This window comes from Schistocerca piceifrons, chromosome 5, assembly GCF_021461385.2.
Source record: "Schistocerca piceifrons isolate TAMUIC-IGC-003096 chromosome 5, iqSchPice1.1, whole genome shotgun sequence".
Taxonomy (NCBI): domain Eukaryota; kingdom Metazoa; phylum Arthropoda; class Insecta; order Orthoptera; family Acrididae; genus Schistocerca; species Schistocerca piceifrons.
In genome coordinates, this window is record NC_060142.1 from 35,650,921 (window position 1) to 35,791,126 (window position 140,206).

At 43.9% G+C, this 140,206-nt stretch overlaps 1 protein-coding gene across 2 annotated transcripts; it reads left to right on the plus strand.

Moving 5' to 3' along the window:
* Positions 1 to 30,025: 30,025 nt before the first annotated feature.
* Positions 30,026 to 117,898, plus strand: LOC124798309. Of its 2 annotated transcripts, none has more exons than XM_047261646.1 (6): positions 30,026 to 30,231; positions 81,046 to 81,178; positions 88,147 to 88,396; positions 93,099 to 93,349; positions 107,526 to 107,640; positions 116,381 to 117,898. In XM_047261646.1, the coding sequence occupies exons 1-6, from the start codon at positions 30,221 to 30,223 to the stop codon at positions 117,757 to 117,759; spliced, it is 2,139 nt and encodes a 712-aa protein (XP_047117602.1). In that variant the 5' UTR covers positions 30,026 to 30,220; the 3' UTR covers positions 117,760 to 117,898. The 2 variants fall into 2 exon arrangements, with proteins under 2 accessions (XP_047117602.1, XP_047117601.1); XM_047261645.1 differs by lacking the exon at positions 30,026 to 30,231 and adding an exon at positions 49,042 to 49,103.
* The last annotated feature ends 22,308 nt before the right edge of the window (positions 117,899 to 140,206 follow it).

Sequence of the window (140,206 nt, forward strand, 5' to 3'; positions counted from 1 at the left end):
CAAATTCAACATAATCCTTTTAACTCTCAGTGTTTTCAGTGGCACAAAGGGCGACTAGCCCCTGGATAAAACCTGTGATGTACTTAATTCTTTGTTTCTCAGTCATCGAGCTGAGTAGTACATTTTTAAAAGCATTAATGATCGCAATGGGGTGTATACGTTTTCTATTAGGAATGAGTACTTGAAACTGCCTATGTTTAAGTGGGCTTTCGTCCATTAGGACGGATGACAATTGTTACACTGACCCTATATCATGGTCAAGTGACATGCCACTGTAATTCACTTCATTCCCATACTGTGGCACAAGTCATAGAACTAATATTTCTGTCTGCTTTACCAATAGTGTTAGAGAAAACAGACTATTGACACATTGCCAAATCTTGCTGAATTTATTTAACTTGAGATGTGCCATTCTCTCGACAATGTGGAAAACCTTTATTCACGTGTAGCACACTTCCACTATGTACTGTTCATAGGAGCAGTATTTGCAGTTATAGGAGGTGTTATTCAATTTAACTGTTTTAGCTAGGTATGAATAACTTCTGCAAGACTACTTCCTTGTGGTAATACCTCGTTAACAGATTTGTGAACTACATGCGGCAGTTCAGAATGCAAACATACATTTACAAATTTATCTTTATTAGCAAGTCACTCAGAACAGTCTTTGTTTAAGTTCCCTAGTTGTGCACGTAATTTGCGATTTAATGTTATCTGTCGTTCTGTAATAAAATTTTCTACTTTAAGATCTAACCAACATACAAATTCTGCAATAAGTGTGTGCTCATCAGACAAGTGTCTCATTTTCTTAGGTAAATCTTTGTTTGCATCCTTAAATGCAGCAACTTCAGTATTTATGATAGCCTGTTGGAAAGACAAATTTGTAAAATCAGTTGTGAGGGCATTACACTGTAACATTCACTTTGATATTTTCGTAGGGAAATTCGTTGTTTGAGCACAAATTTCGCTATGTAACTCATAGAGTTTTGCATAAATTTGAGTTGATAATTTTGCAAACATTTCATCACTTTTCATTGATAATTGATTTTACAATTCATTATGTTTCTTAGATACTTCAGATGCTAATTTAGTTAACAGCTGATTGGACTGTTTTGAGAGTTTATTTATTAATTTATTACCTCCACTAAACTGTGAAGCAGTGTAGTTTTTGGATCTTGTACTTAGCTACTGATTGGATTAGTCATAGTATTAACTATAGGATTTATTGTAGGACTAACTACTCCGATTTCAGTTCCTCATGAATCAGTTTCTGATGCTGAAGTGTTCGTACCATCTACGACAGCGAAATAAATTAGTTCTCATCAGCACTAAAGCCATTATTATGTTATGTTGCTAACATCATTGTGCCATGCCTCCCTCTCTTTACCATAACAGTACTGTCTGGCGTAATTCATTTGTAATTCAAATAAACTCATCACCAAAGTAATTAATTCTATTGAGCAAAAATGTTCTTGCAGTACAATACGGAAAAACTGAAACAATGAAACAGCGCTGTGCTATTACGTGTTTTCTGCCACATAAATTCAGCAATCTCATGCAAGAAATTACCTGCGGATTTAGAACTCGTTACTATGAAATTTATTAATTCTACTGTGATAAACAGCTCTACTGAATGGGTACTGACTGCAGTTGAAACCACTGTACACAGAATCTGTTGTATTATTAGACTATATCATCCTTACCGGTTTTTCTACATTGAGTGCAGTCAGATATTCTTTTGATATTATCATTTTTCTTGTTTCTCCAATAAAACATATTTGTCATTATTAATCTTCTGTTACTCTTTATAAGTTGTATCTACTTGTTGTACTTATTATCAGTTCTTTTCGGTGTTATTATTGGTCATTTATACATGAAATAAAGACAGAAAATTTACAATAATGCAGTATCCTTCAATATACTCCTAATACCCTTACAGTTAATACATGATCCTGCCTGAAGGGAACCAGTGTGACATTTCTCATAAAAAGTGCGTGTAGTCAGAATAAGGATGGAATACTACATTGAATACTAATTGTTCTGAGATGGAAAAATCACAAGGCTGCAGCGGTAGTGAAGATGATTTTGTTTAGTTTCCAATTAAGATACAATTTGAACAAACTCCCGCTGTAGCTGATTCTGCATGTGTTACTATTATTCTTCCTGTTGTGATGAAACCAGCTACAGAGATCGTTGTAGAAGAGTGATAAGTTGGGTGATGGGTGACAGTGTTAAAATACAGTACAGTGTGATGACATTTATCGCAGTGCACAGGACGAGTAATCTGATTTCGTATAACAACCAGTTCAGACTGCAGGTTCTAAGAGAAAGGATGCAAATATGCATATCGTAGCACACTGATCGTGCATAATCGACACATCACTGAGCTTACGCTTCCCAGCTGAATTAGGTTCCTGAAGCATACGATAAACTTGCACAGATAATAAGTAGTGATATTTAAGGTACAAATCAATAAACAGTAAGCCTATTTAACTCAGTACCAAGATTATTATTCATTGTAAACTTAGACATAAATATTGCGTTTTATATGGATGACACAAGAATGACTGGGAAATAAGAAATACTCTAAGGAACTTCCTTTGCTTTGTATACAAGAAGGACGAAATTAATCCATCTACTCCAATAAATGCGAGTTCTTAACAAAGGGGGCATTGTTCTTGAACCAGTCAGTTGCCCTAGCCCATGTTTATTTATGACTTAATTAATGGGCAATTACTGTCATGATAATGGCATTTAATGTTCATTAACTGTCAAGATAATTACTGTAATTTATGGGCAAGATGGCGACCTTGTAGAGGACTTGGGTTCATGTTTACCCGGTTGTCCCAATGCTTCTAGCGTAAAGTGATAACTATCAGTTTAATGATGGTAATTTATGACCCAAAAATGGCGTCCCACCACTACCGCAGTGCCCTCATGCCTCTCCCTCCACGCCCCCACTATGCTCCTGTAGCAGTCAGAATGTCCAACTGGTACCCCTACTGTTTTCAGGATGTTTGTGGTAGGTTCTTGGACACATCAGCAGACGCAGTGACATAAAAATCAATTTTAAGACAGCTTTATTCAATAATTTTACAATCCAGACAGCGTCATCCGTTGGCAGCTAAGGCCTGGGTGTGGAACCTCACGTCCATCTGCTGCTATGGTCCTCTGACTGAAGCTCTGAGAGGATGAAGAAGGTCTCAGTCCCTCCAGTGCCTTCTCCCGACTGTTTGTGAAGTTGTTGAATGCCGTGAAACCTGACGCTATTTCCCTACTGGACACTGCATGTTGCTGTGTTGTTGGTTGCCGTGATGATCGACGATACTATACAGCAGGTGACTGCACTGTCGCGTTATTATGCTGTTGGCCGAGCCTGACCCTCCCTTCGGCAAGCTCGTGGTGGGTCAGAGGTTGCTACATTAGAGCAGCTCATGCCCCAGCTTGGCGTCATGGCGACAGCCTCCTGAGTGGTTCATGGGTGACAATTATCGTTTTGGTGTCAACAAATACACTACTGGCCATTAAAACTGCTACACCACCAAGATGACGTGCTACAGACGCGAAATTTAACAGACAGGAAGAAGATGCTGTGATATGCAAATCCTTAGCTTCTCAGAGCATTCACACAAGGTTGGCGCCGGTGGCGACACCTACAACGTGCTGACATGAGGAAAGTTTCCAACCGATTTCTCATACACAAACAGCAGTTGACCGGCGTTGCCTGGTGAAACGTTGTTGTGATACCTCTTGTAAGGAGAAACGCGTACCATCACGTTTCCGACTTTGATAAAGGTCGGATTGTAGCCTATTTCGATTGTGGTTTATCGTATCGTGACATTGCTGCTCGCGTTGGTCGAGATCCAATGACTGTTACCAGAATATGGAATCGGTCGCTTCAGGAGGGTAATACGGAACGTCGTGCTGGGTCCCAACGGCCTCGTATCACTAGCAGTCGAGATGACAGGCATCTTATCCGCATGGCTGTAACGGATCGTGCAGCCACGTCTCGATCTCTGAGTCAACAGATGGGGACGTTTGCAAGACAACAACCATCTGCACGAACAGTTCGACGACATTTGCAGCAGCATGGACTATCAACTCGGAGACCATGGTTGCGGTTATCCTTGACGCTGCACCACAGACAGCAGCGCCTGCGATGGTGTACTCAACGACGAACCTGGGTGCACGAATGGCAAAACGTCATTTTTTTCGGATGAATCCAGGTTCTGTTTACAGCATCATGATGGTCGCATCCGTGTTTGGCGACATCGCGGTGAACGCACATCGGAAGCGCGTATTCGTCATTGACGGCACTTTGAACAGTGGACGTTACATTTCAGATGTGTTACGACCCATGGCTCTACCCTTCATTCGATTCCTGAGAAACCATACATCTGAGCAGGATTATGCACGACCGCATGTTGCAAGTCCTGTACGGGCCTTTCTTGATACAGAAAATGTTCCACTGCTGCCCTGGCCAGCACATTCTCCAGATCTCTCACCAACTGAAAACGTCTGGTCATTGGTGGCCGAGCAACTGATTCGTCATAATACGTCAGTCGCTACTCTTGATGAACTGTGGTATCGTGTTGAAGCTGCATGGGCAGCTGTACCTGTATACACCATCCAAGGTCTGTTTGACTCAATGCCCAGGTGTATCAAGGCCGTTATTACGGCCAGAGGTGGTTGTTCTGAGTACTGATTTCTCAGGATCTATGCACCCAAATTGCGTGAAAATGTAATCACATGTCAGTTCTATTATAATATATTTGTCCAATGAATACCCGTTTATCATCTGCATTTCTTCTTGGTGTAGCAATTTTAATGGCCAGTAGTGTAGTAATCAGAGAATCGACTGTGAATGATGTGAATGCCATCAATCCTAGTCATAGAGTGACTACTGGCCTGCCGATTGGGGTATTTACTATGGAGGGGGAACAGGGTTTGCTATGAGATGCAATTCATAACGAACAAACCATCCTCTTTATTCCTAGTTTCATCAGTCTCTCCTTCCGCTACATTTGCTTAATGATTCTTTGTGGTATGTTATCCCTCTTGACAAACCTCCGCGAGTGAAACTGTAAAGTGGATCATCCTTCTTGTATAACTTTATGGAGGCGCACCGAGGCTCCCCATCTCTGCCTCTGTCGAGCACCTCCTGCTAAATCACTCACAGTCACACATTGCCTTGCTGAACTTGCTGTTTCAGCTGGCCTGTTCGCCAAGGGTGTTCCACTTACGAAACAGACTGCGACTTGTTGACACACTGACCGCGCTCCAGATGCAATGCTCAGTCAGTGAACTTACAAATTTTCTGTCTTCCTAAACTGAACTCTTCTACTGTGGAGCACCCTCTACCCCTTTAGAAAATTTTTCCCAAATTTTATTTCTGTAGTCTATCATAACATCTAATTATAACAGTAGTTCTACTTACTTACCTCTAACTAGTATTTATACTATTTACACAGCTTACTCATTTCCTTTTTTATGTTAATCCATTATGCAGGAATCTCACGAGTCAGCCTTTCATTTGCATACCTGGTTCTTTCCGTAAGAATATAATACGTTGCATAAATAAATACTAGCAACACAGTAATACTAGTGGTTGATATACCAATCGTTATAATGTTCCATTTACGTCGTCCACGTTGTAACATGCAACTCATTGACAGTTGTCCTCTTTCTGATTCGATCAGGCCATCAACTGATTTTAACAATGTGGAACCTAAAGTGCTGTTCAGATAGATAAGATTTCATGTAGGTACTATGTTGAAAAGTGTTTCCGGGCAAGATAATACTGGTCATATACACGTAATTATAGTGGTTTGGTAATCGTGACATCTTGTACCGTTAATCAATTGCCCACTTCCCAACATCTCAAAGTTTTGTAGACCTGTAAAAGTTCCATTGCCATTGTTTATGGTGAAAACAAAGAATAGATCCAATTACTCCTTAATCTCTGGGAATGTGAGTCAGGTATTGATACCGCTCTTTTGTACTCTGTTGCTTCAACCTGACCCAAGAACAATTGAATCTTACATCATCACTAAGTACCACTTGTGCTGGACAAATAGTGACTAATTCCCCTATACACTTGCTGAAATCTGATACTGACATGACAACGTGGGTATCCCTCTTCTCAGAAACAAACCATATATCACGAGTTCAAATTTAATCCATTTACTGCCACATTCCCACCAGACAGATATGGATGTACGGTACAAGACTGGTACTGCGTATTTAATCTGCTTGCGGCAAACTGCATATCTATCTACACTCTGGCTTGATCGGTATAAACCTTTAGCCTAGAAACTTGATAAAACAATGCTATGTTGCTACTTACTAATGCGACCATGTGTTGTAACTCTACTGGAAAATCTTTTTATACCTGTAGCAGACCCTTCAAAAACTGTTGTGGTTTTAATAACATAATGCTTAATTGCCCATGGTCAATTGTTTCCTGCACATCGCTAATCTCTAATTTATTATCCCCCATACCAGTAAATAACTCAGACAGTAATTTGACCATTGTTAAATCCCCATCTAATGTATGTAAGTGTGGCTGTATTTATTTTAGATCCCGATTTAGCGAATATCTTGTTTGAAACTTCCTACCAGATTAAAACTGCGTGCCGGACCGAGACTCGAACTCGGGACCTTTGCCTGTAGAGTTCTGGTAGAGCACTTGCCCGCGTAAGGTAGAGTTCCCGAGTTCGAGTCTCGGTCCGGCACACAGTTTTAATCTGCCAGGAAGTTTCATATCAGGGCACACACTGGCGCAGAATGAAAATCTCATACTGGAATATCTTGTTTGCTTCATATAGACTTTCAAATCTGTTGTAATCCTCTGCAGTACCTTTGTGATGTTCAGTAACTCTTAACCCATATCCTTGATCTGTGTCAGTATAAATCTACTCGCTCTTCTGTGCGACTCGCCATTTCCTGTATGTCCCTTATGACGTTATTTAAAATCGCGACATCTTCCCTGTCAGCAGTTCGAAACACAGTTTGAGTAATTTATCCTCTGCATTCAACTTTTCCCTTACCTATTAACTTCCAGCAGCTATTGCAACTGAGCTCTTATCACTTATAAAATAATGCTAGCTGTTGATATTCACCTGTGTAATCCTATATATCTGCTAACATCTGATTTTTTATCACTTCACTAATCAAATTTAAAAACCCTTCTTACTTTGTTTCTTATCTCCCATATGCTGAGTGTAAGCCTCAGTGACCACTTATGGCTCATAAGGAGCACATCTTGTTGCCTTGAGAACAAGACTCCAGTTTCCAGCGGTAGATTCTACGTTCCACAAGACCTATATTCCTGCAAGAGGATTATGCCCACCATAAACCAACTGAGCATCATCATTGGTACCACATAGGAGAAAGGAAATGTCAATGAATCCCCCTCCATCTCTCTGAACAACAAAGTAAATTAACACACCAGTAATCAATAGAATCTACATACATACATCTATTGTATCTATTCCTAGATCTAAGTTTATATGGCATATTATGCCTTGATCTCCTTTATGCAGCAGCTCCTTCTCTCATTACATAGAAGGAGATGCTTGTATTAACGCACCAGTTGCACATTTAACAGGTTTTACATGACTGATGTGAACCACACAAGTCTTTTGCTGCCACCTGACATTCACTGGTGATTTCAGTTGTACCATTTGGTATGGCATCTGAAACTTAGGAATTTCTTAGACCTACCTTTCAGATTATATGGATTCGCTAACAAAACCAGTAGCGTGCTTGTTGCTAACCTCTGCTCTCCTGACGTTCTAATGCTCTTTTATTGCCCATTTCACCTTCCACTAAACTTCCTTTAATGGTCTCGCGAACTGCTTCACCTGCTCACCTACAGCACCTAACTTTAGCTGTATCACATCAAAAGATGACGGCATTTTCAGCCCATACACTTCCTCATACAACGATAGCCCTGTACCTGTGCGAACTTTAGAATGATAGTCAAATGTGACGTAACTTAAAGGCACGTTCCCGTCCAAGTGTTGGCTGTTTAAATAGTAACTCAATATCCTTGCTATTATTTGGTGGACTCGCTTCATATGGTCACTTTCTTATGGATGAAACAGACCGATAAATAATTTCTTGACTTTTAACAAACGGCATAATTTTTCATCACATCAGACATAAAATTTGTGCATTGATCTGTGATTATGGTCTCTGGATCTCCATATTTGAGGAACCAGTTGTTGACCATAGCTTGCACCACTATACTTGCCTTTTGATCTGGTGTTACCCCCATTACCGAATATGTTCGATCATCATCAACACATATTTGTTCCCCGCTAAACTCCTGTTAAAGTGTCCTAAGACATCAGCTCCTACCATTTGAAATGGTTTGTCTGATTTGGGTTAACTCAGTTAAGAAAGTTGCGCATGTGGAACAAAATTCCCTACATACTGCTTCACATCTTGTTGTAGCGTTCTCCACCAAAACTATTCTGCAGCTTCTTTGTCTATTGTTCACCTGCCTCCATGACCCAAAAGTACATGATCCTGTGCTTTTCACAAAACCCAAGTTTGAAACACAACAGTAATGACGATGCATGGACTGCACTTTGTTAATCCTGCAACATACACCGTACAAGATCAAACTGCATTCTTCGTACACTCCCCACACACCATGAGCTTATCGGTTCTTACTGCACTGGTAAATCCCATCGCCCATTGATGACCTACTGTTTGGAATGTCACACACTACTTATTAGCAAGTCGCAAATGACTGAAGGAGCACGTAAGGATACTGTAAGCAAACATAACAATCTCGTACTTAGTAACATGCAGTTGAATGGGACAAACAAATGTCGGTGTGGAAACTTTTCAAAATACGATAAATCGCAAACGACTCCCACTAGAATCCTGCAACAAGCCCCTCCGATATTCTAATCTACCATAATTTTAGTTTGTCAATAGGCACTGTATGTTTGTCCAAAAAATACACTCTAGAAGTGTTATTACAATCAGTTTATGGCAAACTATACGAGCCCCTGACTACCAATCAATTCTGTGAAAACCGCACATGAATAGCACTTTCCATTTCCGCAAATGTTGCAATTTTTAGGTGATTCGCTCTGTATATCATACAATAATAGGGCCAGAAATCTCATACACTGTCACCAGCAACATTAACGACAGTGAAGTACCTAGCAGTAAGCATCTGAAGCGATCTGAATCACAATTCATCAGTTGGATGCAGATTAATTTGTAGCAATTGTGAGGGAAGTAGCCCAAACACTAAGAACTATGCACAGACACATCAAAAAGAGTATTGCATCACTCCGGTAGCCAGACTCTTGAAGATGGAGGTTGACTGTGGATATTGTATCACAGACACAGTCTCTTTGCCTGTTCAGAGATGTCGCTAAACCCTCCCAAGGATGTAAACAACCATGCACGAGCAGCACCTATTAGATGGAGGGGGTCCGACAGCCGATCAGTTCCAGTCATTCCACCAGGAAGGAGATACACGGCTCGTGTTGCCTGTAGTTCATCCATGCCTAGACGGTCAGTACCGTGGTTCAATCACGTCTGCATTGTTACTTCATACCAGGAAGGGCTCTCAAAAAGGGAAGTGTCGAAGGGTCTCGGAGTGAACCAAAGCGATGTTGTTCGGACATGGACGGGATACAGAGAGAACAGGAACTTTCGATGACATGCCTCGCTCAGGCCGCCCAAGGGCTACTACTGCAGTGGATGATCGCTACCTACAGATTACGGCTCGGAAGAACCCTGACAGCAACGCCTCCATGTCGAATAATGCTTTTCGTGCAGCCACAGGACGTCGTGCTACGACTCAAACTGTGCGTAATAGGCTGCATGATGCGCAACTTCACTCCGGACATCCATGGCGAGGTCCATGTTTCCAACCACGACACCATGCACCGGTACAGATGGACCCAGCAACATGCCGAATGGATCGCTCGGGTTTTGCATTGCGTTCTCTTCACTGATGAGTGTCGCATGTGCCTTCAACCAGGCAATAGTCGGAGACGTGTTTGGAGGCAACCCGGTCAGGTTGAACGCCTGAGACACACTGTCCAGCGAGTGCAGCAAGGCGGAGGATCCCTGTTATTTTGGGGTGGCATTATGTGGGCTCCATGTACGCCGCTGGTGGTCACGGAAGTCGCCGTAACGGCTGTACGATACATGAATGCCATCCTCCGACCGATAATGCAACCATATCGGCAACATACTGGCGAGGAATTCGTCTTCATGGACGACAATTCGCGCCCCCATCGTGCAGATTTTGTGACTGACTTCCTTCAGGATAACGACATCGCTCGACTAGAGTGGCCAGCATGCCCTCCAGACATGAACCCTATTGAACACTCGTCGCATGGAATAAAAAGGGCTATTTATGGACGACGTGATCCACCAACACTATAAATTTCTCGCAAAACGCTGTGTATTAAAGACGCTGATGACATGCCATCGTATACCTAGTGTAGAGATCATAGGAATACGATAAAGGAGGACACGTAGAGCAATATCTTTATAGACAGTCATTCGACATGGTTGAATAGCAGGTGTTATGGCTCTGAATTTGTTTGTGCAGTTCTTTTGTACTGATGATGCAGCAGCAAAGCTTCTTGACCGTTGCACAGTAGAATTATTCCCCTACATTCTACCCATTCTGCAACTGAGACCATAGAGGAGATAAGGGTATGTACAGAGAGAGGTACGTAGTATAGATAATCTAGATAATCATTTTTACCGGATCCTTACGCGTGTGAGTGGAATAGGAACGTAAAAATTGGTAATACTGGTACGACACAGCCCACCCACAGCAGTGGTTGTGGAATGCATAGGCTCTTTTCTACGGCAGAGCTGCACCACCAGTAGGCTAAAGTGATATGCACAGGACCGACGACTGGTGGAGGTTGCAGATGAATGTAAATAAATGTAACGGCTTGAATCTAAATAGCCAAAGAGGCTTGCTACTATTCTGTTACGCCATGGGCCACAAATCACTAGAAACCGTACCAGTCATAAAATACCTGGACATAAACATTCACAAGGTTGTGAATTTTTTCTTGTACATTAGTGTGCTTATTTTTTCTTGTTGTAACAGCTCTCCAGATAGACATCCTTCTAACTAATGGAACAGAACTGTCGCAACATATGAGATTTCGAGTAAAGTTGCAATGATCTGTGACTTGGTAGGAACATCTAAAGCCACCCTTGCTTGTCAAAATAAGGCAGATCCAAATTCCATGAATTGAAGAGAACGGGGGGAGGGGGGACTCTAACAGAACAGGGGCAGTGAGAGATGATCTCTGTACCACTTGTCCTATTGTCAGGAAACATATTACCACCTCCACATATGTCTCAAAGTGACTCCAACGAGAAAATTTCTGCTAATACAAAAGTTTTAAACGAAAGACGATCATCAGCAGAAGTACCGTCTTCCGTTCTCTCAATAAATATATTATGGTGAAATAGCAAAGAAAATGTATGATGAGATAAAAGAAATTATTCAGGTAGTGAAGGGAGACGAAAATTTAATAGTCATGGGTGACTGGAATTCGACAGTAGGAAAAGGGAAAGAAGGAAACATAGTAGGTGAATACGGATTGGGGCTAAGAAATGAAAGAGGAAGCCGTCTGTTAGAATTTTGCACGGAGCATAACTTAATCATAGCTAACACTTGGTTCAAGAATCATGAAAGAAGGTTGTAAACATGGGAGAAGCCTGGACGTACTAAAAGGTATCAGACAGATTTTATAACCGTAAGACAGAGATTTAGGAACCTGGTTTTAAATTGTAGGACATTTCCAGGGGCAGATGTGGACTCTGACCACAATCTATTGGTTAAGAACTGCAGATTGAAACTGAAGAAATTGCAAAAAGGTGGGAATTTAAGGAGATGGGACCTGGATAAACTGACTAAACCAGAGGTTGTACAGAGTTTCAGGGACAGCATAAGGGAACAATTGACAGGAATGGGGGAAAGAAATACAGTAGAAGACGAATGGGTAGCTCTGAGGGATGAAGTAGTGAAGGCAGCGAGGATCAAGTAGGTAAAAAGACGAGGGCTATTAGAAATCCTTGGGTAACAGCAGAAATATTGAATTTAATTGATGAAAGGAGAAAATATAAAAATGCAGTAAATGAAGCAGGCAAAAAGGAATACAAACGTCTCAAAAATGAGATCGACAGGAAGTGCAAAATGGCTAAGGATGTAGAGGCTTATCTCACTAGGGGTAAGATAGATACAGCCTACAGGAAAATTAAAGAGACGTTTGGAGAAAAGAGAGACGTATGAATATCAAGGGCTCAGATGGAAACCCAGTTCTAAGCAAAGAGGAGGAAAGCAGAAAGGTGGAAGGAGTATATAGAGGGTCTATACAAGGGCGATGTACTTGAGGACAATATTATGGAAATGGAAGAGGATGTAGATGAAGATGAAGTGGGAGATACTATACTGCGTGAAGAGTTTGACAGAGCACTGAAAGACCTGAGTCGAAACAAGGCCCCGGGAGTAGACAACATTCCATTAGAACTACTGATGGCCTTGGGAGAGCCAGTCCTGACAAAACTCTACCATCTGGTGAGCAAGATGTACGAGACAGGCGAAATACCCTCAGACTTCAAGAAGAATATAATAATTCCAATCCCAAAAAAAAGCAGGTGTTGACAGATGTGAAAATTACTGAAATATCAGTTTAATAAATCACGGCTGCAAAATACTAACGCGAATTCTTTACAGACGAATGGAAAAACTGGTCGAAGCCGACCTCGGGGAAGATCAGTTTGGATTCCGTAGAAACGTTGGAACAATGTTGACTGGAATACTCTCTTTCAAATTCTAAAGGTGGCAGGGGTAAAATACAGGGAGCGATAGGCTATTTACAATTTGTACAGAAACTAGATGGCAGTTATAAGAGTCGAGGGACATGAAAGGGAATCAGTAGTTGGGAAGGGAGTGAGACAGGGTTGTACCCTCTCCCCGATGTTATTCAATCTGTATATTGAGCAAGCAGTAAAGGAATCAAAAGAAAAATTTGGAGTAGGTATTAAAATCCAGGGAGAAGAAATAAAAACTTTGAGGTTCGCCGATGACATTGTAATTCTGTCAGAGATAGCAAAGGACTTGGGAGGGGAATGGACAGTGTCTTGAAAGGAGGATATAAGATGAACATCAACAAAAGCAAAACGAGCGTAATGGAATGTAGTCGAATTAAGTCGGGTGATGCTGAGGGAATTAGATTAGGAAATGAGACACTTAAAGTAGTAAAGGAGTTTTGCTATTTGGGGAGCAAAATAACTGATGATGGTCAAAGTAGAGAGGATATAAACTGTAGACTGGCAATGGCAAGGAAAGTGTTTCTGAAGAAGAGAAATTTGTTAACATCGAGTATAGATTTAAGTGTCAGGAAGTCGTTTCTGAAAGTATTTGTATGGAGTGTAGCCATGTATGGAAGTGAAACATGAACAATAAATAGTTTGGACAAGAAGAGAATTGAAGCTTTCGAAATGTGGTACTACAGAAGAATGTTGAAGATTAGAGGGGTAGATCACGTAACTAATGAGGAGGTATTGAATAGGACTGCGGAGAAGAGACGTTTGTGGCACGACTTGACTAGAAGAAGGGATCGGTTCGTAGGACATGTCCTGAGGCATCAAGGGATCGCCAATTTAGTATTGGAGGGCAGCGTGGAGGGTAAAAATCGTGGAAGGAGACCAAGGGATGAATACACTAAGCAGATTCAGAAGGATGTAGGTTGCAGTAGGTACTGGGAGATGAAGAAGCTTGCACATGACAGATTAGCATTGAGAGCTGCATCATACCAGTCTCAGGACTGAAGACCACAACAACAACAACCGTAAAGAAAGACAGTATCACTGCTGTACTGAAGATCTATATATTAATGGTATAAGATTTAATGAAGAAGGTGTTAAAGTCAAGGAAATGGGGGAAAAGCGTTGACATCCATGAAGGAGGAGCCCATGTATGTTACGGGTGGTCGGTGCCCACATCCTATTAAACTGCGCCTTGAAAGTGTCGAATAAAAAATAAATGGTTTTTTAATACATCTTTTCATATATAGATGTGCGAGACATGTATCACAGCCAGTTTGTGGAGGGGGCCACCACCTTTTCTCTATTTACATGTATCACACTGACTGTCCTAAACTGGCAGCGTGCTTGTAGACACATTAAATTAGAAGCATATCAGCCAACGAGGGACAGCCTTCCTCCATGAATTTTGTGCATCTATAAATGGATGGACAGACTAAATTTACATTGCTGACTCGTAGATAAAATCCCGTGAACGAGGTTATGGAACTACTCTGCTGATCAAAAATTTTGACTGGCATTGTTTGTGCGGGCGGTTCACGAATGATACTAGCTGTACACGAAAAATAGTATATGCTTGACGACTCGTAGGAACGATACACTGTTATCTGATTGCTACGATTATGAAACTTAAAACGAGGGGAAGTCATCTGTGGAGTGTCAGTTCATGTGTGATACATTCGTCATCATTTTCGTTAAAAAATAATAAAAACGGGCACATGCCTTTGGAGTGGCAACGGCCTTGCCGCAGTGGCTACACCGTTTCCCGTGAGATCACCGAAGTTAAGCGCTGTCTGGCGTGGTCGGCACTTGGATGGGTGACCATCCAGGCCGCCATGCGCTGTTGCCATTTTTCGGGGTGCACTCAGTCACGTGACGCCAATTGAGGAGCTACTCGACCTAGTAGTAGCGACTTCGTTCAAGACTGCCATCATAAAGACCAGGAGAGCGGTGTGCTGACCCCACACCCCTCCTATCAGCATCCTCCACTGAGGATGACGCGGCGGTCGGATGGTCCCGGTAGGCTACTCGTGGCCTGAAGACGGAGTACATGCATTTGGAATTATATACAAGCTTTTTGTCACGGAGAACTGATGTTGCATTCAGCGTAAATGATACACAAATGCACTGTTAAGATGTTTGCTGTGTACAACTGCAGTGACAGAGACGGTAGAGATGACTTAACAAAGCCTGCTGTACATGTCTTGCTAAAGAGAAAAAAATTTGTCAGCATGGTGAAACATTCATAAAATCTCATCTATAGAACAAGGAGACACGTTACGTAAAAAAATTTCTTAGAGTATGTGCACGTAATTAAGACTGGCCATGCCACGCAGCGGCCACGCGTGGGGGCAGAGGTAACCGGAATGTGCTATGGCAGGGGCATGTGCATGCGCTGGACTGGTTGTTGCATGGCGGAAGTGTTTGAGCTTTTTTTTCACACACTAAAAGGGACTAAGGGGGATACCAATTCGTCCATGAGGTCTGCTTCATTACATATGGCTCCTATCGTCACTCGTGTGGTTTTTTTTTTTTCGTTTTCTTTTCTTTAATTGTGATATGTATAAAGAGATCTCGGTCATATAGACTGACTGCAGTGCAGGATGGACGCTGCCCTCTGGCCTTCGCTTACCTTCCCGAGGCGCGATAAAATTTGGAAATTTGTGGTAAGGTCTTATGGGACCAAACTGCTGAGGTCATCGGTCCCCTAAACTTACACACAATTTAATCTAACTTAAACTAACTTACACCAAGGACGACGCACATACCCTTGCTCGAACCTCCGACGGGGTGAACTGCGCGGACCGCGACAATTGTAGGTATAATCGATTAGGGTCAGTTCTAAATTCGGTACTAGCAGCCTCACTCCGCATGCGCGAGCTAGTAGCTGTCTGCTGTTGTCACGCCTCTGCCGAGTGCTGAGTCTGCAATACTGCTTTCTGGTGCACTTACCGTATGTTGAGTTTTGTTTCTCCTTATGGTCGTTTCGCTGTCACAAGGAGTTTTCTCAGCAAGTGAGTACAGTACACTTTTCGTAAATATTTTCACGGAAATTTTTAAATATTTGTAAATTTCGTAAATAATTAAGGATACACTAATGTGAAATCACGACTCTGGCACTGCGCCGCGCGGAGTGGTCGCACTGTTAGAGCCGCCATGTCACTGACTGCGCGGCCCCTTCCGCCGGAGGTTCGAGTCCTCCCTCGGGCATGGGTGTGTGTGTTGTTGTTAGGATAAGTTAGTGTAGGTAAGTTTAAGTAGTGTGTAACTCTAGGGACCGATGAGCTCAGCAGTTTGATACCTTAGGAATTCACACACATTTGAACATTTGGCCCTGTTACGCTAGTAGTGGAACGCTGTGTTTACGTCTATCATTTCAACACGCTGCGACAAGATCTTGCACGAGTTTATAATTCGGGCCTAGTACGCCTGGAGCGCTTTCTTGAACACTTCCGTTCATTGTGTAAAACTGGCTTTTGTGTTCCGTTTATCCACATGCACGAATACCGGCAGCAGGCGGGCCTCGACAAGCACTGCAGCGGCGCCGCTCCAGTTAGTCGTTACGTAGCTGTAGTGTGCGGACGGACCGTCAGAGGTCCTGTCGCGGGCTTTTCTCTTGTCGTTTGGAGGATTATGGACAGGACCCTCCAAACATCTAGAGATATTGACGATGTAACGCGCCGGTTGGACAGAATTTGGCTCGATATCCCTCAGCAGGATACCTAACAACTCTATCAATCAATGCCAAACCGAATAACTGCTTCGATGAGCCAGGCGTGGATCAACGCGTATTGACTTTTTCAGTTTGTGAAGTTCTTTCTCTTGTATAAATCATCCAGCTTTTCAGACACAAGTATCATTCGTTTGTCTCCACACGTACATCACATTTAGCAATTTCCGTCCCATTCGGATAATTCCTTCATGCAGCGTCGTTTTCTCGTCTTCTTACAAGGGAACCTCCCCATCGCACCCCCCTCAGATTTAGTCATAAGTTGACACAGTGGATAGGCCTTGAAAAACTGAACACAGATCAATTGAGAAAACAGGAAGAAGTTGTGTTGAAATGTGAAAAAATAAGCAAAATATACAAACTGAGTAGTTCATGGCAAGATATGCAACACTAAGGACAATGGGACCGCAGCAGCGCCGTGGTCTAGTGGTAACGTGAGCAGCTGCGGAACGAAAGAGGTGCTAAATTGTGCTACTACTAAAGGCTCATTTTTTGAATCTGTAATTGATGACTGCAATTATCTGTCACCTTATTTATGTCATTTCATTGTAGCCATTTTTGTTACTGTTTCTAGTGAATAAAAAAAAAAAAAAAAAAAAAAAAAAGGTACTTGGTTCAAATCTTCCATCGAGTGAAAATTTTAATTTTTTATTTTCAGTTTATGTGACAAACTCTTATGTTTTCATCACTTTTTTGGGAGTGATTATCACATCCACAAGAAAACCTAAATCGGGCAAGGTAGAAGAATCTTTTTACCCATTCGCCAAGTGTACAAGTTAGGTGGGTCGACAACATATTCCTGTCATATGACGCACATGCCGTCACCAGTGTCGTATAGAATATATCAGATGTGTTTTCCTGTGGAGGAATCGGTTAACCTATGACCTTGCGGTCAAATGTTTTCGGTTCCGATTGGAGAGGCACGTCCTTTCGTCTACTAATCGCGCGGTTTTGCGATGCGGTCGCAAAACACAGACACTAAACTTATTACCGTGAACAGAGACGTCAATGAACGAACGGACAGATAATAACTATGCAAAAATAAAGAAAGTAAAATTTTCGCTCGTGGGAAGATTCGAACCAAGGACCTCTTCTTCTGCAGCTGCTCACTCTACCACGGGACCACGGCGCTCATGAGCTCATATTCTCCTTTATGTTGCCTGATGACCAGTTTGTATATTTTGCTTATTTTTTCACAGTTCCACACAACTTCTTCCTGTTTTCTCAGTTGATCTGTGTTCAGTTTATCAAGGCCTATCCACTGTGCCAAGTTATAACTAAATCTGAGGGGGGTGCGATGGGGAGGTTCCCTTGTTAGTGTGTAATACACCGGAGAGCCAAAGAAACTGGTACACCTGCCTAATATCGTGTAAGGCCCCCGCGAGAACGCAGAAGTGCCGCAACACGATGTGGCATGGACTTGACAAATGTCTGAAGTAGTGCTAGAGAGAAATGACACCATGAATCCTACAGGGCTGTCCATAAATCCGTAAGAGTACGAGGGGGTGGAGATCTCTTCTGAACAGCACGTTGGATGACATCCCAGATATGCTCAATAATGATCGTGTCTGAGGAGTTTGGTGGCCAGCGGGACTGTTTAAAGTCAGAACACCGTTCGTGAAGGAACTCTGTAGCAATTTTGGACGTGTGGGGTGTCGCACTGTCCTGCTGAAATTGCACAAGTCCATCGGAATGCACAATAGACATGAATGCATGCAGCTCATCAGACAGGATACTTACGTACGTGTCACCTGTCAGAGTCGTGTCTAGCAGTATCAGGGGTCCCATAACACTCCACCTACACACGCCTCACGCCATGGTTCAAATGGTTCAAATGGCTCTGACCACTATGGGACTTAACTTCTGAGGTCATCAGTCCCCTAGAACTTAGAACTACTTAAACCTAACTAACCTAAGGACATCACACACATCCATGGCCGAGGCAGGATTCGAACCTGTGACCGTAGCCGTCACGCGGTTCCAGACTGTAGCGTCTAGAACCGCTCGGACACCCCAGTCGGCCAAGGTCCATGGTTTCGCGAGGTTTTCTCCGTAACCACACGTCCATCCGCTCTATACAACCTAAAACGAAACTCGTCCGACCATGCAACATGTTCTAGTCATCAACAGTCCAATGTCGATGTTGACGGACACAGGCGAGGCGTAAAGCTTTCTGTCGTGCAGTCATCAACGGTATACGAGTGGACCTTCGACTCCGAAAGCCCACATCGATGATGCTTCGTCGAATTTTTCACACGCTGACACTTGTTGATGGTCCAGCTTTGAAATCTGCAGCAATTTGTGGAAGTGTTGCACTTCTGTCACGTTGAACGATTTTCTTCAGTCGCCGTTGGTCCCGTTCTTGCAGCATCTTTTTTCCGGCCGCAGCGATGTCGGAGATTTGATGTTTTACCGGTTTCCTGAGATTCACAGTACACTCGTGAAATAGTCTTACGGTAAAATCCCCGCTTCATCGCTATCTCGGAGATGTTGTGTCCCATCGCTCGTGGGCTGACTATCACACCATGTTCAAACTCACTTACATCTTGATAACCAGCCATTGTAGCAGCAGTAACCGATCTAACAAGTGTAGCAGACACTTTTTGTCTCATACAGGCATTGCCGACCGCAGCGCTTCTTTGTGCCTGTTTACATCCATGCCTATACAAGTTTGTTTGGCGCTTCAGTGTAGGTATATAAGCGAAGTGTTATCGGTGAGAGACAACCACTTCACCCAATCCGTTCCTCATTTTCTACTAGTGTATAATATCGCTATGTAACCAGTCACCAAATCTCTAAGTTCTTTTTATTATTTGAGACAGCTTTAGGAGGCTTATCTCCATCATTAGAGGGCATTCCCTGTCTACAGTTCAGTTGCGTTTCTGCTGGGAAACCAATGTTGTCGAAATAGGTCATCGCATCTTCGTTATACACTTGCCTCGAGATCACCGAAGTTGAATTTAACACATTCACTGTTAACAAACTTCAGTATCTCTGACCAAGTGCATTTGTTTCAGTGTTCGTTCTCCAGGAGCAATGCACGTGAACTTAACTCCGGAACTGCCATCTGATAATAAAGCAAAGTCTCCTAAGGTCGTCGTAAACAAAAACCGGCTTTAGTGAATGGATACGATGTGTTTTTTTATATATTTTAAACAGATAACCAGAGCTAACAGCTTACCAAATATGTGTAATGTATGTGTGAAATGCGTAAGAGTTTCTGCGTTGCTGTAGAATGCAGTTCTCGCTGGCGACCCGCTACCGCTCAGGGGGGAAAACGGGACAAAATCAATACGGAAACAGGTTCCAGGGGAGTTGAGGCCCGCCGCCGAAGTTACGCAACGGCAGCTGACGTGAAGTGCCTGCGAGGAGACGGCGGGATTCGGCCACTTCCCCGTTCCGGTTCGGTTGCTTGCACTCCGGACCGGCTCTCTGAGGTTGCACAGCCCGCCCAATGCTATATGACACAACAACACAGTGCCTCGAGATTTTACAGTCAGTTGATTCCGTAATTTTTCCGTATTTTATCAACTAAGACGGTATTCACCATTTAAGCTTGTAATATGATTATGATAATGCTACTGAAAAATACAGGGTGACAATACATGAAAAAAAGTAAATTAGTTACAAACTACGGCGCGCACACACTTTATTCAAGAACGTCGCTACAGATACTCAGATTTATGTTGTGACATGTTCGATATGCCTGCGATAATGTGGCGCAGACGAATAGTGAAATTCTGCATCACCCGCTGAAGTGCGAGGACATCGATGCTGTCGATGAGCTCCTGAATGGCCGTTTTCACCTTAGCAATGGTTTTGGTGCTATTGCTGTACACCTTGTCTTTAATAAAGCCCCATAAAAAGGAGTCGCATGTTTTCAGATCCGGAGAATATGGCGGCCAATCCAGGCCCATGCCAGTGGCTTCTGGGTACCCCAGAGCCAGAATGAGGTTCCGAAAGTGCTCCTCCAGGACGTCAAACACTGTCCCGGTGCGATGGAGTCGAGCTCCGTCTTGCATGAACCACACCTTGTCGAAATCATGGTCACTTTGGATAATGTGGATGAAATCATCTCCCAGAACCTTCACGTATCGTTCGATAGTCTCCGTGCCATCAAGGAATATTGCACTCCACACAGTCACCCATAGAGAGTGAAGAGACTTCTCGATCGCGAAATGTGGATTCTCAGTCCCCCAAATGCGCCAATTCTGCTTATTGACGAACCCGTCCAAACGAAAGTGAGCTTCGTCGCTAAACCAAACCACTATTATGCCCCACGGCCAACCGTGGAGTTTCAACGTCCTAACGTAAACCGTGCAGAAGTTATGACGATTTTATTTCACATAGTTCAATAGCTGTCACCCTGTAATACTGCAAAAACTTTGAGGTAGAAACGCTGGCTTTATATATATATATATATATATATATATATATATATATATATATATATATATATATATATATAAGGAGAAATGGGTAATGTAGACAATTTTAAACCAATTTCTAGGCCATCAGTGTTTCCTAAAATGTATACAAGGCATTTCAAATCACATAATTTGCTGTCAAACGTACAGTTTGATTTTAGAAGTGGTTTAACAACTGAAAATGCTATATTCTCTTTTCTCTGTGAGACTATAGACTGATTAAATAAAACGTTGCGAACGCCAGGCGTCTTCTTTGATTTAATTAAGGCGTTGAATTGTGTCGATCTCTGATTTAATTAAGGCGTCTGACTGTGTCGATCACAAAATATTGGACCATTATGGAGTAAGGGAAGTAGCTCACAGTTGGTTCATCTCTTACTTTAAGAACAGACAGCAGATGCTAATTCTTCGCAATATTGAGAACGGCTACGATGTGCAGTACCATTGGGACACAGTTAAATTGGGGTACCAAATGACATACCTTCTAGTACTGCAGGTGATTCTAAAATATTTCTGTTTGCTGATGACACCAGCTTGGTAGAGAAGGATGTTGTGTGCAATACTGACACGTTATCAAATACTGCAGTTCAAGACATAGCCTAAGTTCGTGTGCTTAAAATGCCCCACACCTGTTCTGAAGGCAATATATACGCTACCTTCAATTCATTCTGACGTAAAAGTGCCAGCAAAGAGCTTTTTATCACCGACACTCAAGACAGTGATGGAGTTGGAAGTTTTTAGTTTTGCTCGTATTTCTGGAGATATGTAAGTGTAATCCAGTCATCTTTCTGTTTATACCACCGGAGAGATCCTTAAGGGGCTCCGGAACGCCCTATACTTGCAACGTTAAAATAACGCTTATAAATTACATCTTTCCTCACAAAGTATTTGAGGTAGGAAGTTGAACTTTTACAGATTATTTATTGGAATATGGGCTACAACTTAACACAGGGATTTTACAAAATTTTAGTTCAGTTATTAAAGATGATTTTTTTTCAATTGTAATGAAAATTCACAACATTTTTTTGCAATTTTTTATTTATATATTCAAAAATATACAGTTTTTTGGAGAAAGGCTGTGTTAAATTATGCAGAAGGTACTGTGTAACATTTACTGAAAGTTTGAAACAAATATGTTTGGAAGATCCTTAGAAAACATGTAATTAGTATGAGAAAATAAAAGTTTTGGGAATCGAGCGACAAAGATTGGATTAACTTTTTAGTGCATTCCAGGTCCATAGGATGGATTATCTTCATCCTCTGCAAACTCCTCCTCCAGCTTCCTCTTGTTCCTCCTCCTGTTTACTCTTGCTTGTATTTCTAGACTCTTTACAGCCCTGTCTGCAGCCCGAAGGCGTTCCTTGTCTAAAGCAAGCATCGCTCGTACCATGTTAGAATCTATCTTCATTCCCATATTTATAAATACCTTGGCTTTCCAACATTTCTCCTTTTCTTAAAAGCCTTCAGAGGATTTCTAATAACTTTACTTTTACTCATTATTATACTTCAACAAAACAGAGACTCAAGAAACAGAATTAATTACGAATATTTTCGAGATAACGACAGAGTAAATAAACATGAAACAATCGACAATCACACCAGCGATATATATTGAACCATCACAGGTTAGCCACAACACATACTTTATCTCACATCACTAAAATGTACCTGATGAACACGGACGTTAATAATAACACCATTTGACAGCAGTTTAACAGCGCCACAGTGGGACACGCCCATGTAGAACACATTTCAAAAAAAATTTAAAAATAGTTGTAGTCTTCGGAATTGAATAAATTATGTATCTATTAAAAGGTAATAGTCTGCAGATTCAGAAAACGCAAAAAAGTAAAAATTGAACTTTTCATGATTTTGAGCCTTTCCGGAGCCCCTTAAATAAAAAATCCAACGGCATAATATTTTGCAAAAAAATAAAAAGTTTCTTAAATTATCGTTTTCTTTTTCATCTGAGTTTACGAACTGATCCATGCAATAATTGCCGACCGAAGTGAACCCAATACTGCCTGTTGGCAATATTACGAGGTTTCATATCATAGTTCAAATGCTTACTTACACTCACTTTTTCAATTGTTAGGATTCGGTTTTACCTGACACTCATCCTCATAAAGTTTAATCGAACAGTAAGGCTTCTAATGTGCAGAAAGATATGGAGAAATGACAGACACAGTCCACTTAAAATCTTCGCTGTGTATTTCGTGCTGTCCGGAATGAAGGAACGAGAACGCTGAAAGTTCAGAAAACGTTTGCAATATCCTGACTACCTATTCGCGACTACATGATGAGAAGTAACGTTGGAGACAGAAAGTGTTAATTACTAAATGAGGGTCCCGGCGGAGGTTCGAGTCCTCCCTCGGGCATCGGTGTGTGTTTATCCTTAGGATATGGCTTGGTTCAAATGGCTCTGAGCACTATGGGACTTAACATCTGAGGTCATCAGTCCCCTAGAACTTAGAACTACTTAAACCTGCCCAGGCAGGATTCGAACCTGCGACCGTAGTGGTCACGCGGTTCCAGACTGAAGCACCTAGAACCGCACGTCCACACTGGTTGGCCTGTCCTTACGATAATTGAGGTTAAGTAGTGTGTAAGCTTAGAGACTGATGACCTTAGCAGTTAAGTCCCATAAGATTCCACACACATTTGAACATTTTTTACTAAATCAGTTAATTACAAAAATCAGTTTTATGTTATTTGGAACGAGATAAAGCAGATGGCTTACAACTAGGAACGATCCTTCCTGTCAATTCTCTACAGGGAACGACAGTTTCTAGTCCAACGGAGCTATCTTCCTCATTTTTAAAGCAGAATCCAATGTCGTCAGTCTCAACTCCTCAGAGAGGTCAGCAACTGGAAGCAGTTAATTCCATAAATTATCTGGGAGTAGGCATTAGGAGTGATTTAAAATGGAATGACCATACAAAATTAATCGTCGGTAAAGCAGATGCCAGACTGAGATTCATTGGGAGAATCCTAAGGAAATGCAATCCGAAAACAAAGGAAGTAGGTTACAGTACACTTGTTCGCCCACTGCTTGAATACTGCTCACCGCTGTGGGATTCGTACCAGATAGGGTTGATAGAAGAGATAGAGAAGATCCAACAGAGAGCAGCGCGCTTCGTTACAGGATCATTTAGTAATCGCGAAAGCGTTAAGGAGATGATAGATAATCTCCAGTGGAAGACTCTGCAGGAGAGACGCTCAGTAGCTCGGTACGGGCTTTTGTTGAAGGTTCGAGGACATGTCTTCACCGAGGAGTCAAGCAGTATATTGCTCCCTCTTACGTATATCTCGCGAAGAGAACATGAGGATAAAATCAGAGAGATTAGAGCCCACACAGAAGCATACCGACAATCTTTCTTTCCACGAACAATACGAGACTGGAATAGAAGGGAGGACCGTTAGAGGTACTCAAAGTACCCTCCGCCACACACCGTCAGGTGACTTGCGGAATATGGATGTAGATGTACATGTAGATGTAGACATTCAGTAAGTACTGCATCTCTTTCCAGTCAGTACAAACTTTAATTTTATCAATGTATTATATACCTAATATGTTTTAGAACAGTTAGTTTAATTCTGAAGACGATGCTCATAGTAGCGTTGAAACCTGGTCAATTTTCACTTAATATTTGTGACCGAGGGCTTATTTGTTTCTAAGACATTCAGGAGCTTGGGTCTTGACTTCCACTGAACCAAATGTGCTGTTTTTCTTCTCCGATTTCTCTGAAAATCAAGTCGGCTGTTCACAAGATATCACTAGCAGTAATGGCAGCGCTCAGTGCGAACGTATGCCCCCACCCCCCACCCTCCTCTACTCTTACCCCATCTTCATTTTCCCCCCAAAAATATGAACATAATGAAAGGATTTCCTCTTGGACCCAATGCAAGATTGTATGGACTAGGATGGATCCAGAGGAGTCTGTTGATAAGTGGATGAAGCATTTGGCTTCTCTTGTGAGACCTTTGCCGAGGATCTGTAAGAATATGGATCGGCCCTCTTCATCTGCCGTAATTAATAGCAACCCTCTAAAATAATGAATAAGGTAGTCGTTATGTGTTACATTAATCAAGTATCACAACACACTTCATTAAAATGCAAGTGCACGATAAATCATCTGACAGAGATTGACAAATATAAACTAATACCTAGCTTAGTATGGTAAAGGTTCTGGGGGAAGCGTATACGTTTGCTACCGTGGCTGTGGTTGTAAGTGTATTGATCGTAAAGTCCGCAAACCAGTCTTCATAATGAAGCTTGAAATTACTGAAACTGACTAAAAATGATTTGATTGACCTTATAGTTCATCTCACTGTCGTGCCTAGATCTCACCATATTAATCTGCAGGTGTTGAAGTTGAAGTTTATGCGAATTCAGTCATTGGTTGCATACCAATAACTTGTATTTACGACTAAGTTCAACCCAGCCAGAAAATTTTCTAAGCCCCCTACGCCGGCCGGAGTGGCCGAGCGGTTCTATGCGCTACAGTCTGTAACCGCGTAACCGCTACGCTCGCAGGTTCGAATCCTGCCTCGGGCATGGATGTGCGTGATGTCTTTAGCTTAGTTAGGTTTAAGTAGTCTCTAGGGGACTGATGACCTCAGAAGTTAAGTCCCATAGTGCTCAGAGCCATTTGAACCATTTTTAAGCCCTCTACTCATTGGCTCAAAGAGTTGCCTGCCTGCAGAGACGCTCGGCTGATGAAGTGATGTACCTTCTGCTTCCTAAAAGGCAGACTTGTGTTTTCGCGTTTTTCGTTCGTCACATCGTATACACTGAAGCGCCAAAGAAACTGGTATACCAATGCTTATTCAAATACAGAGATACCTAAAAGCGCAGAATACGGCGCTACGGTCGGCAACGCCCATAAAAGACAAGTGTCAAATTGGTTCAAATGGCTCTGAGCACTATGGGACTTAACACCTATGGTCATCAGTCCCCTAGAACTTAGAACTACTTAAACCTAACTAAGGACATCACACAACACCCAGTCATCACGAGGCAGAGAAAATCCCTGACCCCGCCGGGAACCGAACCCGGGAACCCGGGCGTGGGAAGCGAGAACGCTACCGCACGACCACGAGCTGCGGACAGACAAGTGTCTGGCGCATTTTGATCGGTTACTGCTGCTTCAATAGCAGGTTATCTGGACACATCATCCAACGACGCTACAGAGCGTCGAAGTTACAGACGCCAGCGCCTGCCTCCAGGACACCCCTCCAGCAGCAAACGAGACGTTGTGCGGTGACGAACCGAAGGCGGAACGTCTCGGAGTGCAGTTTGTTGTTCAGTGATTGTGACTGATTGCCGCGATAGCCACTGGAGAAGATGGAACCAGCTGCCGCGTAGACAGGCCTTGTCTCCTACAAATGTGATGCTCTGTTGCCTTGATGGACGACGTTTTTGACGCGGTTTTGCATCTCCAGTTTATTTTTCTCCTGTATAACGAAAAACACTGGAGGTTTAGAGGGCCTCAGGAGAAAAATAAACAGCCGATGGAAACCCGTGTCCAAAACTGTCATCCACCAAGGCAACAGCGCATCGCATTTGTAGGAGACGAGATCTGTCTACAACGCAACTAGCTCTATCTTCTCCACTGCTGATCGTGCCAATCAATCGCAATCAGCAGTGGAGAAGACGGAGCTAGTTGCGTTGTAGACAGGCCTCGTCTCCTACAAATGCGATGCTCTGTTGCCTTGGTGGATAACTTGCGAGACGTTCCGCCTTCGGTCCGTCAGTGTTCAAAGTCACGTTTGCCGCTGTAGGGGTGGCCTAGTGTCAGGCGCCAGCAATCACAATTTCGACGCTCTGTAGCGTCGTTGCATGACATTTCCGGACGTGGTTTCTTATCCTCGATTTGTCTCTCAGACACACTCTAGAACCCCTCCAACTTTGACAGAACATTTCTGGTAAACCATGTAGATTACAAGAAAACTTTCAGTTGGGTAGTCGACCTATTTTATGATTATTTTTGAAAGGCGAGATACTCGATGCACTTAATACAACCAAATAACTTTACAAGAAAAGTGAGGATGATCTTTGTAGTGATCTTCAAGCGATCTCGACGGGTTAAACGCAAACCTACCTTTGAGGGGTTGAGATGTGCAGTAGATGAAAGGGCTGTTCTTGGGTGTAATGGGGACACATTTCGGGCAGGTATACTGCATCAACTTTTTTTTTTTTTTTTTTTTTTTTTTTTGCATGGTGCTGGAACTGCCCATTCTGCATCTCGCTATGCAAGGAAGTGACAAAGAGGAGACAGGATGCTCTATATTCTGTAATGGTTCACATCTCCCAAGACTGTAAAACGATGTCATAACTGCCGCCACGAAAGGAAAACGGAATAATTTTCCGTGAACGACCTAAAAACCACGAAATCAAGTGTTTACTAAAGCCACGGCGTACCACACAAACTTCAGTTGGTAAAGCTACGTCTGCAGTTGAGTAGAATCAGAAAGCAGCATTTCTGGAAATAAGCGAGAATTCTGAAATCAATAAAAATTCTACCAGAAATTCCAGGAGGAGGAAAGGTAGGTACGAGTTTACTTTTTCCATAGATCCTCTGAACTATTCTTTTATCGAAGTCATGTTGAACTAATTAGTTTACAGGTTACGTATACAAGATTAGTGTTACCATTAACGAACATAATATCTTTTAATCCTACTCATGCAACTACTCCTAAAAACTAGCAATTTTACGGTCTACAAGTTTTTAAATAAAAATTCGTCCCTGGAATAGGAGTTGCCCAGGAGAAATGATTTTATGTTATTTTGAAATTTGATTTCCTACCTGTCAGAGATTTTGTGTCAAAATTTTTTTTCCTGTGTATGGAACTCCTTTCTGAGCCACTGAGAACTTCAGTAATGGGTAATACATGTCATTTTTCCCTCTAGTGTTGTAGATATGGATATTACTATTCTTCTAAAATTATGATGGATTATTTATGACGATTTTCATTTGCGAATATATGTAGTGTGAGGGTGCAGTTAAAATACCTAACTACATGAAGAGATGCGTATATGACGAACGCGGATGATCACCAAACGTTATTATTTCTGCTCGCTTTTGTTCAATCAAGACTGACTTTTTAAGAGACGAGTTAGCCCAGAAAATTATTCCCTAAGACGTTATTGAGTAGAAATATGGAAAACATATCAGTGGTTGGAGTCTTTTTTTTTTTTTTTTCAAGCAGTTATAACAAGAGTTGTAACTGTAGTAGAGAGAACCATTTCTCTCTACTAGGATTTATTGTGAAACTAGTATCATTGCAAAAGCACCAGTCTGCTCGATGAATCTTGAGTGACGTGGTTGACATGTACAGAGTGGTTGAGCTGCCCCTACCGCTGTCGCTTTATGCAACCAGCAATGTTATAGCTGCCCTCCATAAACCACTCGCGAGATTTTCATACTCTCTCGCTCTTCACACGCGAACTATTAGACCAACAGAGAAATGAACAGGATCTTTTTGTAGGAAATTTTAGGTAGTTATATTTTGTTCTGGGGTAGGTTTTCGCTAGAGGTCGTAGTTTTCGAGTTATTAAAGAAGAACATGCAAAAGTGACTTTCAAAGGTACCCACACCCTGCCGCTAAAGATTTCTAGTGTGATGTCCATGGCACTCCCTCCAACCACTGAATACATATTTGCGACTGCACGAAATATTTCCCACATTCGAACATTTTTGGTCTTCATTGACTGGCCTTATTACGCCACCGGCTTAGTCTGGCACTTACAATTGTAAAATTGGCATTTTCGTAAATTTTAAATAACAGTTTCATTAACGTTAACAGCATAAAGTAAACAATTACATCGTTTTGTTCGTCAGGCGTCCTGACTGCGAAACTGCTGTGCTTGTAGGGCTAACTTGGGATCGAAGTGTTAATGTAATAAGTTTCAGCATAAGACAGAAGTCGTTTTTTCTTCCATTGCTCTCACGTGCATGCTTAAATTAATAATGTTAACTAATTAGCCCAGTCAACTGGTACCAAAAAAAGATCGAATATCGGGGCTATCTGGTGTAGTCGGAAATTTTTGTACAGTGGCAGGACGTGCCACGAACAACATACCCGAAATCGTAACTGACTGGAGATGAGTGTGTGGTGGAAGTGCACTTAAAGTTAACTTTTGCACGTTTTTCTCGAAAACAGTGGCGTCCACGTGAAATGTATACCAGTACAGAAATTAACTACTTTAAATTTCCTACAAAAAGATGGTGCTCATTTTATTCTGTAAGGCCACTAGCTTGTGCGTAGGGAGCAAGAGAATATGGAAATGTCACGCGTTGATTATGAAGGGCTTCTATAACATTGTGGGTTGTATAAAACAACAGTGCTAGAGGGAGCTGAATCACCCTGTATAAGGAATAATATTGGACCCAAAATTGAAGCTTGTGGAACTCCGTTGTTGATTTCTCCCCAGTCCTTAAAATTTTTCATCCTTCTAAGATTGTTTGAATTATACAGAACAGCTACCTTGCATTCTTTTTGTTGAGTATGATTCAAACTAGTTATGCATAAAGCCATCAATTCAATAAAACTTAAGATTTTTAAAAAAAAAAAAGGAGTGCCGGTGGTGATCCGTTGAACACTCGCTCGTTTTCACCTTGCATCTAGCCTACCCACCAGTGCCCCCGCTTGCCCACCACCCTTGCGGCCGCCTATGTTCAGTATACTGCTTTGTCCTAGGTGTACGACGACTTCGCAGAGACACCGTACAAAGTGATAATGATGTATGCTAATGGAAGTGGCGAAATAATGTTGTCTGCTACTGGCTGGCCCACCAGGCGAAGCGAGAGGCAGCTGTCGATTTGCACACAGGGCAGCCAGTAGACGCGGGCAGCTGGGCGGAAGGCAGGGGCGCCACCCTGGCGGCGCGGGCGGCGCCACAGGCTGGCAGGGAGGGGAGTGCGCCCTCGACGCAGGCCGCCGATTGGCCAGGGGGCGTGGCCCGAGGTCACGGGGATGTCCCCGCGCGCGCCGGCAGCGCGCAGTAGCGAGCGACGCGCAGAGCGGGGCAGTTGACGCGGCGGAGACACGGCGGCGGCACTGCGTGCGTGCGTGCGAGACAGAGTGCGTGAGCTGCGAGCGGCAGAGTGCGTGCGTGAGGAGGAGGAGCAGCTGCAGCAGGGGGAGCCGCGAGCGACGCCGACGCGCCGCGCCGCGCCGCCGGGACCGACGCGTACACACAGCAGGCTCCACCTCAGCTGCGATGGTCATCCTGTGAGTACCGACCGGCGCGCGCTTTCACTTTCCACTTAACCTGCCCGCCAGTGCCGACGTAAACACTCCGTCCCGATCGGTAGCATTCCTCGCGCCGCTGTTGCCACAAACCAATACGATGACTGATGCTTATCAAAAGCCGACACCAATCGAGGGATGTGACGTCAGTGGGTGGCGTGTACTGTGCCGTAAACAAAAACCGAACGATAATTGCCTTATCGGTGTTCGAGGAACATGACGCGATCGATACAGACATAAGCGCTCCCTTCAACTCCTACAAGGGTAGGGTGTCTATAAAAAGTGACGGAATGTATTTTCGTAAATTATGCCACTTTTTGCCCTGTGCTGATAACAACACTACAGCGGAAGAAATTATTCCAGACAAAAGTAGGCTCAACAGCAGCTTGAGATTCGAGCGTTCAACGTGACCGACACCCAAAATGAGTCACATTTCGTACCAGCTTGATGTGGCGCCAGTCATAAGTGCGGCAGTATTGCGCAGTTGGAGAAACTGAGAAGAAACTTTGGCCAACTGTCACGTACCATCACAGCTGTATATTTGTTGTGAAATGTTAGTGGAGACTTATACAGTACAGTTCCGTCTTACAGCACATCCAAGTTGCCAAGCTTTCGTAGCTGTTACGGACTTTCCCGTTCAGGACGAGCAAGCGAGCTATGAAATAGGATCAACTATAGAGAATACACTGTAGACTAACCCGCTTTAAGAAAGTGTAATTACTTTTACAATGTACTTAACCGTGACTTACACAGTATCTGCAACCAACACGTTTGGATGTTTCGTACTCTTCTTGCGCTACTTGTCAATGTTTGGTCTGATATTTATCTGACCTATACCACTGTGGCGTTCTGAAATTTGTCTGAGGTGCTATTTTCTGTCTATAATGTTGTCTCGACGGCAAATTCGTCTTCTTCCAAGGAGCATTGTAAGAATTAATACTGTTACCGATACTGTTGTGCCTTAATCTTTGCCTGCCAGCGAATAGCTTACCTTTCAGAATATGTCGACGAAATTGGTGCTTTACAAGTTTCGGAGTTACCAACGGATTTGATGCTGTCATTTTCCTTCCACGTGTGTTTCCCCGCTAATTTTCTTTAATCACATCGGAAAAGATACCAATGTTGCCTCTCTGTATACTCGTAGATAAGTGGCTGTTAATACTGATAAGGTTTTTTTTTTCTTTTTTGAGGATTGCGTCAATTTTTGATTGGTCTTAAATTTTTTTGTGAGACTATTTTTTTTTGTTCTTTGACGGCGTGTGGCGTGTTCCGTTGACGGTTTTGGTTGGAGTCTCGCCACCGATAAAGGCAACTGGGGCAATTGTGCAGATATTGTGCAAGGAAATGACAACAATAGCTCGTGTGTAAACACAGTTAGTTGGAAATTGTGGTAAAACGTATCAGATTCAGATGTCATAACAATGCCCAGAGACCGTGTGTTTCATAGTTACAGTACTTATGTAAAAATGTCGCAATAGTGAGTGCCCAGCTGCAACATCAAGAAATTGAAGACAACGTAATGAAAACGTATGAAAATATTGCATGAAATATCGTCTTGTGAATCTCTTGTGCGTCTTCTTGTGAATCTCAGCCACCGCTCGCAATATTACCAGCAAAAGGGGAAGTGACAAGTGGTTCACAAAATACTGTCCGTCATACACAATGAGGTGTCTTGCTGACTGTAGATGCACATGTATTCACTTTATGCGTGGTCGCGACAGACTGCCTATAGCGAGTGAGATTTCAGACTTGGTGTTTGGGGGTCGGGTGCAGCGGGTGCAGTGCGTCTGGCGGACCCTGGCAGTGAAGGGGCGTTGCTGGCTCGCGTTTAAAAGCCCGCAGCCGGCCTCGAGGCGGGCAGACCGGAGTGCCTTGAAGGTGGGCTACGCGGGACTGGGTCGGTCCTCTCCTCTCCTCTCGTACCGGCTGGCGAGCACGGCCCGGTTGGTCCCCCCAGAAACATCGCCGTGTGTTTACATCCCGCGTCTCTGGAGAACGCGTCTGTCGCAGCAGCAGCTCGGAGACGTGCCGCAGCTACGTAGTTCCTACCTGACAGTGGTTTTTGGGAGGTTTTCGTAGAAGGTCGTCTATAACAGACCAGTAACACGTGTTAGTGCACGCAGTTCATTGTCAGTGGCGTAAACCTGCTGGCTGCCAGCTGTACAATAATCCCCGTATTCAACACGTTTTACTCCAAAATTCCTTGTCAAATAAAAAAAAAATGTTGCTGAGGTGTCTACTTCTTTCATTAATAAAGTTCTGAAAACACGATGGTTACTACAAACCCCTTTAACGAGTCCAAAGTTATTTGAACAGGAGTCGTCCCTTACCACGCGACGCCCAGGGTCAACGGAAAGTGTCGATTTGTTTCCCGCTAGAAACGAAACAGTTTTTCATGCGCAATTTTACGAGGCTATTCGACAGAACTGTCCCAAATTAATCTAGTGCAATACACGGTTTAGAGACATGTGTTAACAGCGACAGTAAAAACCCTTGTTCTATATGTCTACGTTGCGCGACTCACCCTTCTCTTGCGTGCGACCCTGGCCGGCGCTGCGTGCTACAGCCATGCAGCAGCGCTGCTCGGTCTGTTCTGGAGTACTGGTAATTCCTCGTCTCTTACTGTCCCTGTTAATAACGTATCTCCAAAACAAATATGGCATTAGACCGATCTGGCATTACTCTATCGGATGCGCAAGTAAAATTCTGCTTAAAAGAATGATTTTGTTTCTAAATGGAAGCAAATCGACTCTTTTAGTTCACACTCGACGTCGCGTGAAACATGTGACGAGTAATATTTGTCTGGGCTGACTCCAGCTACACGTTGCAAGAACGAAGCTGCTAATATCTGCCGAAACATCAGAGAAAATACGCATGGCGACTCCCAGGTGGGGCACCCAGAATGTGTGGTGGCCATCCACAGATGGGTGTTATGTGACACAGATTTCTAAACCGTATTTATGAATGAAGTGAGTTCGACGTTTATAAGCACAATCTTCACAGTAAAATGATTATTATTCTGCAGAAAATCCTGAAACTAAATCACTTGTGCCCCTTGAATTTACAATATTTGCCTTCTTGTGAAGCTAAGAACCGTGGTTTCCTAGCAAATTTGTTTACGCCAGTTGAACCAGTCGTAGTCTATCTTGAGAGGAATTGCACAAGTGTATTTTTCTTATTGATTTTTCTTATTTTTTCCTAAAAAATATACACGTAAATCACGCCAAACGGGGAGCCCATTTACACGAATTATTAACAGTTCTGTATGTGACAGAGACACCCCCCCCCCTCCCTTAAAAACCACAAAAATTCTGCGACCGAGTGATACCGCTATTGAAATGATAACAAACACGAACAGGTAAGTCCTTACGTTGTCGAAATGAATGACACCATGTTCCATTCTCATTGTTATCTTAAATCGCTTTATCGACTACAGAGATATTATTTTCGACTAGGACATTTCTCAATTCCTTCTCGTCATACTGTCTCAATAGTAACATAGCTATCGATACACTAACATAAAAATATTCCATGTGGGCATTTGTAACGCATGGTTCAAATGATTCAAATGGCTCTGAGCACTATGGGACTTAGTATCTGAGGTCATTAGTCCCCTAGACCTTAGAACTATTTAAACCTAACTAACCTAAGGACATCACACACATCGATGCCCGAGGCAGCATTCGAACCTGCGACCGTAGCGGTCGAGCGGTTCCAGACTGAAGCGCCTACAAACGCTTGGCCACACCGGCCGGCCTGTAATGCATGCTGAATGACATTTGCTTAGAGAAAAATCGAGCAGGTGTGTGGGACCGGCTCAGCATTCTCCTCCGTCATTAAAAATGGTATAAATTTGTAAGCTGTGCACATCACGAGACGTAAAAATGTTCTATCCGAAGGTACTAGAGAATTTTTGACTTTTGGAGTCAGTCATGTCCCAAAAATGTCTGACGACAACAATATGTGATGGTGCTGAGGGGAACGGTCAAGTCTATATCGAAGTCTTGGTAGAATAACGGGAAACTGCTGTTCTGTTTCCAACATATGTGCGATCGGTTAGAAGATACTTGCGCAATCCTTACTGAAGTATTTCTCAACTGTGTGATTTCCTATCCCTTTGGAGATATTAATGAAACCATATCAAAATGCATGTAGTAGTTCCTTAGATTTGCTACAACGTGCATAAAGAAAAACAGGACAGCGACTTTATTTTACGTATATATATGTCGTACGCTGAAACGACTCGTGCGTCACCTATTGTAGAATGGGTGTACTAACTGAGAAACATTGAAGGGCGTGGGCACAACAGTTCAGCAAACTTACATCGTTGTTGGTTGCAAGCTACGGGATCACATACAAGACAAACAAAGAAACATTCATATATAGGGTGTTAAGGATGAAGTGAAGATATTTTTATTGGTGATTGAGGACAGTGTATTGGAAAACATTACATCAGAATTTACTTTATTTTCAGATTAATAATTATAGTTATTAGTAGTAATAGATGCACTTAGCGGTGCAGTTACGACCATGGAGAAAACATCAGATAGTGAATGATGTGATGTGTTTGCAGGAAGATTGTTAGACACAGAGAAGAAACAATTTACGCACTGCAGGGGGTCCATATTAAGATACCAATGATCACAACAACTGCACTTATATCCCTAACGCAGTGTAAGGTCTATATATTAATAAAAATGGTTCAAATGGCTCTGAGCACTATGGGACTTAAAATCTGAGGTCATCAGTCCCCTAGAACTTAGAACTACTTAAACCTAACTAACCTAAGGACATCACACACATCCATGCCCGAGGCAGGATTCGAACCTGCGTAGTGGTCGCGTGGTTCCATACTGAAGCGCCTAGAATCGCTCTGCCACACTGGCCGGCTATATATTAATAAACTTGTACAATTGAAAAAGCACTACGCCAAACATTTAAGTACGAGTTGCAGAGCAATCACGCAGATGTCTGCTAACAGGGGACAGGGAGAGTTTAGAGATAGGGCGAAGCAAAAGGCCGCAGATTTTTATGACTGGCGAAGGAATCTAATGGAAGACCTTGCAGAAACCTGCTTACTAGATACCAAACACCGGCTTTGGGGATGGTGTCTGCGAATATACCTCATCTCCGCACTTATCATTTCCACAGAGGTTGTGAAGATGTAGCTAGACTAATAACAGCGCGGGCGGACGTCAAGATGTACGGTGCGAAAAACTACCCACTGCCACACACTTTGCAGGGAGGTACAGACGTGGATACGGAGCTTAGGACGTTGGGGCCTGGTCGCAGTGCTGGCAGCACCGCGACAAGTGTGCGCTCCGCCAGGCTACACGCGAGAGCCACGGGAGTCGCGTGCCGGCAGGGACTGGTTATCCTTGCTGTGAGTCACCGCGCTGCAGACGGACGAGCCGAGGCGCAGGGCTTCACGGCGCTGGCGCCTCGCCGTCGCTGGCGCCTCACCACTGCTCTGCGGGCAACTGGCCCGGCACCGCGGGGCTGCTGCAAGAGCCTGGCCGTCCACTGTGCAGCTCCCGTGTCACAAGGTGTGGGCACCAGCAGCGCCGTCCCTCAGGGCTCAATGCTTGGCCCAGCATTCTCGACAAGATACACAAACCGTGCAAATATCTGGAAGCTGGTTCAGCATAGCGAGAATTCTCCAAGAGACAGAACACCATGTCGCAAGGGAAGGGAATCAGCTGTGATGTCCCTTAGAGCACAATGCTTGGCCAAACGTTCTCCGGACCGATGGCCTTTGTAGTCTGGTCCCTTCGACCCCCACAAACCAACCAACCAGCGTTCTCCACAACCGTAAAACATCTGGAATCTGGTCAAGCATAGTGAGGCTACTACAACATAGAGATCGTTTATCATGTAGCTCCCATATCACAAAACGAGGGCATCAGCTTCGGCTCAATGTAGGGCTCAATTCATAGCCCAGTATTCTCTCCTCAACATACGTAAACTGTATAAGTACCTGGAATCTAATTCATCACAGCGGGGCATCTTCAAGTGACAGGCCACCCATTATGTAGCTCCCATGTGGCAAGTGGTGGGCGTCATCTGCAGTGTCCCTCAGGGCTCAGTATCTAGTCCAGCATTATCTTCAACATACACAAATCATACAGATACCTGAAAGCTGGTCCAGTATATCGAAGCTGCTCCAAGAGACAGGCCCTCCGGTGTGTACCTTTTGTGTCACAGAAGGTGGGTCTCAGCAGTTGCGTGCCTCAGGGATCAATAACTGGCCCAGAATGCTACCCAACATACAAAAATCATACAAATACCTGGAAGCTGCTCCAGCATACCGAAGCTGCTCTAAGAGAGAGGCCACCCAGCATGTACCTCCCATGTCACAAAAGGTGGGCGTCAGCTGTGGCGTCCCTCATGGATCAATAAATGGCCCAAAATGCTCCACAACATACGCAAACCGTACAGTTACCTGGAAGCCGAGCCAGCACAGCGAGGCTGCTGCGAGAGAGAAGCCATCCAATATGCGGCTCCCACGTCGCAAGAGGTGGGCGTCAATTGCGGTGTCGCTCAGGGCTCAATGCTTGACCCACCGTTCTCCACAGCATACATAAACCTTACAAATATTTGGATTTATCAGTTTGCAAGGGTATGAAATGGAGTCATCATACATCCCAGTGGTAGGAAAAGCAAGTGCTAGACTTCAGTTAGGCGACTGGAAAATGCACTCTAGAAAAGAGAGTGGTTACCAGACTCTCATGTGATCCATCCTCGAATATTGCTCAATAGTATAGGACCCATACCAAATAGGACTGACAACGGTATTGAATGTATACGAAGAAAGGCAGAACGAATGGTCACAAGTCTGTTTCACTCTTGGGAGAGGAGAGTATCACAAACACGCATCACGCTGTGATTTGCTTAAAATCCTGTGAGAATACTTTCCTAGAAGAGTCAACCAATATATTGTTCCCGACTACATATTTCTCTCTAAAAGAGCGCAGAGGTAGAATCAGAGAGATTAGAGCTCACATGGAAGCTTTCCAACTAGCGTTCTTCTCTTTCACCCTGCGCGAGTGGAAGAGGAAATTGGGAGAAGGTGATAAGCGAGAGTAGCACAGAAAGTACCCTCCACCACACACTTTAAGGTGGCTTATGGAGGATGTATATGCTGAAAAACATGACAGCCGTCGACCGTACTGCAGATGCCTGCCTATAAAGCTCCAACAATTTGAGCAACCACCTAGATATCGGTCCCGTAAAGATCGCAGTGACAATATGAGACTAATTACAAAGGGCACAGAGCCATTAACCAGCCCTTCTTCCCGCTCCCCATACGCAAATAGGATGGAAAGCAACTCTAATAGGAGGTACAATGGGAAGTACAGTGATCTCTCAGATCTTCTCAGCCTGGTTGATTAATGCTGTGCTTTAGAGTGTTCAGTCTAGTGAAGTGAGGCAGCTCGAATTTCCTGACTATATATTGTGGGCAAAACAGAATCAACAACTCGGCTAAACACCCGAAAGTGTAACATCAATATGAAGTACCCTCTGCCATGCACTTCGCAGTAGTTTGCAGAGTGTAAATGTAGGTACTTATAGCATACATCAAAGACGTTAAGTAGCCTTCTACAGAAGGCATATCTGATAATTACACGATTACTGTGTTTTGTTTCCCTTCGTTGTTGTTTGCTGTCAGCATACGGACGTCCATCATATCTTACACACTGTTAATTTTTAATTCCAAAGCAAGAATTTACTTAAAAAGTAAAGTAAATCTCTCGTCAACCAGAAAGCTAGTTTGAAAACTACAGCGCTTTTCTAGGCATAGTCCTATTGCAACTGATATGCCCTTCCCTTCCTCGGGATTTTGGACTGACTTACTCACTAGTTTAAAGTTGATTGCGACCCACAGTGCAAGTTGTCATTTTTCACTTATAAAAGTTATTTGTTATTTATGCATTTATTACTGAATTTTTAAAGCCGTTCCTTTGCACTCAAAAACTAGTTACGTTCTATGCAATATATTCGAAAAACGTACATCACAGAAATAGTTCCATTATTTCAACCAATTTACTGTTAACAGTACAAAAAATCCTTATAATACTAAGTACTGACAAAGCACAATCATAATTAAAAAACAAAAAAGTCGAATTTAATAACACAAAATTAGCTTACTACGAATAGAAGACAAGAGAATAAGAACGTTACCTTCAGACTCCACTCTCGAGCCCGCTGGTTATGTGGGTGCCCTGGAAACGACTTGAGGTCTGCTCACAGGCCAGCAGCTATCTCCTCTCAGTGTTAGTAGCAGTGATCAGACTACTATGCGACTATATCCACTGCCACCTGTATATTCTCCAACACTTGCGGAAATCCGGAAGAGTTCGTAAGGTGAACTAAAGGTCACACACTCACTGCTGCTTATATTACGAAACCACTGTTAACACGGTGTTACTACACTAAAAAGTACTACTGCTTAAGCGCTGATTGATATTAGTTAAACTTCGAGCTGGCCTCATTGGGAGAGGTAAAAGAACCGATATGTGAGAGGAAAAAATTCCACCACCGCCTAACAATCGAGCCCAGAGCTTTGCGTTTGTCATAACCGAGTCAGAAGTCACACATGCCTGATACCTCTAAAATAGAAATCAACGAAGTATTTGTATCATACACAAACAAAAGGAAACTTGCCTGAAAAATATTTCATGCGCCTTAAGATATGCAACAGAACGTACATCATCCACAATCTGCAGTACATGATGTAGGTTTGGTTGCCCCCTTAAGGCGCATGAAATATTTTCTGGGTCAGTTTTATTTTACTCATTCTGTAGATGTAAAACACAAACACAAACGAAATATATTTTCACTGCGAACCACTGTCTGTCCAGTCACATACAACTACCTATTTACGCTTCGCATTTAATACGTGTCCTTCCTCGTGACAGGACTGCACTCGATTTTGGAAGGGACATATTTCCACTAACCAGTGCTCAGACAAACGTGCACTTTTCACCAAGCGCACGAGACAACAGGTAATTCATGTTTACATCTGCGCTGCACAAATAACGCATTGGTTGAGCCTTCAGATTTTGTTTCCAGTAGATTGGTTCCAAATTTTCTGCGATTTAACCGTATGCGCGGAATCGTCGTTGTGCTCTGCTGGCGTCTTTTCCCATTGGAAAACCACTGATACGACGACACCTGTGCTTGCATCTTCCCGTCATATGCTTCTTTCATATCAGGTGAAACTCAATGAATATGATTACTTCTCGGGGGAACAGCTGGACATCTCTCCACTTCACTTTGCGTCTCTTCGTGGGGTCAGTAGTACGTCGTTGCAGCAACACTTCACGCTGCCCCTATGGGGCAGGGCTGGTAGTGCATATATTCCGTATTTCTGAGTCAACGTTAACAGAATGATGGTACATGTGTGTTCTAGTAATAAAGTATTATACGCACATGAAAAAAAGTTTTGCATCACTTCGGTTCCGAGAGTTCCGGAAACTGTACAACAAATTGGGATCGACATGAACATAAACTCTATTTCCGCCCTTTTATTGCTCATGAAAACCATACATAGCATGTTGTACCACCATACAGCGAGACCTTCAGACGTAGTGGTCCAGATTGCTGTACACAACGGTACCTCTAATACCCGGTAGCACGTTCTCTTGCATTGATGCATGCATGTATTCGTCGTGGCATACTATCCACAAGTTCATCAAGGCACTGTTGGTCCAGATTGTCCCACTCCTCAACGGCGATTCGGCGTAGACCTCTCAAAGTGATTGGTGGGTCACATGGTCCATAAACAGCCCTCTTCAATCTGTCCCAGGCACGTTCGATAGGGTCATGTCTGGAGAACATACTGGCCACTCTAGTCGAGCGATGTCATTATCCTGAAGGAAGTCATTCACAAGATGTGCACGATGGGGCCACAAATTGTCGTTTATGAAGACGAATGCCTCGCCGATATGCTGCTGATATGGTTGCACTATCGGTCGGAGGATATCATTCACTTATCGTGCAGCCGTTACCGGTTCCTTCCGTGACCACCAGCGGCGTACGTCGGCCCTACATAATGCCACCCCAAACCAGCAGGAATCGTCCACCTTGCCGCACTCACTCGACATTGAGTTTGAGGCGTTCAGTCTCACCAGGTTGCCTCCAAACAGGTCTCCGATGATTGTCTGGTTGAAGGCATATGCGACCCTCATCGGTGATGCCAATCCTGAGCGGTCCATTCGGCATGTTTTTGGGCCCATCTGTACCGCGCTGCATGGTGTCGTGGTTGCAAGGATGGACCTCGCCATGTAAGTCGGGAGTGAAGTTGCGCATCAAGCAGCCTATTGCGCACAGTTTGAGTCATAACACGACGTCCTGCGGCTGCACGAAAAGCATTATTCGACATGACGGCGTTGCTGTCAGTGTTCCTCCTAGCGAAAATCCGTAGGTAGCGGTCATCCACTGCAGTAGTAGCCGTTGGACGGCCTAAGCGAGGCATGTCATCGACAGTTCCTATGTCTCTGTATCTCCTCCATGTTCGAACAACATCGCTTTGGTTCACTCCGAGACGCCTGGACACCTCCCTTGTTGACAGCCTTTCGTGGCACAAACTAACAATGCGGACGCGATCGAACCGCGGTATTCACCGTCTACGCACGGCTGAACTACAGACAACACGAGCCGCGTACCTCCTTCCTGGTGGAATGCCTGCAGCTGATCGGCTGTCAGATCCACTCCGTGTAATAGGCGCTGCTCATGCATGGTTGTTTAGATCTTTGAGCGGGTTTAGTGACGTCTCTGAAAAGTCAAAGGGACTGTGTCTGTGATATAATATCCACAGTGAACGTCGATCTTCAGGAGTTCTGGGAACGGCGGTGATGCAAAACTTTTTTTGATGTGTGTGAATATATCATTCATCTATAACACATTTTTATCCATAATCGGTGACCGATTTGGACCCGATGTGGATCATCTTCGGACCATTCTCCAGTAATGAAATGTGAGGACGATGGCATAAACCAGGAACTGCGAATACCACCCACTGATGTCGACATCAAATCCTTCGGACCTTCTTTAAAATTACGAAGTTAGTAGTTCTCCAAATTATTGTCTATTCCTCCGTACCATTGTCACAAGCAGTATTTTCACAATAACCCCACTTGTTCACGTCTTTTTTCTTCCTTTCGGATGCGGGCTGAATCTCGACCATTCGCGAGAGGGAAGATCCTACCCTGGAATTTACGTCGTTCGTTTTTTAACTACCTGGGCGATCTGGGGCGTACGTTTATACCAGAGTTGTTTCCACGTCTCCGTGATATTGTGATATCGGTGATCAGTAGCTCAACCAAAGGTGATTCTGTGACTTTAGGCGCGCTGCTGGTGGATTCTAGAAAGCGCTGCTCAGAAGCGAGCTGTGAGGAAACTATGCACTCTTGTAAATTTGTCTTTTATCACCTTTTTTATGGTCCAGAGCGGCAACATTGGAAGTAACAGGCAATCACTGAACTGGTGTCAGTATGACAATACCAGTAATGGTCTTCATGATCCCATTCAGGCCTACATCTATTCTGCACAATATTCAGTGCTGCATACTTAAGTCAAATTGCAGCATCAGTTAGCTTACCTGCATTTCCTCTCCAGCTCTTTCTGACTGCTTTATGAAAGAGATTTACTCTTTGAGCGAAGCTTCTTTGACAGATGTGACAGATATTTTAGCTAAATAGCTATGGGAAACTTCGATCCCATCAAATAGCACATGTAACTTGCTGTATGCTCCTTTATTATAGAGATGTAGCGCTGTGGTGGAAGGCTGTGACCTCTGTTTACCAAAAAATAGCAAAGTAAAAAGTTAAACAGCAAGTAATTCTGTTACAAAACGGAGCTTACAATATGAGAAGAATTTTTTTTCCCTAACACCGGAAGATTTTAAACGGATGCTTGCGGTCACGGTAACTGACTACAAAGGGCAGGATTCAGCCATTCTAGAAATAATGAGTGGAAAAAAAACATACAAACTTTGGAAAGGAGACACATCAGAATCAGTAGGGATCGCGAAAAAAATAGAATAATATGACGTAAAATGATAATGAGGTCTTTGACGATTTCCGTCTGTAAGACCCGTCGTTTGTTGGCTGAATAACACATTTCATGTGGTCTGCGTCAACATTGCTCGGCGTATTTGGGAGAACTCGCTGCGAAAAATGAGAAAATGCAGAACTGAAACCCGAGTATTTTGTGTCAGGTACGATCTATCATACATACTGCGAACTTCTTAGCAGTGGGAAAGTGTCTGGGTCAAGCCGACTACGTTACGAATGTTATCAGAGAATAATAGAGACTCATATACTTAAAGAGGGTAAACAGATAACAGCAGCTAGTAATCTCGCGCAGCTAGGAATTTAGGAATTTCATCACAAGTAATGCACTAAGGGAAGTGTGAGAGTATGATATTTGTCGACGAGTGGGGACATACTAGCATGAATCACTTTACTGCTTTATGGAACTGCAACCAAGCGAAAAACAGTAAGTTTAAGTACTGAGGAGAGTATTGTCCGTTATGAGATACAAAATAATTTATTACGGTAGCAGCGAAGAAATAAAGCATATGTTGAAACTATTCTTGGAGTGAGAAATCTGTCTTGCTAAACCTCGTGTTTTGCTTATTACGTAAAACAGATTTTCATGTATGCGGTTTCATCATTAGACGCACTTTACTGGAATCACATAGTTATTCTGCGACTGCACACGAATCAGCTTGCATTCTCTCTAACAAACAAATCATAAGGTTGAATCAAGGCAGATCTCCTACTCAGAATGTATTTCAAACAGAAATCGCGGCCCAAACACTGAAAATTTATAAATTATCTTTTCTGTTGCATTACATGCTGTAGACGAGTTTTCGTTACTCTTGTTTTCAATTTAGTTTGTATCTGACAATTAGTGCAATCGAAGAGATTATAAATTGAGAAATAAATCCATTAATTCAACGTCTATGACAATTAACCACTAACGAGGCAGGAAATGTGTCAATAAGCTAACTAGGCGTCTTTGTTTAGTTACTTTTGCCTATGTTGTGCTGTACGTAAGACGGTTTTCATAATTTGTTTCCTTCAGCACATATCTTGAGTTTTCCGCTTGTGGCAAATTTTTTCTTAAATACATAGAGATAAAACACTGCGGTTCCAGTAATAATTGCAGTGTTGTGCATGAGTCAGCTGTCCGCCTGGAACAGTTCTTGGTTGTCATAAAACATGTTGTGCCGAGTTCTATTAATAGTACTGGAGATTCTTTCACAGCACAGATAGTACAACAGCAAAACGAAGTAACAGTGAGTATCGACGGAGCCACTGCTTCAAAGTACGAAGTGAAGAAAACGGACTGTCACTTTAAAGAGAAAGATCTCTTTTAAGTGTGTTGCGTTCTTTAATGCGCGCTACACAAGAACAAATTACTTACTTAACCACAAGGATAATGCGCGAAAGGCTTTACCGACGCTCGAAATTACTTGTTTCGATAGTACTACTTTAATCAGTGTATTGGCGTCCAGTTTAATGACGCTATTCATTCGATAACCACCGTTATTATGTGGCATTAGTCTTCTCCTATCCAGCAATTAACACTCTGAATGGTCACGGACATCCCTGGTGTTCGCTTTCGGCATCAAACAAAAACGATGACTACCTGTCGCTCCCGGCGAGTCTGTAGTGACGTGTTCATAGTGAGGCGAGAGGCTGGCTGTAGCACAGAGTGGTGGCTCTCCCACTGTGGAAGCGACACAAAATAAAAGAGCACGCTTTCCTATGATACACAGCGAATAGTGAATGCTTCGAGCAGACAAGTGATGGACCAATTGTGAAGTTAGCCTCAGCTGACCGAGACAGTCGAGGCATCGGACTGGAGAAGGAGCAGCGTTCGAATCCCGGGCGACCATTCCGATTTAAATTTCCCGCAGTTGAGTAAATCATTTTTAAGAAAAGAGGGAATTTTTTTTCTTTAACACGAACTCCTTTCTTCTCCGGTGTTATTCAGTAGAGTTCTGGAATTACGGTCTGCGTTACCGAAATGAATTTTTGTTCTTTGTTCGCCTGAACATGTTGAATTCGCCCACTACACTAAGTGAGGTGGATTCCGGTACAAATGCCTCTAGCCCTCCATGTTTAGCTTTCCCGTGGTTTCCGTAAAATGCTGAGATGATTCCCTTAAAAGGGACAGGTCTGCTTTCATTCCCCACACTCACCAATTCGAGTTTGTTCTTCATTTCTATTTACTTCAAAAATTATAATAATTTTAATAATTTAATAGTAATAAACTGGTGGTATTAAAATTAAAAATTATTGTATCAAAGTTTGAGTGCATCTAATGACAACGTGAATAACAGTACATACAAAGAACTAATAGCATTGATGCTAGCGGTGCTATAGCAGCTGCTGTTGCTGATAGTAATAGCGATAGTAGCAGATAAAAAATGAATTTATACGTGACATTTTCTGACATAATGAGTGCTGAGGCAGAGAAATTTAGGTAGACTCCATCAGCTACGGACTTCGAGAATGAGAAAGGTCTTCGTCGGAAAAAAGGAATGTTAGTTGTAATGGGGCAGGTGTACGCACAGAACAAAGACAGAACTTATTGTTCCACGATATGAGAAGGGACAGCATCACTCGTAAATTTTTTATCTGTTTATTGCAAATCGATTTCAGCTACCGTGTAGCTATCGTCAGTGCATTATATCCAAGTCATGATGATTTATCGTAAATACAACACCACATTAAAGAAAATGGACATCAATTTCATTGATGTTCGTTATCTCTCCTCGTCCTTAACGCTCTCGTCTGGACAACAGAACAGAAACACTCACTCCCATCCGAGCATAAACCTTTTCTCGTCATACTCCATAGGCAGTAGTTGGTTATCTGTAATCTCAAGTGGTACCGTATGGTATTTTATTTACGAAAATATACTGAAGATATCTTCACAGTAACTCAAATAGATCTGCAGAAAACAGATTAAAAATTTGTGACCGATGCTGCCATTCCTCCTATCGTGGATCTCATTAATACAATCGTGGAGCACTCTGCTCCTGATGGAAACAAACTTAATGACATTATTGTGTCCACCCCCGGTTGCTGAGTGGTCGGCGCGACTGACTGTCAATCCTAAGGGCCCGGGTTCGATTTCCGGCTGGGCCGAAGATTTTCTCAGGGACTGGGTGTTACGTTGTCCTAATCACCATCATTTCATCCCCATCGACGCGCAAGTCGCCGAAGTGGCGTCAAATCGAAAGACTTGCACCCGGCGAAAGGTCTACCCGACGGGAGGCCCTAGTCACACGACATTTACATTATCGTTGTCTTACTAGATATATCATCAACGGTCTTTGGGAACTGGAGTTGTTACCTGGTTATCTGATATAGTAAGGGGGATCATTACGTTGTTGGGTTCCTGTTGCTGATAGTGTGTGACAGAACGGTGTTTGCTCTGATGGGAACGACTGTATCTGCTTTGTTGTCCAGACGAGAGTTTTAAGGCAGAGGAGAGATACAAGGGACAGTGTATGTTAATGATAGAGGAGACAGGGAGTATGGAAATCTCTCTGCTTGGCTGCATCTAGCCGCGGTAGCGCTACGTGGAAATGTGGTCAAAAAGTCCATTGTCACAGATATCTCTTTAGCAGGCATTGATCACCAGTTAAAAGTGCCGAGAGGACTTCTGAGAAATACCTAGCACGATAACATCAGTGTAAGCAATAATTGAAAATACAAGCGTTCGTACAAGTGCCTTTCTTACTTCTAAAGACATCGAAATCGTTCCTTTCTTCCACCTCTTGGTTATTAAACTGTCAAATTACGTTAAGAGTAAATTGTGGCTATGTAGCATACCTGTGTTCGGTTACAGCACTTCATTTGCAATATACGCGTGCACCTTCCAACTGCTGTTCATATTTTTTGTAAGCTTTTCTCCGTATACTTTTCTACGAAGACCGTAATATTCGTCTTTAGTTAGTGTATGAGAGAACTTTACTAGTACTTATAACTTCTGCTCTTTTATTGTTGTTATTGTACTCTTGTGTCCGATGACTGATTTGATGCCGGCCTCCTCATTAGTCTATCCTGAGAATGTCTGTTCATATCTGTACACTTGCGCAGTCTGCTTACACCTGAACCTGTTAGGTGTAGTCAGGCGTTGATCTCCGTCTACAATTTTTACCTCCCACTCGTCACTCCATTAGCAAATTAATTGTTCCTTGATGCCTAGGTATGTGTACCGTTAACCGATTCGATCTTTTAGTCAGCCTATAAAGCTCTTGTCTCATTCTATTCACTACTTCATTATTTATCGAATATACCTATTAAATCATCAGCCTTCTTCTGTAGCACCACACGTCAAGAGCTTCTCCTGTCTTCTTGTCTGTACTTCCAGAGCCCGCGTTCCACTGCCGTATGAGGAACATTTCAGACAAATCCTTTAACAAAAAAGTTTCCTAACACTTTAAATTACTTGTAAAAAATTATATCATTTAGAAAAGCTATCTTGCCATTGCAATTCTGCATTTTCTGTCGTCTCTACTTCTACCATCATCATTTATTTTGTTGTCCAAATAGTAAAACTCATGTACTACCACAAGCGTCTCATTTACTAATCTAATTGCCTCAGCAAAGTCCTATTTAATTCCACTGAATTCCATTACCCTTGTTTTACTTTTGTGGACGTGCATCCTGTAATCACTTTTCAACACGCTGTTCATTCTGTTCAGTTGCTCTTCCAAGTCCTTTGTAGTCTCTGATTGAATCATAATGTCATCGCAAGTTTTTTTTCCTCTCCAAATTTCTCGTTGGTTTCCTTCACAGTTTGCTCATTGTGTCGAGTGAATAACATCGGGGATGTGCTACAAACCTGCTTCACTCCATTCGCAACTACAGTTTCCTTTCCCCATCATTGCAGTCTTATAACGGCAGTTTTATTTGTGTACAAGTTGTAAATAAACTTTCGATCCCATAGATATCTTAAAAGTACAATCAACTAATAATCGTACGGACAGGTGCGTATATGCAGTCATTCTTCCCAAGCTGCATTCATGAACTGACCTGAAAGGAACGTATAGTTTTCCTCGACGGCGAGTGTTCATCAGAGACAAGGGTATAGTCAGGAGTGCCCCAGGAAAGTGTGATAGGATCGCTGTTAGGTTTTGTATGCTCGTGCATAAATGACCTGAGGGCAGCAGTCTGCATTTGTTTGCTGGTGATGCTGTGGTGTTCGGGAATGTGTTCAAGTTCATTGACTGTAGAGGGATACAAGATGGCTTATACGAAATTTCTGGTTTGTGTGATGAATGACAGCTATCTCTAAATGTATAAAAATGTAAGTTAATGCTGATGAGCATAAAAAACGAACCAATAACATTAGTAGTATCCTGCTTGACACAATCACGTCGTTTAAAAATCTGGGCGTAATATTGCAAAGCGATATGGAATTTAACAAGTATGTCTCCATTGGGGTAGGGTCGACCTCGGTTTATTGGGAGAATTTTGGTGAAGTGTGGTTCATCTGTGAAGGAGACCGCATGTCAGAGGCTAGTGCGACCTATTCTTGAGTACAGCTCGAGTGCTTACGATCCGCACCAGCTCGGATTAAAGGAAGACATCGAAACAGTTCTGAAGCGTGCTTTTGTATTTGATAGCGGTAGGTTCTAACAACACCTAAGTATTAGAGAGATGGTTCAAATGGCTCTGAGCACTATGGGACTTAACATCTATGGTCATCAGTCCCCTAGAACTTAGAACTACTTAAACCTAACTAACCTAAGGACAGCACACAACACCCAGCCATCACGAGGCAGAGAAAATTCCTGACCCCGACGGGAATCGAACCCGGGAACCCGGGCATGGGAAGCGAGAACGCTACCGCACGACCACGAGATGCGGGCTATTACAGAGATGCTTCGGAAACTCAAATAGGAATAGCTGGAGTGAAGGCGACGTTCTTTTCGCGGAAACCTATTGAGAAAATTCAGAGAAATGGCTTTTGAAGCTGACTGCAGGTCTGCCACCAACATACATTTCACGTAAGGACCACGAAGTTAGTACAAATTAGGTCATATAGACGGTCGCGTTTTCCTCGCTCTATTTGCGAGTGGAACAGGAAGGGAAATGACTGGTAGTGGTACACAGTACCTTCTACCAGGCACCGTAGAGTGGCATTAGAAGTGTGTACGTGTCTATGTGGATGCAGAAAACATCCCCGTTGTCACGGACGATGTACTGGTTCGCAGACTCTACAATATAGAATTGTGGTGGAGATAAACGCCAAATATCGGATAACCACTGCAGGTGTGAACGCATGGCGCGGGTGACAATGAGAAGCAGCGTTCTCGCTGTCAGAATCGTGCGAGGGGTGGAAAGAGTAATAGGGCAGCTATTTCACGCGAAGCCGCTTTCGACACCCGATAGAAGATCGGCGGCTGGAAAAAGCGCCCTGGGGAAACGAAGGGGCCGGCTATCCCTTCCACGCGCTTCCGCTTCAACCCCCTTCCCCAGCGGGCCGCCGCCGCGATTGGCCTCGCCGGACCCACCCTTCCGGCGGCGTCGCCCAATAGCGTGCCGCCGAACACTTGGCCGCGTTTTGCCATTGGCGAGCTCCAGATTCGGCCGCGGAAGTGGCGCGGGCGCGCGCCGCCGCCGCCGCCGCCGCCGCTGCGGGGCATATGCGGGCACGCAGTAACGCACGCGGCAGCGAGCGCGCCGGTGACCGCCCGGTCGCCACGGACTCGTCCCACTCCTGAAGACGCGTTGGCCAGCGGGTGCCGAAACGACGCCGAGAGGAAGGGACAGGAGTGGCCCTTGATGCATGCACCTGCAGCTGCTGGATGCGGACCCCAGGTACGGTGCCCGCAGCCGTCTGCACCGGTGATCAACAGTGCCACACCCCTGTCCCTCTCATGCTGCACAGTGGAATACAGTGAACAACTTTTTATACGAAAACACTTAAGGCGAAAAATCGTTTATCACGAGATTATCCTGGGTTCCGACAAAACACCACAAGCTTATCGTACGGTTTACGATTTTTCCCGGCGGGGTCAGGGATTTCCTCTGCCTCGTGATGACTGGGTGTTGTGTGATGTCCTTAGGTTAGTTAGGTTTAAGTAGTTCTAAGTTCTAGGGGACTGATTACCATAGATGTTAAGACCCATAGTGCTCAGAGCCATTTGAACCATTTTGAACGATTTTTCCATAGACAGCCCAGATATTATTGAAAAAAAAATAGCCTGAAGTGTTCTGTTTAATTAGAACGAACTATTAAAAATACACCCACAATTCTTTAAAGAATCGAATCCTATGTGTAAAACGACGTCAAAGAACTACTACATTCCAAATGAGTTAATATGTTAAACTTTTGACATTAAACTAGTAAAACCTATATCGCTGATGATGCAAAACCCTAATTATCTTCGTTTTATTAGTTTCGGATTATTCACCCACAGACACGTCAAAACCGAGGTTACAAATTATATTTAATGTCTGTTGCACGTCGCAAGTGCTCTAATTATCAAACGCTGGATGAGTAGAGTCAGTTTTAAGAAAAGCTGGTTTTTCATGCAGCCCAAATTTTGTGACGCCATATCTCCTAAACTACATGTGTTATAGTGCTATAATTTTGCAGGTACACGCTTGTGGCATGTGTAGATAACGTTCGCAAAATGTGTTTCTAATAGAGTTAGCAGTAAAGGAGTAATAAACTCAAACATAATTCCTGATGCTGAAGTTTTACTGCATGAACAGCGAAAATGTAAACGATAAACCTTTTCTAATTTTAATACTTGAGATTTTCTGATAATCCCTTAACGTACTATAATACAGTGTGTTTATGATTAAACTTTCGCTTCTTGAGCCAGTATACATGGAAAACTATTGACTGTATGGGTACCATACTTTATAGGAACTATGTTCAGATTGTGTGCTGCAAGGTTTGCAGTGTGTTAAAGTCGTGACTTTACGTTAGACGCCGAAACTCGTTATGGCGATGCAGGATTGCAACACAAGCATCAGTGTGCAGATAGTCAACATAGGTCTGGACAAGATGAGCAACGCGTTATCCGTAAAGCTGATTTATCAAAATAATAGTAATAGTGCTGGTGCACTTCGCGAATATTGATGCATTAAAGGAATGCAGAGAGGTCCTCTTTCGGCACCGGTGTTGAAGAACAGGATTCGAAAAGTCGAACTGACCGGCGATATGGAAATTGCTCCTGGACGACCGATGGTCCACTTCGCCAAAAAATTGTTGAGGGAGTTACTGTCGCCATGGCTGAGAATTGTGGCCGCAATGTGGGATCTTCAAACAGTGCACGAGTTGTGTCACGACAGCTGAACATTTCATTGTCCAACGCTGTTTCGGACAGCAGTAGAGCAATCTCTAGAGTGATTCCAGTCTGTCATGGATACAGGTCGTCATCACGTTGATCAATGTTTGTAATCTGAAACGTAAACATGGTACGCAATTAACAAACGTCACCCTGCCACTCGGAACTGAAAATGTGCATATCCTTACATATGTTACCACAATATTTCCTTGTCGTACGATCACTCGTTTGTCGTGGGGGTCCACTCAAGTATCAAAGGTTTAACTGTAACGATTCTGCACCTCTTAATGAGTAGATACGACAGCATTTGAAATTTTTGTTGCCGATGGAAGCCGTCAGATGGAGAGCCTGTAACTGGGATCGAGTGACGAGGTGACGTTTTAGCACTTTGTAGTACAGGCTAGGTATTTTCGTTTAGAATAAGCTATTACGCATGTGACTGGAAGACGATGCGGGCGGCAATCCCGATCCCTGAAATACTTTTACGTTGTTAATTTCGGGTAAACGTGGGGACTCTACAAATGGTTCAAATGGCTCTGAGCACTATGGGACTTAACAGGTGAGGTCATCAGTCCCCTAGAACTTAGAACTACTTAAACCTAACTAACCTAAGGACATCACACACATCCATGCCCGAGGCAGGATTCGAACCTGCGACAGTAGCGGTCTCGCGGTTACGGCCTGAAGCGCCTAGAACCGCTCGGCCACCGCGGCCGGCGGGGCTCTACAATTGTAACAGGTCCACGGCCGATTTCGTATCTATATGTTTGTTTAGTCCTTTCCCAAGTCATTGCAAGCGGATAGCAAAGGAAATTATTTGACTTTGCTTCCTGAAATGTTTCCCTTAGTAATTCTTGCTCGGTGGTCATACGAAATGAAAGCAGACTATTAAACACTGCCAGGAGTAATGCATTGTTCATGATACTTTTCCAGTAATCGGTAGATCTCAATAACACCGCAGCTTATAAACTGGATGATTGACAATGAATATTAATCTACACCACGTTGCTTGTTGATACTGAAGCTGCAGATAGTTGACATGTGCTAGAAAGACGAGAGACAAACGCAAACGTGTTGTTCTGAAGATTGGAAACCGGAAGTTGTGGAAAAATTAGATAAAGGCAGATCTCCAACAAATATTTCCCGAGATTAGGGGATAGCAATACAAACAGTGAGAGACATAAAAAGAAAAAGAAAAGAAAACCGCTAAATTTTACAACCAGAGCTGACAACCAAGATCGGATGATCACGCGAAATTAGATGAAGCACTGCATTTGTAGTACCGGCAGAAAAGAGGAGAAAGAGTGCCCGTAAGAGGTCACACGTTAATGGAGAAAGAAAGGGAGTTCTGTATAACTCTGACGACTGAAGGAAACATTTAACGCTTCTTCAGTACGGCTGACTCAATTTAAACATCGCAACGGGATCCGAGAAACTGCTATTCGGGTTCAGAAACACAGTCGTAACAAAGTCGCGGATGATGGTTTTTTTAGTGTATTCTTTAGTTCCATCGAACAGAACAATTTTCTCCCAGGACAGATTTAATGCTGATGAAACTGCCTCATGCTGGAAGGACATGCTCACACGAACTTCAGCCAATCCGACCGAAGCACATACTAATTTTCCGTTATCTGTGCGGCCTCGCGTCCGCACTAACTGCGTTTCCTTCGCTGGGCTACTGTCTCCTCCTGTCGTGTTATTATACTCGATGATGCGAACTGTAGTTCTATCTCCTGCCATTACACGGGAAGGAGCAACATCCTCTGCCGAATAAACGGTAACATGTTATACTAAGAGAAGTGCGGTCAGTAGTGCGCATCGTCTAAGTATGTTCACTTTAAGTTCCTCTATCTTCGCCGCATTTGGGAGGAATTGTAACTGGCTAATCATTACCGTAGCGAGTGGTGTCGTAAACACCAGATGTTTGCTGTTGCTCCTCTTTTCTTTCGTGGTATTCAGATAAGAAAGCATTTATGTTATACTCAAAATCATTAGCTGTGAAGTCAACATGGAACCGCTTCCGCGTCGACTTCACAGAAGATATCTGTCATGCGGTAAGATCTAACGATGCGTTTGTCAACTAATGCGCTTTGGGCAGGGGTACTCAGAACTGCGGTGGTTCATTCAGAAATGCCTACCGTCGGATAGCAACGGACAGGGAAGGCATCAAAAGCATTTGCAGTAACGAGAATATGCCCATACATTCCTAACGTTTATTCGGCAGAGGATGTTGCTCCTTCCCGTGTAATGGCAGGAGATAGAACTACAGTTCGCATCATCGAGTATAATAACACGACAGGAGGAGACAGTAGCCCAGCGAAGGAAACGCAGCCAGGATCTTCTGCAGGGGTGCTAGCGTTAGTGCGTGGCAAAGAACGCGGTGAGCACAAAAATACAGTGAGAAACATTTAACACCGACGGCACCGAAATATCTTTTCGGGTAAAAGAATTTTATGTTGAAAAAGCATGCTTACAAAGAACTGTATTCTTGATTTGGTCAAATCTTATAACATTACAGTAATTCGAATTCCTGTCAAAATTTACTCTTATAGCAACATACTGTACGAAGCCTATATACAGAATAATATGGTTTTTAAGGAAAACATGTGTACTGTTTTATGGTGTCTTTTTTAGCGTCAAATTTCCGTCAAATTTTTCACTATCGTTCACCGTTTCATTTATTTCGCGACTCGAATGCGCATCTGAACACCACACACTTTTCGCCATGTTCCACATTTCTGATTAGTGTGAATGCTAACAAAAATGCTGGCAAACTCGTCGTCCACGTCGACGCGAACTTCCCAGCTTTGAACGATCTGTAAAACGTCCTCGTCTGCGATAATCGGCGCTGGAAAGACGTAAGTGACTGCAAGCACAGTTTTTGGTGGTACTGTAGGAGAATGTAATAACGAAGAAACTTTCCCGATTTCTCTGACATTTCGCGTAGTAAGTGAATTTCCAGTTCCAGTATTTTAAAAAAATCGAAAACACGAAAACTACTTTGACACAAAATTGATTGAGCAAGACACACATTTCACCGATTTCAGTATTCATTGCTGAATTCGTAATCCGACTAAAGTGTTTCTTGATATTGGGAGTACCCAGGGACGAATGTTGCCATAACAACAGCAACGACCTGTATTTACTTTGTGAGATGTAACGAAAAAAAAACAATAAACTTGAGTGATATCACGACTGCAGAAAACAGGCATATTTTTTGGCGATGAAGCGAAATATTTTCATGTTAGACAAGTATTGTTTCGTGGAAAAAGGAGAAAAACTATGTAACTAGGTAAACGGTTTTCTGGTAAGTATACGCAGTTACGGAGAAACTACTAACATCTACTTAACCTTTTACTGTACTCTAATTATTTATTTAGCAATCTCTCATTTAAGCTCCTACACATTAATCACTAAAAAACTGAATGCACGGTTACTCTTAAGACAGACACAATAAGAGCGAAAATGCATAAGCGTTAACTGTGTACTTTTGCTCTCACTGGTGGATAAGAACACTCGTTCAGTCGGGCAAGAGTTGACACATGAAATCTTTCAGCAACAGCCCCAGAGATAACGTCCTAGATTTTCATAATTCGTCCAGTCCTCACGTCACCATTCTTTGCATTTATCACACTGTATACAGTCACCATCAAAATCACATACATGCCCTAGGAAAATGCATTTATTTTTCGAATAAGTTTTCTGAGGAGCTAAGAGCAAATTTCCTTTTAGCAGAACGAGGTTTATTCTGCTCTACAACGCACTGTTTTGTTTTTCTCTCTTACATTCGCGTATGATTGTCCTCCTTATTCTTTTGTTTCTGTTCAGGTATATTCTTCATGATGAGATGATTTACAACTTTTCGGTCTTCCGCTCCCTTCTGTCAACTGTCAATTTTTGGAAATGGGCATTTCAGAAATGGGCGTGTGCGCTTTCACGCCTGTGGAAGCCATATTTCGCGTCCCTTTCTCTGCTGAGAAGAAAGGATTCCATACCGCGTCGTGACGTGTGGATCGTGGCAGATAAGCCTGTGTTACCTAATCAGCTGCCGCTCAGAATCGAGACTTGCATTTTGACGATATCGCCGTCAGCGTACACGGGAATAGTGAGGTTGGTACGAAGACTGTACACAGCACGTAAAACTGCCGGGTTGCTTTGGAGCTTCCTTATAATGTTCAAAATATGAACGAATTCCGTAATCGACAGTAATTTAAAATATTACAGCGAAGGGGATCTCCCTTTCGCATCCCAGAAAACAGACCTTCCCGTATTGCCTTTGCTTTCTTTGGTGGTGTGGGGATCAGAATGTTTCCAGTGATTTGCCGGTTGTTTTGTCTCTGAGGTATATTAGTGGACCCAAGTTTCGTCTTAGGTCACAAAGAGGCGCAAAATATCTTATTGGTTGCCCTGCAAACGGGTGAAACACTGTTCGGACATTTCCAGTCTAAAGCGTTTCTACTCCTACGTTAAGCGCCGCGACACCCGTCTAGCAGATAATTTTATCGTATCCAGTACCACGGTTAAAATATGATACGCCCTTTCCCATGACAAGCCTATAGCTTCAACAGTTCCTCGTACTTTCAGAAGGTGATCCTTCACAACCATTTCATGCACTTTTGCAATAATTCCTGAGGTAGTAGTAGCACATCTTGGCCGATCAGGAAGTAGATCAACATCAAAGCTGTCCCGATCACATTTAAATTCGTCTGTCCATTTGCAAACAGCTGAATATGAGGGAGAGGAGTCGCAGTGCGTTGTTTTCATACCTTTCTCTACAAAGTACTTAATCACTGCTCGAATCTCGAGTTTTCCATCTACATAAATCACTACATGGGAATAACAACTGAGAGACGCCCGCACCACAGATCTCTACGCAGAGTACTAACAAATCACGGGTTTACTTATAAAGGACGACGTGTTATCAGACGGGAACCTCACTGTGCTAGTGCTGACATCTGGTGGTCATTCCGTGAACTTTTCAAACTTACTATGTGGTTCCTGCGCATCGAGGGAGGAAAATACGAGACCGTTCCCGTGAATCGAAGCTGGGACCTAAACGCCAGCCGCCAGTGGGGCTAGTAACGAGACGAGCACTGCATGGTCCAGTCGTTTTACGCTTGAAGGGCTATGACGGTATCCTTGGTACTGCAGCAGCAATTCGTTAGGTTAAAAAAAAAAAGGATCGTCAATTTCCAATTACGGTTCCCTTCGATCTTGTACGGCACGAAGCTTAATCTAATTTCGCGGCAGATTAGCATATTTCGCAAGCGATCAATTTTTGTGCCTTTCGCTGCTCCACCTGTCCTTGTCGCCGAAAACATGTTTGGAAAGTGATGGTGGTCGGTGGCCAGCGAAGCAAAACAAGCAAAAACAAAACCCTACATCTGATCTTAAAAAGCCGATCGCGTACCGTAGCACTGACATTGCGCCGTTAACACACAAACCGAGAGCTTAGCGCGAGTTTTGCGTTAGGGCCTTAGGAGACGCGAAAGCTAGACCGATTAGGAGGAAGCCCGTGTAGAGAACACGCGGCCAAGCGGACTTCTTTCTATCTGCGGAATGAGTTATTCCGGAATATTATGCCACACGACACTGATGAAGAGAATGTGGAATACGTGACGGTTTACGGGCTATTTTAAAGCTGAAAATCGCAGCGGCAATATCAAAAACTTCAAAAGTCACCAAGTTTGGTACGACGCCGCCAAGCAATAACTCACAATATATTACTATTGCCCTTCACACAGTGTCGTGGCTTAGGAGACGGGTGTGATCTGATTATTTTACATAAAAATGCAAAAAAAAGCCGTCAGAGAGATTGGAAAGAGGAAGCAGTTGGGTATTACATTTACTAAGGGAAGTATCCAGTCTCTGACAGCTGACAACCGCATAAAAACAATTTCAAAATACTTAATCAACGAAACTTAAATCTTTACATATGTACAGCTCGCCAAAGAAACAAAACCAATTACGACCAGCAGATTCACAAAGATCGTAAATGAGTCATTATTTCGCAAAAAGCTAAACATTTTCTTCTAGCACTGCTAGCATATGTTGACACACGCAATACTTACAGAATTATATTTCCCAAAGTAGAACTTGCTTCGTTGTCATACGTACCTCTCTTGTTCCTCATAGCGGTTCAAATGGCTCTGAGCACTATGGGACTTAACATCTGAGGTCATCAGTCCCCTAGAACTTAGAACTACTTAAACCTAACTAACCTAAGTACATCACACACAAATGGTTCAAATGGCTCTGAGCACTATGGGACTCAACTGCTGAGGTCATAAGTCACCTAGAACTTAGAACTACTTAAACCTAACTAACCTAAGGACATCACACACATCCATGCCCGAGGCAGGATTCGAACCTGCGACCGTAGCAGTCGCGAGGTTCCGGACTGAAACGCCTAGAACCGCTTGGCCATCCTCGTAGCGGTGCAAAAGTGAAATTTCTCTGAAGTCATTAAAATACAGCAAAAATGGAAAAGCACGCACACTTGACAGGGACGACACATGGACATGGTACATCAGTTTTGCAGCCTCTCCGCCGCAGTAGTTCAGTAACAAATAAACATAATGATCACATCATCCAGATCTTTTCCACGAGCTGTTCCATTAGCATGCGTTATAATCAGTTCATTGAAATTCCCCGTTCTATGTCGTGTAAGGAAGGAGCGTACCACAACACAGTAACTTCAATTTTTGGGGACCATGTCTCTGTAAGTACTACAACTGTTAACATACGCTCGTAGTGTTTCAAACTTATGTTTAACTGTTTGCTAAATAGCACATAGATTATGGCTTTCGTGAATCTGGTGGTCATAATTGTGTTGTTTCTTCAACGCCATCTTCTCTGAACTCTCAGACATAAACTGTACACATATGCAGAGTTTCCCAGGTAAATGACGATGATGTTTGTTATAACACACTGGTCTCCGTACTTAAAAATAATGTTTATTCGGTTTTAGCCGTTCTAGCTGGAGATGCTTCCCCTGTTAGACTAATTACAAATGAGGGGACCCTATCGACTATTTTCGAGGCAAGAGGTAGTCCGCAGGGAATACCCATAGTAATACCTGCCTGGCAGCATGTCATTCTCAATGGCTATAAGTCTTCAGACGTAAAAGGAAATGTTACACGACCATTATTTTCTCACTGTGTATATATGGTCACCCAGCCAAATGCTATCCCAGCCCGACAGCGCTTAACTTCGGTGATCTGACGTGAACCGGTGTTACCACTGCGGCAAGGCCGTTGGCGAATAGAGTAGACAACATCGGAAGTTCCATGCACTTTTTCGCGGATGATGCTGTAGTATACAGACAAGAGATAACGCTAGAATATTTTACTGAAATGCAGGAAGACCTGCAGAGGATAGATGTTTGGTGGAGTGAATGGGAGTTAACACTCATCACAAACCAATGTAACGTATTGCGTCTACATAGACAGAAAGACCCGTTACTGCGTCCATAACAGTCACTGGAAGCAAATATTTCTATTAAATATCTTGGAGTATGCGTGCGGGGCGATTTAAAGTGCAATTACCACATAAAACTAACCGCAGAAAAGGCTGACGCCAGACTGAGATTGACTGGAAGAATCCTCAGGAAATTTAGTCGATCAACAAACGAGGTAGCTTACAAAACCCTCGTTATACCAGTACTTGGATACTGCTTGTCAGTATGGGATCCGCAGTGAATGGGATCGATAGAGGAAACAGAGAAGGTCTAGAGAAGAGCAGCGCGTTTTGTTACAGGTTCTTTTAGTAAGCACAAAAGCGTCACAGAGACGATCAAGCAGCTCCAGTGGAAGACGCTGCAAGAGAGGTGATCTCCATCGAAAAATGGTCTACTGTTACGGTTCCAAGAGCGTAAGTTTCTTGAAACGTGAACAAACGCAATGCTTCCCCCTGCGTGTATCTAGCAGAATGACCACGAAGATAAAATTAGTGACATTCGAATCCACACGAAGAGTTGCCGCCAATCCTTCTTCCCGCGAGCCGTCGAGACTGAAACGTAAAAGGGGAGAAATGACAGTGGTACACGAAATACCCTCAGCCACGCACCGCAAGGCAGCTTGTGGAGTATACGTGTGAATGTAAACTACAACAAGGCGAGGTGAGAAATTTGACAGGGCTCTTTGTCAAATACCAGCTGAGTCTACTAAAATGCCGTGTCTAAGTAAGAAGTTTAAGTGGAATCGCCGTTGCTTCTACTAAACGTGCGTGCGACGCAGTAAAGTAAACATGAATGTATTTTCGTCGCGTTGAAGATTCAGAGAACGGAATGTCATCTGGTCTGCATTAACAATGTCGATTTCAAGGGCGTGTCTCTTGCTGCCAGAACGCGACGACGGGGGGAACAATGGCGTTGCAAAACTCCTCGAAATACGGCCCCGAATCTCTAAGAAGCGGAGCCAGTCGATCCAGGCGCTGATATCCAGAAGGGCGACACGGAGTTTGCTCGCAGGCGCGCGAACCGAACCAATACGGCATAGGACTACCTTTCGCTCCACTGCCGGCGTCCCATTCCTAGTGCAGTGCAGCCATGAAGCTAATTCTAAGCGAGGGGAGAGCTCTACGAGATTCCGAGTAACCGCATGGTACTTATTAATACGCTTCGGTAAACAAGCGCTAGCTTTCCGAAATGCAATGTTTTATGCGACTCGACAGTTTCGTTATCTCGCTTCTTTGATCTTTACTACCCGTCTCTACTGCCGCCTGTCTATTCTTGCCATGGGCGACCCTCGCCGTCGAACATGGAGAGTGCTTGTAGCTAGTGCCGCCGGAACGCCACCGTCTTCGTATAATAAAGCTACTTCCACTCAGTTTGCTGTTGAGCTGTATGCTGCTATTATAGCTTCAAAGTGTAGGAGCATGTAGAGGGTCTATACAAGTGAGATGAAATCGCAGACAGTTTTATAGACATGGAAGACGTCGTAGATTAATATCAAGTGGGAGACATGGTACTACGAGGACAATTTGACGGAGCACTGAAAGATTCAAGTCGAAACAAGGCCCAGGAGTAGATGACATTCCGTCACACCTGCTTATAGTATTGGGAGGGCCAGCCATGACAAACTCTTCCATCTGGTGAGCAAGATGTATGAGGCAGGCGAAATACCTTCAGATTTCAAGAAGAATATAATAATTCCATTTCCCAAGAAAGCTGGTGCTGACAGGTGTGAATATTACCGAAATACCATTTTAATAAGTTATGGTTGCGAAATACTAAAAATACTAAAAAAAATTACAGAAGAGTGGAAAAATACTAAAAAAATTTACAGAAGAGTGGAAAAACTGGTAGAAAAACTCGGGGAAGACCGGTATGGATTCGGGAGAAACGTAGGAATACCTGAGGCTACACCGACCCAACGACTTACCTTAGAAGATAGGTTAAGGAAAGGCAAACCTACGCTTATACCATTTGTAGACTTGGAGAAAGCTTTCGACATTGTCGACTGGAATACTCTCTTTCAAAATCTGAAGGTAGCAGCGGTAAAGTACAGGGAACAGAAGTCATACCGCAGTTATAAAAGTCGAGGGTCATGAAAAGGAAGCAATAATTGAGAAGGGAGTGAGACAGGGTTGTATCCTATCCCCAATGTTATTCAATTTGTACATTGAGCAAGCAGCGAAGAAAACAAAAATTCAGAGAAGGACTTAAAACTCAGAGAGAAGAAATAAAAACATTGAGATTTGCCGAAGACGTTGTGATTCTGTCAGAGACAGCAAAGGACTTGGTAGAGCACACCACCACCTCTGAAGGTCTCGCTGTATGGTGGTACAACATGCAATGTGTGATTTTCATGAGCAACAAAAAGGGTGGAAATGATGTTTATGTTGACCTCTATTCAAATTTTATGTACAGGTTCCGGAACTCTCGGGACCGAGGTGATGCAAAACTTTCTTTCATGTATTTTTATATGTAGGCTTACTGACTTTCAAAAAAAGTGTGCAGTTGGGTAATATAACAACAGTGGATGGTAGATCATAGCGTAGATTACATACTGAACTGCACGAGCAGAAACAGCATCAACAACAAAATGCAGCTGCTAACATTGAAATATGTCAATTTAAAGGCCGGGAAACAGCATGTAAAAATTTTTTTTAACGTTGCACTCTATGGCTCGGTGACGTAAACGGTAGCTGAAGCAGACCGGAAACGACTGCAGGATTTTTATCATGGGGTTGGAGAAGAGTCCTACAGATTTTAGGACAGAGAGAACGACCAGCAAAATCAAGGCAGAAGAAATAAATTCAAGGAACGGAGGTACGTACCTATGGATTGCTCATGTGTGCATACCTATGCGTTATCCCCTTGAGTTGTGAAATTAATAGAAGGAAAAATTCCTGGAAAGAATGTAAGATGAAGCCCAAGATTTTAGTTCATCAGGCACATAAAACACTACCATAAATTGGCAACATATTGGGAGCTGAAAAGAACTACGGAAGATAGGTAACTGCTGACAACCAGCCTACGGATTGAATACAAAAGAAGAAGAAGGCATTTTCTCATACATTCACAGCAGTAATAGTCTACATGCAGCGCTGTCACTACACAATGAGAAGCACACAACACGCCGTCCTACTTTACACTTCTGGCAGCTGAAATTGGTTTTGTTCGCAGTATGTGATACAGCGGTTTTCACCAGCAGGGATTTCCAGCTCAAGGGAAATGCGCTGGAGGTGATGGTGCTAGGCCCGAAGCTAGAGACACGATTCCGCTGTCGACAGCGCCAGTGGACTTACGTGCGGTCTGACACCAAAACGAGTCGACTGCTTGGTCACCTTGACAGTGGGGACTGGTTTTCTGGAGAAAACTGTATTGAATTAGTTTTTGCAGTCGTGACGTTATAAAAAATATCGTTGACCGGTGCGGGAGCAGGGAACTGTCTGTAATTATGGATCAGCCTTAACGGTGAGGGCATTTACGTCCCAAACCGGGCGTCCGTGTACGCAAGGTCTGCTCGCGGACGGCCCTGGCTTTGCTGTGCGAATTTCCTCCCGAGCAGCGTACGGCTGAGGAAGACACGCGGATCGTTACTCTGAGCACATTTTTCCGTGCTAAAGGCCAAACGCGTCACGCGTAAAACTCATTCGTAGCTAAAGTCAGCTGTAATTATTACATTCTGCAAATAATGATGGAACATTACCGCATCACCCGTGTGCGCAGGTCATTAGAGAAATATGTACAACGTTGGGCGTCCTCCAAAGGATCGTTATAGAATCACTCATATTCACAAGGAACTCATTTGGCCTTTCCAAGCGAGCGGCACTGACATGTTATTGGCTGATGCATAGCTACTCAATAACGTTTGCAAAACGAGAGACTGTGCACCTCTGATGCATCTAAAGGCGAAGTAATGAGTCTTGTTCCAGACTAAGAAAAACTACAGTTTTTATTTGCAGAATAAGCACTCAGCTCGTGAATTTAGCCACGACAATTAGATAAAAAGAAATTGTGCAAGGCGATTCAGCGCGCAATAGATACAACAAATCCGCAGAAAAAGCAACATGTGGCTGTTTGTGGAGAGATTTTGATGCATGCTACAGATCAGAAGGCACCTATCCTGCTAAACGAGTCGTAGGACATACCGGTCAGCTGCAATATATTTTAGCGCCTGCACCGTTCCATGTACTTGGTATTTGGCTACCTGACAATCGCTAAGGTATTTATAATAAAACCGAGGATGACTTCAACTACTGCTTTAACTGCTGACCAGCTACAGAAAAGTTTAACATTTACAAGCCTAAATAATACGGAACAAATAAATATTTCTCATGATGAGGAAAGGTGTTACCTAAAACCCCAAAATGATCAATTCAGTTCCGCAAGAAGCAGGGAAGCCTAAAATGCGTAAATTTTCGCTGTTTAGGGACGTACCACAACTCCAAAGATAAACACCAGATGGAAAAGATTTTAAAATGCGGTGATTTATTTGTTATGTCACCAACCACTGCCATTCATCTGTGAAACTCTGCATTTATGTATAACCGATGTTTGAATTTTTACGACTCTAAAGACTCTATAGAAACGCAAGTCACTCAAGAGATAACGTCATGTAACAAACAACTGTCACCAACAGATCTGTCCGGTGACAGAGTGGTTAGCGCGACGGAATGTTATACCTAACGGCCCGGGTTCGATTCCCGGCTGGGTCGGAGATTTTTTCTGCTCAGGGACTGGGTGTTGTGTTGTCCTTATCATCATCATTTCATCCCCATCGTCGCGCAAGTCGCCGTAGTGGCGTCAACTCGAGAGACCTGCACCAGGCGAACGGTCTACCCGATGGGAGGCCCTAGCCACACGACATTTACATTTTACCAACTGATCTGCAAGTCATAAATGAGGTATTATTTGACGAACAGCTAAACATTTACTTGAAACAATACATATTAACACTTGCCTACAAGAGATATTCCCTGTGTTGTATGATCTTCCGTAGTTGCTCCCCGAAGTGTAAAGGTGGAGTTTCAGTGATGTCATTAAAACGCAGCGGAATGGGAAAAATCGTGACAAAGGTCTGGATAATGTGATCCCCGTCCTTTTTGGTAATGTATTACTGCAGTGCCGATACATCGAAAATGACTTAGCATGTCCACAAGTAGTCTTGTAAAGTTTACACACTGTTCCATTCCGCTCTCTCTTTATCACTTTACGGAAACAGGTAAAACTATCTAACAGACGAAAGAAGCTCCATGTAGGAAAGAGCACAACGATCGAATCAAGTTATCGACTCGCCTGTCTCATGGCCGTGTCAGCAGAAGGAACAGATTCAAATGGTTCAAATGGCTCTGAGCACTATGGGACTTAACACCTATGGTCATCAGTCCCCTAGAACTTAGAACTACTTAAACCTAACTAACCTAAGGACATCACACACATCCATGCCCGAGGCAGGATTCGAACCTGCGACCGTAGCAGTCGCGCGGCTCCGGACTGAGCGCCTAGAACAGAAGGAACAGAGGTAGAGCGTAGAAAGCGAAGGCCTCTGGACAGTGGATGACTGGAAACGTGTGATTTCGGTTGCTCCATCACGGTATACCCTGAGGCAATCCGATGGAAGAGTACGAGTTTAGCTAACGCCTGAAGCACGTTACGTGCCGTCACTAGTGGTGCAAACAGTGAAGCATGGAGAAGCTGGTTTTACGGTATGGGGGTGTGTTTCGAGATTACAGTGTGATCCTCGTACTGTGCTTAAGAAAACGGTAAGTGCGGAAGGATATGAACATATTTGACAGCATTGTGTATTCCGTACAGTGGAGAAATGGATTACGATGATTGTATCAGCACTATCGAGCACCCTGTATAAAGCAGCGTCTATGAGGCAATGGTTTAGGTACAATAACATTCGTGAAATGGACTGTCCTGCCCACGGTCTTCACCTGAACCCAGTGGATGAGTTAGAACGTCGACTTCACTCCAAACCCCAGCGTCCAACTTCACTACCCTCTCTGGTCTCGGCCCTTGAGAAAGAATGAGCTGTCATTCCTCCAGAGGTTTTCCGACACCTTTTTGAAAATGTCCCAAGCAGAGTTCAGCCGACATAAAGGTGAAGGGTGGACACATCCCATATTAATGCCCAGTAATAGGTGTCTGGATGCTTTTGATCAGGCCGGCCGTTGTGGCTGAGCGGTTCTATGCGCTGCAGTCTGGAATCGCGCGACCGCTACGGTCGCATGTTCGAATCCTGCCTCGGGCATGGATGTGTGTGATGTCCTTAGGTTAGTTACATTTAAGTAGTTCTAAGTTCTAGGGGACTGATGACCTCAGATGTTAGGTCCCATAGTGCTCAGAGCCACTTTTTATCAGATAGTGTGTAACTCGCGAAAAGACCATGAGCGTTAAAAAAGAAAAAAAAATACGCGTGCGGAGGCTTATCATTAGTCATTTTAGCAGCGCCCCGTTCGCGACTGGAACTGGAAAGAGCGGAAGTGGCAGCGATGCAGGAAGTTGCCTGCACCATACGTTGTAGGAGGGTTTGCCCTGAAGCAGAAGTCATTGCGTATGAGAGTACGTAGGCGTATAATGTGCGGCGTGTAATCGCCCGAGCGGCGTGAAAAGAAAACAAGCGCCGGCAGAGAAAAGTGTACTGGATGCGCGGGCCAGCAGGCGCAGCGCGGCGTCCTTGGCGACGGAAAGAGAACCGCCGCGCCGCGGCGCGCTGGACTCCAGCCGCTGCCGCTGGAACGAGGAGGAGGAGGAGAGGAAGAGAGGAGCAGCCAGCGGGAAGTGTGCCAGCCGGCCGCAGCGCGTGCCCGGCGGGCGGCGAGTGGCGCGCGCCGCGTTGCGTAACGCTGCCATAGTAACTGTTCATTCAGCAGCTCCTGGACCGGTTCCAGCCCAGCCGTCAATGGAGGCTGAGCGCCGCGTCTGCAGGCGCCCCTCGAGGCGGGCACCGCGCAGCACGCGCCGCAACGCTTGGTTGCCTGCCCTGCAGGCGCAACAGTTTACGATACACCTTCCCTGGGATACACGTATCGCGACAGGTATCGGATGGACGTTCTAAATCTTACTCCGTCCTCTGCCTCTTCCTCAGTGTTGTTGCGGTCTTCAGTGAAAACACTGGTTTGATCCAGTTCTCCACGCTAGACTATTTTCAACCCACGATGCACACAGAGGGGTGTTATAATTTCAACGTTTCTATTTGTGGCAACGTAGCTCCCAAACGAAAGATCAGATTTTAACACAGTTCGTTTTTATTTGAAAGCTGGTTTAATCGGGACCGTTATTAGCTGTGTTCCATGAAAGCCTGTTCGGCCATATAAATTTCATCAACTAAATTATGTAAAACTGTTTTCCGCTGCGCGCTATCTTGATATAAGCCTACGTAATACATAAGAGCTACATCAAGTTACCTACTACTTGACTGTGGCGATATAATAAAAGTCCTAGAGAACATATGTGCATCTTTTACGGTCGACCATCAATGATAATTTTTTACTTCAGAAGTCGCCTGTTCCAGCACCTTCAAAGCAGAAAAAGGCTGATCGTGACTCAACTGTAAAAGAGTAACATATGCTTTCGCAGACTTCTTTGTAGTTATTGGCTCTGAGCACTATGGGACTTAACATCTGAGGTCATCAGTCCCCTAGAACTTGGAACTACTTAAACCTAAGGACATCACACACATCCATGCCCGAGGCATGATTCGAACCTGCGACCGTAGCGGTCGCGCGGTTCCAGACTGTAGCCCCTAGAACCACTCGGCCACTTCGGCCGGCTAGTAATTTTTGAGGTCTACAATTGACTACTAAATCAAATGATTTTGCCCCAGTAGTTAGGCAGCCAATTGCAAGAGAGCCAATGGCAGCCCACTTTCTTCCGACCTGGTTTAGAACTATCGCCACTGCTCATTGCTTATGTTACCTAAATTAGCTAAATATATACTAAAACATAGTCAATTAATATATGTGTGAGTTAAAAAAGGAAACACGTAAATCGCATAAGTGAAAGAGATCTTGCTTCTCAATCTCGTGTTCCGCCCCGGGAAGTATTTGTGTGGATGTAATAGTAAAATATGAAGTTTAAAAGCACCAAATGCACTTGAATTAAAATTTTAAAAAGAACGACACAAAAAAATTCTAGAAAGTAAAAAAATAATACGTATTTCCACTTGAAGTTTAATATAAGTAGTAATATATTGATCCAAGCGTAGTCGCGTCGGCGGACCGATAAGTAAATATAACAAAAACAATATACCTACAAATAGGAAAACATATGTAGTTTAAACACATGTCAGCTACCTAGGCAATCCACGTAAATATAAAAGCAATAATATCAAATTCTTGAGCCTAAGTCTTAATTAATTTGTTTCGAAAAATTCGCATTACAGACATGACCGTCAACGTCGCCTGCCCTCACACTACTGCACGTTGCGGTCGCCGCATCTGGCCATTTCACGGCCCGCGCGCCGCATACCGCGCACCGCGCACCGCGCGACTCGCGCTCGCTATATAATGAAGCGTGAGTCAGCACGCTATCAACGTCGTCTTCTATTTTAGTACACCTGTGTACGGCTCCATGTTTTTTTATTCAAGTGTCTACTGTTTTTTGTCCACCATTATGTTTTGTTTTTCTGTCTTCGTTGTGTCTATTTGTACTGTCTGTGGCCGAAGAGCGGCGTAATATTGCCGCTGCCGGCCCACCTTTTGTAGAGGTGTTCAAATAACAATAAAGAAAAAAATGCCAGTACGCTATCATCAAACCACTGCAGGACGTAGGTGTGGTGAGACAGATTAATGCATTAAGCTAACTTCGTACGTAATTATGTAAAATATGATACAAAATGAATAGGTAACTCTGTTCTTTAACAATGTTAGGTTGATCAAAGACAGACTGCTTTTCATATTTTTATTTTCTAAGTAATTATAACTTCACTAGCTATTTTGAGGTGTCGACGTAGGACGCCCAGGCCTGGAAGAGATGACGGCAAACAGACTTATAGCCAGCAGTAATGAAAGTATGCCGTTCTAAGAATGATATCTGGTGTGAACATACTTTTATTTACTTAGCAGCCCCCCGCTGCTTATACGAAACTTAAACGGGCAACACTTCAACACTTCTTTTTCTTACTTTTTAAAGGCTTTTTCTGTCAGGTGCTTCTTTTCTTCAATTTTTAATTTAAGTTTGTGTACAAGACTCTTCTCTGCATAGTTACTACAACCTGGATCCACTACAACCCGCGGAATTGCTTAGAACGCGATACTGCGCCAACTGACCGATCATGCTATGAACATAATGGAGATAAGAACTTTAAAGAAACGGTCAAGTGTTGATGTCATTAATGGCACGAAATCATCAGCAGAACAAGCTAACGAGACCTCCGTGGGAACAGAAAATTTGGGTGCCAGGAATGTTCTTGTAACTAGTGCCTTTAGACACGTTAAAAACTTGAAAATTTTAGGCCGTAGCGGAAAAATAGAAGTTTCGAACAGGCACGTAAATTTAACAGTGGAATGCACACTCTACCCGTCTATACATATACATATTATGTGACGACTAAGGTCAGGAACTGTAGAGATTTTGATATGGTGTTCACTGATACATAGACTGATTCACGAGAAAGCTTTGTGTCCAGAATTTTTCAGCGCTGCGCAGCGCAAGTCGTCCAGCCGTGGATACACGCTGCTGCCGGTGCAGGTCGCTAGTGTATGTTTCAAAATAAGATCCTCATGACACTTTCGATATCTTCGACAATTCCAAACTATCGCGTTCCAACTAACGCTAGACCTCAGGCTATGCTAAGTTCAGGCTGTCACTGCAACTCAAAACATACTTCCCCCCACTCGCATCTCCACTATACATATACAGGTCTAGTGAACAACTTCATCTAAGCTACACCCCACAAGAAATACACGACATAGTATTATCAAAATATGCACCCGAAATTTAGAATTAAAACAACCAAACGAAATATCCCAGACGTCACATGCTTACCATATGACGTCACACTTCGAAGAATACACCCATAGCCTGCGCTGTTCATTAGACGCGAATTAGCTTACTGTAGTCAAGCATTGGTCTAGTCCCGCTTCTTGTTTTACCCCACACCTCCCCATCACCACACACACACTTGTGTCCCAGCAACATATCACTTCTGCTATTCAGCTGAGTGGTCAGCGTGACGGAATGTCAATCCTAAGGTCCCGGGTTCGATTCCCGGCTGGGTCGGAGATTTTTCTCCGCTCAGGGACTGGGTGTTGTGTTGTCCTAATCATCATCATTTCATCTCCATCGACGCGCAGGTCGCCGAAGTGGCGTCAAATCGAAAGACCTGCACCAGGCGAACGGTCTACCCAACGGGGGCCTTAGCCACACGACATTTCATTTTTTTTTTGCTATTCAAGTTGTGCCATAGATTTATTTTCTTCGTAATTCGATTTGGCACTAGTTATCCGATCTACACGTCTTCAGTATTCGTCTGTGGTACCATATTTCATAAGCTTCTACTCTTTCCTTGTCCGAACTGTTTTTAGTCCACATTTCTGACCCATGCATGTTCAAGACCACACTCCAGGAAATTTTTTCAGCAAAGACTTCCTGACACTTACATAGTTGTTCTGTCACATTTTTCTCCAGACACACTTTTCTTGCTATTACCCTCTGCATTCCCTCACAATCAACAGATTTTTTTCTCATGATAATGTCTTCCTCAGTACTTTCGACCGGCAGATGTATGTATGTACGTATGTATTAAACCGGGGACCTAGAAACGACGTACAGGCTTGGTCCCGCCGTAACCCTCAGTGGTTCACAACCCCAGAACAGGCCACAGCAGTCCACCCCACCGCCGCCCCACACCGAAAGCAGGGTTATTGTGGGGTTCGGCCCCCAGTGGACACCACCAGGAACGTCTCATACGAGAAGAGTGTAACCTCAAATGTTTGCGTGGTTGAGTAATTATGATGCACGCGTACGTGGAGACAGTGTTTGAGCAGCAATCGCCGTCAGAGTGTAACTGAGACGGAGTAAGGGGAACCAGCACGCATATGTCGAGGTAAATCGAAAACCGCCTTAAAAACCATCCACAGGCTGGCCGGCACACCGGACCTCGACACTAATCCGCCGGGCGGATTCATACCGGGTCCCGGCACGCTTTCCCGTCCGCGAAGCAGCGCGTTAGACCGCGCGGCTAGCCGGGCGGGCCGACCAGCAGATCCTAAAAGAGGGTCTGTTCCATCTCCGTAATACTTTTCCCAAGAGGATTCCACCTTCATTAAACCAATCAGTAGAGCCCCACGTCCTCGGGAAATATAACAGGTGTAGTTTGGCCTCGCCTTCAACCGTTCGCAGTATCAACATAGTCAGGCCTTGTTAGCTAAGGTTACAAGGCAGATCAGCCAGTCATCCAGACTGATGCCCCTACAACTACTGAAAAAGCTGCTGACCCCTTTCAGGAACCATATGCTGCACGGACCTCTCTACAGGTAACCCTCCGATATGGCTATCTCTGTCTTTTTTTCCCCACAAAAGTTGGTGTAAAATGTTTCGCTGACCCTTGAGTAGCAGCAAGTGGTTGACTTCGTGGCACACACATTTGCCATCTGCAGCGCAAAGAAGCTAACCAGTGGTTGAGCGACGGACGACAGCTTCCCACCACGGTACGAGTAGATGCGCAGCCGAGAGGAACCCGATCCAGAGCGGCCCTCTGGACGCGACGGCAGGTCACGTACTCCTACGCGCTCGTCCTTTGTTTCGCCACATCGCCGCCTGTCGAGGCGTCAGTGGCAAAGGGTGTTGGGTGTCGGGCCGCTACAAAAGATGGGCGGGACACTCGAGAAACCATGTTAGAACACAAAGGGCAGCCGAGAGGAGGGAGCAAGCACCCACTTCCCGTATCATGTGAGCGACGTTCTCCTCCAGCGGTTCCCTCGAGACCAGCCCGTTTAACAGATGCCAATCAGTTTAAAACTTACCGCGTATCACCGTGAGATGCAGTGATAGAGCTGCTCCCGAGCGGAACCGGCACTGCCATGTGCTGTGCTATCCAGGGTGTCCCACAAGGAGTGGTCAAATTCAGCGATATGGCAGGAACGATCATTTGAAGCAAAAAAACTTCAAATCAACATGTACCTGTGAAACACGTCGAATGTACATTCTCACATATTTACTGTATAATGCAATACATTGCCAGGTTTACATATGTACAACAGCTAGTAAACATTACAACACGCCTTTTACAAAGTATGAATTGTAAAATAAGTATTTTTAACACATTCACACTACAGCTGTTATGCGGTTCGCAATAAATGTTCGAATATTCCACGGTCAGATTCAGTGCGTTTGTCCACTCATGGGAGAGCATGTTCCTATACGTTCAGATGAAAAATGGGAACTTGGAAGAACGTGCTGAAAACTTTGTTAAGTACTCTACGATGGGGGATACGACATGTCGGAAAGCGCCAACGATATTCTTCGGTAGCAGGAGCACTACCATCGCAGAAGCCCTAAACATACACCATTCCTGAACAATCGTCATTAGTGTAGATGTACGGCATTTTATCCAGTGCGTGTGCAAACGAAGTTAACGAACGCTTCTCTCTGATACACTCTCAGTCTCTCACACTATTTGGCTCCCAACACACCGAGGACAACTGTGCGTTCAACGGGCTAGTTTCGTGGCCGAGCAAAGGGGCTGAAAGCAGCACGGAAGGTTGGGCAAGAAAAGAACGTCAAAGAGGTTGGCTGGGTAACACGCATACGTCCGCTCCACTAGCCCAAAAACAAATGTACATTAAATATTTTAAAATGAACTTCAACAGTCTCGACCGCAAGAATCTCTATTATTGTGGTTACCGGTTTCGGTCAGTTACAGACCATCTTCAAACATCATATCATGTTCGTAGGCTTGGTGGGGAACGGAGCAGGTGTTACGAACTCCACGAACGTCAACTACAGTCCGTAACGCCTGCTCCAGCGACACCGTTGATGTTCATTTTAAAGTCCTAAGAAAATGTTCTCAAAAACTACTTATACATTAAATATGTTCTGCCGACCGCGGTGGCCATGCGGTTCTAGTCGCTCAGTCCGGAACCGCGCGACTGCTACGGTCGCAGGTTCGAATCCTGCCTCGGGCATGGATGTGTGTCATGTCCTTAGGTTAGTTAGGTTTGAGTAGTTCTAGGTTCTAGGGGATTGATGACCACAGATGTTAAGTCCCATAGTCCTCAGAGCCATTTGAACCATTTTTTAAATATGTTCTATCTCGGAAATCATTTGGAATAGGGCACATGTCCACATGAAGTTTTTTGCTTCAAATGAGCGTTTCTGTCATATACCTGAATATTGATCATTTCTCCTGGGATACCCTGCACATATTCACTCAGAATTAACTGCAATCTGCCCTGCAATCGGACGAGAGAATCGATTTGTTACATCAGAAACACAGGTGGCTATTCCCATTCCCGGATGCTTGTTACCAACCTACCTCTTGCTTCTTATTGTTAAAAGGAATTAAATTAAAGTAGTTCTTCAGCAATAGTAGTTATTTCAACTTTTTGAGCAACATTATGGACCTTAAACAGTCGTACTCTTTTCAACAATCACAGTCTACGTTTAGCCACATAGATCGACTTATTACATAAAAGTTCGAATTATGAAACTTATAAATTGCTTTTACTCACAAGAAATTGGGTAGGAGCAGAGGTCTTTGATCAGCAGTCGCATTTTCGAAAGCTGCTTATTGATGTCAGTAAACATTCAGAGGGTCCACATATATGATTTAAATTACACACATTATTACAAAAGTAACATGTATTAACTAGTGCAGAATTGACGTGTGCTAGTTACAAACTCTATAAAACAGCTGCGATACTTCTTCCACATATGAAATAGCTCCCTGAACTGAATCTAGTTCTTCTACAGAAGAAATATCATCCTGAACAGTTTCGGAAACATTTTTCGCACTCTGATGTTATTACTTCAAAAATATGGTTTTGGAAGCATTCAACAGCTTCTCTAGGTGATGGAAATCGTTTGGCAAAAGGAAACAAAAATAAGTAGTCAGGATACAAATCAGGTGAATATTGGCAATCAGACGTTAACTCCATGGTTTTCTCCGTCAACTAATCAAGCGTTTGACGAGCTGTATAACAAATGGCATTGTCATCATGAAGAATGTTGCGACGTCGTCTCCTGTTTTTCCTGATTTAATGAATGATGTGGGACAAACACATTGTTTCCAGAATGAGATTTTCACTCTGCAGCGGAGTGTGCGCTGATATGAAATTTCCTGGCAGATTAAAACTGTGTGCCGGACCGAGACTCGAACTCGGGACCTTTGCCTTTCGCGGGCAAGTGCTCTACCAACTGAGCTACCCAAGAACGACTCACGCCCCCTCCTCACAACTTTACTTCTGCCAGTATCTCGTCTCCTACCTTCCAAACTTTACAGAAGCTCTCCTGCGAACCTTGCAGAACTAGCACTCCTGAAAGAAAGGATATTGCGGAGACATGGCTTAGCCACAGCCTGGGGGATGTTTCCAGAGTGAGATTTTCACTCTGCAGCGGAGTGTGCGCTGATATGAAACTTCCTTGCAGATTAAAACTGTGTGCCGGACCGAGACTCGAATTCGGGACCTTTGGTTTGGAAGGTAGGAGACGAGATACTGGCAGAAGTAAAGTTGTGAGGAGGCGGCGTGATTCGTGCTTGGGTAGCTCAGTTGGTAGAGCACTTGCCCGCGAAAGGCAAAGGTCCCGAGTTCGAGCCTCGGTCCGGCACACAGTTTTAATCTGCCAGGAAGTTTCAAACAAATTGTTGTATATCGTTGAGCAATAGCTGTTCTTCGATATTCTATTGTAACTATCGCGAAATGTCAAACGGGCTGATTTTGATTTCGGTTCATCTGGGAACACCCATACAGTTGACTTCTGTTCAGTTTCCGGCTCATTCGAACGTAATGAGGTTCATTTCCCTTTTAAGACGTTGTACACAGATTTCACGTTTTCTCGGTTCACTTTTTTCTGCATTTCCTCACACTTAGCAAGCTCGTGCCCGAGCTTCGGTCAAGTTGTGTGCAATCTATAGTGAGCAGACAGATCGTTTTCGCAGATGGAAGTTCATGCAAACTCTACAGTGCCGTAGTCTTCAGTAAGCCTAAGGACGACACTGTCTCATCACAAGTAAGTCAGGTGCTGATCCACTTCAATCACAGCATGGACGACTTTCTCTCTCTCTCTTTATTTTGTTTTTTTTTTTTATTTTATTTTTTTACGACGATCGATTTTGATTGAATTCCTGCAGACGATTGGTGCTTGGTGCAGCATTTGACCGTTGACCCGGAATGTAAACAGATTTAACTTACTGCGTATTAACAGACAGAGAGACTCACTTTTGTATGATCACACTATTACAGAACACTCACTGGAAACGGCCGCATCCACAAAATATCTAGAAGTATGAGTACGGAGCGATGTAAAGTTGAAGTGCCACATAAAATTTACCGCAGGTGAGGCAGATTCTACACTGAGATTCATCGGAAGAATCTTCGGGAAATGTGGTTCAGTCACAAAAGAGGCAGCTTATAAAGCCCTAGTTCGACCAACGCTATAGTATTGCTCGTTATTTTAGAATTCGTACCGTAGAGGATTGATAGAGAAGATCCAAAGAAGAGCAGCACCTTTTGTTACAGGCTCAATCAGTAGGCGCGAAAATGTCACGGAGATGCTCAACCAACTTCTGTAGCAGACGCTGCAAGGGAAGCATTCTCCATCACGTTATACCCTGCAGCTAAAATTCAGAGTGCGTAGGTTCCTAGAAGAGTCAACCAATATGTAATTTCCTCCTAAATTATATCTCATAAAAAGACCGTCAAACTAATATTAGAGAGATTCTAGCCGACAGGGGGGGCTTACCAACAACCGTTATTCCCGCGTTCCATTCGCTGCTGTATCAATAAAAAGGTGGAGTGATCCGATACACAAAGTGCCCTCCGCTACACATCCTAAGGTAGTTTGCGGTTTATGGGTGTAGGTTTAGATTTGTCGTTGATGGAAGCGTGATCACGACGAAATTCTGTAAACCAATTACAAACAGCATTTTCTGGAGTTGATTGGTTGCCAGAACTTGGACAAATGTTGAGTTCTCTCTTTTTCAATTCAATTTCCTGGTCCGCTGCATTAACCCAATGTGCCACTATCGATTTGCTCGGTAACTGAATGTTTGCCAAAAGCTAGATATCACACACGTTCGAAATATTTCTTTAGCACCTTTCATAAATCAAAGTCAGGGCACCTTAATACTATTGTTGTTAGGGGTTGGTGACTAACTTTCTCGTTTACCGTCGATGTAAATGTATCAGATAATTTTATTCGAGCTCGCCAGTGATATTACTGGGTCGAACGGCAACAATACTTCAGTTGGCAGCGCTCTTGTTATTAAAATACCACTCCAGCGATTCTCATCTGACTTAATTTTTCAGCACGTAACAATTTTTTAAAATGCAAACGCCTCGGCCTGAAAATGCACCTTGTTGATATTTTTTCACAGAACTTGATACGGATATTCAACCGAAAGTTATTCTACTGTTACAACGCATAGTAAGTTCGGAGGTTCTCTACCAGAGATCAATTTTTATGGATCATATGTTGCATTTAAGTAACGTACATTTTATATTTGGAAAATTTAGTTCAGTGTTTTAATACTTAATGTTACAAAGGCTCATATTGAAATTATTTTTATTGCATATCAAACTATCAGACTGAGCTAGAAAGATAACTAACATTTCACATTGCTTAAGAAATACGGGACAAAAATGTTCGTTATTGCCATATGCGAGGTCTTGTAGTTTTCAACATCCGATTGGTCGCGAAATGGAAACCACAGTGAGAATCAAAAACGTTTTATTTGTAACAATTAGCCATAACTTCCTGCTACTTCTCTTCATACTCGCCGCTTCAACTCAGACATGACGTCTGTGATTTCAGCCAATATTTCCTACGCTGGTCTGCAGCTCGTTGTGTAAGCCGAAATACCGTCCGCATAGCCAGTGGTTCATGTGAGCGAAGAGATGGAAATCAGAAGGATTCAAGTCTGGACTGTGTGTTGGGTGGTGGAATACTCCCCGCCGAAAACACTCCAGAAGCATCTTCGTTGCACACGCAGTGTGCTGCCAAGAATTGTTATGGAGAAGGGAACACGTCACAGTTATGCGGGCTGCGTGAAATCAGGCAAAACCCCTCAACAGGCACTTCACACTTGCCAGGAGACACTGTTTTACAGGCACCTTTACGTGCTCACTAAGCGCTCAGAACTGAAAAGTGCGCCAAGGACACTACCCAAAACATCTGCCAAAAGCTTCACTGGATTTTCAATATGGTTTGAACTTTGCGACTGATTGGAAGTTGAAAAAAAAAATACTAATTGTATCTACTGGAAATACAGCTTTTCTGCTTCAAATGAAATGTGTATTTATTACTTGATTCACCCACTGTAGATGTAGATGTAAACAAATAACTAGGCCAATTTCTGAGCTGTCATTGTTTTAAGAATAACAAATGATGAACTGTAAAGCAATAGTAACATCACATCTGAATAACCTTATCTAATGGTCGTTCAGAAAAACTTGAAAAGAGATAGTCGTATTAGATGTGTACACTTTTCCATAGTCGCAATATTTCCACCGCCCAACGCAGCAGCGCATTAAAGTTAATCTCTTCTTCACTTGTACACTCAGCGATGGAAGATACCAGCTCCGCGACGAGTATAAATCTCTTACCGGACCAAGAATGCCGAGGCAGAATGTTGTTGAGACGCTGTTGCAGTTGCCAACTGGAATACGGCGCAAGTGGCTCTAAGCCGCCGTTTACCTGTTCCGCCAGCCCCTAATTACGCGGATGGTTTCTTGCTGCAGCTCCCGTTACGCCGTTTAAGGCACCCGCCGCTTAGCTCGGCGTTATTTATAGCCCGCGCAGCACTCTGTTACTTGTGTACAGCACAGGAAGAATTGCTAATGTTCGTGGTCAGCACTCCGCGGAGTTGAATTTACTCGGTCTCTGTGTGTAATGTGACTCTGATGGCTTGTCCACGACACAGAGGTACACAGAATGCCGCGCCAAGGCAGGTTCTCTTCCAATGACACTCAACATGCCCCGCACGTGGGAGCTCCATTACTGCAGAAACAGCAAAAGGTATCTCCACTGAGCAAATGATGTGCAGTAAACAGTAGCAGTCATTAACATATTTGCTGTGGACGTCTCCATTTTAACACGAGATACGAGAATACGAAAACTGACACGAATCGACGGTTAAATTACTGGAACATTTAAGCAGCGCGACATTGCTAGCTAATAAATAGAACCAAACACAGCACGTGTGTTGCATCGTAATGTTGAAAGAGCCGGGATACCGAATGGTGAAACACGGTGACTTAAACTGCCACACGATCAACTTACACCCTCGCGTTTGCACAATAATTTGTTCGCATTCCTACTCTGTTGTTGTTACAGGTGATATAGCCTACCTTTCGTTAACTACTACTTTTCATCCCATTTGGCGTCGCAGCCTACCATTCCCTCTTGAAATAATAAATCCCACGCAATTTGCGTATTCCGGTACCAACTCTCACTAATAAATTTTATCATACAATACAGACGAAATGTATTCTACCTTGCCTAGCTCCTCTTTATTCTTATTTTACCCATCCCTATAGCTTTTTACGTCTTTCTCTACGACAGAAATTCTCACTCTTCTACGATTCACACATCCCGTATTACTCCGGCGTCTCTTCTAACTGTCGTTGTTTCGTCTCAGCCTCTGTTTTCATCGTTACGTTACGTATTTATCCGTAGTTGTCAAATCCTTGAACAGGAGCGAGTGACTGAGGAAAATGTGTACATACTCGCCTCGGAATGCCAGATCATTGAAAACTTTGTATATCATCTCTGTCGATCTCTATCCTACACATTGGAACACTTTCAGCAAGCAGTACAGACTTCAGGCTTCATAGTATTGGCTAGACATGATTTTTTGGCTACTTCTTCTTCTGCTCTAAATCCCTGCACTCTTTCGGGCTTGGCTTACCTTTTTGTCAGTAACTAACTGAGTACTGTTTTCGTCCGATTTTTTTTTTTTTTTTCGTTTAAGTCTCGTACCTCTCGTCCTTAGAATCCTAATCTCTTCTCTCTCTTCGATAGGTAACTTTGTTATATTTGCCTCCTCTATACTATCATGAATGTCTTTGAACTAATTCTCTTTAAAATGTCATATTTCAAAACCTTCAAGAGCTGCTGATGAAATGAACATTTATTAACCGCTAGCTTCGATGAATGTATCATGCAATTATTTACTTTAGCTTGTCTCGTAACGTTTTACTGTGGCGTCGAAACCAAAAAGAAGGTTTTTTTAGCTCCACAGAAACTGTCGTCAGTAAGAAAACGCAGTGATATATTTAAACATTGTTCACACTGTCAAAATCATCCTCCAATGTGGAGCAAACTCTGCACACTCCGTAACATAATTTTATAGCTCTTATGACGATCGGTGGACTGAAGCAGGTAGCTGATCAAGGTTTATTTAGGATTTAAAAAGTAATCAAACTGCTTTTTGGTCTACTAATATTCGTTTAGTCGTCAAGGTTTCGGCTTATCGAGTCCAGAGTCAGGAAAGAACTAGTTGGCGTCCACAGGGGACATTAATGTACAGGAAACGGAATGCTAGAAACAAAGATACTATCAACAAACACAAATCTTTATTCATGCGATTAGTTGAGAAATGTATAATCTTGCGTCATCACTAGAGTTATGCACCAACGTTGTTAAATCACAGTGTTAAATTACGGTTTACGAGCTGGATTGTGCCAAAGACATTACGTAGCGAAAACACACAACATTAAAATATATAAGTTGTAATGAAAAACTAAGTAGGGTGTAATGACGATTCTACAGATTTGTGGGATGTATGGTATCATTGGGACTGAATTCTGGGAGCGTATGGCTGGTTTGATGGATCAAGTCAAGCGTGAAATTGTGATCAGCTGTAACTGATCATTTAGAACCAAGTGGGGATTTGAATTAAGTCCTTGCTCATCTCTAGTGCTTCTAATAGGTTAAATTTTCTTCTATTTGTTGACTATTTGCAGCACTTCTGTGCTGATGTTGTATCTGTGACCTTCGTCCTGCACATGTTCAACAAAGGTACTGCTCAGCCAGTCTCCTTGCTGTAGGTTGTTCCATCAGCAGTTCTCGGTGTACTTGAAATGTGATTATTTTCAAATGTTTACTAGCTCTGGGGCACCACCTGATCAAAACCATGGGTCTTGGTTTTGTCTTTCCGAAAGTCGCTGAGCTGTTGTTTCAATACCCGCGGTTTCTAATAATCTCGATATGAGACAGAGAAAGGCATTTCTCCTTCTGCGCATTGTATCTACTCTTCATTCATTTTATTAGGTATCAATCTCCGTCAACTGAAAATAAAAGCTGCTGTATCCAGCCATGTTTATTATTGCATTGTGTATTGTGTGTATTGAACCGTGGACCTACAAACGACAGAGAGGCTTTGTCCCGACGTAGCCCTCAGTGGCTCGCAACCTCACAACAGGCCACAGCTCCAAAAGTACGAAAATGTCATGGGGAGAGATTGGTACTGTATGGAGGATTTGTAAGGACTTGCCATTGAAACTTCTGCAGCGTACTCGAAAAACCTTCGCAACATGTGGCAGGGCGCACATATCCGTGAAGGACTTTTGACCGTCTTGTGTCACAGTGGGACAAATTTATTAACATTTATGGCGATTACTTTTGAAATAACCAACTGTTTACTTACTTTTCTCCCCCTCTGTCTCGACTGCACGTGTCTCGTTTGCATTTGAATGTTCCTTATATTTTCGAACATTTGAGAACTGGCTCAATAGTTCACATAACTTGTGCCGCAATATTTGCTCAAAAAATCATTTGCTGATAATACGGTACCCTCTCCCTGAATGACTTTGGTCGCCAAGCCATACAGCCGGACAACCAGAATTCGTTTTAATTAAGATTTCAAATTCATAGAACATAGTAGGTACTCTCATGAGTTTCTAACACATCATCTGTTTCTCACTCTTGGCTTTTATTTCTTCTTATTGTTATTTTATTGCTATTTGGTAGAGTATTTATAATTGTCCCATAGGCTTCGTTAAATTTTATGATCTTGCTGCCGATTTCATGCTCGAAGTTGCGTCCTGTGTAATAGCTAAGATTCTGAAAGTAGGTTGCTCTTTCCAGTATTACATTATTTATTGTTATTTTAGATCTCATATGGCATTTTCCTTGGAAAATCCTAATGGAATATCCTAATGGAAAAACTGGTAGAAGCCGACCTCGGGGAACATCAGTTTGGATTCCGTAGAAATGCTGGAACACGTGAGGCAATACTGACCCTACGACTTATCTTTAAGGAAAGGCAAGCCTACGTTTCTAGCATTTGTAGACTTAGAGAAAGCTTTTGACAATGTTGACTGGAATACTCTCTTCCAAATTCTGAAGGTGACAGGGGTAAAATACAGGGAGCGAGAGGCTATTTACAGTTTGTACAGAAAGCAGATGGCAGTTATAAGAGTCGAGGGACACGAAAGGGAAGCAGTGGTTGGGAAGGGGATGAGACAGGGCTGTAGTGCGTCCCCGATGCTATTCAATCTGTATATTGAGCAAGCAGTAAAGGAAACAAAAGCAAAGTTCGGAGTAGGTATTAAAATCCATGGAGAAGAAATAAAAATTTTGAGGTTCGCCGATGACATTGTAATTCTGACAGAGACAGCAAAGGACTTGGAAGAGCAGTTGAATGGAATGGATAGTGTCTTGAAAGGAGGATATAAGATGAACATCAACAAAAGCAAAACGAGGATAATGGAATGTAGTCGAATTAAGTCGGGTGATGCTGCGGGAATTAGATTAGGAGATGAGACTCTTAAAGTAGTAAATGAGTTTTGCTATTTGGGGAGCAAAATAACTGATGATGGTCGAAGTAGAGAGGATATAAAATGTAGACTGGCAATGGCAAGGAAAGCGTTTCTGAAGAAGAGAAATTTGTTAACATCGAGTATAGATTTAAGAGTCAGGAAGTCGTTTCTGAAAGTATTTGTATGGAGTGTAGCCATGTATGGAAGTGAAACATGGACGATAAATAGTTTAGACAAGAAGAGAATAGAAGCTTTCGAAATGTGGTGCTACAGAAGAATGGTGAAGATTAGATGGGTAGATCACATAACTAATGAGGAGGTATTGAACAGAATTGGGGAGAAGAGGAGTTTGTGGCACAACTTGACTAGAAGAAGGGCTCGGTTGGTTGGACATGTTCTGAGGTATCAAGGGATCACCAATTTTGTACTGGAGGGCAGCATGGGGGGTAAAAATCGTAGAGGGAGACCAAGAGATGAATACACTAAGCAAAGGATGTAAGCTGCAGTAGGTACTGGGAGATGAAGAGGCTTGCCCAGGATAGAGTAGCATGGGGAGCTGCATCAAACCAGTCTCTGGACTGAAGACCACAACAACAACATCCTAATCTTTGTTTTATTAGTGGAAATGTTCATCTTACCATTAAAATCCAGTAAACTAAGATGATAAACGGTTCTTTGAAAATTATCTTCATTCTCTTGATTTATTACTTGGTCATCTGCCCATAGTAGAGCATAAAAACATTTCTCTTTGTTGGTATGTATGCCGTAGGTGATAATTTGTCCCCGAGCCCTGACTAGGTCATCTATGTTAATGTTGAAGAGAGTTCGAAAAAGTCCACATCCTTATCTAATTCCCTGCGTTACTGTTATTTGTTTTGAGAAGTTTTATCCATCTTCGATAATAGTTTTGTCTCTTTGTAAATAGCTTTTACAGAATTTCTTCGATAATCTGGTACACTAGGTGTCTATTGACTTCTTAACAACACGGTTTTCCTTAATGGGAGTACCGCGACCCTTTTGTAGCCTGTTACGACGTTGTCAGGTGAGCCGTTGTGGTAACCCTGCGTGCCCCTGTGTTTCAGGAGCCGCCGGGCGGGCGGTTCCCCGCCGGCCATGAGCGTGCCCGGCGCCGGGCACTGCCGCCTGACGACGCAGACGTCGACGCCGTCGCGCCATCACGCCGACTGGGACATCAACGACACCAGCATCCCCAGGGTGCGTACCTTGACTCTCCTCTACTGCTTTGCTCACGCTGTGAGTTACAGACGCTTCAGATCACACTGACCGGCCCGCAGACGTTAACCTTTCTGGGTTCACGTTAGGCCTAACAGAGTGAAGTTCGATGAGTCTCTTTGAAATCGGGTCCACAGTTACCTAGCATTTCTAAAACGGCTCCGTGCCTCCTACAACAGTTGGATTTTCTTACATTTACGCATCACTTCACAGTCCAGGCCTTAGACCGTTTTCAAGCACCGTTCGTTAGTTGTTTGGTCATCAAAAATCTCCGATGGTCAATTGTCCATCCAGTCCATGTTGTACAGGCTGAGCAAAATAAACATGGTCTGGAAAACACTAGTATTTCCTCCACTGCAATATAGGCTACCCAACTTACATCATCTGCTCCAGTTCCGCAAGATGTAAGTTTGGCTGCCTATCTTGAGGTGCAAGAAATATTTACTAAGCTAATTTTATTTAGCCCAGTCTGTGTATAAAGTGCGCCTCGTAGCCTAATACTTATCAGTGCAGATCCCACACATATAATTAAAACGCCAATGGTATGCTGACACGTCATGACATTAAAATCATATACAGGGTGATTCAAAAAGAATACCACAACTTTAGGAATTTAAAACTCTGCAACGACAAAAGGCAGAGCTAAGCACTATCTGTCGGCGAATTAAGGGAGCTATAAAGTTTCATTTAGTTGTACATTTGTTCGCTTGAGGCGCCGTTGACTAGGCGTCAGCGTCAGTTGATGCTAAGATGGCGACCGCTCAACAGAAAGCTTTTTGTGTTATTGAGTACGGCAGAAGTGAATCGACGACAGTTGTTCAGCGTGCATTTCGAACGAAGTATGGTGTTAAACCTCCTGATAGGTGGTGTATTAAACGTTGGTATAAACAGTTTACAGAGAATGGGTGTTTGTGCAAAGGGAAAAGTTCTGGACGGCCGAGAACGAGTGATGAAAATGTAGCATGCATCCAGCAAGCATTTGTTCGCAGCCCAGGAAAATCGACTCGCAGAGCTAGCAGAGAGCTGCAAATTCCACAATGAACTGTATGGAGAGTCCTACGAAAAAGGTTAGTTATGAAACCTGAACGTCAACTACCCGAGGCGATGGATCGGCCGCCAGGCAGCCCGTGACAGAGCACTTCATCACTGGCCTCCAAGAAGCCCTGATCTTACCCCCTGCGATTTTTTCTTATGGGGGTATGTTAAGGATATGGTGTTTCGGCCACCTCTCCCAGCCACCATTGATGATTTGAAACGAGAAATAACAGCAGCTATCCAAACTGTTACGCCTGATATGCTACAGAGAGTGTGGAACGAGTTGGAGTATCGGGTTTATATTGCTCGAGTGTCTGGAGGGGGTCATATTGAACATCTCTGAACTTGTTTTTGAGTGAAAAAAAACCTTTTTAAATACTCTTTGTAATGATGTACACTCCTGGAAATGGAAAAAAGAACACATTGACACCGGTGTGTCAGACCCACCATACTTGCTCCGGACACTGCGAGAGGGCTGTACAAGCAATGATCACACGCACGGCACAGCGGACACACCAGGAACCGCGGTGTTGGCCGTCGAATGGCGCTAGCTGCGCAGCATTTGTGCACCGCCGCCGTCAGTGTCAGCCAGTTTGCCGTGGCATACGGAGCTCCATCGCAGTCTTTAACACTGGTAGCATGCCGCGACAGCGTGGACGTGAACCGTATGTGCAGTTGACGGACTTTGAGCGAGGGCGTATAGTGGGCATGCGGGAGGCCGGGTGGACGTACCGCCGAATTGCTCATCACGTGGGGCGTGAGGTCTCCACAGTACATCGATGTTGTCGCCAGTGGTCGGCGGAAGGTGCACGTGCCCGTCGACCTGGGACCGGACCGCAGCGACGCACGGATGCACGCCAAGACCGTAGGATCCTACGCAGTGCCGTAGGGGACCGCACCGCCACTTCCCAGCAAATTAGGGACACTGTTGCTCCTGGGGTATCGGCGAGGACCATTCGCAACCGTCTCCATGAAGCTGGGCTACGGTCCCGCACACCGTTAGGCCGTCTTCCGCTCACGCCCCAACATCGTGCAGCCCGCCTCCAGTGGTGTCGCGACAGGCGTGAATGGAGGGACGAATGGAGACGTGTCGTCTTCAGCGATGAGAGTCGCTTCTGCCTTGGTGCCAATGATGGTCGTATGCGTGTTTGGCGCCGTGCAGGTGAGCGCCACAATCAGGACTGCATACGACCGAGGCACACAGGGCCAACACCCGGCATCATGGTGTGGGGAGCGATCTCCTACACTGGCCGTACACCACTGGTGATCGTCGAGGGCACACTGAATAGTGCACGGTACATCCAAACCGTCATCGAACCCATCGTTCTACCATTCCTAAACCGGCAAGGGAACTTGCTGTTCCAACAGGACAATGCACGTCCGCATGTATCCCGTGCCACCCAACGTGCTCTAGAAGGTGTAAGTCAACTACCCTGGCCAGCAAGATCTCCGGATCTGTCCCCCATTGAGCATGTTTGGGACTGGATGAAGCGTCGTCTCACGCGGTCTGCACGTCCAGCACGAACGCTGGTCCAACTGAGGCGCCAGGTGGAAATGGCATGGCAAGCCGTTCCACAGGACTACATCCAGCATCTCTACGATCGTCTCCATGGGAGAATAGCAGCCTGCATTGCTGCGAAAGGTGGATATACACTGTACTAGTGCCGACATTGTGCATGCTCTGTTGCCTGTGTCTATGTGCCTGTGGTTCTGTCAGTGTGATCATGTGATGTATCTGACCCCAGGAATGTGTCAATAAAGTTTCCCCTTCCTGGGACAATGAATTCACGGTGTTCTTATTTCAATTTCCAGGAGTGTATAACAGAAGGTTATATTATGTTTCTTTCATTAAATACACATTTTTAAAGTTGTGGTATTCTTTTTGAATCACCCTGTATTGCTCGAGTGTCTGGAGGGGGCCATATTGAACATCTCTGAACTTGTTTTTGAGTGAAAAAAAAACCTTTTTAAATACTCTTTGTAATGATGTATAACAGAAGGTTATATTATGTTTCTTTCATTAAATACACATTTTTAAAGTTGTGGTATTCTTTTTGAATCACCCTGTATAATAGCAAAATACATTATCATACTCGACGTACAGGGCGTGGCCCTCGCCTCGCACGGATGGGGCTGAGCCGTTGGCGGTACAGAGCTTCCCACTCTTCAGGTTAATCGTTTTAAAATACGTGTAGCGATATAACATGATTAAAAACATGAAATATTTACGCAAGCTTTTAGAATAACTGAAAAACGTCATACTGTTGATGATATATTAAATAATAACTACTGACTGTTTATCGTCCTTTGAAACGATACTAAAACGTAAAATAAAAAGATGTCACTAGTAGGGGGACGATGCTGAGAAGAAGCACTATACATTCATTGTGAAGGACCTGGACAGCGAAAGGAGACCTGTGGGAGAGTTAGGAGTGTAAAGGGTAGGTATGATCATAAACAAAGGCGTCTTCTGGGTTGTAAGAAGTGGAGATCATTGTAGCTTGGGTAGTAGTGAGGGGAGGGGGGGGGGCGGTATAGACGTAGGAACAGAAGTGGAGTAGGGAACCCCAGCGTCAGGCAGGCTATGCTATGAAGAGGAAAATAAACTTGGAAACGTAGAAAATAAGGTCGGCGTGATATAGGCTAGGGAAGGAGAAGAATATCACAGATCATAGGATGGATAAAATTAGAAGTTTTGTTAAAAGAGGGAGTTGATACGGAGCGTGTTGTAGATGCAGATTTGCAGTACATTTTTTGTTTGTTGCAGTTCCTTTACAAGGTAGAGCGGCGTGCCAGCTGATAAAACCGCTCGTCAGTGAAATATTTCACATATCTAACAGTTTTCGTTACATAAAAATATGAATTAATCCTGTTGTAAAATATACGTTTCTGAAGATATTTTTTTTAATTTGGATGAATTTACGCAACAGTCAGAACATAATCAAAGATCGGGATGGTGATGTAGCTACGACATAATGACTATGCTGGTGGTGCAGAAAAATGATCATGTTCATGATGTAGATCGAAAGGCGAGCACTACAATAGGGCTCTGTAGAACTACAGCAAGCTACTAACAGCTTTTGAGGGAGAGGGCCGGTGGAGGAGGGTCAAAACCGAAGGACGGGACGAGATGGAGCGTTGTTGACAGGGATGCAACGAAGGGTACATCACGGCATAGATTTCATAGTGTGTTGTGGGAGGGACTGAAGTTATGGAAGGTGAAGATGGAAAACGGGATAAGGTTCTAGAGGCACAACGGGGTACCTCGAATGGTGGTTAGTGTGATTAGTGGATAGGACTGTTTCTGTGACAAATACATTGGGTTGGAAGTTGGTCCAAAAAGGGAAGAACGTGTGGGAAACCTACGATTGGGTGTACGATTCTGGAAGACAGGTGGGCGCAAAGGGGCGAGGCATGTTTCTAGGATTTCAAGGAATTCATAGAATTTAGGATAGGTGAAGATCCAAGCATCAAGTTGGGATGTGGCAAGAGGTGTTAGTAAATAGCGATAATGGCAGAAGAAGGTAGACTCGAGGTGCGGCCTTTTAGTAGTTTCAGTTGGTTTTAGGTTTGTGTCGAGTGGTAAGTACCTGTAACTCCACAAAAATTTCCTGTCAGGAGTTAGCCCTAAATACCTTACTGTGTCAGTGAGAGAAATGAATTGGTTGAAGATAGACAGGGTTAGCATTATCTAAGGTGACAAAAGTCGTGGGATATCTCCTACTATTGTGTCGAAACTTCTGCGGTACCATGTTGACAACTTTGGTCCAACTTTGGTCTGCGCCACACTCGAACCCTACCATCAGCTCTTACCAACTGCAATCGGAACTGATCTGACCAGATCACGGGATTCCAGTCGTCTAGGATCCAACCGATTTGGTCATGAGCCCAGGAGATGTGCTGCAGACGACGTCGTGCTTGTAGGAAAGGCACTCGTGTTGGTCATCTGCTGCCACAAACCATTACCGCCGAATTTCGCCGCAGTGTCTTAACTGATACGTTGGTCGTACGTCCCACATTGATTTCCGTGGTCATTTCACGCAGTGTTGCTTGTCTGTTAGCACTGACAACTTCATGCAAACGTCGCTGCTGTCGGTCGGTAAGGCCGTAGCCACGGCGTTGTCCGTGGTGAGACGTAATGCCTGGAAAGCTGTACTCTCCGCATACTCTTGAAACTGTTATTCTCGGAATACTGGATTCCCTAACGATTTCCGAAGTGGAAATGGCGCGTTCAAAGTCTCTTAACTCACGTCGTGCGGCCATAATCACGTCACATGATCCGTCTGAGTAAAAATGACAGTCCGCCAATGCACTATCCTTTTATACTTTCTGTAAGCGATACTACCGCCGTCTGTACACACGCATGTCGCTATCCCATGACTTTTGTCACCTCAGTGTATACCTTTCTTTATGTACTCTACTGGATATTAAAATTGCTACACCACGAAGATGACGTGCTACAGACGCGAAATTTAACCGACAGGAATAACATGCTGTGATGCAAATGATTAGCTTTTAAGAGCAATCACACATGGTTGGCGCCTGTGGCGACACCTACAACGTGCTGGCATGAGGAAAGTTTTCAACCGATTTCTCATACACAAACAGCAGTTGACCGGCGTTGCCTGGAGAAACGTTGTTGTGATGCCTCGTGTAAGGGGAAGAAATGCGAACTATCACGTTTCCGACTTTGATAAAGGTCGGATTGTAGCCTATCGCGATTGCGGTTTATTGTATCGCGACATTGCTGCTCGCTTTGGTCGAGATCCAATGTCTGTTAGCAGAATATGGAATCGGTGGGTTCAGGAGGGTAATACGGAACGCCGTGCTGGATCCCAACGGCCTCGTATCACTGGCAGTCGAGATGACAGGCATCTCATCCGCATGGCTGTAACGGATCGTGCAGCGACGTCTCGATCCCTGAGTCAACAGATGGGGACGTTTGCAAGACAACAAGCATCTGCTCGAACAGTTCGACGACGTTTGCAGCAGCACGGACTATCAGATCGGAGACCGTGGCTGCAGTTACCCTTGACGGTGCATCACAGACAGGAGCGCCTGCGACGGTGTACTCAACGACGAACCTGGGTGCACGAATGGCAAAACGTCATTTTTTCGGATGAATCCAGGTTCTGTTTACAGCATCACGATGGTCGCATCCGTGTTTGGCGACATCGCGGTGAACGAATATTTGAAGCGTGTATTCGTCATCGCCATACTGGCGTATCACCCGGCGTGATGGTATGGGGTGCCATTGGGCACACGTCTCGATCACCTCTTGTTCGTATTGACTGCACTTTGAACAGTGGACGTTGCATTTCAGATGTGTTGCGACCCGTGGCTCTACCATTCGTTCGATCCCTGCGAAACTGTACATTTCAGCAGGATAATGCACGACCGTATGTTGCAGTTCCTGTACGGGCCTTTCTAGATACAGAAAATGTTCGACTGCTGCCCTGGCCAGCAATTGAAAACGTCTGGTCAATGGTGGCCGAGCAACTGGCTCGTTACAATACGCCAGTCACTACTCTTGGTGAACTGTGGTATCGTGTTCAAGCTGCTTGGGCAGCTGTACCTGTACACGCCGTCCAAGCTCCGTTTGACTCAATGTCCAGGAGTATCAAGGCCAGAGGTGGTTGTTCTGGGTACTGATTTCTCAGGATCTATGCACCCAAATTGCGTGAAAATGTAGTCACATGTCAGTTCTAGTATAATATATTTGTGCAATGTATACCCGTTTATCATCTGCATTTCTTCTTGGTGTAGCAATTTTAATGGCCAGTAGTGTATATCATTCGTCGGAATGCAAGCTGGGAAGAGACAGTATAAGGTGAACCACGCTGCGCAGAAAATTAGGATAAGTATTGGATTTTTGTGCTCCAGAAGTGAGGCGGACTGTGCTGTGTGCCCGGCAGGTGAGCGAGTTTGACCGGTGGCAGGAGTGGGCGGACGGCCACTGCCGGCTGGTGTACCCGGCGTCCAGCGAGGAGGCCAAGCGGCACGCGTCCGGCTGGGCCATGCGCAACACCAACAACCACAACGTGCACATCCTCAAGAAGTCCTGCCTCGGCGTGCTCGTCTGCTCGCTGCGCTGCGTGCTGCCGCACGGCGACAAGGTCCACCTGCGGCCCGCCATCTGCGACAAGGCGCGCAAGAAGCAGCAAGGTAGGCGACAGCGCACTGTGGAGGCAGCGCTGGCGTGTACACAAGTGCTTCTCTTGGAACACCGCTATAGGTCTAGACTAAGAAAATAGGGTTAACATTGCTTGGAAGTTATACGTACCAACTTCAAGTTTTAGTTGGAAATGTTCCTAATTTATTTGTTTATGCAGTCATTTGAACTACAGATTAAGGGCCTTCAGGGCCTTTCCTGCATCTAACCAGACATCGTCAATGGTTCAACGTTATTATAAGCAGAATACAGGGGGGGTGGACAAAGATACGGGGACACCAAAAACACAGCGCATTACCAAGCCTAATACGGTGTAGGAAAAGCGTTGACATCCAAAACAGCATCCAGTAGACTCGGAATGGGTAGATACAGATCCTGTACAGTTTTCAAGCGAGATCTTATACCATTCGTCTTGCAAAATAGAGGCAAGTTCAGCTGACGATGATGGAGGTGGTTAGTGATCGAGCACCCTCCTCTTCAAATTAGACCACAGAAGCTCAATAATACTTACATATTGTGATTGTGCTGGCCAGGGAAGATCGACAGTTCATCCTAATGCTCACAAAACCAGTCCTTGAATTATTCAAAAACAGTCTTTATCGCATTTATTATTATTATGCCGCCAACAGGTTTCAACCCGACGTAGGGGTCATTTTCTGGGCGTTTACACCATTGGTCGAATGCTGGTGGTGTCACTCCTAGTTTCCTGCCGTTATGTAGACAGGAGTGACACCACCAGCACTCGACCAATGGTGTAAACGCCCAGAAGATGACCCCTACGTCGGGTTGAAACCGGTTGGCGGTATAATAACAACAAATGCGTTTAAGACTGTTTTTGAATAATTGATTAATCATACTAATCGCTGCTTCATCTCCACAACCATGTTGTCCAAAAACCAGTCTTTGGCTATGCGAACTGTGTGAGAAGGGTTCCTGTTGTCTTGGATCACAGTATCGCCATTGAAGAACAAACACTGTACTATGGGATGGACCTCATCAGCCAAAATCGTCACAAAATCCTTGGCAGTAGTGTGACCTCGCAGAGTAGCCATAGCTGTCCAAATCATCGCCAAACCCCCACTCTACATTTCACTCTTGAGGCGTAAACTCGACCGGCCGGTGTGGCTGAGCGGTTCTAGGAGCTACAGTCTGGAATTGCGCGACCGCTACGGTCGCAGGTTCGAATCCTGCCTCGGTCATGGACCTAAGATTAGTTAGGTTAAAGCAGTTCTAAGTTCCGGGGGTCTGATGACCTCAGAAGTTAAGTCCCATACTGCTCAGAGCCATTTGAAGGCAAACTCGGCCAGAAGTTGGAAACAAGACTCATTCGACCAAATCAGAATATTTCATTTCTCCAACTTTCACGTTTTATGACTTTGGCACCACGTTCTCCTGTTACGGGTATTTGCACCCCCCTGTGCAGCCTTGGAATACCAGCTCGCGCTGCACGTCCCTGCTTATGGAGCTCCCGCCGTTTTGTTTTGGTGCTGACAGAGTTCACGAGTGCGACATTCGGTTTTTTACTGACTTTTGCAACTGTTGTCCTCTTATTTTTCCTCACAATCCTTCTCAATGACAATCAGTCACGGTCACTCCACACACACTGTCATCCGCGTTCTAACTTACAGGATGATGTCTTTCGCCTTCACTGTATGAGGTATAAATCTTCCACACGGTGCTTCTTGAAACACGGAAAAGCTCAGCTACCAGCATCAACAATATGCTCACTTTCGAAGTCACTGAGCTCCAATATAATGTACTCACAACTACACAGAAAACTGTCTGACCACTACTGACACTTCAAATGTATTGGAGACATTGCATAGATGCTATTCGTGGTCGGAATACAACACTGCAACCTGAAAGCTTGACATTTATCTTCGAGCACGGACTTCTCGCAGTAATTCCATACTTTTGTCCACCTCCTGTATAATATAATAACATGAATAACACGTAAGTAATCGTAATAATATGTCTAGTACATGATGAGTATATAATCACAATTGTGCACATGTACTAAATATACTCTAGTGATTACTACATCTATTGTTATTACTTATATACTGCTGACATATATTTAAGAATCTCTGGAAATTTGTCAGTAATATGAAAACTGCATCAACATTTTTACACACGATATTGGTCAAGTACAAGAGGCCAAAACGTTGAAGAATCTAGGAAAGGTAATGAATTAGAAAAATTTGCTGTAGTTCAAAGGAACACAAAATGGAAAGGGAGTCATGAATAACTAAAAATACATAAAATAAAGAGTGCATATCAAGAAGTGCCAGAGTAACGCATTACAATATGGCAGTGAAACTAGAATGCCTCTAAGCAAGTGAATGCCTACCACTGAATTGTAAATTAGACAGACTAAAAATATTAGAGAGAACATATTTGGTCCCATAAGAAGCAAACGAATCTGGCAGTTAAAAGGTATTGAAGAGAAATATCATAATACATATTTTTGACACAGAGGATGAATGACAATAAGCTGACGAAACACATCTACGAGTATCTGACGTAACAGAAACCAAGACGGACCTAACTAACTAGAAAAATTTACTTGAAAAAAACATCAAAGTGGTACACACATATGGTAAAAAAAGCTGAAAAAAATACTGGGCGAAATGTAAAGAGTCTGCGAGAAGGAAATGAGACAGTCGCGTAGCCGCTAGTCGGCCGAAGCGGAAGGAATTTTTTCGATTATGTGTCCAAAACAGAATTCTGTAAATTTCAGTCTTATTCAAATTTTGTTTAGCGATTTCTTCATTACTTTCTTGTTGAATGTGTATATTGACATGGAACGAAATGTGTGGCAGCAGCACAAAAGGATTCAAATGTAGAGAAGGACTTGACTGGCTACAGGAAGAACGAGAAGTAATAAGTTAAGGTTAGCGGATGAGCTACAAGAAGACAACAGAAACAGATGTGCATTGTTTACGGTGTGACAGTAATACTGATTCACTGATGGACTGAAGGAAAACGGCTCCGATATGGCGAGAGGTGAAATATATATTGATGTTAGTAGATAAAATTTCAGTCTCTTTTTGAATGCAGAGTGGTTTTGTGTGAGACAGAGGTTACTGGTTAGTTGATTCCAGGATCATATAGCTAAAATAGAAAAGGAGCTAAGGAAGACGACACGTTAAGGTCCTGTCGACGGGTAGGTCATTAGAGGCGGAAGAAAAAGACAGGTATCTTGGCACACTTGTTGCATAATCAGTGTGTTCTTAGTTTATTGATATATGTATTAAAGTTATTTTCGTCAGGAGAATCAAACAGTACTTTTTGATTTACTTATCTCGTATGTTCAGTTTTGCAAATAATAGTTAATAATAGTCAATAGTGAATAATGTAGTCATGAGTTATATTATTTAGCATTTCTGATATTCCAAATAAAGACACACATGCATGAAATATGTTCGTATACTCCATTTACTGACATTTAAACGTTTTCGGTTGAATTTACATAAAAACTTTTACATACACTTACTGCCACAGTCCTATGGTGTGCCATGATCTGAACTTGCACTGTTTAACTGGTGACGTGGTCCGGTTTGGCGGCCGCAGCAGCTGATGTACATATAAGTTCTAACAATAAGAACTAGGTCACCTATTACTGACCAGAGTATTTTAACTAAATTATAATTGCAGAAATTGATTATAGAAATACTGAAAGGCGCAATGGCGTACTTAATGAAAGGTAAACACAGACTTTATAGTCAGTATTGGGAAGTTTACATTCTTTTAGCCTTATATTTACATCGTAAGAAGTTTTAACCATCAAAGACTATTTTAATGAAACATGTTATTACTTTGCCAGACATGTTACTATTATTTGTGCCAGAACATTTAATAGTATAGAGTGATGTCGCAAGCCGGCCGCGGTGGCCGAGCAGTTCTAGGCCCTTCAGTCCGGAACCGCGCGACTGCTACGATCGCAGGTTCGAATCCTGCCTCGGGCATGGATATCTGTGATGTCCTTAGGTTAGTTAGGTTTAAGTAGTTCTAAGTTGTAGGGGACTGCTGACCTCAGATGTTAAGTACCATAGTGCTCGGAGCCATTTGAACCATTTGAACCAAATGGTCGAACTGGAAGATCGCCGCTTCATCACTACCTCGGAGATGCTCTGTCCCATCGCTCGTGCGCCGACTATAACGCCACGTTCAAACTCACTGAGATCTCGATAACCTGCCATTGTAGCAGCAGTAACCGATGTAACAATTGCGCCCGACATTTGTTGCCGCCGGATTAGCCGAGCGGTCTAGGGCGCTGCAGTCATGGACTGTGCGGCTGGTCCCGGCGGAGGTTCGAGTCCTCCCTCGGGCACGGGTGTGTGTCTTTGTCCTTAGGATAATTTAGGCTAAGTAGTGTGTAAGCTTAGGAACTGATGACCTTAGCAGTTGAGTGCCATAAGATTTCACACACACTTGTTGTCTAATATAGGCCTTGCGGACCGCAGTGACGTATTCTGGCTGTTTACATATATCTGTATTTGAATACACATGTCTGTACCAGTTTCTTTGGCGCTTCAATGTTGTAAAAGGGTGTATCGTATTCTGCAATTACTTCGTCCCGCTATGTTATATTACAGCAGGCAGGCAGAACGCAGTCCTCCGTAAACGGGGCTTTTGTCTGAGCATCAGAACACCGAAGGATGGTGACGAGGCGGACCGTTTTGTTGTGCGCAGGCAAGCCGTGCCCGAACCGGCAGTGCTCGGGGCGGCTGGAGATCCTGGCGTGCCGCGGCCACTGCGGCTACCCCGTGACGCACTTCTGGCGCCACACGGAGCACGCCATCTTCTTCCAGGCCAAGGGCGTGCACGACCACCCGCGGCCCGAGGCCAAGTCCGCGTCGGAGGCGCGCCGCAGCCTGGGCGCCGGGCGCCGCGTGCGCGGGCTCGCCGTGCTCCTGGCCAGGGACGCCGCTCTGGGCTCCAAGGTGCGTGCAGCTGCGCTGCTACCTGCTGCCCAGTCTGAGCACCGGGCTGGTGCAGCTCTCCATGCTGCTCTATCCTGTGAACACCTCTTCATCTTCAAACAACTACTGCAACCTACAACCCGCTGAATCTGCTTACTGTATTCATCTCTTGGTCTCCCACTACGATTTTTACACCCCCCCCCCCTCCCTCCAAACTATTCCCTTCAATACGAAAGTGGTGATCCTCTGATGTCTCAGAATATGTGCTACCAACCGATCCCTTCTTTTAGCCAGGTTGTGCAACAAATTTCTCTCCCCCCCCCCCCCCCCCCCCCGCTCCCCCTCCCCAATTCTATTCAGTACCTCCTCATCATTTTTGTAATCTACCCACCTAATTTTCAGTATTCTTCTGTGGCACCATATTTCAAAACCTTCTATTCTCTTTTTGCCTAAATTGTTTATCGTCCATATTTTACTTCTATACATAGATACACTCCATATACACTCCTGGAAATTGAAATAAGAACACCGTGAATTCATTGTCCCAGGAAGGGGAAACTTTATTGACACATTCCTGGGGTCAGATACATCACATGATCACACTGACAGAACCACAGGCACATAGGCACAGGCAACAGAGCATGCACAATGTCGGCACTAGTACAGTGTATATCCACCTTTCGCAGCAATGCAGGCTGCTATTCTCCCATGGAGACGATCGTAGAGATGCTGGATGTAGTCCTGTGGAACAGCTTGCCATGCCATTTCCACCTGGCGCCTCAGTTGGACCAGCGTTCGTGCTGGACGTGCAGACCGCGTGAGACGACGCTTCATCCAGTCCCAAACATGCTCAATGGGGGGCAGATCCGGAGATCTTGCTGGCCAGGGTAGTTGACTTACACCTTCTACAGCACGTTGGGTGGCACGGGATACATGCGGACGTGCATTGTCCTGTTGGAACAGCAAGTTCCCTTGCCGGTCTAGGAATGGTAGAACGATGGGTTCGATGACGGTTTGGATGTACCGTGCACTATTCAGTGTCCCCTCGACGATCACCAGTGGTGTACGGCCAGTGTAGGAGATCGCTCCCCACACCATGATGCCGGGTGTTGGCCCTGTGTGCCTCGGTCGTATGCAGTCCTGATTGTGGCGCTCACCTGCACGGCGCCAAACACGCATACGACCATCATGGCACCAAGGCAGAAGCGACTCTCATCGCTGAAGACGACACGTCTCCATTCGTCCCTCCATTCACGCCTGTCGCGACACCACTGGAGGCGGGCTGCACGATGTTGGGGCGTGAGCGGAAGACGGCCTAACGGTGTGCGGGACCGTAGCCCAGCTTCATGGAGACGGTTGCGAATGGTCCTCGCCGACACCCCAGGAGCAACAGTGTCCCTAATTTGCTGGGAAGTGGCGGTGCGGTCCCCTACGGCATTGCGTAGCATCCTACGGTCTTGGCGTGCATCCGTGCGTCGCTGCGGTCCGGTCCCAGGTCGACGGGCACGTGCACCTTCCGCCGACCACTGGCGACAACATCGATGTACTGTGGAGACCTCACGCCCCACGTGTTGAGCAATTCGGCGGTACGTCCACCCGGCCTCCCGCATGCCCACTATACGCCCTCGCTCAAAGTCCGTCAACTGCACATACGGTTCACGTCCACGCTGTCGCGGCATGCTACCAGTGTTAAAGACTGCGTTGGAGCTCCGTATGCCACGGCAAACTGGCTGACACTGACGGCGGCGGTGCACAAATGCTGCGCAGCTAGCGCCATTCGACGGCCAACACCGCGGTTCCTGGTGTGTCCGCTGTGCCGTGCGTGTGATCATTGCTTGTACAGCCCTCTCGCAGTGTCCAGAGCAAGTATGGTGGGTCTGACACACCGGTGTCAATGTGTTCTTTTTTCCATTTCCAGGAGTGTATATATACAGGGTGTTTCAAAAATGACCGGTATATTTGAAACGGCAATAAAAACTAAACGAGCAGCGATAGAAATACACCGTTTGTTGCAATATGCTTGGGACAACAGTACATTTTCAGGCGGAGAAACTTTCGAAATTACAGTAGTTACAATTTTCAACAACAGATGGCGCTGACAAGTGATGTGAAAGATATAGAAGACAACGCAGTCTGTGGGTGCGCCATTCTGTACGTCGTCTTTCTGCTGTAAGCGTGTGCTGTTCATAACGTGCAAGTGTGCTGTAGACAACATGGTTTATTCCTTAGAACAGAGGATTTTTCTGGTGTTGGAATTCCACCGCCTAGAACACAGTGTTGTTGCAACAAGACGAAGTTTTCAACGGAGGTTTAATGTAACCAAAGGGCCGAAAAGCGATACAATAAAGGATCTGTTTGAAAAATTTCAACGGACTGGGAACGTGACGGATGAACGTGCTGGAAAGGTAGGGCGACCGCGTACGGCAACCACAGAGGGCAACGCGCAGCTAGTGCAGCAGGTGATCCAACAGCGGCCTCGGGTTTCCGTTCGCCGTGTTGCAGCTGCGGTCCAAATGACGCCAACGTCCACGTATCGTCTCATGCGCCAGAGTTTACACCTCTAACCATACAAAATTCAAACGCGGCAACCCCTCAGGGCCGCTACCATTGCTGCACGAGAGACATTCGCTAACGATATAGTGCACAGGATTGATGACGGCGATATGCATGTGGGCAGCATTTGGTTTACTGACGAAGCTTATTTTTACCTGGACGGCTTCGTCAATAAACAGAACTGGCGCATATGGGGAACCGAAAAGCCCCATGTTGCAGTCCCATCGTCCCTGCATCCTCAAAAAGTATTGGTCTGGGCCGCCATTTCTTCCAAAGGAATCATTGGCCCATTTTGCAGATCCGAAACGATTACTGCATCACGCCATCTGGACATTCTTCGTGAATTTGTGGCGGTACAAACTGCCTTAGACGACACTGCGAACACCTCGTGGTTTATGCAAGATGGTGCCCGGCCACATCGCACGCCGACGTCTTTAATTTCCTGAATGAATATTTCGATAATCGTGTGATTGCTTTGGGCTATCCGAAACATACAGGAGGCGGCGTGGATTGGCCTCCCTATTCGCCAGACATGAACCCCTGTGACTTCTTTCTGTGGGGACACTTGAAAGACCAGGTGTACCGCCAGAATCCAGAAACAATTGAACAGCTGAAGCAGTACATCTCATCTGCATGTGAAGCCATTCCGCCAGACACGTTGTCAAAGGTTTCGGGTAATTTCATTCAGAGACTACGCCATATTATTGCTACGCATGGTGGATATGTGGAAAATATCGTACTATAGAGTTTCCCAGACCGCAGCGCCATCTGTTGTTGAAAATTGTAACTACTGCAATTTCGAAAGTTTGTCTGCCTGAAAATGTACTGTTGTCCCAAGCATATTGCAACAAACGGTGTATTTCTATCGCTGCTCGTTTAGTTTTTATTGCCGTTTCAAATATACCGGTCATTTTTGAAACACCCTGTATATATATATATATATTCTCAGCGACCACAGGCCCTGTAGACCACGCGCTGCATCAAGGACCTGCTTTCACCGCCTTCTATCTCTCACAGCCTCTCTCCACCCTGCGGTAATTCCTAATGCTGCGATGTCCTTCTCTATGTCATCTTTCCACCTTGTACGAGGTCGGCCCAATGGTCTTGTTGCCTGGAGAGTTCCTTCAAATGCTTTCTTGGTGATTCAGTTCTTTTCCATTCTGGCCACATGTCCAGCCCATTGCAGTCTCCTACTTTTAAATTTCTGGATGATAGTGGGTTGCTTCATTAACTGATAAATTTCATTTTTCTTTCGAATTCCCCATGCGCCATTCTCCAACACAAGTCCCCAGATTTTTCTCGTTACTTTTCTTTCGAAAATATTCAGTTTTTCTCTTTCATTCTGTGTTAGCGTCCAGCTTTCTGACCCGTATAGTATATAGGATGGTACAACTGTGAATGGATGGCTCCCAGGCAGCAGTGAAGTTCAGAGGATCCTATATACCTTTAGAAAAGAATTTCTAACACTTAGCCGCGCAGGGTAGCCGCGTGGTCTAGGGTGCCTTGACACGGTTCGCGCGGTTTCCCCCGTCGGAGATTCGAGTCCTCCCTCGGGCATGGGAGTGTGTGTTATCCTTAGCGTAAGTTAGTTTAAGTTAGATTAAGTAGCGTGTAAGCCTAGGGGCCGATGACCTCTGTAGATTGGTCCCATTGGAACTTACCACAAATTTCCAAGTTTCTGACACTTAGATCTCCATTCGATGCATTAAAAAAAAGTGAAAGACGAAGTAGCAGAAATGAGAATGCCAAAAATCTTAACAACAGAACTAGGGATCACAAAATACACAAAGTTAAGGAATTCAGCAACCTAGGCGGTAAAATAGCCCTTGATAGGCAGAGCAAGGAAGACATAAAAAATAGACTAGCACTGGCAAAAAGGGCATTCCTGGGCAAGAGAAACCTACTAGTATCAATAACTGGTGCTAATTTGAAGGAGACATTTCTGAGATTGTACGTTTGGATCAAACATTGAATGGTAGTGAAACATGGACCGTGGGAAAACCGGAACAGAAGAGAATCGAAGCACTTGAGATGCGGTGCTGCAGAATAATGTTGAAAAATATATAGACTTATAAGATACGGAATGAAGAGATACTTCAGAGAATTTCCAAGGAAAGTAATATGTGTAAAACACTGACAAGAAGAAAGGGCAAGATTATAGGACATGTGTGTAAAGACATCAGGGAATCTTTTCTTCAGAAACGCTTTTCTTGTCATTGCCAGTCTACTTTTATATTCTCCCAACTTCGACCATCATCAGTTACTTTGCTCCCCAAATAACAAGAGTCATCTACTACTTCAAGTGCCTCTTTTCGTAATTTATTCCCTCAGCATCACCTGATTTAATTTAATTTCATCCCATCATCCTTGTTTCACCTTTGTTGTTTTCATCTTATGCCCACCATTCAGGACACTGTCCATTCCGTTCAACTACTCTTCCAAGTCCATTACTGTCTCTGAGAGAATTATAATGTCATCGGCAAACCTCAAAGTTTTTATTTCTTCTCCCTGACATTTATTTCTTTCTCCAAATTTTTCTTTGATTTCATTTACTGCTTGCTCAATGTACAGATCGAATAACATTAGGAGAGGCTATAACCCTGTCTCTCTTCTCAATCACTGCTTCCTTTTCATGCCCCTCGACTCTTACAGCTGCCGTCTGCTTTGCGCACAAGTTGTAAATAACCTTCCGCTCTCTGTATTTTACCCCTTCGACCTTCAGAATTTCAGAGTAGCCTCGTCAACTTTGTCAAAAGCTTTCTCCAAGTCTACAAATTCTATAAACATAGGTTTGCCTTTCTTAACCTATCTTCTAAGATAAATCGTGTGTTCGTACATTTCACCCGAATCCAAACTTATCTAGCACGAGGTCGACTTCCACCAATTTTTCCTTTCTTTTGTGAGGAATTCGTGTTAGTATTTTGCAGCCATGACCTATTAAACTGACAGTTCGAAAATATTCACACCTGTCAGCACCTGCTTTTTTCTAAAATTGGAATTATTACATTCTTCTTAAATTCTGAGGATATTTCACCTGTCTCATATATCTTGCAGACTAGATGGAAGATTTTTGTCATGACTGGCTCTCCTAAGGCTATCAGTAGCTCTGAATGAATGTCGCAATACATTTTTATGATGCTTTACTGGCTTCGACAAATTAATTTGTCAACTTCAGAATGTTACAAAATTACGGATATTGAATTCTTTAAACCTTGGCTATAAATGTGTGTGCAATATAAAAAGTATATTACAGAAACTTACTTAGTATTGATTTAGCAGATGTCAGTACTTTCTTCATAGAAGCATAACGCCATGGTATGTCCAGAAATGTACACATCGTATGTGTTTATTTTAAACACTCGTTGACAGTTTACAGTAACAGAATCACATCTATGTATCTGCTGTGCTAGCAGCAAGGAATATACATAAAAGCATATGTAAAAATATAACTAAGGTATATAAACTAGTTATATATAACACCTTTGAGAAAACATGACACTTACTTCCAACATATAAAACGAATGGGCTAATTTTCACATTTTATAACAGATGATATACAATCACAATAGTGTCTGTTTTTAATGCAAGTTGATCATTCAACAAATCTTTTGAATTTAGGTGAGCATGTTTAGATATTTAAAATTCTTCTAAAACGTTTATTTTGTAGCCCTTGTCAGCCATACGTAAAATTTCCATGTTAAACAAGGGTGGAGGAGGAAGTATGTGTTTCGTTGTTTTGAGATGTTCTGCAAAAGTTGACATAGATGAAATCTCGTCGTTTTATACGTCACATTACTGTATAGCCAAGGTCTGATTTATTATATACCTAGTTTTGTAGGCTTCTGAAGATGACAAATTAATTTGTCGAAACCGGTAAAACATAATAAAAATTTATCAACAGCTCATAATGTAATAAATTACACTCCTGGAAATTGAAATAAGAACACCATGAATTCATTGTCCCAGGAAGGGGAAACTTTATTGACACATTCCTGGGGTCAGATACATCACATGATCACACTGACAGAACCACAGGCACATAGACACAAGCAACAGAGCATGCACAATGTCGGCACTAGTACAGTGTATATCCACCTTTCGCAGCAATGCAGGCTGCTATTCTCCCATGGAGACGATCGTAGAGATGCTGGATGTAGTCCTGTGGAACGGCTTGCCATGCCATTTCCACCTGGCGCCTCAATTGGACCAGCGTTCGTGCTGGACGTGCAGACCGCGTGAGACGACGCTTCATCCAGTCCCAAACATGCTCAATGGGGGACAGATCCGGAGATCTAGCTGGCCAGGGTAGTTGACTTACACCTTCTAGAGCACGTTGGGTGGCACGGGATACATGCGGACGTGCATTGTCCTGTTGGAACAGCAAATTCCCTTGCCGGTCTAGGAATGGTAGAACGATTGGTTCGATGACGGTTTGGATGTACCGTGCACTATTCAGTGTCCCCTCGACGATCACCAGTGGTGTACGGCCAGTGTAGGAGATCGCAACCCACACCATGATGCCGGGTGGTGGCCCTGTGTGCCTCGGTCGTATGCAGTCCTGATTGTGGCGCTCACCTGCACGGCGCCAAACACGCATACGACCATCATTGGCACCAAGGCAGAAGCGACTCTCATCGCTGAAGACGACACGTCTCCAATCGTCCCTCCATTCACGCCTGTCGCGACACCACTGGAGGCGGGCTGCACGATGTTGGGGCGTGAGCGGAAGACGGCCTAACGGTGTGCGGGACCGTAGCCCAGCTTCATGGAGACGGTTGCGAATGGTCCTCGCCGATACCCCAGGAGCAACAGTGTCCCTAATTTGCTGGGAAGTGGCGGTGCGGTCCCCTACGGCACTGCGTAGGATCCTACGGTCTTGGCGTGCATCCGTGCGTCGCTGCGGTCCGGTCCCAGGTCGACGGGCGCGTGCACCTTCCGCCGACCACTGGCGACAACATCGATGTACTGTGGAGACCTCACGCCCCACGTGTTGAGCACTTCGGCGGTACGTCCACCCGGCCTCCCGCATGCCCACTATACGCCCTCGCTCAAAGTCCGTCAACTGCACATACGGTTCACGTCCACGCTGTCGCGGCATGCTACCAGTATTAAAGACTGCGATGGAGCTCCGTATGCCACGGCAAACTGGCTGACACTGACGGCGGCGGTGCACAAATGCTGCGCAGCTAGCGCCATTCGACGGCCAACACCGCGGTTCCTGGTGTGTCCGCTGTGCCGTGCGTGTGATCATTGCTTGTACAGCCCTCTCGCAGTGTCCGGAGCAAGTATGGTGGGTCTGACACACCGGTGTCAATGTGTTCTTTTTTCCATTTCCAGGAGTGTATTTTCAGTGATCAATAAGTTTGCAAATTAAGGTTATCCAGATCTCTTATATACTCAAACGACATGATACTAGTGCGGTTTTAGCTTAAAATAAACCATCTCAGCATTAACGTCATTAGATTCAAAAGACCCGGTTTTGCCCCACCTACGGGGTAAAATGAGATACCCACTTAAATCAATGGAGGAACTTGAAAACAAGAAAAAATTTGATTCTACTGCAAAAAAAAATATATGAAAACATATACGAGGGACGTTCACTAAGTAATGCAACACATTTTTTTCTGGCAGTAGATTGGTTTTATCCAGTATGCCAATACACCATATTATTTCCTCTTTTGGCTACAAAACCCTATTTTCCTACGTAGTCTCCGTTCAATGCGACGGCCTTACACCCCCTTACTTGGAGGTCCTATATGTCCGCATGGTACCACCCTACTGGTCGACATCGGAGCCAACATCTTGTTACATCGATAACCTCCCCATCATTCACGCACTGCTTACCGCGGGGTGCATCCCTCATTGGGCGAATCAGATGGAAGTCGGAAGGTGCTAAATCCAAGTTGTAGGGTGGATGAGGAAGAGCAGTCCAGTGAAATTTTGTGAGCTCTTCTTGGATACCCAGACTTATATGAGGCCCTGTGGTGTCATGGAGAAGTTCGTTTGCGTTTTTGTGGCGACGAACATACTAAAAGCCGTTTTTCAATGTCCTTGAAATATGTGGAGCCGGGCGGCACGGGGGAGGTCGGACAGGTTTTTGCGACTTTATAAAGGTGAAAGACACCTTGGTCAACGACTCCCCGTGCTTTAGTTCACTCTCAGATCTCCACGGACGTTACGCAGTCGCTTCTGAAAATCTGTGATGCATTTTGAAGGCTACATACACCGGCGCCACCTGTCGGAGCTTCATGAAACTACAAAGGCTGAAGCAGGAATATTCCATTATGTCCCATAATAAATTCTGCATTGTTTTCAACATAAAATGGCCTACAAAAGAAATGTGTTGCATTACTTACACAGTGCCTCTCCTATAAATCCTTATAAATACTACCAAAAGCGTCATAAATGTATTTTAAGTAACAAATCTAGTTTCTACAGGAAACTTCAAATTTTCGAAATATTACACTAATATAGACAAGGTTCTCAATATCTGGTCGTAGTAAAGAACAGAAACACAGGTTATTAAAAACAGAAATCGCAGACGAAGTAGCTTTCTTCCTCAGCATCGTAATATTGCTCACGAGGCCAGCCACGATGAGACAGACAATGGATCCAACCATTCTTCGACAGTGAGTCTGAATGTAGCCGTATGTGTTTTTCGACTGCGTCTTCTTCACCTGATGAAGTCAAAGTAACTTTTCTTTCAATTTTTTTGAGCCAGTCCAGTCTTTATAAATATCATTTTCTGCTTCTTCGACTCCTTTACGGCTGGGACCTTTTGATTCTTCACCATAAAGAGTTTTCTTTTTGAATTTTTCTTTTCTACTTTTTCTTTCCAGGATTTTTCTTTAGCTTACAAATGATATCTGCTTGGAGAGGAAGTCAGTATTACTCTTTTGTCACTTTTCCTATTGGTTAATTTTTTCCACTATCTACCAAGTCAACATTTTGAGGAGACCTTAGAACCTTTGGTACACAGAAAGGACGATCACGAACTTCCAGCAACTGTTACTAATCTGTCCGATGTCATTTCTGAGGTCCCAGGAACAGCTATCAATTCATCTTGTGGTTCAGGAAAGTTTTCGGTTGTACAAGATTCAGGAAATTAGAGCCGGAGCACATCGACTTGAGTTGCGTCATCTTAAAATATTTCAACTACTGATGCTTCCTCGTCTTGTGGTACTTTGTATTGTGGTTCTATTCTTTTCTTTTAAATCCGGGGTTGGCTCGGTTTTGCCTTACCTCGTCTACCCAGTTTTGCCCTCCCCTACGCCCCCCGCCCCCTCCCCTAGTGACAAACTGAACAAATGTGACATGTGACTTTGGAAAGTTAACATTCACATTACGTTCATCACATAGGCATTGAAACATACTTAAAGTCGTGTTTAATCGAATTCATTATGTAGCTATTTCTTATCAGGTAATGTTTCTCTTTAAACTATTGCTCCAACAACGGAGAAATTTTGAGGAGAAACATTAAACCAGACTAGAAGGGAAAGTAAAAGGAATCCGCTGATGATGATTATCAACGACTCCCCGAAATGGATGAAGCTAGGGTTCTGAGCGTTATCAGACAGGTACCCTGTTTTACCCAGCTCTCCACTAATTAGAGGTATGCGCGAACGCGGATATATCCTTCACGAGACAGCTGTCACGCTGTACAGACGGTTAAGAAAAGCAAATACATCACACTACTGGTATTTTTTGTGTCATCAGTCATCTGGCCGGTTTTATGCGGTCAGTCACCACTTGCTCTCCTGTGCCAATCTGTAAATCTCAGAACAGCGCCTACACCCAACTTCTTCAGTTGTATGTTGGATATACTCCAGTCTTTGTCTTCCCGTACAGGTTTTACCCTGTACAGTTCCCTCTAGTGCCATCGAAGTTGTTCCCTGATGTATCAACACATGTCTCACCTTCTTTTCCCTACCTCTAGTCAGTGGTCTCCGTACGTTTCTTTCCTCGCCGATTCTGCGGAGAACCTTCTCATTGCTTCCTTACCAGTCCAACCAATTTTCAACATCATTCTGTAGAACCACGTCCCAGACGCTTCGAGTCTCTTCTTTTCCGGTTTCCTCGCAGTTCCGGTTTCATTTCTGTACATCCCGTGTTCCAGACGAACATTCTCAGAAATTTCTTCCTCATATTAAGGCGCTTATTTGATACTAGTAGACGTCTTTCGGCCAGAAGATCCCTCTTGGTATGTGACAGCCTCTTTCTGCGTCCTCTTTGCTTCGTCCGTCATACATTATTTTGTTTCGACGATAGCATCATTTCTTCACGTCATTGACTTTATAGTCCCCGATTCTCACTGATCTCATTTCTGCAACTCCTGATCACTTTCGTCTACTTCTGTGCTCAGTAGACTGTTCACTTTACTCAGGATGTCCTGTAATTCTTCCTAGCTTCCACTGAGTGCAACAATGTCTTTTCTTTCAAGCTGAATTTTAATCCCACTCCTCAAATATTGGATCCTCTCATTTTCAGATTCTTGAATGGCGATCTGTTTTAATTGGTAAAAACTTCAAAAGCCAAGACCGTATAAAATATTTCTTTATTTAAGACAACTTGTTTCAACTGTCTTTGCTGTCACCTTCAGGTCTTAAACATTTTTTTGTTGAGAGATATGTAGATGGACGTAGCCTTTTGGACAAGATGTTTCATGTTTTTTGAAAATTTTTGCGATGACAAACGTTTGTAATGGGTTGAGTTTTGTGCACTTGACATTAATTGTGTGAGGTTCAGCGTGAAATGAACATATTTTACAACAAAAAGATGTTTAAAACCTGAAGATGACGGCAAAGACAGTTGAAACCGGTTGTCTTAAATAAAGAAATATTTTATGCGATCTTGGCTTTTGAATGGTTTTTAACTCCTCAAATACTCTTTTATTTTCGTCGTTCCTCATTAGATGTACAGATTGAACAGTAGGGGATATGAATTGCATCCCTTTCTTGCACGCGTTGTTAATGCGACCACTTCGTACTCTAGTCTTTTTCCCTAATCGTTTCTCCTTTCGTGTTAAGTTACCCACCTTTGTATATAACGTAGACCTATTCTTCTGAGAATTTCGAACATTCTGCACAATTTTACACTGACGAACACTTTATGTAATTACACACATCCCGTGAAGGTCTCTTGATTTTTTTAAAGTCTTGCTTTCACTATTATTAAACGCAGCGCCAAAACTAGCTGTCTGATGCCGTCACCTGTACTAAAACCAAACTGATGGTCTCACGAAAATGTTCAGGTTAAATATCAATTTTTCGCAACACTGTTTCGTTAAAAGCTAACTGTAAAAAATTACTCGACTAGTTTCTGAGTCCTCATTGTTTTAACAATAACCATTGACAAATTTTAAAGCAAAAGAAATGTCAACACATCAGTAGCGTCCTCTGTTGGTGTTCTGTGAAGAGATAAAGGGCGAGCCTCGTATCTCCAAGGTCACGCCACCCGATAGCTGCCGCTTTGTGCATTTCCGTTTATCGCCGGTTCACTGTCTAGCTTGGCAGGAAGTCATCGCGTCATAACCGCTGACGTCACGCTAGTCTGTTCCGAGTAAGATGGCACTGTGCTTATACAGTCACGACATATTCCGTAGGAGCAGTCTTCAAGTCGATGCTAGTGTACATTCCCACGGTTTCGCACAGTTTCCTGGTAGCACAGGACGAGTCTCCAAACAAGTCCACGATCGGTTTCCTCGCTCTCGTTCTACCAGGTGTTTCCGTAAGAGCGTGCAAAAAATGTAACAGAGCACAGAGAATGCTCCGCTGAACAATTTGAGTTAGGGAACCTGGGGTCGGAGAAGCCAGCTTAAGGAGATATGGGAGGAAACTTGTCTACCACTTTGTGTAGCATTACTATTTTGCAGCTTATTTACAACTAACATGCGTAAAAGTTTACACGTACTGTGAGGTTTATTTACGTGTACATACTTTATTTCCTGCAAGGAAACAAGGAGGACAGACCTGATTACTAGAAAGTCATGATGCAGGTTTTGTTTACTTTACTTGTCCATAAGCTGGCTCTGTTTTATTGTATTTACATTGTCCCATTACAGAACGTGCTATGAATCATTACTCAGTGCTATTCAGGGACGTACAGTGCAGTACGATGGATCAGTACCGGTACAGTTTCGCAAAACTCACTGACGTGCACCTTGTATATGGGGAAGTACGTTGTAATGCTCTCGCTGCTGAAAGGCTGTACAGGGAACGATTTCCTAACAGGCTTCATCCGTCACGATGAATGACGAATGCGGGAGACTGGTTCATTGGAAAGAAGATGCGAGGAACCTGGTAACACGAGGACCACACCTGGGATATTTGTCATGGTGCGACGGGATCTTGTTCGCGGATTCATGCTTGCATTGAGGTTGATAGCTGTCAGTCTCAGCACGTTTTGTAAGATACAGTACTAATAGTACGATAATTGTGCCAATGATGGTATTTCCACTTAATTGTAAGTAATGGAAATAAAAAATACACAGTAATGTGGTTTTATTCGTGTTATCTCCTCAAGCTGGCTGCTCCGATTCCAGGTTCCCTGCATCAAATTGTTCAATGAAGCATCCTCTATGTCAGGTTAAATTTTTGCGCGCTCTTACCGAAACGCCTTGTATAAATGAGCTTGACTCGTTTCATTGTAAAAAATAATATCACTGTAGGAACGTCGTTTTCTAAATCCGCTTTCATCTTCTCGGAAGAATGTGTCAGCTCTAACTGTTATTTGAGATGTCGTAGTAAAATTTGTATGCAGCATTCAGCAAGCTGTTGCCTCTGCAGTTTCCGCGTTCGTACCTATTCCTTTCTTTTGAACAGAGAGATAACTTCCGATGTGTTCCACGAGTTGCAGATCTCGCACCTTTTCCAGCTTATGTTGATCAGATAACAATGAAATATAAATGAACATACAGCTAGATACACAGGAGACTAAACATGTACGGGTACGACCTTAACTAACCAAAGCTATTAAAAACTGCCGGCCGCGGTGCTCTAGCGGTTCTAGTCGCTCAGTCCGGAACCGCGCGACTGCTACGGTCGCAGGTTCGAATCCTGCCTCGGGCATGGATGTGTGTGATGTCCTTAGGTTAGTTAGGTTTAAGTAGTTCTAAGTTCTAGGGGACTGATGACCACAGATGTTAAGTCGCATAGTGCTCAGAGCCATTTGAACCATTTATTAAAAACTAACGTATTTATTTAGGGTACTTTACGGTATCCTACGGTAGTTTTACAACTCTGTCTGCACTTACTGCGGATGAGCCTGCCTGCCCCGCTGGAAGACGTGCCTTCAGTGGTAGGTACGAAAGGTGACGTGGCTACTGCGTGACGGTTCTGATCTCTTGAGTGTGTAGCTGAAACACTAGTTCAGAGAGATGACTCGCACTTGCTTGGGATTGATCTCAAGTGTGCTTTGAGTCATTGAAACCAACACTGTCAAAGATCTTTTATCTCCAAGCTGACGTACCTCCCTTAGAAGGCACTTCCGGTCATATGTCCATATGACCTTATTTCCTCCTTATGCTGTCGTGTCTCAGGTATCGTTTCCTGCAGTTTGTCACAATGTGACATAATTATCTTGTATAAATGACACACAGAAAGAGAGAGACTAAACATTAGTGGTGACCGTGGCTTTCCTTCCGCAGCTGCTGTCCCTGCGTGAGAACAAGAGGCCGGCAGACGGCAGCTGCGACAGCAGCCCCCGGAACAGCCTGTGCGCGCTGGAGCCGCCCCCGCCGCTCATATCGGACACCGAGAAAGGTACGTCCGGCCACTGCAACAGCTCGCCACTTCTTTTCAGTTTCAGCTCATATTCTTATCTGTACGACGGTAATCTTTTAACACTCTGAAAAAATAAAGTTCCTTTAATTACCATTCAAAATCAATCGTAAGTTGCTGAACGTTCTTTCTTAAGTTAAGAACGACACGTTTCGCCCGGATAGGGCATTATCAGGTTATGTCATGCAGACGAGGACAGGCGTAGCAGCGCAGAGCGGGGGACGTCGCGCGCAAACCGTAAACAGCCGTACACTACACCAACCCCAGAGGCCCTTTCGCGCGGGCGAGGTCCTGTTGTGCGCTGCTATGCCTGTCGACGCCTCCATGAAATAACCTGATGATGCCCTATACGGGCGAAACGTGTTCCTCTTAAGTTAATAAAGAATATCCTGCAACGTACGACTATTTTTTAAATAGTAGCAATTGAAGTTTTCTGCGCTACCAAGCTAAAATGGAATGGAATAATTTTTAAAATGGAATGGTATAATTCTCCTTTAATTAATTTTTGTTTGTTTACACGTATATTTCTTTAGCATAAGTACGCACTGAAATCCCCGCGCCACAGTACATCTACATCTAAATGACTACTCTGCAGTTCACTCTTAGGTACCTGTCGAAGGGTTCTTCAGACTATTTCTCTACCGATCCACTAACAGCGCGTGTGAAAAATGAACACTTAAATCTCTCTTTACTAGCTCTGATTTCTGTTATTTTATTACGACAATCTTTTCTCATTATGTAGGTTGGCGACAGTAAAATATCTTCACAGTCAGAGGAGAAAGATGGTGACTGGAGTTTGGTGAAGAGATCCGGCCACAACGAATGAATGCCACCTCAACTCGCTTATCATATCCGTCACACTCCTTCCCCTATCGCATGATGGAACAAAATGAGCTGTCGTTCTTTGAACACTTTTGATGTATGCCGTCCATCCTATCTGCCAAGGGCCCCACAGCGCACAGGAATACTCTAACAGAGCACCGAGAAGCGCAAAGCGTGGTGTAGGCGTTCGGTTTGGTGGGTCGTATCTCTTACAAGTGTTCGCAAAAAAAAAAAAAAAAAAAAAAAAAAAAAAAAAAAAAAAAAAGAACGGTCTTTTGTTCGGCTCAGCCACAACATTATCTCGTCGTCGTTACAATTTAAGTTGTTCGTAATTGTTGTAATCACTACTTATTTAGTAGTCATGGACCGTGCGGCTGGTTCCGGCGGAGGTTCGAGTCCTCCCTCGGGCATGGGTGTGTGTTTTTGTCCTTAGGATAATTTAGGTTAAGTAATGTGTGAACTTAGGGACTGATAACCTTACCAGTTAAGTCCCATAAGATTTCACACACATTTGAACATTTGAACTTATTTAGTTGAACTGATTTAACTGACGGCTTTTAGATTTATGTGATTTATCGTGTAACCGAAATTTAACGGCCTTGTTTTAGTACCCATGCGGATGAACTCACACTTTTCCTTATACAGAAACAATTGACAATTTTCACACCATGCAGATATCGTGTCTGAGTAGTTTTGCAGTTCGTTTTGATCTCCTGATGACTTCACTACACGGCAGATAGCAGCGCCATCTGAAAACAGTCTTTCAGGACTGCTCAGATGATCCCCTAAGTCGCTTATACAGATTAGGAACAGCAGAGGGCCTATAACATTTACTTGGGGAACGCCAGATATCACTTCTCTTTTACTCGATGATAAACGCTAGATTACTCGCGTACTATGAGCTCGATGAAAGGAAAACACGAATCTGGTCACACAACTGAAACGACACTACACAGGCTTGCAATTTGATTAGAAGTTCGCTTGTGAGGAACGGTGTCAAAAGCCTTTTTATTATTCATTTACAAGTGGCAAGGGCCTTATCGACCGTACGCCTGCTCTAAAAGCCTCTTCCACTTTCTTCTGTTGAGTGCACTCTTTATCCATTCAGTGTTCGTGTTCATCCTGGTTGTGTTCTCCCGGATGTTATCTCTCCACCTACTTATTGGTCTCCCTCTTCCTCTCGTTCCCCCTACTATTTTAGGTAGTCTGTTTTCTGTCATTCTTCCTAAGTGGTCTTCCCAGTTCAACCTTCTCTTCTTTACCACAACTGCGATGTACAGCTCTCTCAATTCTTCATTTCTCCTTATCCTCCCTTCGATGTTATCTTCATCATATACTGGACCATAAATTTTTCTCAGTATTTTTCTTTCAAATATTAACAGTTTTTATTCATCTTTCTTTCTAAATATCAATATTTCACATCTGAATAATGTTACTGGTATAATGATCGACTGATACAAATCTAATTTGAAGTTAGTACTAAGTGATCTTTTCTGTAAGAGTGTTTTGTTCGCTGTTGCTAGACGGGCATCTATCTCCATTCCATTATTGTTACTAAATAGACTCCCTAAGGACTTGAAGCGATCAACTGTTTTGAAAGTGAATCCATCTGCAGACAAAGGTGCATCACTTTGGTTTTTCTTACTTATGACCAGATATTCTGTATTTTCTTCATTAACATATAATCCCGCTTTCTCAGCAATTTCGTAATAATTTTGCATCATTTTGGTTAATTCTGTTTGGGAACTACTTATTAATGTTACATCATCTGCGTGGGCAAGTCTAGTAATTTTCATCCCCTGCATTTGGGTCCCTTTAGTTTTACTAAATTCTCTATCGATCTTCTCTAAGACGAGGTTAAATAAGATACATGAAATAGCGTCTCTTTCTCTCAGTCCAGTGAACACCCTAACATTTTCTGTTTCTCCTACAGGTGTCTTGATACGACATAAAGTTTCATCTGTACATATTTTAATTAATCTGATAAGCTTTGATGGTATTTCAAATACCCTCAATATATTTAGTAGTGTCTGTCGGTGTATGCTATCGTAGGCCTTTTTGAAAAGCCTTATGGAAATCTAAAAATGTGGAATCAATTTGACATCGCCTGTCGGTAGTTTTTACTTCGTGCGAATAACGACCTAGTTGTGTTTCGCAAGGACGATGTTTTCTAAATTCATGCTGACTTTGTGTCAACCATCCTACTGTATATAGATGTTAGTGGTATGGGTCTGCAATTCAGCGGAGCACATAGCTAGATCAGACAAAACAAAATGGCGCGGCCGATCCTCCTTATCAATGGAATGCGCCACCTTTTTGTGGCCACTCCTAATTAGTCTGCAAAGGAGTAAATACTGATGTAATGTTGTACAGTACACTGTTCTCAGTCACCAATAAAAATATCCGCAATTATGCACGTCGCACCCTGTATGCCAGGACTGCCGGCCGCTGTGGCCGAGCGGTTCTAAGCGCTTCAGTCCGGAACCGCGCTGCTGCTACGGTCGCAGGTTCGAATGCTACCTCGGGCATAGATGTGTGCGGTGTCCTTAGGTTAGTTAGGTTTAAGTAGTTCTAAGTTCTAGGGGACTGATGACCTCAGATGTTGAGTCCCATAGTGCTCAGAGCCATTTGAACCATTTATAACCTGAAAATAAACAGGGCATTAGTTACGTAACTTCGTTTTTCGAGGTGATAGTACTGCCCAACAACTATTTTTTTCACTTTGCAACTCAAAGCTTAGTCGTTTTGGATTGATAAAGCGGCTATGACAAAGAAGAATGTTAATTAGCTGCAGTTTATGTGATATACAATAGGTCTAAGTACTTTATATCAATGGATTAAGAGAAAACGATACATTTTAATTAGGAATGCCAACAACAATGAAAGTACATTTTACAGTTTCTTAATGACGATTTCTGTTGTGTCGGCTACCATGGGAGACATCGTCGACACAAACAAGGAAGGGGAGAAGTTGTGATGGCAGGTGGCAGGAATCCAAAGTGATCTGTGTATGATACTTTAAAAAAGTGGAACATTTTATTTCTAAAAGGAAAGAACCATGTTGTTGTTGTGGTCTTCAGTCCTGAGACTGGTATGATGCAGCTCTCCATGCTACTCTATCCAGTGCAAGCTTCTTCATCTCACAGTACCTACTGCAACCTACATCCTTCTGAATCTGCTTAGTGTATTCATCTCTTGGTCTCCCTCCACGCTGCCCTCCAACACTAAATTGGTCATCCCTCGATGTCCCAGAACATTTCCTACCAACCGATCCCTTCTTCTAGTCAAGTTGTGCCACAAGCTCCTCTTCTCCCCAATTCTATTCAATACCTCCTCATTAGTTATGTGGTCTACCCATCTAATCTTCAGCATTCTTCTGTAGCACCACATTTCGAAAGCTTCTATTCTCTTCTTGTCTATACTATTTATCGTCCATGTTTCACTTCCATACATGGCTACACTCCATACAAATACTTTCAGAAACGACTTCCTGACACTTAAATCTACACTCGATGTTAACAAATTTTTCTTCTTCAGAAACGCTTTCCTTGCCATTGCCAGTCTACTTTTTATATCCTCTCTACTTCGACCATCGTCAGTTATTTCGCTCCCCAAATAGCAAAACTCCTTTACTACTTTAAGTGTCTCATTTCCTAATCTAATTCCCTCAGCATCAACCGACTTAATTCGACTACATTCCATTATTCTAGTTTTGCTTTTGTTGATCTTCATACTGTCCATTCCGTTCAACTGCTCTTCCACGTCCTTTGCTGTCTCTGACAGATCACAATGTCATCGGCGAACCTCAAAGTTTTTATTTGTTCTCCATGGATTTTAATTCCTACTCCGAACTTTTCTTTTGTTTCCTTTATTGCTTGCTCAATATACAGATTGAATAACATCGGGGATAGGCAACAACCCTGTCTCACTCCCTTCCTAACCACTGCTTCCCTTTCATACCCCTCGACTCTTATAACTGCCATCTGGTTTCTGTACAAATTGTAAATAGCTTTTTGCTCCCTGTATTTTACCCCTGCCACCTTCAGAATTTTAAAGAGAGTATTCCAGTCAACATTGTCAAAAGCTATTTCTAAGTCTACAAATGCTAGAAACGTAGGTTTGCCTTTCCTTAGTCTATTTTCTAAGATAAGTCGTAGGGTCAGTATTGCCTCACGTGTTCCAATATTTCTACGGAATCCAAACTGATTTTCCCCGAGGTCGGCTTCTACTAGTTTTTCCATTTGTCTGTAAAGAATTCGTGTTAGTATTTTGCAGCCATAACTTATTAAACTGATAGTTCGGTAATTTTCACATCTGTCAACACCTGCTTTCTTTGGGATTGGAATTATTATATTCTTCTTGAAGTCTGAGGGTATTTCGCCTGTCTCATACATCTCGCTCACCAGATGGTAGAGTTTTGTCAGGATTGGCTCTCCCAAGGCAGTCAGTAGTTGGAATGGAATGTTGTCTACTCCCGTAGCTTTGTTGCGACTTAGGTCTTTCAGTGCTTTGTCAAACTCTTCGCGCAGTATCATATCTCCCATTTCATCTTCATCTACATCGTCTTCCATTTCCATAAAATTGTCCTCAAGAACATCGCCCTTGTATAGGCCCTCTATATACTCCTTCCACCTTTCTGCTTTCCCTTCTTTGCTTAGAACTGGGTTTCCATCAAAGCTCTTGATATTCATGCAAGTGGTTCTCCTTTCTCCAAACGTCTCTTTAATTTTCCTATACGCAGTATCTATCTTACCCCTAGTGAGATAAGCCTCTACATCCTTACATTTGTCCTCTAGCCATGCCTGCTTAGCCATTTTGCACTTCCCGTCGATCTCATTTTTGAGACGTTTGTATTCCATTTTGCCTGCTTCATTTACTGCATTTTTATATTTTCTCCTTTCATCAATTAAATTCAATATTTCTTCAGTTACCCAAGGGTTTCTACTAGCCCTCGTCTTTTTACCTATTTGGTCCTCTGCTGCCTTCACTATTTCATCCCTCAAAGTTACCCATTCTTCTTCTACCGTATTTCTTTCCCCCATTCCTGTCAGTTGTTCCCTTATGCTCTCCCTGAAACTCTGTACAACCTCTGGTTCTCTCAGTTTATCCAGGTCCCATCTCCTTAAATTCCCACCTTTTTGTAGTTTCTTCAGTTTTAATCCACAGTTCATAACCAATAGATTGTGGTCAGAGTCCACATCTGGCCCTGGAAATGTCTTACAATTTAAAACCTGGTTCCTAAATCTCTGTCTTACCATTATATAATCTATCTGAAACCTGTCAGCATCTCCAGGCTTCTTCCATGTATATAACCTTCTTTCATGATTCTTAAACCAAGTGTTAGCTACGATTAAGTTATGCTCTGTGCAAAATTCTACCAGGCGGCTTCCTCTTTCATTTCTTAGCCCCAATCTATATTCACCTGCCATGTTTCCTTCTCTCCCTTTTCCCACGCAGCCGGCCGATGTGTCCGAGCGGTTCTAGGCGCTTCACTCCGGAACCACGTGGATGCTACGGTCGCAGGTTGGAATCCTGCCTCGGGCATGGATGTGTGTGATGTCCTTAGGTTAGATAAGTTTAAGTAGTTCTAAGTCTAGGTTACTGATGACCTCAGATGTTAAGTCCCATAGTGCTCAGATCCATTTTCCTACGCTTGAATTCCAGTCACCCATGGCTATTAAATTTTCGTCTTCCTTCACTATTTGAATAATTTCTTTTATCTCCTCATACATTTCATCAATTTCTTCATTATCTGCAGAGCTAGTTGGCATATAAACTTGTACTACTGTAGTAGGCGTGGGCTTCGTGTCTATTTTGGTCACAATAATGTGTTCGCTATGCTGTTTGTAGTAGCTTACCCGTACTCCTATTTTTTTATTCATTATTAAACCTACTCGTGCATTACCCCTGTTTGATTTTGTATTTATAACCCTGTATTCACCTGACCAAAAGTCTTGTTCCTTCTGCCACCGAACTTCACTAATTCCCACTATATCTAACTTTAACCCATCCATTTCTCTTTTTAAATTTTCTAATCTACCTGCCCGATTAAGGGATCTGACATTCCACGCTCCGATCCGTAGAACGCCAGTTTTCTTTCTCCTGATTACGACGTCCTCTTGAGTAGTCGCCGCCCGGAGATCCGAATGGGGGACTATTTTACCTCCGGAATATTTTACGCAAGAGGACGCCATCATCAGATAAACATTCCCTCGGGAAAAATTACGGCTGTAGTTTCCCCTTGCTTTCAGCCGTAAGTAGTACCAGCACAGCAAGGCCGTTTTGGTTAGTGTTACAAGGCCTGATCAGTCAATCATCCAGACTGTTGCCCCTGCAACTACTGAAAAGGCTGCTGCCCCTCTTCAGGAACCACACGTTTGTCTGGCCTCTCAATAGATACCCCTCCGTTGTGGTTGCACCTACGGTACGGCTATCTGTATCGTTGAGGCACGCAAGCCTCCCCACCAACGGCAAGGTCCGTGGTTCATGGAGGCGGGGGGGGGGGGGGGGGGGGGGGAAGAAGAAGCATTACTTCACGTTATGATTGGCGTGATGATCTCCCTGTGTCTCTTACATGCAATTACGTTTACATTCTATTACTACTCGCAGAACACAGGCTAAGTATCATCTTCCTATTATCAGTACTGAACCTCTCGAAGTCTGCGACCGAACTGGGCCCGACCAGCGATCGGCGGCTGGTTAAGTCAGCGTTCATAGGGGGCGCTGAATTCTGTTTTCCTGGAGGTGTGGCGCTGCCTGCTCTTTCCGCTGGCCCGCTGGTCAGCGCCTTGCTGATTTCTCGGTGCTGTGCTGGTCAGTGTGCAGTCGATGCTTGAGGACTGCACAGTTACAATTTAAGAGTTCTAAACTGATGCAAGAATTCCTGGCAGTGGGTTGGGTCTGAAGTGACAGTAGGGTTATGAGACTGTTGCCTTTTGGTTTGCCTTGGTCCGAGTGATTTATCATCTTTTTCTCCAAAATCAGACTCATGGCTTGTGGAAGCTTGTCGAGTTCTTCTACTTCCACACTGTTTTCGTTTTGTACTTGAAGCTCATAATTTTAGGGTGAAGTAGGAGCCGGTCGATTATCAGACTGTGGAATATGGCGAATAACAGATGGAATATTAGGGTACTGAACTGTTCCTGTTTCTTTATTGACAATCGTGCCTTTATAGGTGGAGTTAAGCAGAAATAGCAGTCATCTGTATGATCTGTAGACTCCCACCAAACCACAGGTACAAAAAAGCCATAGATCTCTACATTTTTCAGTCATTCCCGTACTAACAACAGCTGCACAACTTATGCGGGGCCCATGACTAAATCCTGGTTCCCTAGGTTCATCCCATTATAGTGCTGATAGGCAGTCTTCACAACAGGTATCAGATTGTGTTTCTCTGGTGAAAATGTCATTTCACCACTAATAAAATAAAATTATCCACTGAATTTAAACATTTTCGTGGAATTTTAGTTTAACAAATGTTACAGTTCAAAAGCGCAAGTAAACCAGAAATTCTGCACTAAGTGCAACTTAGTAATATAAAACTCAATGTCACAGTAACAGTAAAAATGTTCTTAACCTATGTACAGCTCGTTAACGTGGTGTGATAACTCCAAAACAAAGTTACCCCACACTGACAATGCAGACCAATGACCTGTTGTTGTTTCTCCAAAACAAGAGCTAATCGGTGATTTTATGATGATTTTGTCATTAAGCTGGTGAAAACATGTAAGAATAAGCAGTGTTTGAGCCCACAAGATTTTCATTGTTGGGCAGTGTAATTAAAACTTTCTGTGTATCCCTGGGACTGTAAGAATTAAGCGGTATTTTTAGGTAGCAATGTTTTCCTCATGTTCATTGTCGACAAAACAGCAATACATTAACACTGTCTCATTGCTCGCAGGTTTTTCCTGTTCCTGTCCTCCGTTTGAGTGCGTGTGCACACGGCAGACAGCGGGCCAGCAGGGCAGCTTCTACACTGGCTCCCAGTACCAAGGCACTGTGGCACACACGGACTGGCTGCAGGAGCACCTGCACCAGATGGGGGCTCTGCCAGTGCACGAAGAACCACCCCCAGTGCCGCCCTCCTTCTTCGGCCTGCCGGCCGAGGACAGCAGCGGTGCCATCCAGTCGCACCACCACCAGCCGCAGTACGACTTCACTGCCGCCGCCGGGGACCTCTTCCAGCCGGACGAGATCTTCCAGTTGGACCAGCCCTTGCGGACTCCAGACTACGGCGCCCTGTTGCACCAGCAGCAGCAACCGCCACACCCCCACCACCAGCACCACAGCCACGAAGACCTGCTGGACCAGGGCCGGAGTGGCAGCGAGGCAGCACACTCGCCCCCCATGCTGTTGGACCTGGGAAGTGGCGTCGTCAAGTCTGAGCCAGCACCAGAGCCCTACTGGCTGGTGACGCAGCCGCAGCCGGCGCAGCACCACATCACCGCCGCCGATGAGAGTGACAGCTGCTCCAGCAGGTTCGCCGCCTGCTCCCCAGACAGTGGTGCGCCCATCACCACCGGCGTGGACGACTCGGTGGGCAATGACGGCCTCGGCTTCGGCGACCCCTCCTTGCGGATGCAGTGTGCTGAGGGTTTGCAGAGCGTCCCCTGCACCACGCCAGACTTGCAACCGGATTTGGCAGCCTCAAATAAGAACGACGTCGACTGCGTGCCAGTGCTCCCCTATGGTCTCGAAGACGCCAGGGATAAGATGCAGGTGGCAAACGGACAGTCCAGTTCTGTGCACAACGTCCAGGGCATGGTCTACTATGACGCGAGGGACGCTTTCCAGCACCACGATGAGGGCCTACACGAGTTCCATTCCTACAGTTCGAGCAGCGAACACCTGTACAAAGGACGCCCCCAAGACCAGTCTGACCGAGTCACGTGTGAAGCGAGTAATGACCTCCTCAAGAACTACCGGTATCCCACTGGTGACTCCACGTTCGACCCACGACTGCAGACCAGGGATCTGATTACCCCGGGTTTCGCCACAAACTGTTCCTCTGGTGTAGCCATGGGTGACGAGAACGTCCACTGCCCAATCGTCGATTACCCACTCAATAGTGTTGTCGGGATGTATTGCACAGATGGTGACATTGAAATGCAGGACAGGAGAAACACTGCGAGTGGTGATAGCCTGAGAATGATGTGTGTGAACGCTTCTGATGACCCCATGCACGAGTTCCGAATAAACTGCTCCTTACCCAGTGACGGCTTCCACTCACCCCCACACTTCCACGGCAGTCCTCACTTCCAGCACGTAGCAAACCACTGATGTCCAGAGCGAACGTTTGCACGTGGCGTTTTACTGACTGGCTCACTTTTGTTTTACAAAGTTGCTGTTACAGATTACTTCTGAAGCTTCATGTTTGTACATAGAATAAATGCTATATTAGCAATTCTGTTATTGAAAACTTTTTTAACTTTTTTATTTTATATGCACGAAATCCCACAGTGTTATTCTTATGATTGAACATAAACCTGTACCATATTTTACCTTCGTGTATTACGCAATGAACTGCATGAACAACCTGGTGAGTTGGTTTTTCGTAATAGAAGGGCTTGGTTCTAAACAATCCAGTAAATCTGATTGTATTAGTACAGATCGTCTACCAGGTTACTGTTCAGTCAAAAGCGAAATGCCATCTGATTTGTGGAGACCACCAAATTACCCGTATCAATAAGTATGCGATTATATAGGCGAAATTTTTTGCCACTGTGTCCATTAAATCTCACACGAAAATCGTGTTTAGTTATGCCATCACCCTTCTTTATAAATTAAGTACAGATATTAAATCCAGTAGTTGGTAAAGATTTTCGATTAACCACAACTGTACTACAAAAAGATAATTCTTATTTTTTAATTTTTATTAACAACCACGTTACATCAAAAAATGTTTTACATGTTGAAACATCATGCGTATCGAAAACAGAAATAAAATCGATAATTTTTAGGTCAACAGCTTTTAGCATCTGTGTTACAAAGAAAACAAATTTCGTGTTTTAATCAAGTTCCTTACACTATTATTTTGATTCCACTTCTCTTAGAAACCATATTCATCTGCCAGTACAGTGCTCCGTGAAGTTTTTTTTTATTTTTTTTTTTTTTTGTTAAATACTTGTCAGGGAGATGTGGCGAAAATCACTCTCCAGATTGTAGCGCTCCAAGAATGGTGTTTCCCACTGTTACATTTCCCTCAATTTTCGGCATAGATAACTCCCACACAAGCAAGAGAAAACATATGAAAATCTGAGACGCAGTCATTTGTTCTGTTCTGATTTCTTTCTGCGTCAATAAGAGTACCGAGTGAGGTGGCTAGGTAGGAAAGTGGCAACTATGAATTCAAATGTTTCGGTTTCAATCCCCAGTGACTTCGAGGACTTTCATTTGTCTTTTATCGCTTCTGTCTCATCTATAAATGTTTATTAATGCAAAAACGCCGATCTGCACCGTAGCTCTGAATCCACATTAAACTGTAGGATTCCCCTACAACTGACTGGGTAAGTCAGTTCAAAGTTCGGAGGAAGACGACGGCATACCACCTCCAACTGGATCAAGATTAGTAAATCACTTCCGCACTCAAACAAATCTTGGGATTGATGAAAGCTTTACCTTTTGAGAGTACTGCCTCACTGGAATACGTGCATCTCTATAATGTGTAAGAGTGTTGGTTTGTGACCGTAAATTCAATAAACTTCGTCACATACAGGGGTTGAACGTATTATGACAATATACACAATTTCTTGAATGAAACATGAAAGTACACTACTGGCCATTAAAATTGCTACACCAGCAGGAAATGCAGATGATAAACGGGCATTCATTGGACAAATATATTATACTAGAACTGACATGTGCTTATATTTTCACGCAATTTGGGTGCATAGATCCCGAGAAATCAGTACCCAGAACAACCACCTGTGGCCGCAATAACGGCTTTGATACGCCTGGGCATTGAGTCAAACAGAGCTTGGATGGCGTGTACAGGTACAGCTGCCCATGCAGCTTCAACACCGTACCACAGTTCATCAAGAGTAGTGACTGGCGTATTGCGACGACCCAGTTGCTCGGCCACCATTGACAGACGTTTTCAATTGGTGAGAGATCTGGAGAATGTGCTGCCCAGGGCAGCAGTCAAACATTTTCTGTATCCAGAAAGGCCCGTACAGGACCTGCAACATGCGGTTGTGCATTATCCTGCTGAAATGTAGGGTTTCGCAGGGATCGAATGAAGGGTAGAGCCACGGGTCGTAACAAATCTAAAATGTAACGTACACTGTTCAAAGTGGCGTCAATGCGAACAAGAGGTGACCGAGACGTGTAACCAATGTCACCGCCGGGTGATAGGCCAGTATGGCGATGACGAATACACGCTTCCAATGTGCGTTCACCGCGAGGTCGCCAAACACGGATGCGACCATCATGATGCTGTAAACAGAACCTGGATTCATCCGAAAAAGTGACGTTTTGCGATTCGTGCACCCAGGTTCGTCGTTGAGCACACCATCGCAGGCGCTCCTGTCTGTGATGCATCGTCAAGGGTAACCGCAGCCATGGTCTCCGAGCTGACAGTCCATGCTGCTGCAAACGTCGTCGAACTGTTCATGCAGATGGTTGTTGTCTTGCAAACGTCCCCATCTGTTGACTCAGGGATCGAGACGTGGCTGCACGATCCGTTACGGCCATGCGGATGAGATGCCTGTCATCTAGACTGCTAGTGATACGAGGCCGTTGGGATCCAGCACGGCGTTCCGTATTACCCAGCTGAACCCACCGATTCAATATTTTGTTAACAGTCATTGGATCTCGATCAACGCGAGCAGCAATGTCGCAATACGATAAACTGCAATCGCGATAGGCTACAATCCGACCTTTATCAAAGTCGGAAACGTGATGGTACGCATTTCTCCTCCTTACACGAGGCATCACAACAACGTTTCACCAGACAACGCCGGTCAACTGCTGCTTGTGTATTAGAAATCGGTTGGAAACGTTCCTCGTGTCAGCATGTTGTAGGTGTCGCCACCGACGCCAGCCTTGTGTGAATGCTCTGAAAAGCTAATCATTTGCATATCACAGCATGTTATTCCTGTCGGTTAAATTTCGCGTCTGTAGCACGTCATCTTCGTGGTGTAGCAATTTTAATGGCCAGTAGTGTAGTTATTTCATCTGTTTTAAGTTTTGCTGATGGGAACAGAAGAAAATAGGAAAACTTGTTCACTTTTGCAGCGGAGTGTGTGGAAAATAAACCCTTACAGCGAGGTACAAGTTGTATGACGAATGTAGAGCTGTCTCCTTTGGGACTGCTCAGTAAACGTTTTGTGCTTCGGTGGTGATGTGAGGAGGGCCGTTGTTGATGCAGACTCACATCCTTCGCAGACCAGCTTTTCGCAGTTTCATCTTTCTTAAAATTACCATTTCGTATAAAAAGTGCATTCACTTTTGTACTTTGCTCCAGAATTAACGTGGCCGGGTACCTATACTGGAGAAAGAGCACTTCTGCCCGTTTATTTTGTTCTCTGCATATTTGTTTGGCAGGAACCATCGAAAAAGATTCAGGTAGATGAGTTATCTATCCGTGGCAAATTGATACATCCACATTCCGTCACATTACGATCTTCACCCACCACGTGAAAAACTGTTAAGTATTAGTAAGCAGAGCTTCAGACTATGAATCACCTGTCCCTGAATTAAATATTGCTCATCCTACTGCGAACTCTTTTGGCTAGAGGATTCGAGTGTAACGTTTTGGAGATGGCCTCTGATCCGACTCTGAATCATATGGTACCTGCAGACATTCTCCGAACTCGAATCGCCGTTACTTCGTTAAGTGTTTTTGGGCGCCTGGATCTGTTTCATCCAGAAGAAAAGTGTGACACTGTTGTATTCATTACCAAACAGAAGCCTGTGATTCTAAGAACAGTTTCACAGGAAGTGCAATCGTTCCTAGCACTAGCTTTCGCATGCCAGGAGACAACCCGAGAGTAGAAGGAGATTAAAGCATTCCCTTGCTTGAAAGATAACAAGTGTCAGTAGCTTTAACTGTCAGGAATAGGTAACCAGAGAGTGGTAGTGTGAAATTACGACCGTATGATTTTCAACTCCAGGCATCAGTCAAATATCTTGGTTTATTCATGGGCAATATGCTCCCGGGAAATTTACACATTGCACACGCTACCGAAAAGCTTGGAAAAGCACTGAGTTTGTTACGTTTCCTAATGTGATGCAACTGAGGGAACATTCCAGATGGTAGGACAACCATTATACCATAGTTTTATATAGCCTTATTTTCGTGAAGTCAGGGTGCTGTGGTTTGATTTCTCATTCGGCATTACGTCGTACTGACTTGTTGCAGTCCAAATCATCGATAGTCCCCCTTGCGCCCATGATCCGCACCAACTTGTGTCCTACTCCTGTTGATGAACGATCACCCATTTAATATAAGACGTCAACAACTCAGTGCGAAATTGTTATTAAAACCGAGAGAACATAACGAAAAACAAACTCTTCGCACACACTCATTCTGTAAACTACGCAGTGACCCGCTCCACGACCAAATATGAGGATAAGTCAATTATTATCCGCGAAGCAGTTATAAAATTTTATTGTAATCAATTAGGAAACTTACAAGAACATCATTTTTCGACATAGTCTCCTTGCGTTTCAACGCACTTGCTCCATCGTTGTACAAGCTTCCTGATGCCCTCATAAAAGAAGGTTCTCAGTTGAGGTGCGAGCCAGGAATGCACCGCTTCTTTCACTGCTTCGTCCGAGGCAAATCGACGGCCACATAATGCCTGTTTGGGTGGACAAAACAAGTGATAGTCAGCAGGGGCAAGATCGGGACTGTATGGAGGATGACCCACAACTTCAAATTTGAGTTTCTGGAGCGTTTCAGCAGTGTGGGCAGCAACATGCGGATGGGCATTGTCGTGCAACAACACAACACCTTTTGACAGCAATCCTCGGCGTTTGCTTCGAATTGCAGGCTTTAGCCTGGCAGTAAGCACCTTACTATAACGGACTCTGTATTTTGTTGTGTCCGTTTCTCCATAATGTTCCAGTACTGGACCTTGTGCGTCCCAAAAAACCGTAAGCATCAGTTTTCCTGCGAACGGTTGAGTCTTGAACTTTTTTTTGCACGGCGAATTTGGATGTTTCCATTCCATACTCTGCCGTTTACCTTCCGGCTCGTAATGATGGATCCATGTTTCGTCATCAGTAATGACCCTGTCTAAGAATTTGTCCCCTTCGTTTCCAAAGCGATCCAAATGTTTTTTGCAGATGTCCAAAAGCCTTTGTTTATGCAACAGTGTGAGTTGTTTTGGGACCCATCTTGCACAAACTTTATGAAACGCCAGACTGTTGTGGATGATTTCGTAGGCAGAACCGTGACTAATTTGCAGACAATGTGCCACTTTCTCAGTACTTAATCGTCTGTCTAAGAGAATCATTTCACGTGAACGCTCAATGGTTTCTTCCTTTGTGGCGGGCCGGCCGAGGTGACCGAGCGGTTCTAGGCGCTACAGTCTGGAACCGCGCTACCGCTACGGTCGCAGGCTCAAATCCTGCCTCGGGCATGGATGTGTGTGATGTCCTTAGGTTAGTTAGGTTTAAGTAGTTCTAAGTTCTAGTGGACTGACGACCTCAGAAGTTAAGTCCGATAGTGCTCAGAGCCATTTGAACCATTTGAACCTTTGTGGCGGTAAACGGTCGCCCGGCTCCTTCATCGTGCGCAACACTTGTGCGACCATTTCGGAATTTTTCAATCCATTCGTACACACTCCGTTGTGGCAAAACACTGTTCCCGCACTGTGCCGAGTTTTCCGACCACAAAAATCGGATCACTGAACGTTGCTCTTCTTTGCTGCAAATAGGCAGCGGAGCAGCCGTGATTAACGGCACGGCAGCGATGACGAAACTAATCTAGCAGCTTGAAAATTGCAAAGATATAACGACAAATAAACAAAGCATGCGTCATCAACGTAAAACGACAGTACTACCCAAATAAACAAAAATATAACTAAATTGAGGATAATAATTAACTTATCCTCGTGGTTCTGGCTCGCGTGATCGTAGCGAACGTGATAAATAAATATCAATTGTCGACGTGAACGTTCTCTTCAACTATAGCCTGGACAGAGACCTCCCCTCACTCGTGGCGGAGTTTACGACTGCATGTCTTTACGCCAACGGAAAATCTGTCAAGGAATTACGCTTCGTTGATGCCAGCCACCAGTGTATCTTCTTCCACCCGGAGATCCCGTTAGCCCTCTCTCCGCTGGTTAACACCGACAGCACCTCGTTTGGTGGCAGGGGCATCACTTTGGATTGGGCAGTGTGCGTTTTTGAAGGAGCCAAGTTTCTCATGACAGGGAAACGCCGGTATGCGGTCTCCTCTTTGATGTACAGACAGAACCTCCAATTTCACCCTCAAGCACCCTCAAGTCGAGAGCTGTGCAATCCAGCGCCCTGGCAGGCAGATTAGTGCCAGCAACCGTCGTCGATAAGCATTTTGGGAAACAGTACCGTTCAGGCGAAAACTGGAGACAGAAGGCGTCCACTCCCTGCGACTGAGACACTGTGAAAAGCATTCTGCCGGCATCACGGGACTTCCGAGCTCTCGTCTCTGGCGAGAAATCGAATACTTGCCTCTCTCAGGAAAATGTATCGAGCTCACACAGTTAATCATCACAAAGAGAAATGTGACAGCCATGTCACATCATCCCTCTTCAGAAAGGAATATAATCCCCATCTAGTATAATCACACTCGTCCACCACTTGGTTTAGGCATCCAAGAAACAAATTGGCCAATGTAACCAAGCAAAAGTAAATATCAGGACACGTGACGGTCTTCCAAGACAAATATTTGATCTGGCAAGGTGTCAAATTGCCTGCATGCTTTATACAAAAAATGGTTCAAAGCACTATGGGACTTAAAATCTGAGGTCATCAGTCCCCTAGAACTTAGAACTACTTAAACCTAACTAACCTAAGGACATCACACACATCCATTCCCGAGGCAGGCTTCGAACCTGCGACCGTAGCAGTAGCGTGGTTCCGGACTGAACCGCCTAGAACCGCTCCGCCACAGCGGCCGGCATGCTTTATACAACAAACAATAAATAGAAAAATGTGAGACTGACTGCGGTGCCTCAGATTTTGCTCTTAAGGTAAATGGATAAGCAACACAAATACATATGTGTGTAGAATATTGGTCCCACGTGTAGATTTAAACTGCAGCTGATTAGCCTTCAGCCTGGGTTTTCATTGCAGGCCCGATTTCATCGTTAATCGTTAATGACTTCAAAATTTTGGTGAAATTTGTGGGAATGAACATATAAAGATCTAGGTATAACATGTAAGTGCTGCGGATCAGCGTCTACTTTTATCAAATGGACCCTAATATCACAATAATATTGTAAATTATTTAAATAATAGCTGTTATTTGAAACTGCAAGCAGCAAAAATTTAATTTATAGTTAGGTTTTCTCCTCTTTGAGAGTGTAACGGCGTATAAAAATAAGGTTTCACCTATTTACCCGGACGACATAACGTTATAGCAATATGTGTTTGCGTAAGAATAACGAAACGAACATTAAAAACAATTGCTTTTGACAAGAAACATAGTTTGAACACAATAGTTTATCTCACAGTAAAAAGGCTTTACAGTCCTGTCAGTCTATATTAAGTAACAAAATTTATTGTGAAATTAAATGTGTTTGCACAAAAACAAGTCTACTTAGTAAATGTGGGGCTTCGTTAATGAAAAATCACACTACGTTGTACCAAAAGACAATAAACAAACTTTATTTCTCAAAGTATGCTCGCTCCTGCTACATGATCAATTGATAAATTAATCATTCATTTACACTAAATTCAGCTACCTTATATTTGTGGTCTATTTAAAATTAACTCATGTTTACAAATAATCTCCCACAAACGATGTATTTCCCATGTATGAAATACAACAAATAGGAACTTCTCCATCTGGGTATGTGCTCAGTATTAACGACGACTTTATTTTTATATTTCGTGCATTTCTAGCCCATTTTTACCTGCATGGTAGCGGACTGGCGCTCACCTCTCCTCTGCAACGGTCAGAAATATTCCAATTAGCATCGTAGGCACAAGCATTTTTTCATCACCACTTGGAAATCCTAGGATGTAAATCCGTGGTTCGATATGATTTTGAAAGAAACGTTAAACTGTGTAGCCATTGAAGCATCTAAAAAATGGCTCTGAACAAAAAAATGGTTCAAATGGTTCTGAGCACTATGGGACTTAACTCTGAGGTCATCAGTCGCCTAGAACCTAGAACTAATTAAACTTAACTAACCTAAGAACATCACACACATCCATGCCCGAGGCAGGATTCCAACCGGCGACCGTAGCGGTCGCGCGGTTCCAGACTGAAGCGCCTAGAACCACTCGGTCACACCGGCCGGCAAGCATCAAAAATAAAGAAAAAATTTAAATGATTAATCACATAGTCAAATATACTTAAATGACAAGTTCCTACAGAAATATAAGTGTAGGAGATATCCAGTTCTCTCATTCAAATCTACATCTAATAAAAAGTATTCCCCAAGAAAATTGAACGTTAATTTTCCTGTGCTATTCCATTTTGTTAGTACAAGCCATGAAAATGAGTAAGATACGCACTAAACAGGTAAGTTCATAAAGGGTGACAAAAATTCGCTCAAAACAATATATCCTACCACTCATAGCTACTTGGCGTTCACAAGCGCCACAAAAAAATCAGTAGTCCCTCACACAAATAAGATTAAAGCCGCTCGGCACTCTTTTGGCGAAAATGATGTCTGACAAAACCATACTCTGCAGTGCGTCCTTTTGCCACTCAGAACCTCAAAATCCCGTACACATAATCGTCTCTCACACATCAATAAAACGACCCTCGCCGTTCAAAACTCAATTGAAGTAAGAGAATCCACAGCCAGGTGATAAAAGCCATGCGATAGCGATATTCACATATACAGCTGTCATTTCTATCCAGACGATTCATATGAAAAGATTTCCGATTGGAACTAGACACATTAGACATTCAGTTTCGGAAATCGTTAAGGTATTCAATATTCCGAGATCCATAGTGTCAAGAGCGTACCGAGAATACCAAATTTCATGCGTTACTTCTCACCACGGCCAACACAAAGGTCGACAGCGTTCATTTAACGACCGAGAGCAGCGGTGTTTGTGTAGGGTTGTCAGCGCGAATACACAAGCAACAGTGCGTGAAATAACCGCAGAAATCAATGTGGGACGTACGACGAACGTATCCGTTAGAACAGTGCGGAGAAATGTGGCGTTAATGGGCTATGGCAGCTTACGAGCGATGCTGGTGCCTTTGCTAACAGCACGACATCGCCTGCAGCGCCTCTGCTGGGGTCATGACCCCATCGGTTGGACCTTAGATGACTTGTAAACCGTGGCCTGGTCATATGAGTCCCGATTTCTGTTGGTAAGAGCTGATGGTAGGGTTCGAGTGTGGCGCACACCCCACGAAGCCATGGACCCAAGTTGCCAACGAGACATTGCGAAAGTTGGTGGTGGCTCCATAATGGTGTGGGCTGTGTCGAAATGGAATGCATATTCGGCCACTTGGAGACCATTTTCAGCCATTCATGGATGTCATGTTCCCAAACAACAATGGAATTCTTATGGGTGACAGTGTGCCATTTCAATGGGCAATAATTGTCCGCCATTGGTTTGAAGAACATTCTGGAGAACTCGAGCGAATAGTTTGGCCACCCATATCGCCCGACATGAGTCCCATAGAATATTTATGGGTCATAAACGAGAGGTCAGTTTGTGCACACCACATACTCCACCGGAAATACTTTCGGAATGATGGACGACAATAGGGGCAGCACAGCACAGCCCATTATTTCTGCAGGGGCTCCACGACGAGTTTCTGCACTGTGCCGGGAGAAGGGAGGTCCGACAGGATACTAGCTGGTATTCCATGATTTTTGTCGCCTTAGCATAAAGTCTCCACAGAAGAAAATTGACTGTCTTAACAAAAAAGATAAACATGGTGTTCTTGGACACAGCACAGTAGGGATGAGAACTTCCATAGGACAAGTTTATTTCCCGTAAGCACATATCGACTGACATCTCACGCTGACTATATCTACAACATTCCAAAAAGATGTATTACACTTTTTTCAATCAAATTGCCAAGTCATCCACTTGCAGTGAGAGGTAAAAGTAAAAAAAAAAAAAAAAAAAAAAAATACATGGGTTCTCCGGCACTCACGTCACTTTGCTAGTCGCGCCTGAATCCGACGCCCTACGCACAACTTCGCAAACAAAAGAAATTATTATGCTATTTCGCTGATAACTGCAGGAGTATTTAACAGTGCCACAATATTGTCCCACAAGAGAATCAATACACGGAACTACACTACTGCCCATTAAAATTGCTACACCAGGAGGAAATGCAGATGATAAACGGGTATTCATTGGTCAAATATATTATACTAGAACTGACATGTGATTACATTTTCACGCAACTTGGGTGCATATATCCTGAGAAATCAGTGCCCAGAACAACCACCTCTGGCCATAATAACGGCCTTGATACGCCTGGGCATTGAGTCAAACAGAGCTTGGATGGCGTGTACAGCCACAGCTGGCCATGCAGCTTCAACACAATACCACAGTTCATCAAGAGTAGTGACTGGAGTATTGTGACGAGCCAGTTGCTCGGCCACCATTCACCAGACGTTTTCAATTGGTGAGAGATCTGGAGAATGTGCTGGCCAGCGCAGCAGTCGAACATTTTCTGTATCCAGAAAGGCCCGTACAGGACCTGCAACACGCGGTCGTGCATTACCCTGCTGAAATGTAGGGTTTCGCAGGGATCGAATGAAGGTTAGAGCCACGGGTCGTAACACACCTGAAATGTAACGTACACTGTTCAAAGTGCCGTCAATGCGAACAAGAGTGACCGAGACGTGTAACCAATGGCAACCCATACCATCACGCCTGGTGATACGCCAGTATGGCGATGACGAATAAACCCTTCCAATGTGTGTTCACTGCGATGTCGCCAAACACGGATGCGACCATCATGATGCTGTAAACAGAACCTGGATTCATCCGAAAAAATGACGTTTTGCCATTCGTGCACCCAGGTTCGTCGTTGGGTACACCATCGCAGGCGCTCCTGTCTGTGATGAAGCGTCAAGGGTAACCGCAACCATTGTCTCCGAGCTGATAGTCCATGCTGCTGCAAACGTCGTCGAACTGTTCGTGCAGATGGTTGTTGTCTTCCAAACGTCCCCATCTGTTGACTCAGGGATCGAGACGTGGCTGCACGATCCGTTACAGCCATGCGATAAGATGCCTGTCATCTCGACTGCTGGTGATACGAGGCCGTCGGGATCCAGCACGGCGTTCCGTATTACCCTCCTGAACCCACCGATTCCATATTCTGCTAACCGTCATTGGATCTCGACCAACGCGAACAGCAATGTCGCGATACGATAAACCGCAATCGCGATAGCCTACAATCCGACCTTTATCAAAGTCGGAAACGTGATAGTACGTATTTCTCCTCCTTACACGAGGCATCACAACAACGTTTCACCAGGCAACGCCGGTCAACTGCTGTTTGTATATGAGAAATCGGTTAGAAACATTCCTCATGTCAGCACGTTGTAGGTGTCGCCACCGGCGCCAACCTTGTGTGAGTGCTCTGAAAAGCTAATCATTTGCATTTCACAGGATCTTCTTCCTGTCGGTTAAATTCCGCGTCTGTAGCAAGTCATATTCGTGGTGTAGGAATTTTAATGGCCAGTAGTGTATTAACCACAAGTGACAGAGTACATGCGAAATCATATTAAGCCTTATTTGTAACACGGATGCTATGGGAGTCATGCTTATTTCCAGCTTCCTATCCCCACGCTGCATATTAAACGTAGTACACAAATCAATACTTCTGTGTTATGAGCACAAAATGAAAATTATTTACGTCAAAGTATCCTGGTTTAAACGCATACAGAAATGAAAGTCAACTGATTTGGTTAACAGGCGAATATCGAATCTCTGCGATTCCGTTCCTCCGTTTTCCTACTCTCTTTATGGACCTCGTGCAGGGTTTCGTTGACAAAATCTATCGGCATTGTTTCCTCACCCCTGATTGCGTCAGTTTCCTCTATGGTTCCGTGACCTATTACTGTTCCTCCTCCCAAAATTTTCGTTCGGAAGTTCATCATGAATTGCCTTGTGGCCGTCTGTCATAAAATTCTCTCTTCTATCCCATCACAAAATTCTCTCTTCAATCTCCTCTCACGTGTTTGTCCGGATCCGTTAGGATCAATCTGCAGACTTCTAGATCACCCTTCTCTACAGAAAGTAGGGATCTGTTATGTTCCGTGGGCACCATATTGATAAAGAGCTGCCTTAGCTCACCGGTATTAAAGAGGTGACGAAGAAGCTGATTTCATTTTAAAACAAGATTAAATTACGTAGTGTGTGTTTGGAGCTGCGTAGTTCACAGAGGTAGGATCTCATAATGCTATGAGCATTCGATTCTGCTCCACGGTTGACCAATACAGTTTCTTCAATTCTGCCTGAAATAGGCAAACGTTCTGCAATCTACCCCTCTCGGATCAACGAGCGAAAGTCATCCTTGTGCAAAAATACATCTAAACAAGATTATTCTTTCCTTCACAACATAGTATTCTAGAGCTGCGTCAGGAAATATATTTCCTTGTGTTTTTCTATGTCCTCTTCAGACACAAGCAAAATTTTTCTATTATTTCGAATATTTATTGTTAAGAGCGTGGCATATGGACGTCTTAAATGAGCACTGTAGTGGTAGTTTTTAGTTACTACTCATCCGGATAGAAATTTTCCTATGTCTATTCGGCTGGACTTCATAGTTTACTCTTGGAAATAATTAAGAAGTGACAATGTTAAGTTGCTACAACATAATTTGTGGGTCTATCTCCGACAACAATGACGATAAATAATAACAGAAAACTGGGTATGACATTCGTACTTACGTTTCTCTCTGGAAGACAGTGCAGAGAGATCGCCAGCTGTGGCCGCCATGTCGCAGTGAGCGCAACATTTCAGTGTAGCCGGCAGCACGGGAGAAGTATCACTGAGAAAAAATTCTGGAGACAGCTAAAACATCCAGCGTACTGGACGCGTGGTTACAGCCCAGAAGAAACTGTTAATTTCTCTTAAAGCAAAATAGAGAAGTAACGTCCAGGCAGCTGGACACGGGGACTGCAGAGGATATACGCAAGAACCACGCTGGAAAATTGATCGGATCGTTCAAAAAAAGTTGATGTTATGACTCAGAAATTTAAAAAATGTTATTGTGACCTGCACAAAATCAAGGAAGTTCACGAAAATGTTGCGTGAAGAATTTTTTAAATGTGTCGTTCTTCCATACATGTGACAAGAAAAATTTCTTTGAGATACCGACTCGTGCCGAGGACAGACTGATCAGACATTTTACGATCAAATGTTTGTAGATGAAAGAAAGGTATGTGAAGTGTTGGCAGAAGAGCCAACACCGTGTTGCTAGAGGAGGCCTAAATGCACGCTGTTAAGCTCACACAGACTGGCGTGAGGTCTGGAACAGGTCAGAGAAATAAGACTAGCAAAACAGAAGGTACTGGTAGAATACTTAACTTTAATCCACAATCGGTGTACATCTCTCTTGACTGTACATAATTTCCATTTCAATATAAACTGGTAATGGCGCCTTGCTAGGTCGTAGCAAATGACGTAGCTGAAGGCTATGCTAACTATCGTCTCGGCAAATGAGAGCGTATTTGTCAGTGAACCATTGCTATGAACGTCGGCTGTACAACTGGGGCGAGTGCTAGTAAGTCTCTCTAGACCTGCCGTGTGGTGGCGCTCGGTCTGCAATCACTGACAGTGGCGACACGCGGGTCCGACGTATACTAACGGACCGCGGCCGATTTAAAGGCTACCATCTAGCAAGTGTGGTGTCTGGCGGTGACACCACAGTATGCATCTACATCATAAAAATTATCCCGACCTAATACACTTCACTACCTAGGTTAAAATTTTCACGAAGAATATTCAAACTGCTCCCGACTTGCTAAAGATTAACAGAGAAATCGCTTCGAGAGAAGATCCCATAAAAACACATTCTTCAATTTTACATCAAATTAGTGTACCTACTTTCACAGGAATGATCAAATATTCGTGGATCGCATCGAAGTTGATCGTTTCTGAAAAATCCTTGTGCCTTGTGCAAGGCAGTTACAAAATAGGAGAGATGCTGTCCCCATTCATATGTGTATATTTTCTGTATGTAGTGTAGTTTTCCCATATACACATTCTGAAATCCTAAAGGTACTTATAAATAACTCCATATAAAGGTTGATTCAGCTGCTCTTCCTATGGGTTTTATGCAACCCGCAACACCTTCAAAACCACATGTGAGATTTGCATATTCTGTTGCTCACTATGTGCAGGCTATTAGTCTGCACAATAACCCTGGGTTCGGTGTGGGGCGGCGGTGGGGTGGTTGGACTGCTGTGGCCTGTTGTGGGGTCGTGAACCGCTGATACCGTCGACAATGCAGTACGCTGCTGTACTGGTTGCTGTAGGTATCACGCAAAACACTCCCCTCTGTAAAGGCAACCAGAAAAAGTGAACAGATTTTATTTATACACTCTGCGAGTGACATAATTTTGGTTGCATGATTAATTTTGGGGTAATAACTCAAACTGCATTACACTGAAAACGTTTCGCCTCTGTTTCGCTGATTGGTGTCTCATTATTGTTTCTATGTTTGAAGACGTATCCAAGCGAAAAAGACGTATTAGTAAATGTGATATGTGAAAAGAAGACGTCGTGGACGATTTTTTTGCGTCTGAAACTGCGTGGTGGGATACCGGCCGAGAGGTTGCGAGGAGGGCAGGGGTAGGAGGGGGGGGGGGGGGAGGAGAGAAGGAAGGAATGGTGGTGGCTTGAAAATTTCTCACGCGGTGGTAAAACCCCTCGAGCCCGTCCTGCGTGTATCAGCTGACGCTGTGACGTCACTAATGATCAGCTTCTGCTTCGGGAAAAGCGCTATAACGTGAGAGTCACCTATTTAGCCGTTGTGTTTGTAGTATTTTTAGTTTCTGCTGATTTTTTAAGTCACGCATGTATCGAACTGAAATATGCAGAAGAAAGCGCCAGGTGTAATCTGTGTTCGAAATGAGCTTGCAGTTTTCTAAGTTAATTTTGCGAAACGTTTTAACGGGTAAACAAGATATGTATAACGCTCACTTTTATTCTCTATTCAACACTGTATTCATCAACTAACTGGTAGACTTTTCTGCTCAAGAAATCATACAAGTGTTTTATTTGTAAAGAGCATCTAAATTATACTCCGTACATCATAAGAATAAACCTGATGTAAAGAAACACAAACGCGGTGATTGGTCAAAAGCCGTAGCACACATACACTGGTGTTGTTACGCTCTTGGAAGTAGTTCCTAATTATGTAAAATATATGTTATTACTAAGTTACGTTAAATGAAACTTTAAGATATTCAAATATATTAACAGCCATCAACGTTATACTTAATTACGCTTTGGTTGTGTGGTTTTATTTCAAAAATCGTGTATAGTCACAGTCTCTGCAGTTATGTGCCCTGATTCTCGCGCTATTAATATGCAGTATGAAAATGACTGAGGCTGCTTCCCGTTCTGCAGTGAAACACGCGTGTAGAACACGGTTAAAAGTGCAGAGAAACAGGTTGTTCTTAATGTTTCTCATAAATATACCGAGATAATCGGCTTTAAAGTTTCCCGAAGCTTTGTAGTAGATACTGTTGTAACCCAAATGCAAGTTAGAGTACAGAGGATTCGGTAGTGTACTAGATTGATGGTTTATTGCAGCACTTGGTTCGTTGGTTCAAGTCTCGCCTCAGTCATTTTCTTCTTGTTTAATTTGAATTACCTACATCTCGCAAGTGTAAAATTCATCATTTTTATGAATAACGCATGTCTTCTTCTTTCTAATTACAAAAAAAATGGCTCTGAGCACTATGCGACTTAACTTCTGAGGTCATCAGTCGCCTAGAACTTAGAACTAATTAAACCTAACTAACCTAAGGACATCACACACATCAATGCCCGAGGCAGGATTCGAACCTGCAACCATTGCGGTCGCTCGGTTCCAGACTGTAGCGCCCAGAACCGCACGGCCACTCCGGCCGGCCTTTCTAATTACATATTGCACTCGAAATTCCAGTCCGCCCCGATAGCTGAGTGGTCAGCGCGACTGCATGCCAAAGGGCCCGGGTTCGATTCCCGGCTGGGTCAGGGATTTTCTCCGCTTGGGGACTGGGTGTTGTGTTGTCTTCGTCATCGTGTTGTGTTGTCTTCGTTATTGTGTTGTGTTGTCTTCGTCATCGTGTTGTGTTGTCTTCGTCATCGTGTTGTGTTGTCTTCGTCATCGTGTTGTGTTGTCTTCGTCATCGTGTTGTGTTGTCTTCGTCATCGTGTTGTGTTGTCTTCGTCATCGTGTTGTGTTGTCTTCGTCATTGTCTTGTGTTGTCTTCGTCATCGTCTTGTGTTGTCTTTGTCATCGCATTGTGTTGTCTTCATCATCGTGTTGTGTTGTCTTCGTCATCGTGTTGTGTTGTCTACGTCATCGTGTTGTGTTGTCTTCGTCATCGTGTTGTGTTGTCTTCGTCATCGTGTTGTGTTGTCTTCGTCATCGTGTTGTGTTGTCTTCGTCATCGTGTTGTGTTGTCTTCGTCATCGTCTTGTGTTGTCTTCGTCATCGTCTTGTGTTGTCTTTGTCATCGCATTGTGTTGTCTTCATCATCGTGTTGTGTTGTCTTCGTCATCGTGTTGTGTTGTCTTCGTAATCGTGTTGTGTTGTCTTCGTCATCGTGTTGTGTTGTCTTCGTCATTGTGTTGTGTTGTTTTCATCATCATCTCATCCGCCGGGGTGGCGACAAGAAGGGCATCTGGCCACCCCTTCAATTAACCTTTGCCGAGTCAGACGATAATCATGCCGACCCTGCAGAGTGCGGGACACAGGCACAAGGGAAAAGAGAGAGAGAGAGAGAGAGAGATGCACTCGAAATTCCTGTTTTCATTTCAAATATAAATTCTCAAATATCGATATTTTATGAAAGACTGTAACAAAGATTGGACCGGCCGACGTGGCCGAGCGGTTCTAGGCGCTTCAGGCTGGAACCGCGCCACCGCTACGGTCGCAAGTTCGAATCCTGCCTCAGGCATGGATGTGTGTGATGTCCTTAGGTTAGTTCGGTTTAGGTAGTTCTGATTTCTAGGGGACTGATGACCTCAGAAATTAAGTCCCATAGTGCTCAGAGCCATTTGAACAAAGATTGATTAAGGAAACATAACAATTTTTAAGGCAAATATGAAAAACTAAATACTCTATTTGGACTCTGTCCATTATTTTATACCACAGATGTGCCGTAGAAACACGAAAAACAATCATTTTCACAGCATCGAGCACACCATACAAATGCTGCATTTTTACATTTGCCACTGTACCATTACAATATGAACCCAACAGAACTGATCTGGAGTCAAGTTAAGGGATTTGGCCCGAGAAATAACAAGAGTGTTATGCTGCCAGACGTACTGCACCAAACGCACGCAGCTTTTTCACGTCACAGCCGAACGTTGGCGGGATATAGAATGACACGTCATAAAAGAGGAGAAAATACGGCACCTGGGTCGCTTCGTGGATTCTTTTGTTGATTGACTCGTTATCAACGTTGCAGATGACACTTCCAGTACTGAAATGTATTTCTCTGACTCGGATAAGGAAGGAGCTAAGTACCAGACGACTGACTGTAAGTAATACCTTCAGTGGCTTCAGTATTCAACAGTACGGTGAAATCCCTGCTGTATACTTTTGCATCACACATGGCTCTCTCAGAAAAATTACGCTCTGTTTAAGTTAGGAATTTTCATCACTCTTGTTTGTGATTATAATGCTATGTCAAGTGAGAACGAGTGCATTTTATGCTTTCCGTCTGGTGACCTAAGAAGCGCTCGGCAGTTTTGCCGAGTATTATTTCATTTTCTTTAAAAATTAAATGACATTCGAAACTGTATTGTTTCTTTCTCCGTCCCTTTTTACGTCTGAACTGCAATTGCTCACATCATTGCCAGTTAGTGATTGGCTGGCTGGCCAGTGCTGCCCAAGTATAATGCGCCTGTAAAACTGTTGTCCCACACATTATCGCTCAATCTGTGTGCGTGTAACACAACATAAAACGTATTCTTATGATCGTATTTGACTGTACTGGTCACAACTTGGCTTCCGCTGCACGTGAAACGAAATCCAATGAGATTGAAACAAACTCGAAAGAATATATCGCGTAATGTTTACATCAGGTTTTTTCTTGTAATGAACAGAGTATAGCTAATCTAACCGAAACATCCTTCAAAATTGGTGCAAATTGCTCTGAACACTATGGGACTTAACTTCTGAGGTCATCAGTCCCCTAGAACTTAGAACTACTTAAACCTAACTAACCTAAGGACATCATACACATCCATGCCCGAGGCAGGATACGAACCTGCGACGTAGCGGTCGCGCGGTTCCAGACTGTAGCGCCTAGAACCGCTCGGCCACTCCGGCCGGCCCTTCAAAATTACCCGAGTGGCCACTAGAACTGCGGTTTATCCAAGAACGCAAGGTTGACACTGGGTAGATGACATCCCAGTTTTTCCTGAGAAAATTGTAAATTTTCTGCGAAACGGCGCGCAAAGTAATCGACTTGCAAATGTCTTTGACTCATCGAAACTGTTTTGACTCTACAACAAATTTCTGATTTGACTGGGTAAAACTATTGTGCCCAGTATTCGATTAATTTCACGAGGCACAAGTGCATTTTTGCTACTTTCTTCATCGTGCAGATGGCGTTTCTTTGGCAACAACTCACTTCGAAGATCTTCGCAACGTCATGATAATTTCAAACAGTTCTTCAGCTGAGCATTTCTCCCCTATAATGCCACTAAGGAATTCTGTTAACTGGCTTTTTCTGAATCATTACAAACAATTCCATCTGTAAATACACGTTTATCAGCTCTCTTCTTCCGTGACGAATGCTTTTCTAAAGTCCACATGTTCCTACCGATCTAACGTTTGTTGAAACATTCTTTCCTTTCTTCTGTTGCACGTGGTGCGCTATCTCTGGCGCCGCTATTACGGGGAATATTCAAAAAGTAAGTGCACTAAACTTTGATTTTTTTTTCGAAAAGACGTAATTACAAAATAAAAAAAAGGTTAGTGTGGATGCATTTTTTGATTGTTTTTCCACATAATCGCCATCCCGTTCAATGTATGAGGTGATCTGTGGCACAAGTTGTAACACGCACGGGGGTACAACTGGTGCAGCACACTTAAACTGGTTCTCGCTTTGACCGTGCGCCCTGTCCACGCCACGTGCCTGATACTCCCGCGGCTGTCGAATTATTTCTGCTCCACACTGCTGCTGGCTTGCTTGAAATTATGTGTATAAATATGCAAGCAGGTTTAGCGGAGCCACTAAACACAACACTGTCCTAAGTCTGGTATGAACAATTATATTCTAAGACGATAAGAAAATCGCAGGTTGCAGTGCTCACACCCAAAGTGTTGATACCAATTAACATTCTTGCTGATTTCCTGAGAGGTCATAATTATCATTCCCTTATTACTGTACATCATTCTTGACTATGTTAATGTCTATTACTATTGTACTTGACGCCGTCACACGTGATTCACAGTCTTACTATGGCCGAACCTTGGGTTATAGATACACAGGCAATGATGATGATTATCTATCCACAGCTACCGTATCACTTGGACGAGCGTACGCGTAACCGACACGACGCGGCTGATTGTTGATGATGCACAAACACTATGACCGAACGCTTGTTCTCACGTTCGCTACAAGACACTGGCACTTGATCGCTCTCCTTTGTGGTAAACTATTTTCCTAGTTGACATTAGTTTCATTCTGAGAGTCCGAACACGACGCAGATGATTTATGTTGAACGCTACGATACGCAAACGGGCGGATATTCAAATACGTTATCGGCAGCACTGCTCATATTTAATTCCATATCTCATTACTTAGCAATAATAGTACTTGAAGCCACACTTGAACTCCCATAGTAATGCCATTCCCATGCAGAGCTATCCTCAACGCAACATTGCAGCTCCGCGTCGCGTGCTCTACTCTGCAAAAGGCGGTCGTTCGCACAGATACTCCGCAACCAAGCCAGCGATATGACAACACGCTTACAAAGTTTCCATATGTCCTCCTCGAAGAACCCTCTCGCCAGATTCTTCTTCCATTTCAGAACCTCTTTCTGCACCTACTTGCCGATTGAAAATTTAATTCCACTTCAGTGTGCCTTCAGGAAGCTGAAAAGATGATGACCTGTAGGCGCCAACTCAGGAGAATACGTGAGGTGGTTCAGAACATCCCAACCAAATGAGTGCGTTGGGGGCTAAAGCTTTGCGAGGACGGGCGTTACCGTGCAACAAGTACACTTATCTCGGCAGCATTAGTCACCTTCTATTTCGAGTGCTTCTTTCGATTTATTTCGGACCTCACAATACCGTTGTGTATTGATAGCCTCCTCCTGTGGCAGAAATTTGACCAAAATTATGCTATTTCGGTTCCAAAACTCTGAGGCCATGATTTTTTGCCCGAAACTGTAATTTTAAATTTTTTGGCAGCTGGGGAACTGGTGTGACGCCACAGTCTTTTTGTGTCAGGCGTGCAATAAGCCACCTAAGTTTCATCTCTAATCACAATAGTGCAAATAAAACTCTCACCTTCCAATTAAAATCAGTCCAGAAGGTAGCGGGTGCTCCTGATGCGATATTTCCTGTGCTTCTCTGTACGGTACCTTGGGGCTAGCCCGCATCTCGTGGTCGTGCGGTAGCGTTCTCGCTTCCCGGGTTCGATTCCCGGCGGGGTCAGGGATTTTCTCTGCCTCGTGATGGCTGGGTGTTGTGTGATGTCCTTAGGTTAGTTAGGTTTAAGTAGTTCTAAGTTCTAGGGGACTGATGCCCATAGATGTTAAGTCCCATAGTGCTCAGAGCCATTTGAACCATTTGAACCTTGGGGCTCATCTTCCACACTGTTTCCGGTAGCCCAGCGTTTCTGCGAGTGTCTCGTATAGGAGAGTTCTACAGAGTCGAGGAAACATAGCAGAAATTTTATCCCCTGACAATCGGCTGTCTTCACAAAGAATTTACTCAATTTTTTGCACCGACCTATCAGTCAAATTGGAAGTTCTTCCACTCATTTGTTATTCATGAACGTTCGTTCTGCCTCCACTAAACTCCCCGCACTACTTAAAAACACTCACTCTATTCATAGCACCTTCACTGTAAAAAATTTCGATTCGCGAAAAAATTTCGGTAGATGTCACTCCTGCCGCGAGTAGAAGCGGATCACCGTGGTTCGCACGATTTCTTACCGACATCTTTCACGCAGCCGATACTACAACGTGAGTTTACGTACTATCCTGTTCCTGGTCTGATCAGGAGACCACCGTCTATCACTCAGTGTTGCCAACAGTCAAAAAACTAAAAAATCACATCCTGTTATCGTCACAGTGAAACTTCCTGGCAGATTAAAACAGTGTGCCGGACCGAGACTCGAACTAGGGGCCCGAGTTCGAGTCTCGGTGCAGCACACAGTTTTAATCTGCTAGGAAGTTTCATATCTGCGCACATTCCGCTGCAGAGTGAAAATCTCACTCTGGAATCGTCACAGTGCACTTAACTTTCTGGACATGCCTCGTACGAGGCAAATAACGCAATGGGAATCACTAATTTTTGAACACTCGTTTCCTCGATAAATTTAGCGCTTCCGAGCGGAAGTCTTTAACATAATCAGTTTCTTTGAAATGACGAGGGCACTTTCTTGCATTTGCTACACTAACAGCATCATTTCCACAGCATTTCGACAGCCATATCTCTTGCAGGCTTGCATCGGGAGAGAAAGCATGAAGTGCTACGTTAGTCCCTTTACTGTTGCGATTGTGAGAATTACAAGTACAACCAACCAATAGCGCTCAACCGATAGACGGTAGGGAGTGGGGGCTGGACCTAGGGCTATGAAGTATTTTTAATTTTTTGGAAGACGAATGGTGACTTATAAGTAGCCACAAAAAAATTCCAGTTCCAACCCTGTGAAAAACTTGCGTAATACCGACTTTTATATCATTTTCTTGAAAGAAAACACCTGACTGCTCTATATTATTTCCCTTACGAGGGTGGGGGAGGAGGGAAGTTGAAGTGTCAGCCCCGTTGTGCACGGATGTGATCTCCCATGCAACCAACAACAGCACAACCTGGTATTGCTTGCACACACTGAATATATTTTCACTTGTAAGTCATGCACTACACAAAAGCAACAAAGCGGAAACGACAAGACTCGCCAAATCACCCAGCATCTAACAAGGGAACCTCCCCATCGTACCCCTTCAGACTTACTGGTAAAATGTCCCAGTGGACAGCCCGTCAAAAAGTGAACACAGATCAGGAATGAAAACAGGAAGAAGGTGTACTGAACCGTGAAAAAAAAGCAAATTATACGTAGTGAACGGTCCAAGCCAAAGATGGGCAACATCAAGCAACTTGTAGCAACCACGGCTTCGTGGTTGTGAGGTCACGATGATGGAGTGCAAAGTAGGAAAAAAATGGTTCAAATGG

Coding starts and splice junctions, on each gene's coding strand:
- LOC124798309 (XM_047261645.1), top strand. CDS start 49,072: ATGCACCTGCAGCTGCTGGATGCGGACCCCAG. Junction 49,104..81,045: donor CTGCTGGATGCGGACCCCAG/GTACGGTGCCCG, acceptor CCTGTGTTTCAG/GAGCCGCCGGGCGGGCGGTT. Junction 88,397..93,098: donor GGCGCGCAAGAAGCAGCAAG/GTAGGCGACAGC, acceptor TGTTGTGCGCAG/GCAAGCCGTGCCCGAACCGG.